The 144,179-nt window shown below is 38.1% G+C and overlaps 2 protein-coding genes across 10 annotated transcripts in view; one reads left to right on the top strand and one right to left on the bottom strand.

The window, feature by feature from the left end:
• The window catches only part of CCDC7 (coiled-coil domain containing 7), a 250,176-nt gene extending 221,463 nt beyond the window's left edge, over positions 1 to 28,713 (bottom strand). The window contains exons 1-3 of the mRNA XM_058179731.1: positions 28,520 to 28,713; positions 17,383 to 17,445; positions 1,316 to 1,560 (exon numbers count right to left, since the gene is read on the bottom strand). Of these exons, the coding sequence (XP_058035714.1) occupies positions 1,316 to 1,543 (228 nt within the window). The 5' untranslated portion in view covers positions 1,544 to 1,560; positions 17,383 to 17,445; positions 28,520 to 28,713. The remainder of the gene's footprint in view (positions 1 to 1,315; positions 1,561 to 17,382; positions 17,446 to 28,519) is intronic.
• An 11,656-nt stretch (positions 28,714 to 40,369) lies between these two features.
• On the top strand, positions 40,370 to 112,471 carry EPC1 (enhancer of polycomb homolog 1). 9 transcript variants are annotated; one of them, XM_058179503.1, is made up of 17 exons: positions 40,370 to 40,519; positions 41,226 to 41,441; positions 48,219 to 48,331; positions 48,941 to 54,995; positions 72,688 to 72,847; positions 75,484 to 75,629; positions 75,708 to 75,914; positions 81,310 to 81,458; positions 86,203 to 86,362; positions 87,040 to 87,216; positions 87,299 to 87,388; positions 87,478 to 87,626; positions 94,175 to 94,527; positions 106,316 to 106,434; positions 109,461 to 109,602; positions 109,735 to 110,095; positions 111,401 to 112,471. In XM_058179503.1, the coding sequence occupies exons 4-17, from the start codon at positions 54,843 to 54,845 to the stop codon at positions 111,471 to 111,473; spliced, it is 2,439 nt and encodes an 812-aa protein (XP_058035486.1). In that variant the 5' UTR covers positions 40,370 to 40,519; positions 41,226 to 41,441; positions 48,219 to 48,331; positions 48,941 to 54,842; the 3' UTR covers positions 111,474 to 112,471. The 9 variants fall into 9 exon arrangements, 8 of the variants coding, with proteins under 8 accessions (XP_058035486.1, XP_058035483.1, XP_058035490.1 ...); XM_058179507.1 differs by lacking the exon at positions 48,219 to 48,331 and adding an exon at positions 61,266 to 61,402 and having other exon boundaries at positions 40,371 to 40,519; positions 48,941 to 49,030; XM_058179500.1 differs by lacking the exon at positions 48,219 to 48,331.
• The last annotated feature ends 31,708 nt before the right edge of the window (positions 112,472 to 144,179 follow it).

Below are 144,179 nucleotides of genomic sequence, written 5' to 3'. Positions count from 1 at the left end.
AGGTAGGTAGCAAATAAATTTAAAAGTAATAAATAATAACTCTCAATCTGCAAGGATAGTTGTTGGATTTCAGCAAGAAAATGAAGATTCACCAAAAAGAATATTTGTATTAAATAAGTCTGGCAAATTCTTTTAATTGTTAAAGTCATATTCTCTGGCAATACCATTGTTCATTTGAAGAGAAAAATCCATTAATCAAACCAAAGCATACACTGATCTTTATTATGTAAATACATGCATCTTCTACAACGGGATCTTTTTAAATATACAGGTAGTCCTCAACTTATGACCATAATGGAACCTGCCCATTACAGTCACATGTCACGATGCTGTTAAGTGAAGCATTTCATATAACAACCCCCTATCTCTGCTCTCCCCAAAGTAATCATTAAACCAATGTGTGGGGCATTAGGTGGAACATGGGGTGCCACGGGGGTGGAGGAGGCCCTTGGAGGCCTACCACATGCCCAGACCCTACCACACTCCTGCAAGCCTTTCTGGGCCTCCCAAGGCTTCCTCATCTCTGGAGCACTCAGTGCTCTGCTTCCTGGCCCTCAGGGTTCCATAGGCCTGTGCCTGAACCCAGTCAACAGAAACAACCAGCACATGAAAGGCAGTTACAGCCTATAGGCCAAGGCTTATTTCACATCTGGCAATCCAAGAGCCTCCCCAAGGCTTCCTCTGTCCCTCAGGATTCTCTAAGCCTTGTCCTGCTCCCAAGCTCACTATTCAGCCAGGCAATGGAGTCTAAATCTGGTCAGCAGAAGTGGCTGACACATGGGAGCAATTACAGCCTGTAGGTTGCGGCTTACTTCAAATCCAGCCACCCAAAGAACTTGCAGGATTCAGCCCACTATTCACTCAATTCCAGGGCCCAGCAGCATCCAATTTACCTTTACATTTTTTGCAGAGGAGTTTGGCCAATGCTATATGAGGCTCAGCTTCAACCGGCTTCATGGCAACCTCATGCTCTTCTCCTAGCAAGTAGTATTTGTCATGAGACTAAAGGGCAAATGTTTTTCCTGATTTTTAAGGAGGCTTCACAAACTGCACAAATGGAGCCTCCTTAAAATCATAATCTTTTGTTTAGCTATCCTGAATAACACATTTATCTAAATACATGCTTCTCCGATATTTAATTCCTTTAGGTTTCTTGAAAAAGTACATTAATTTTCAAAAAGGATAGCTATTTGCAGAGTTGTATTTGTGAGTAAAGTAAGTTGCTATAGTATTAGGTACATTCATTGCCTTGATTCAATTACATACAAACAAGGGGAGGAAATTGAATAATAAACGATGTTAATGATTAACTTACCTCATTTAGATGTGTTGTAATATTCCTAAGCATATCCATTTCATCAAACATTCTATCTTTGTTTCCTGAGGTAAGACTCAGAGAATACTGTGTAATGGTTTCTTTGGGAGCTGCAGGCATTAAAACCATTGGGTTAGCTTCATATCTGCCATGCTTTCCTCCTTTCTTCCTTGTTCCCGGAAATGAGTTGTCAATTGTTTTCTGTTTTAATTGTTTTGTTGCATTCATTGTGTTGGTTATATAATCTTTTCAAAAACAAATAATAAATATTTCATTCCAAACTTTGAAAACATTTTAATACATAATAAATCATTATATTTTTCATCTTCAAAACTATCCCAATAATTTTTTTGCATTCCAAGAAGTTTAACCTAGCCTACCTTTAGCATACCATATCTTCCAATGTCTTTGTTTTCAGTTTTCAAGCTGTATGAACAACCCTTTAGAATCTATTTAATATAGTGGTTATATTAATTTAACTCCTAGAAAGCCTGTACTGTAATAGGGTGCAGGACTAGGAGTGGGGAAAATCAAGTTCTAATTATCTCTTAGGCATGGAATACAACTAATAACCTTGGACCAGTCATTCCCTCACAGCTATAATCATGAAAAGCCAGCTAAAAACTAAACCTCTCATTACAGCAGGCACTAATAGTTTTCCTATTTAAACTAGATGAGCAGAATACAGAAATGTAACCCTACCACCAAATACATACATGTATATACCCATACACATGCAGCAACTTTTAAATGCTGCCAAAGTATTTTTTCTGTAATTAAATAAAAGTAGAATATAAATAAGTTTCACATTACATTGAATATATCAAATTAGCGCTCTCCAAAGAAAAGTTTCCATATATACAAAATCTTAACAGTAGGATCAAAAAAGGGCATAAAAGCAGCCATGTATAGTTCAAATTCTAATAATTTATCAATTACTAAATAAAGGTCATTGACAGGCACAAGTAACCAATAACAGGAGTTGAGGTCAAAGCAGTAAAAGTTTAGTACACGCAAACTATATACAAGAATCTGATCTACTAACAATCAAGCCAAATTGGCTCTACACAAGGGTTAATAGAATTCATGGGGGACTGGACTTGGATCTCTTGTGGGAACGTAGCAATTCCAAACTAATGACAAGGCTAATCCCACTCTCAAATTAAGACTGCTCATCTCCTACATCACTCCACCCTCCAACATGGCCCCATCCCTCCTCCATAGGCTCTTCAAAGTTGCTCTCTCTTTCTCTTTCCTGTATAATCTTTTGGAAGTCTGTGCTCTCATGGGAACTTCATAAAGAGTCAGTGAAACTCATACAAGCCTAGAAAAAAATATACTAGCATGCTTAGAACCACGTCTCATAAATCTTGAAAAAAGAATTTTTACAGTACAAAATAATGGTAACTCAACAGATCAAAATCTTTTCCCAATCCAACAAACACTGCCTAATCCACAACCTAAACCACAAATATATGCCAATCAACCTAACAACGTAGCCATTTTAATTAAAGATACCATTGAAAGAGAACAAAAACGTCAAAATGCTATATTATTTGGATTAGGTAATACCAATGAACCTGATATTACTAAAATTCGAAACATCATTACAAACTACAAGTCATCCACCTTCTCCCCTGATGAAATAACACAAGTCTCCAGAGATGGACCTGAATACATAAACAGTGATGGCTCAGTGGCATCTAAATTCTGTAGAGTCATCTGCATAAATGAGACCAGCAAACACAAATTTATCCACACTATAAACTCAATTGCCAGAAACAACTCCAGCCTCAACAAACTAAGAGGAAGGTTTGACCTATCATATCTACAGAGGATCCATTCCGTGAACTTCGTACAGAACTCAAACGATGACTAAATGAAGGTGAAACCAACCTCTACATTGACTACCGTGCAGACTGCATAAAACATAAAACCTACAATCAATTAGCAAGTATCCAACCCCACATTAATCAGAATATCAAACCTCCCATTACTCAAAACATTCAACCAAGTTACATACAAAACTTCCAACCATTTGAGATACAGAACCTTCAACAAACTGTCGTTCAACCAACAAACCTCCAACCACCCATCATACAGAACTACCAACCTGTTGCACTAAACCCTCAACCAACTGAAGTTGAACAACCCAACCTCCAACCATTGGTCCTCCAACCAGCTGTCGCCATCCAAAACTAGAAATGCACGCTTCTTATTTCCTCTACACCAAACACTACAAATCTTAAATGTAAATTGATAGATGCAAGAAGTATTATAAACAAATTACCTGAATTTCTACTCTTATTAAATATTGGTACCTTTGACATTATATTTGTATGTGAAACATGGCTGAACTCATCCTTCCCTGATTCCAGTATCTCAGAGAAAGAGTATCATGTTTTTCGATCAGATCGTGAAAACGGCAGAGGAGGTGGAGTAGCTATCTATTACAAAAAGTCGTTAAATATAAAAAATATTGAAGTTGTACATAAACTCGCTCTTCCTGAAACTATTGTATGTGAACTGTCCTATAACATCACACTTCGCTTCCTGCTATGCTACAGAGCCCCTGACTAAGATATCGCACATGCGAACATGTTAACCACACTACTAACATGAGCCACATCTTGCCCTTATCCCCTCATCTTCCTAGGTGACCTAAATCTTACCTCTTATTAACTGGATAACAAACAAATGTTCAAATGAACCCATCCATACTACCATGTACAATGCTGTTACAAATCTAGGTCTTGAACAACTAGTAACTAACAATACAAGACTCAACAACTGTCTTGACCTCATCTTTTGCAACAGCGCTAACACAATTTATGGACTACTAATAAAAGAACCTTTCTCCAACAGCGCTAACACAACATGATAGACTTTTATCTCAATATACCCCCTTACAAAAATCTACATAATAATGGTATCCCAAAATACAATTTCAAAAAAGCCAACTCTGACCTTATAAACAACGACCTCTCATCTCTTGACTGGCAAAATCTGTTCTCAACCTGCATCACTACAAAAGACCACTATAGTCAGAAAAAACAAATTACCCATATCAATAAAAAAGCTGCAATCCAAAAAAAAATCCATCTGGAGAAGAAACAAAAAGGGCTATGTAGCAAATTTCAAAAACCGCTACAGAAATATATGCAACCAAATAAAAACTGAATGCACCAATTATCACATCAAGCAAGAAGAAGACCTTCTGTGCACAAATTCCAACCGTGCTTTTTATAATTTTGTGAACAACAAATTTAAAGACTCGAGATCCATCCCACCACTAAAAGAATCTAACAGCAAGGAATATAATGATGAAACAGTTAAAGCAAACCTCTTTAACACATTCTTTGGCTCAGTCTTTGTTAACAGCGATGGCTTATACCAGACATTCCCCGATCGTACCAACAATGAGTACAACGACCTAACACATATAGATTTCACAGAAGATAATGTTGAAACTGAAACCATCCCTATCTATTGGACCTGATGGACTATGTGCATACTTCTTAAAAAAGCTCTCCACTAATATAGCTGAACCCCTAAGCATAATCTTTGAAAAAGCTTTCACGACCAGTTCCCTACCCAAATTTTGGTCACTAGCCATGGTCATCCCTGTCTTCAAAAAAAGCCACCCCAGCCTAGTTGAAAATTACAGACCAATCTCTCTATGCTGTGTCACCTGCAAAGTAATGGAATCCAACCAATCCATTACCCTCCACCTAGAAACGAACAACCTACTCTCTAATAAACAGTTCGGTTTCAGAAAAAAATTATCATGTAATTTGCAATTTCTTCACTGCAAAAACATATGGACTACAAATCTTGATCAGAGCAAATCAATAGATGCAATCTACATAGACTTCTGTAAAGCTTTCGACTCAGTAGTACATGATAAACTTCTCCAAAAACTAAAATCCTACGGTATCTCAGGAGCCCTCCACAATTGGATAACAACTTTCCTGACAAACAGACAACAAGTGGTCAAAATTGGCAATGCTCTATCAAATCCTGTTCCTGTCAAAAGTGGCGTTCCCCAAGGCAGCGTTCTTGGACCAACACTCTTCATATTATACATTAATGATCTGTGACCAAATAACAAGTAATTGTGTTCTGTTTGCTGATGATAATACCATATACACCAATAATACAGCTACCCTTCAAAAAGATCTTGACTTTGTATCTGAATGGTCTAAAACTTGGCAACTCCAAATCTCTACCAGCAAATGTTCAGTCTTACATATTGGAAAAAAGAACCCAAACACTAAGTGCAAGCTTAATGGACATTACCTTACAGATGACCCACACCCTGTTAAATAACTTGGAGATTTCATTTCAAATGATCTAAGTGCCAAAGCCCACTGTAACTACATCGCAAAAAAAGCTTTAAGAGTTGTAAACCTAATCTTGCGTAGCTTCTTCTCCAAAAACACTACTCTACTAACCAGACCATATAAAACATTTGCTAGACCAATTCTTGAATACAGCTCGACTGTCTGGAACCCATACCACATTTCTGACATCAATACAATTGAATGTGTCCAGAAATATTTTACAAGAAGAGTTCTCCACTCCTCTGAATACAACAAAATACCTTATGCCACCAGACTTGAAATCCTGGGTTTAGAAAATTTAGAACTACACCGTTTCTGACATGACTTGAATTCATAGAATCATCTATTACAATGTACTTCCTGTCAAGGACTACTTCAGCTTCAATTGCAACAATACACGAGCACACAATAGATTTAAGCTTTATGTTAACCGCTCCAATCTTGATTGCAGAAAATATGACTTCAGTAACAGAGTTGTTAATACCTGGAATACACTACCTGACTCTGTGATCTCTTCCCAAAATCCCAAAATCTTCAACAAAAAACTGTCTACTATTGACCTCACCCCATTCCTAAGAGATCTATAAGGGGCATGCATAAGAGCACAAGAGTGCCTACCGTTCCTGTCCTATTGTTTCCTTTCTTTATATTCAATTAATTTAGTTATTACATACTCATACTTATATATATACTTATATACTGTATAGTTATTTCATGCTTACGCTCATATATACTGTGTGACAAAATAAATAAATAAACAAACAAACAAACAAACAAATAAACAAACAAACTATCTCAATGAAAACTTTCTCCCCTGTTTCAGAAGCAGCTACTGAACCAGGCTGGAGTTGTTGGAGCATGGAGACAGAGTTAGAAAAGATCTACCACCACCAATGCAGCTATGAAACCTTGTGTCAGGAATAAATCAATAATGAAATCTAAAGAGACTGTGTGTGTGAGGAGAATTGCAAAAGTCCTATCAGCTTCTAATAGATGGACTTGGCTCTCCTGCATGTATAGCAAGAGGCCACATATATCCTTGATGTCCATTTCCATTTTAGACCAACAAAAATCTCTTAATATTCTATGTAGAGTATTGAACACTCCTCCATAACCCGTCTCTGGTTGTCATAGAAAAAATGCAAACTTTCTTCCCTGAAAGAGGGGGAATTACTATTCTGCCCTTGTACCTCTAGGCTCCTCCCTCCATCTTGAATAGGGACACAGTATTTTATTTTTATTTTTATTTATTTTATTTGTCACAACAGTATATATAAGCATAAGCATGAAATAACTATACAATATATAAGCATAAATATAATCATAAGTATGTAATAATTATATGAAAGGACAGGAATGGTAGGCACTCTGATGCTCTTATGCACGCCCCTTACAGATCTCTTAGGAATGGGGTGAGGTCTTGAGATCATCCATCCGACCCAAGAAAATTAAGTCCTGGTGTTACTGAATTTCTCCCAACCTCTCCAAAGAATATGTGGTGCATCCAGAAATGGGAAGGCTGCAATATTGTTGGTGCTACTATGGTAGAATATGTTCAACTTGAGAATATTGTGGCTTGTAAGAAAGAGCATTTGGAATCAAGTGCTGTGAAACCAGGACATACTGAAGTAAAAGTCAAAGCATGAGAAGAATTAGCTCCAATGGATTTGTCTGGGTAAAAGCAGTTTGGTCTTGTTAGAATAGAATAGAATTTTTTATTGGCCAAGTGTGATTGGACACACAAGGAATTTGTCTTGGTGCATATGCTCTCAGTGTACATAAAAGAAAAGATACGTTCATCAAGGTACAACATTTACAACACAATTGATGATCAATATATCAATATAAATCATAAGGATTGCCAGCAACAAGTTATAGTCATACAGTCATAAGTGGAAAGAGATTGGTGATGGGAACTATGAAACGATTAATAGTAGTGCAGATTCAGTAAATAGTCTGACAGTGTTGAGGGAATTATTTGTTTAGCAGAGTGATGGCCTTCGGGGAAAAACTGTTCTTGTGTCTAGTTGTTCTGGTGTGCAGTGCTCTATAGCGTCGTTTTGAGGCTAGGAGTTGAAACAGTTTATGTCCAGGATGCGAGGGATCTGCAAATATTTTCACGGCCCTCTTCTTGATTTGTGCAGTATACAGGTCCTCAATGGAAGGCAGGTTGGTAGCAATTATTTTTTCTGCAGTTCTAATTATCCTCTGAAGTCTGTGTTTTTCTTGTTGAGTTGCAGAACCGAACCAGACAGTTATAGAGGTGCAAATGACAGACTCAATAATTCCTCTGTAGAATTGGATCAGCAGCTCCTTGGGCACTTTGAGCTTACTGAGTTGGCGCAGAAAGAACATTCTTTGTTGTCCTTTTTTAATGATGTTTTTGATGTTAGCTGTCCATTTGAGATCTTGCGATATGATAGAACCCAGAAATTTGAAGGTTTCTACTGTTGATACTGTGTTGTCAAGTATTGTGAGAGGTGGAAGTATGGAAGGGTTTCTCCTAAAGTCTACCACCATTTCTACGGTTTTGAGTGTGTTCAGTTCCAGATTGTTTTGGTTGCACCACAAGGCTAGTCGTTCGACCTCTCGTCTATATGCGGATTCGTCATTGTCTCGAATGAGATCAATCACTGTTGTGTCATCTGCAAACTTCAGTAGCTTAACAGATGGATCATTGGAGATGCAGTCATTGGTATACAGAGAGAAGAGAAGTGGGGAGAGCACACAGCCTTGGGGGGCCCCTGTGCTAATTGTACAGGTATTTGATGTGATCTTGCTTAGCTTCACCTGCTGCTTCCTGTTTGTTAGGAAGCTTGTGATCCACTTACAAGCCTGTTCCGGTACCTGTAGCTGGTTTAGCTTAGTTAGAAGAATGTCTGGAATGATGGTATTGAATGCTGAACTAAAGTCTACAAAAAGGACCCTTGCATAGGTCTTTGGAGACTCAAGATGTTGTAGGATGTAGTGCAGAGCCATATTAACAGCATCATCTGTTGATCTATTTGCTCGGTATGCAAATTGCAAGGGGTCTAACAGCGGATCCGTGATGGATTTCAGGTAGGAAAGCACTAGCCTTTCAAAGGTTTTCATGACTACAGATGTTAAAGCAACTGGTCTGTAGTTATTCAGTTCCTTGATGGTGGGCTTCTTCGGCACTGGGATGATGGTAGAGCGTTTGAAGCAAGAAGGAACATAACACATCTCTAGTGATTTATTGAAAATATGGGTGAAGATGGGGGCCAATTGGTCAGCACAGACTTTTAAGCAAGAAGGAGTTATCTTGTCTGGGCCTGGAGCTTTTCCTGGCTTTTGTCTGTGAAATAGGTCCTGCACTTCCTTTTCTGTGATCACTAGGGGTTGTGAACTCAATGAAATGGGGTCAGTTTTAGGAGGCTTGGCTGTTGTTGGTGTGTCTGAGATGGGGGTTGTGGAGATAGGTGGCTGTAGTTTCCTTTCAAACCTGCAGTAAAACTCATTCAGGTCATCTGCCAGTTGTTGATTACCTTCAGCCTGGGAAGGAGGTTTGCCATAGCCGGTGATATTTTTAAGAGTTTTCCACATGTTTGCTGGTTCATTTGCTGAAAACTGATTCTTTAGCTTTTCAGAGTAGCTTCTTTTTGCTGCTCTTATCTCCTTTGTTAGTGCATTTCTGGCCTGATTGTACAGCATTTTATTACCTTTTCTGTAGGCTTCCTCTTTGGAATGCCATAGCTGCTTAAGCTGTTGTTGCAAGATGTTGTTGCAAGATGTGTAGATTCTTGTGATCTGCACTACACTCTATGGCAAAATATTTTGAAAAGTGTCTCCATTATTTGAGTGTGGATTTAACTGCTAGGAGTTCCATGTTAAAAATGTTATAATTCCATTCTCGTGCAGTGAAAGCTCTTGAGAACAAAACACAGAGTAACAGGCATTTCTACCCCTCCCACATCTTCTTGTATAAGAACATCTCCGGTTTCTAATCTGAAATATTTGTTTGAACAATAAATCACTTTGATGGGTCAAGTTGCTGATATAGGGGTTGACAGGAAGAGTTGCTTTAATTCTTTAAATGCTGATTATTGTGTTTGACCAAGCAAATCTGACTCATTTCATTTCCAATTGGGTAAGTAGTTTGACTTTATATCCACAAAACAGATCAGAATATCATTCAGAGAACAAACTACAAATTTATCAATGAGATCAGAAAAAAACTTGGTTCATAAATCTGGAAATACCCACTCCTGACCAACGGGAGTGCATTCCCATTGCATTCAACTTGCTGTACCTGATATTGAAAGTTTGTGTCCCTCTTTGATTCTAATGAGATTGTAGGTACGGGCTGTTGTCATTTCTCTGGTTCTGTTATTTGCATTCAGAATGGCTCTCATTGGAACTATGGTTGGAACACCTATCTCCTCTCCTAGGAGGGTTGGAAGTGCAATCCTTGATCACGTCCCGATTCTCCATAGTAGAAACAGAATGGTAAATGTCTACATTTCTGTCATTTTTCTGCAGCTAGGAATTTTCTGGCTTCATCAATTTGCATAGACTCCTGTCCCCCTTATCAACTTCAATCAGTATAAAGGGATTGAAGACTGGATATGGGAGCTGAGGAGCTGATAGCTTGTGACACTTGGAGCAAACCCTGATCTCTTTAAATGTGAGTCAATTATAATGCAGATTATATAGACTTGATCCAGTGTTTGGGGGAACTCATTGCCTGATGAGTTCATTTTCAGCTCTGTCACTGAAACCATGTCTAAATTATATCATTAGGGAAAGCTCATTCCAATTCAAATCTGCTGCAAACAATTTGAATTCTTCAATATAGAGTCTTACTCTCTGTCTACCTCGTTGGAGCTTTGAATTATGCATATTATGGTGTCTTCTTTAATGGGATCCACAAATTATTTCTAAAGTATGCTAGGAAGTTTTGATAGCTATCCATGATGGGGCCTTGTGCTCAATCATGGGAAGTAACTGCTTGGAGGCTGAATGTTCTGTCCCCCCACCTCAGTCCGAGAGGCACGTGAACTGACTCAATTAGCCAGCAATTTAGTCCGCAGCAACTATCAGCTCTGGCAGCAAACCAGCGAGCGTCTGCCAAGGTTTTCTTTATCTTCCTTGATGCCGGCGTGTCAGAAGCTCATTACCGGAGCAATCAGGAAATCAGGAACAAACAGCAATCCAAGCCAAATGCTCAGTCAAATAGTTCAGCTCAAGTTTTCTACAGTCAGTTTGTTTTGCCCGTCATGAAGTAGTAGAGCAGCCCCTCCTGCTTTTATACCCTGTGGGGTGTGGCTCCGTGACTCAGCACTTTCTAGGCCTGCTCCACACCTTCTTCTGTGTTCCCGCCTCTCTTGTCTACAAAACCGGGGATCTAACCAGGACTGATTGTCCACAGCTGGGTCTGGAAGCGTTGCCTGGGCGGGGGGAGATACAGGAGACAGAGGCCTCATCACCTCCTCCACCTGGCCTGCCTCTAGCTCCTGGAGCTGAGCCAGAGAGGCCGGCCCTGCAGAGGGAAGCCCTGACGGCCCTTCCCCCTCACTCTCTGAGTCACTTTCTGGCAGGGGGCCAGGCCAGGGGGGGGGCTGGAGCCACAACACTGAAGCTGTTGAATGTGCTGAGAATGAAGGACATCCATTGGAAACTTCACTGGTCTGGTGTCAATGAATAGTTTACATTGGGCAAGATATATTCTCATCTTATTTGAATCTCCTGCAAATTACTCGGGTAGACAGCTAGGGGTCCTCTGCAGCACGCATTGGCTACCAGCAGTGGATCAAGAGCTGGCACTGGTGGGGGTGGGGGTGGGGATGCAGGAAATTGTTGAGCTAAATTTTGCATCAGTTGAAGCATCTGCTGTATATTAGCTGCTAATTTTTGCACTTTAGATTCCAAACCATCTTGGCATCTGTAGAGGGTATCCATCTCTCAATTGTTTGCTGCTGCTCCAGCTTGTAGATCTTATATCATGCTGTGGTTTTTGCAGTAGTCAGTGAAAATTTAGGTGATTAGATCAGATTGGCAGGCAAAGTATTCAGGAACAGAAGTTGAGTTCAAAGTACAATGTTTATTACATGTAATCTATACACAATATGCTAACCTATTAACAGTCAAGCAAAATTGGCACTAGATAAGGGTCAACAGAATTTACAGAAGACTGGACCACTTGGGAAAATGTAGCATTTCCAAACTGTTTGACCTCACCTGCTAATTTCCTAAAGTTATATGCCATACATCTGAAACCTCCTAAAAATCAAATACTATATTGTTCTTAATTCTATATTGTTCTTAATTCTATATTGTTCTAATTCTATATTGTTCTTCCTACTGTTTTTAAAATTGGACATTACACCAAAAAAAAAAAAAAAACAGAAATTTTAAATAAACAGGTTCAAGAATATAATTTCATATCTGTCCTAAATAATCAGTAAACTACCTAGAAAAATAGAAGTTCTTTCTGTTAATACATCAATTAAAGTAATACTTTTATTTCATTATCTCCATTTCTGTTTATATTATCTCTACCCTTTAGTGATTTTCTGGTTTATCTTGGGGGTTTTTCCTTGTACTACATTCATTATAAAACTTTTTTCTTTTTTTCACTTATTATATTATATTTAAAAGAAATATTTTAAAAATAAACTGCTTTCACAATTCATGCAACTCATTTTCAGCATTATTATCTTAAAAACAAGCTAGAAGGAATGAATCTTAATGATCAATTTTAAATATATTATTTTTATGTATGATTTCAAAATGATTTGAAAGAAGTGTTTTAGACCTGACTTGACCTCATTTGAGAGCAACACTATTTCTTTTTTCTAAGTTTACATGCAAACCTGAAAAAATGCTAATCTTTTAAGATGCATCCATTTTAAGTAGCATATTTTCATCTAGACTTGCTTATAAACCTGAAGAAGCTGCTTTAATAAAAAGCAGCTTCTTCAGGTTCTATACTCATGCCAGATACTATGTATTTCTTCCTAATATTATTTATAATATGAACAACTCCAATTCACAAAACATTAATCAATAATAACTGCTAAAACAATTTACCACTTTCAAATAACAGAACAACAGAGTTGGAAAGGATCTTGGAGGTCCAGTTCAACTCCCTGCTCAGGCAGGAAACCCTATTCCATTTCAGATAAGTGGTCTTCAAAAACTTCCAGTGTTGGGAGCACCCAAAACTTCTGGAGTCAAATCATTCCACTGATTAATTGTTCAAGCTGTCAGGAAATTTCTCCTTAGTTCTAGGTTGCTTCTTTCCTTGATTAGCTTCTATCCATTGCTTCTTCTCCTGCCTTCAAGTGCTTTGGAGAATAGGTTGACCCCCTCTTCTTTGTGGCAACCTCTTAGAAATTGGAACACTGCTTTCATGAATTTTACATTGCCCTAGACATACCCAATTCTAGCAACTGTTTTTATATGTTTTAGTTTCTAGTCTAATCATACAGGTGAAACACAAAAATTTAGAATATCGTGCAAAAGTTCATTTATTTCAGTAATGCAACTTAAAAGGTGAAACTAATATATGAGATAGACTCATTACATGCAAAGTGAGATAGTTCAAGCCTTGATTTGTCATAATTTTGATGATTATGTCTTACAGCTCATGAAAACACCATATTCACAATCTCAAAAAATTAGAATATTACATGAAATCAATAAAACAAGGATTGTACATAGAACAATATTGGACCTCTGAAAAATATAAGTATGCATATGTACTCAGTACTTGGTTTGGACTCCTTTTGCATCAATTACTGCCTCAATGTGGCGTGGCATGGATGCTATCAGCCTGTGGCACTGCTGAGGTGTTATGGAAGACCGGGGTGTTTCAATAGCGGCCTTCAACTCTTCTGCATTGTTCGGTCTCATGTCTCTCATCTTTCTCTTGGCAATGCCCCATAGATTCTCTATGGGGTTCAGGTCAGGCGAGTTTGCTGGCCAATCAAGCACAGTAATCCCTTGGGCATTGAACCAGGTTTTGGTACTTTTGGTAGTATGGGCAGGTGCCAAGTCCTGCTGGAAAATGAAGTCAGCATCCATAAAGCTTATCTGCAGAAGCATGAAGTGCTCCAAAATCTCCTGGTAGACGGCTGTGTTGACCCTGGACTTAATGTTGTTGTTGTTGTTGTTGTTGTTTACATTTATACCCCGCCCTTCTCCGAAGACTCAGGGCGGCTTACAATGTATAAGGCAATAGTCTCATTCTATTTGTATATTTTTTTTACAAAGTCAACTTATTGCCCCCCCAACAATCTGGGTCCTCATTTTACCTACCTTATAAAGGGTGGAAGGCTGAGTCAACCTTGGGCCGGGCTCGAACCTGCAGTAATTGCAGGCTATTGTGTTCTAATAACAGGCTCCTTACAGCCTGAACTATCCCGGCCCTTCATTAATGAAGCACAGTGGACCAACACCAGCAGATGACATGGCTCCCCAAAGCAACACAGATTGTGGAAACTTCACACTGGACTTCAAGCATCTTGCAGTGTGTGCCTTGCAGTGAGTTCTTCCTCCAGACTCTGGGTCCTTGGTTTCCAAATGAGATGCAAAAGTTGCTCTCATCAGAAAAGAGGACTTTGGACCACTGAGCAACGGACGAGTTCTTTTTTTTCTTTAGCCCAGGTAAGACGCTTCTGACGTTGTTTGTTGTTAGGAGTGGCTTGACAAAAGGAATACGACATTTGAAGTCCATGTCCAGGATCCGTCTGTGTGTGGTGGCTCTCGATGCACTGATTCCAGCCTCAGTCCACTCCCTGTGAAAGTCCCCAACACTTTTTAATGGCCTTTTCCGGACGATCCTTTCCAGGCTGCGGTCATTCCTGCTGCTTGTGCACCTTTTTCTTCCATACTTTTCCCTTCCACATAACTTTCCATTAATGTGCTTTGATACAGCACTTTGGGAACATCCAACTTATTTTGCAATTACCTTTTGAGGCTTTCCCTCCTTATGGAGGGTGTCAATGATGGTTTTTTGCACCACTGTCAGCTCAGCAGTCTTTCCCATGATTGTGATTCCTACTGAACCAGACTGAGAGACCATTTAAAGGCTCAGGAACCCTTTGCAGGTGTTATGGCTTAATTAGCTGATTAGGGTGGGACACTTTAAGCCTAGAATATTGAACCTTTTCACAATATTCTAATTTTCTGAGATTGTGAATTTGGGGTTTTCATGAGCTGTAAGCCATAATCATAAAAATTATGACAAATCAAGGCTTGAACTATTTCACTTTGCATGTAACGAGTCTATCTCATATATTCATTCCACCTTTTAAGTTGCATTACTGAAATAAATGACCTTTTGCACAATATTCTAATTTTTTGAGTTTCACCTGTATTTATTGTTCTTCTCTGCACTCTAGATTTCTAGAGTTTCATATTTTTTACATCGTGGCAACCAAAACTGGATGCAGTATTCCAAGCATGGTCTGACCAAGGCATTATAAAGTGGTACTAACACTTCATGTGATCTTAATTCTATTCCTCTGTTAATGCAGCCTAGGACCCATTGGCATTTTGGCAGCTCCACTATACTGCTGGCTCATATTTAAGTGATTGCCCACTAGGACTCCAAGATCCCTCTCGCAGTTACTACCAGTACCATTGAGCCAGATACCAGATATATCTGTGCATTTAGTTTTTCTTGCCTAAATATAGAACCATACTTTTTTCACCACTGAATTTTGTTTTGTTAGATAGGATCCAGTGTTCAAGTCTTCAAGATCCTTCTGTATTTTAAGCCTATCTTGTGAAATGTTGGCTATTCTTGTCAGCTTAGTGTCATCTGCAAATTTGATGAGTTCCCTATCTATTGTCTCATCTGAATCATTGATGAAGTTGTTGAAGAGTACTGGACCTAAGACGGACCCTTGGTGTATCCCACTGCATACTCCCTCCCTATAGATGTAGTTTCATTAAAACCTACAATGAATGTGTTTGGTCAGCCAGTTATGAATTCATCTGGCTGACTAGCTGACCTCAATATGTAGTCCTAAATGGAACTGATCTGCATGGAGGGAAGTATGCAGTGGAGTACCCCAAAGCACTGTCTTAGGCCCAGTACTCTTAAATATCTTCATCAATTATTCAGATGAGGGGATAGATAGAGAATTCATCAAATTAATAATAAAAAGTGGCAATATGTTAGATGTTTATCAGTACATTCAACATGTTTAGCACATTAATTCCACCTTTTTTACAATCCACTTTCTTAAAATGGGTTTTTCTTCTTTATTCTTCATATTATGTATAACAGATCTATTATTGGGCTTGACACAGGTAGTCCTTGACTTATAACAAGAATTGAGCCCCAAATTTCTGTTGCTAAGTGAGATATTGTTAAGTGAGTTTTGTCCTATTTCCTTGCCACAGTTGTTAAGTGAACACTATACTTGTTAAATTAGTGACATGGTTGTTAAGCAAATCTGGCTTCCTCATTCAGTTTGCTTGGTAGAAGGTTGCAAAAGGGGATCACATGACCCTGGGACACCACAACCATTATAAATGTGAGTCAGTTGCCAACAGCTTAATTTTGATCACATGATCTTTGGTATGATGCAACGGTCATATGTGTAAAAAAATGGTTATAGGTCACTTTTTTCCATGCCATTGTAATTTTGAATGATCACTAAATGAACTGATTGCTGTAAGTCAAGGACTATCCGTACTATGCTTTGTTTTATACATAGAACAAAATACAGTTATTTCAAATGTTCTAGGCAGCTTCCAACTGCAGTGCTGTTTTATATTATAGCAGGATTACTTTAAAAATATTATTCCAGTCAATACTGATCAGTAATTCCTTAGCTGTTTAAATCCCTGCTGCTGATGATTTAAATTGGGTTGAATGGAATTGTTATGTATTAAATGTATATAGTTGTGCTAAAGAGGATTAACCTTTAGATGACCCTAACTATTAATCTGGTCTAAATTGAAACTAACCTTTTACATGATTCCAACTTTTGGAAGGAAGTTCAGAACAATTATATGTGGGAGGGTTTTGTCTAGTTTATGATTGGTTAAGGTCAGTTGTGGGATTCAAATAATTTAACAACTGGTTCTCTGCCCTAATGATTTCTTTCAACAACCAGTTTGCCAAACGGCTCAGAAAGTTAACAACCGGTTCTCCCGAAGTGGTGCGAACTGGCTGAATCCCACCACTGGTTAAGGTACTGTGGGCCTAGAGTATAAATCACAGGCTATTGCCTGCAGTTATTCAGTTTCATTTTTTGAGTCAATAAATGCTGTTGCAGATATGCTGGTCTGGTTCTTGCCTACTAAAGCCCACTACACAATAGGAATAGTGGAGAAAAAAAGCAGCACATGTCTTAGTAGTGAAGTATCTTTCTCACTGCAACAGTTGCTAGTGAAATACCCAAAAAGAGAGGATCAAGAGAAGAAAATATACAGTATGTTGCTCAGGACTGAACTATGGAGTTCTTAGTCTCTGAGCTTGTTTGCTTGCAGACTTTTTGTTACCACACTGTTATGAAGTGACTGGCCCAAATTTACTTACTAAAATTCCATGGCTAAGGACAAATTAAACCTAAGTCTCCCCAGTTCTAATACAACAGTATAACCACTACACAACTCTAACATATATTAAGTCCTTATTCTAAACACACAATCAAATCTAATACAGAAGAAGAAATACTCAACAAAATATAAAATAATATAAAATTAACTAATATGTACCTTAAAGTTATCTTTAAAACAACATACCTGGATCTGCAGAATGTTCTGAAATTATTCAGTCGCTTCTAAGGCAGGTTAATTGTTCCCAATCTTAAAAGGAAAGGCAAACAATAGGATTAAGTAACACATGGCCACTAATCCTGGAGTTATGGAACAGTTAAATCAGCTGAGGGAATAAGGCTGAATCTCATTTACTGGCTGATTGCATATTGCATTGCCCATTAATTGAATCATGATTTTCTGAATTAACTAAATGTCTTAGTTCACATATCATAGTAAACCATTAATTAACTATATCAACAAATGAAGTTAATTGCTCTGGACCATAAAAAATAAATTATATTTAAGTCTAATGTTATCAAAATGACATTTGTAGACCTGCACATCTACATATATACAGAAATCAAACTGACTATAGTATTAGTACAAAGAGATAAGGCAGATGGAACAGATCATAAATCTACAGAAAAGATACAATTTGGTGGTAGATTACTACAGATGTGACAAGTGTTGCTGAGATTTAGTTAGGCAAAGCTAGGAATATAACCCAAGATCTTTCCTTCAAAGTTTCAGATCCTACAGCTGTCATAACTAAAGCCAAAGAAAGGAAATGATCACAGGGATTCCAATGAACATGCCTGCTATTAGATATGCTAATCCAAGAGTGATCAAATGTGAATGGCTTTATTCAGAGCTGCAGGGACAAATTAGGGCTTGCTTTGGTATATCACCTAACATGCGGTCTAGCAAAAATCATGCCTGAGCTCCTTTATCTCACAGCTCAGCCGGTGGTAGTTTTCAAACTTTTAATGTTTCAACCTTCTTGCTCCAGGGTAGAATATGATGGGCCTAAGAAAATTGTGGTTTCAGCCCCAATTCACATGGGTGGCACATGCTAGACTTGGTGCTCATGATTTGAAGATGAAGGACATTACCATTAACACTCACAGTAACCAGATCAATTTCTGATCAATTGATCCTGAACTGTTTCTTTGTTTGTTTGTTTGTTTGGTTGGTTGGTTGGTTAGAAAATTTACCCAATTCACTCCCAGTGACTCCAAGCAGTTTCCAAGAATAAAATCCCAATAAAAAAATACAAAAAGCAGTAACATTCTGTCCCCCCACCCAACAATCAAGTGACAACAATCAAGCAACAACAATCAAACAAACCACTTGATGGACTCCATATCATTCTGGGGTCTCCAGGTAGTTAACCATGTCTTCGTGGTCTTGTGAAAGAGTGTTAAAGTAGGGGCCAATCTTATCCCTACATCAGTGCTGAAATCCAATTTTTTTTTACTACTGATTCTGTGGCTATGGCTTGATGGGCATAGTGTGGCTTGGTGGGCATGGCTTGGTGGGTGCGGCAGGGGAAGGATACTGCAAAATCCCCATTCCTCCCAACTCATGAGGGAAGGATATTGCAAAATCTCCATTCCCACCCCACTTTGGAGCCAGCCAGAAGTGGTATTTGCTGGTTCTCCGAACTACTCAAAATTTCCACTACCGTTTCTCTGAACTGCTCAAAATTTCTGCTACCAGTTCTCCAGAACCTGTCAGAACCTGCTGGATTTCACTCCTGCCCTACATGGATGATGTTACACAGGGAGGAAACCATAATGGAAAAGGCTGGACTTCCTTAGGAGAGGAGCCCGATAGTATTCCCTGCCTCCCCGCTCTGATGGCTCAAGTAGATCTGACTGGAGAAGGATGGTCCTTCTGTGATGACTCCCCAGGATGATTCCCTAGATACCTCTCTAGATGTCAGCTTGGTGGAAGATGAAGTGGTTCTTGGCACATCAAAAGCTGAGTTAATTGATAGTTCTTAACAGCCATCCAGAAGGGATTTGACTGAGGCTCCAGCTGGGAAAAGCATGTGAAGAGGAGGAGGAACTACCTTCTGCACTTCATCCAAGGGCAGAGAAAAGGCAGGACCAGAAAAGATCATCCAGACTACTTGAGAGAAGAAAGCCTCGCCCTTTTTGATGGCTACACCAAAAAATTAGCTATTTAGCACTGCAGACAGAGGGAGGCATTGCTGAGAACAACATGTTTGTTTCCTAGTTTTCTGGTTGTAATTCCTGCATCGCTTTGAATTGACACTGTGCCTTGACTTGTATCATGCCTTGGAAACGCTGGACTTTTCTTGACTTGTGACTCATGGGCTTTCTTGTGTTGTGGATTTAAATTTGCCTGGTGTATTTATTTTGTTTTAGAAACTTTCAAGTGCTTTGGCCATTGCTCTGTGGACTAACATTGGTCTACTTGTAATTGGACTTAATTGGGACAATTCAGTTTGGGTTTTTTGGTGAAGGGAATTGCTGGAGAATATTAATAAGCTCACTAAATCACAGCTAGGTCTGTGTGTGTGAGTGAACGGGGCAGCACACCTTCACATAACATGGTTCTGAGCCATGTAGACCTTTAAAGGTGCAACCAGCAGCAAATCGGCAGCCAAAGTGAACTGCCATAGAAAAGATGACAGATATGGAAATCTAGGCTTGTACAAAACCATGTGGATTGTCACATTTTGAACCAACTGAAACTTCCAGATATTTTTCAAGGGCAGTCCCATATAGAGTGCATTGCAATAGTCAAGACCAGAGGTGACTAGAGTGTAGGTAAGCATGAGCAAGAATTGCTGGTCCAGGAAAGGGAACTAACTGACACATCCCTTGGTTGCACAATGACCTTCCAGGCCACAACTGCTATCTGCTCCTTGAGCGGGAAAAACCCCAGATTATACATCAGATCTATCTGGGGCAGTGCCACTTCACCCAAGATGGCAATTCTCCACAGATCAAAGAACCACAAACTTGCCACTATTCTGTCTTCCCAGGGTCCAGTTTCAATCTGTTGCTCCCCACCTAGCCCTTAATAACCTCCAGGCACTGCAAGAGGGAGGTCAGGGATAACTTAACTCACCATAGGCTGAGACATACAGCTTCATGTAAATGTTAAACAAAAGCAGAGAAAGTGCAAACCCTGCAGAATTCTGGAAAGCAGAAATCAAAGGCCAGACCTCTCATTTCCTATCAACACCAACTGTCAGAAAATCACAGAGGAAGGAAGCAGACCAGGACATCACGGTGTCCTCCCACTCCCAATCCCAAAGCTGTTCCAGAAAGTTACTATGTTAGATGGTGTCAAAAGCTGTCAAGAAATCAAGTAGAACAAGGATGGATACACTATCCCCACTGCCATCCCACTAGAGACCAAAAAGTGCAACCAATGCTATATCCATCTCAAATCCAGACTTGAACCCTCATCAGAAAGGATCCAAATAATCCATTTCATCCATAAACCTCTGAAGTTGGTACTCAGCCACCTTCTCAACAATGTTCCCCTGGACAAAAATTATCTAATAGGGTGGAATCTAGCAATACCCTCTTAAGAAGAGGGTGAAGCATCACTTCTTCCTGCAGAAAGGCATTAATTATCACCAGACCCCATCAGCATGTCATCTCCTGGGAAGCTTTCACAAGACAGATTGGACTTGGATCTAAAACACAGGTGCTTGTGTTCATAATCCCTAAGATTATTATGTCTGCAGATTCTTGTTCATTGTTTCTGATTTATACCCCTTTACAGAAGAATAGATGAGACAATAATTCTGCAGAACTGATATATTTCTAAGATTCTTTGTAAATAAAGTAATCATATGTATATTCCTAAATCAGTATAGTAACAAAATTAATGCTGAGACAGTCACTCAGACAAATTTTATGGTTGAAGATGAATTTCAATCTGAGGTTAAACACATTGCCAGCCATGAAATCTCACTTTGTGATTTTGACTCAATTATTCTCTTTTAGTCTACCTATACTCCATAGGCATATTGGTAAGGACAAAAATGGGCAGAAGGTGCTCTCTATATATATATATTATCTGAATCAAAGGCTAGATACATATCTAATAAATATTTGTTCAAAGTTGTGTATTGTTGTGTAGGCTACAGCAATATGAATAAGGTAATATTTTACAATGTGATCTTGGATTATTTTGGTTTCATGAAATTCAAAATTCTCTGTAGCATGAAGTTAGCTATCTGTAGCTGGTAGCTGGTCTATGTGCCAACCTTGGGTTTTTTGTTTGTTTTTTGGCAGATTGTAAGGAGTTGTGACTGAACTCAGAAAATAACTTATCTTTTTAAGCTTAGATAAGCAGACAGACAGACTGATGGATAGAATAAATTTATATACCACTTATCTTGTAAATGATTGTTTTAGCAACCACTAGAAAAGAGGATTCCCTCAGAAAAATTACAAAAATTTTGAAGAATGGGGGAAGGCTATCTGAATCTGTCAAGGCTGCATTTGAAGGGAGAATTGAAGAAAGATTTGTAAATCTTGAAAGAAGAAATGAAAGAAAAGATGAATAATAAAACCTAGAAGAACCTGTGGAAAATTGAGCATGGGGAAATCCAAGAGAAGTATAAATTTTAGAAAGTAAAACTAGAAATAGTAAAGTGATGGGAAAAGATTTGGACAACTTGGCAGTACTGGAATTAAGAGGAAAAAAATCTGCCTAAGATTCAGAGTATTACCAGAGGAACCAGTGAAAATACTAAACTTATTTAAGAGTCAAATATTTTTTTGAATGGGATGAAGAATAGGTGCAGAAGTGGATAAAATGTATATAACACATGTAATGCAAAGTTAAGAAATGTATCAAGGGATAGTCGTGCATTTTTTTTTCAGAAATTCTGCAACACTATTTTAACACCAGACTAAAAATTAACAATTCAGGTATAATTGTACTTCAAGAAATTCCAATCAGAGTAATGTATGAGAGAAAGATGGAAAGGCCTAAAGATACTGAACCCACAATGAAGGAATGGTTGGTAAGAATAACGGAACTTAAAGAAATGGCAAAATTGATTTAAAATATTTAGAATCTTTGGAAGTCTTCTAGTCCAGCCCCTTCCCAAGAAATGAATCCTTACACTGTCCTGGACAAATGAATGACCATTCTTATCTTTAAAACCTCCAGTGATGGAACAGCCACAATTCTGGGAGGCAAGCTGTTCCATTGGTTAATTCCTTCTCAGGAAATTTCTCATTAGTTCTAAGTAGGATCTCTCTTTAATAAGCTTCAACCCTTTGTTTCGCATCTTGCCTTCAGGTGCTATGGAAAATAAATCAATTCTCTTATCATTGTGACTGCACCTCAAATACTGGAAAATTGCCATCATGTCATCCCTAATCTTTCTCTTCATTAGGCTAGACATACCTAGGTCTCGCAATATTCATTGTACAGTTTAGCCTTCAAACCTACTATCATTTCTTGTGATCTTGATATCATTCCTCTGTTGATGCAGCCTAGGACTGCATTGACTTTTTTGGCAGCTTCAGTACACTGCTGGTTGATACTAGGACACCTAGATCCATATCACAGTTATTATTGTTGAGCCATTTTGGTCTAGTGGTCAAGATACCAGGCTAGAAAGCAAATGACCATGAGTTCAAGTCCCATCTTAGCCATGAAAGCCAGCTGAATCATTTTGGGCCAGACACACTCTCTTTCAGTCCAATTTACCTCACAGGGTTGTTGTTATGGGGAAAATAGAAGGAGAAAGGTATGTTGGATATGTTTGCTGCCTTGAGTTATTTGTGAAAATAATAAAGGTGGGATATAAATAAACAAACAAATACCAGCTATTCTATACCATTTTGATGTAGAATCTTACTTTTCTCACCACTGAACTGCATCTTATTGGATAAGGTACATTTCTTTAGTCTGTCAAGATCCTTCTGAATTTTCAGTCTATCTTCCAAAGTGTTAGCAATTCTCGCCAGCTTGGTGTTGTCTGCAAAGTTGATAAGCTCCCTTTTATCCCCTTACTTAAGACATTTATGAAGATCATGACAAACACTGGGCCCCATACAGAACCTTGAGGCATCCTACTCCATGCTTCCCTCTATGTAGATGTAGCTCTGTTGAGGGCTAAATGCTGAGTGCAGGTGGTCAGCCAATTACTAATCCATTTGGTAGTGCTGCTATCTATCCCAATTGCTCCAATTTACCAAGAAATAGCCTGTCTTATCAAAAACAAACTAGTCAGTAAGACATTTGTCAATTGCCTTACTGACTAATTTGATTAGGGAGAAGACAACAAGTTCATTTATTTAGAAACCTTTTATGGACTTTTGCTAAGAACACTAAATAATTGAACTGGTAATTTTTATTCCTGTCATCATTAACCATTTAGTTGTGTCCAACCCTCGTCCACCCCATTGATCACATCTCCATGCCCCTGTCTCAATGTGTGCATTGTGTGCATCCTTCAGTTCTGTGTGCATCATTCTTTACAGTGTCGAGCCAATGGGTAATAGGGAAGCCTCCTCCTTTTTCCGCTGATCACTCCCAGTATTTTTTCCCTTTTGTTTATTTACACACACACACACACACACACACACACACAAAAAAAACTCAAGGTAAATCTGATTAGAAAAGGAAAAATATGGGAAGTGAATTATGATGCAACCTTAGAGGATAGGCAACACATTTATTTTAACTGCTATAAAGATTTAAAAGCCAATCCCTTATAGTTTTTTTCTTCTTTTTCTTTTCTTTCCTCTATTTACCTTTTACGTATTCACTTACTCTTTCTTTTTTCTTCTTCTTCTTAGATTCATAGTATATTTGTTTCTACTATTGCATAAAATACCTTATTAAAATTATTTTAATTATTTTAAGGAGCTGGCAGATGTTATCTCAGAACCATTGTATTATATTTTTTTAAAAATCATGGAGCACTGGGAAACTACCAGAGAATTGGAAAAGAGCTGATGTGATCCCCATCTTCAGAAAAGGAAAAAAGGAAAACTACAACCTAGCATCAATACCTGGGAAGATACTAGAAAAAATTATCAAAAAACAGATCTGCAAACATGTAGAAACAAATAAAGTTATAACTAGAAGCCAGCACAAGTTTGTTAAAAATAGATCATACCAACCAAACTTATTTCATTATTTGACAAAGTGACTAAATTACTAGACCAGTGAAATACTGTGGACATAATATACTTAAGATTTCAACAAGGAATTCAACAAAGTAGAACACAACCTACTTCTTGGTAAAGTAGAAAAATATGGGATAGAAAGAATCACCACCAGATGGATTTGTAACTGGCTGACAAACCGTAGTCAATGAGTAGTCCTTATGGGTACTACATCTACATAGAGAGAAGCAGCAGTGGGGTACCACAAGGTTCCTTCTTAGGCCGAGTACTATTCAATATCTTCATAAATGACTTAGATGAGGGAATAGAAGGGGAACTCGTCAAATTTTCAGAAGACACTAACCTGGCAGGAATAGCCAACACACCAGAAGACAAGCTCAGAAATCAAAAGGATCTTGACAGACTTGAACAATGGGCCATATCCAAAAGCATAAAATTTAATGTGGAGAAAAACAAGATTTTACACCTAGGCAGGAGAAACTGAAGGTTCAAGTACAGATTAGGCGAAACCTGGTTCAAAAATAGTAACTATGAGAGGGGCCTTGGAGTCCTAGTGGAAGATCATTTAAACATAAGCAGTGTGTGGCAGCCTCCAAAAAAACTAATATAATCCTTGGTTGTATAAACAGAAACATAGAATCAAAATCACATGAAATATTAGTACCACTTTATAAATCCTGTAAGACCACCCCTGGAATTCTGCATCCAGTTTTGGTCACTACATTACAAAAAAAGAAAAGATTGATTCCATTCCAGCTGTATTCTAATTGATTGATTGAAATCTGGAGCTGAATTCTCATCCTGATCAACATCACTGGATGATAAGACAGCAAATGGGAATTCAGTAAATAGATTCACCCAAGTTACTATGTGATTTTAGTTTCGGCTTCACATGTTAAAGCATTATGATTTGTAAAGTACAGCATATTACTTATGACCATCTGTATTCAGTCTCCATCTTCAGCAAGCCATAGAATAATATGATATGTGAATTCATGGCAAAAATAAGTAGAGCTTTCTGAGATCCAAAAACAAGACTTTCAGGCAGGGTCCTCAATAATGACCTCTCAAGGTACAATAACGGAAGGGCAAAGGGGAGAAGGGAAAGATCACACAGCTCTCAGTCACATAAGAGTTTCTCCACTGTGCCATGAACCTTCTGCTCCTGTCCTTTCCAATATATGGCCATACATACATACATACATACCTATCAGTACATATAGCTCTTGCAACCCTTCTCCTCAGAATAATCCATTCCCTATGGCCATCTCATTCTTTCCCAAGCAGGAAAAAAAACACCATTAATCATAAGCACTATCAGAAAGCAAAAGAAAGGCTTCCGGGTGGCGCCACCCTTCTCACTGGGTGCTAATTTATGGCACTCCGCACTGAATATGGTAAAAGCCGGTGAAAACAGCAACGAACAGCTGTTCCCGGCTTCAATTTCCCTCTCTGGTTGAAAGAGAGAGAAAGAGCAAGGGGGGGATAGTGGTAGATTCCCTTAGGGGCTTTGTTTTTGTTATGCAAAGTCCCGAAAGGTCGAGTCCCTTTTAATCCTCTCTTAATCTCCAGTATTCACTGCACTCCTGCAAAAGCAGGAAAAGAGGAAGGTGTCCACTTCTGCTAACAACTGATTTCTTTTTGTGGATTTCTAAAAGCAGATGGAAGAAGCATGAGTGAACAATTATTGGTTTGCAAGTATTTTTGATTTTCTGACTTCCACCTAAAAAGAGAAATTTTTTTTCCCCTTCTTTTAATTGTTTAAAATGGCGTCTGAGAACAACTGAAAGCAGAGCGATACATCAAAGGGAGCCTTGCTGTGGAATCGAAACTGAATGGAGATTTTATCTTATTGTGTTGGACTGTGGATTGTTGGATTATATTACGTTGTTTAAGTATTTTACAAGGGGATTCTCAGCAGGAACTTTGTCATGAAGGTTCTTTCAGAAGAATGGATTCGTGACTTTATACAGGATTACACAGAAAGTATGTATTTAATTATTCAAAAATACGAATTGATAAAAAATGGGGACGTTTTTGATCAGAGTTTGGAGGAAATTAACCAGTGCAACCACGTGGAAAATGGAATGGAGGAGATATAAATAAAAGTGGATAAATATGAAGATATGATCGTGAATAAACAAGTTGATGTAAAGAAGTTTTCTTTAAATAGTTTGGATGAAATGCCTGAATTTGTGCTACAGGAGGCTCTCTCCCGAACCAAAAAAAATCACAGGGTTAATGTTTTCCAAGAGCTCTCTTTTTGGACTGATGGAATATACGGCAGTAATTTGTGGATTCCTGGACATAAGGAACTACTAGGAAATATGGTGACTGACTTTTCAAAAGGAGTAATGAAGGAAAGACAGAGATTAATGCATCAAAAAAAATGGCAAGAGACAAAAGTATTATCCTTGAAACAAGGTTTTCTTGAAATATTAATAGACAAAAATATTAGTGTCCCGGAAAGACAATTTGTGAGGAAGATCTGGAAGAAGTGGGTTGATTATATGTTTTATATCTATCATAAAAGACTAGATATTTGGATTTATACTGGATTTTGATGAGGAAGGACTAAAGTTGAATAGATATTGTAATTTTCTGTATTGAAATTTTATAATGTGTTGCACTGAATTTTAAATAGAATATTTTCAAAAGATCTTATGTAAGAAAGACCCGGGGGGGGGAATTATATGGTTATAGAAGCTATAAGGGAGATATTTTTTGAATTGGATTGGATTTTTATGCTTTAGTTGGTTTTAAATACTTTAGGATTAATTTGTTCTATTGATTTATATATTTTATTACTGTTAATTAATTTTTTATTTTTTTTATTTTTTTTAATTTTCTGAATGATTTTGGTTATGTTAGGAGGAAGTCAGAGCTAGAGGGGAAAATTGGTATAATAGTTTTGGGGAAAAATTTTCTTAGCATATGTTGTTTTATTTTTAACTATACCTTGTGCTTGTTCCGGGAAGTCAGGGGGGAGGGGGGAGGGTATTAGTGAAGGGTGGGGGGTTGGGGGGAAAGGGAGGGAAAAAAAATTTTTGTAAAACTTTTTGAATAAAAAAAAAAGCAAAAGAAAAAAGAGGAACCATCAGATCATACAAGAGTTTCTTTTCCACCACATCCTCTGACCTCAACTGACTGACTGAAAGACTGACTGAATTTTATTTATTTTTATTTATTTAATTGCTGTCCATCTCGTATCAATCACACTTGATTCCCAGATGATCCAAATCAGAGGCAAAGAGGTTGTTGATGGTGCAGCTGCTGTGGCAATAGTGCCTGAAAAATGTCTGAGAAGGTGGAGGTGCTCAGTCCCCAATGGTAGTAGCTTATTCCTTCCATCCATTGCTGCCTATTTCCTTTTGTACCATTAGTCCTTGACAACTCCTGCGGAGGTCCGACACCCACCCACCCCCGCCACACACACACACACAGCAAAGTTTATTGGAGGCATAGAATAAGCAGAAGCAAAGAGTCTCTTTACCTATGGATCCCATAGTGCAGGGGTTCCCAAACTTGGCAACTTTTAAGACTTGTGGACTTCAGCTCCCAGAATTCTCCAACCAGCTATGCCAGCTGGAGAATTCTGGGAGTTGGAAGTCCACAAGTCTTAAAGTTGCCAAGTTTGAAGACCTCTGCCATAGTGTCTATCTCTCCCATTTGTATACCTGTGTACTTCTTGTATAAATATTACCTCAAAGATAGAGATAAGAATAAGGCTGTATTCATAACTCAACAGTGCATGATTAATTCTGGTTTGTTGCTTAGCCCAGTTTCCTGATTTTGCACAACATACTCAGCCATAAACTAGCAACAGCCTAGTTAGCACAATGCAATAAATGAAAAACAAAATGTTAAAAAGTTATGATATTTATGTAGTTACTTACCAAGCACCTCTAAATTATATTAAAGTATCAAAAATATCTTTACAGTCCCAAGCCACTCACAACTTTTGAGCACCCCTAATGTTTGGAAATTGAAAGTTGAAAAATTTGACATGCCCTACCATAGGCTACTGTCGACCTTTAGGGTCTGGTCAGTCTTCTGAACCAAGAGAACTGGGATAATATATTAGACCATAATGAACCTATGTTATGGTTAGGTCTATGGTTCTGCCTCACACAATACAGCAGCTAAATCTGTAATTCTCGTCTTCCACAGACCCATCTAAGCAAAGGCCAGACTTTCACCTTCCTTTTATGGTCAATGCTTTCCGAAAGCTGTTCAACTGCCCGGGCGCCGCATCTCCCCGCGGCCGCACTCCGCTTTATCCAGCCGCCGCTTCGGGTGCCTTGTTGTTTCTTCTGAAGAAAAGGCCGTTACCCGAAGAGCTGGCGATCTTGTGAGCAGCGGCGAAGCTCGCGGCCTTTGCGTCATCAACTGTCATTTGTTCTGAACGTGAGCTTGAGTTTTCCCCCCGCAGAAGCGCTACGAGAGCTCCGCGGGGGGTGGGGGGGGGCGCGGTTGACGAGCTCGCTGTATGGCTGAAAATGGGGTTGTAATCTGTCAACCTTAATTCAGAAGAATAATATCTTTACTTAGGATCAGTTAAAATCCTAAGAAAACAGTCGGCTTACTGCGAAGCCTTTAATGGAATGTGCCGTAAGCAAACAAAAGAAAATTAAAATTGTTAGGGCGTGGAGCACGTTGGACAATATCTCACCAGTATCCCTTTTCCTAATTGCGTTCTTTCCATGTCTTTTTGATTATGTCTGATTCCTATCAGAAGCATTGAAAATCCATTTTAAGTGATCTTTATTCCCCAGAAAATATGAATGCAATGGCAGTCAATCATCAAATTCTCCCAATTCCCTAAATACAGACTTTCAATTATTATTATTATTATTATTATTATTATTATTATTATTATTATTATTATTATTATTATTATTATTATTATTAATAATAATAATAATAATAATAATAATAATATTTTCTTTTTTTAAAAAAAACACAATACCCCAGATATCACAATTGTGGAAAAGAAAAAAGTGTGGATACTCGACATTGCTATACCTGGTGACAGCAGAATCGATGAGAAACAACTTGAAAAAGTCACCAGATATCAAGATTTGAGAATCGAATTGCAGAGACTCTGGCATAAACCAGTGCAGGTGGTTCCAGTGGTACTCGGCACACTGGGAGCTGTGCCTAAAGATCTAGGCAAGCACTTAAAAGCAATTGGCGCTGACAAGATCACCATTGGTCAGCTGCAGAAAGCCACCTTACTGGGCTCTGCTTGCATAATTCGCCGATACATCATGCTTGGGATCTGTGATACAAAATCCAGCATAGTTATCTCGTTTGCGGTGTATACTGCCATTTTGTGTAAATAAAATAATAATAATAACAACAACAACAAAGTATTTTTGTTTATTTTAGATTAGGTTATTTACAATAAGTTTATTGCTTTAATACAGTTACCTCCAAGAAAATAGGATTTAGTCTACTTACTAGTGGAACCCAAATGGAGCAAAATCAATGTTGTAGTAGAATCATTTCTACAACACTTTCAGTTGCAATAGAAAGATTATATGGAAAATTCTGTATTCTAACAAATTAACTATAGATAGGTGGATTTCATTTGAAGAACTACTTATCTCCCTTGGCTTCTTTCCACCAATAGGATCAAGCAGAGTTTACTGTTTGGGGTTCCCTTAATCAAAGAACACCATCAATGGAGAGCCAGGAAGCATGTCTTCTCTGTTTTGGCACTTGCCATCTCGCATAATATCCCCTCTCCCCATATCATTCTAATCTTCAGAAAAGTGGCTGCTGTCCCGGGCTGTGAAGTAGGCTGCTTATGGAGCACCATTGGTTATGTTTTCTGTTACAGGGAATAGGTTTGTTTGTACATGTGGTGATTTTCTTTTTCTTTATAATGGATAAGCTGCCTGGAATCACTGTGGAATCAGTGGACATCTGAATCTGGTAAATAAATAAATAAAACTAGAAACAAAATACTGATAAAACAGCTAGAACACTAAATAGAACAACCAAAGTAAACCATTATATATTCCATTCATACCTAGACAGCCTGATCCCATGTTCCCTCTCAGCAATCTGACAGGTCCCCAACATTTTAGCCTTCTGGAAGACCATAAAGACCTGATTCTTCATCCAGGCACTAGGGTAGATGATGGGAATCTGTAGATCATGGATTTCCAACTTTTTGCCTTGCCTGGGCTGCTTTAAATAAAGAAGGATTTTATATATATAAAATATATAAAAAGGATAACTAATATGAATCATATTATCATCGTCATTTTAGCCATTATCTATTGCAAGATGAAGGCCTCTTCTGCATGTTTGCAACCAATATGGTCCAGAACTTGCTTTTGTCAACTGGGCCTGCAATACTTTGCTGATGTCATTGATCCATCTTGTTTTAGATCTCTTTCATGGATGCTTTTTATTAAACGGGATCCATTCTATGACTGCCTTGGTCCACCTGCCATTTCAATTCTTTTACTCTCTTGATGATAAAGGAAATTGAATGGCATGTTAAACGTGGTTGGCAGGCATTCAGCAAGCTAAGAATAATTTTCAGGAACAACCTTCCCCTACGCCTGAAAAGTTTTCAATCAGTGCGTGCTACCTGCTCTAACATATGCTGCTGAAACATGGACACTAACCTCACAATCAATACAAAAGCTATGAGCGGCGCAAAGAGCCATGAAAATATAAATGTTTGGCATTACAAAACAAGATAGAAAAACCTGCACATGAATTAAACAAACAAAAGTATACGATATCATGAATTGGATAATAATATTAAATGTTTATGATATTGTGTGGCTGCATTATTTGGCAAGGCCTATGAGCTTCACATTGTCTGTTGTAGATGGTTGTTGGGGCATTCTAAGAGAATGAATGAGTGTTCATTTTTTTATGGGTTTCTGACTTTGTAATTGTATTGTTGTTGTGATCTGCCCAGAGATGTGCTCCAAGATGGATAGTCTTAAAATCTTTTAAATGAATGAATTAATACCTAGAGAAATGAACCGGTTTTTCAGGACCCTATAGAAAACCAGCAGGATCAGACTTTCTGAATCTCAGAAGAAATATCATTCCATAGAGCAATGAAGGCACATGTCCTAGAGGCTGCCATATCAAAGCATTGTACTTTGCCAGATCTCATGGGACAAGAAAAAATAATTGGCATTTGGTAATCCTACAAATAATTCAACTTTGTGCCATCAAATGCTTTATAGGTGATAATCAGCAACATGAATGGCGCCTGAAAGCCAGAAGGAGCCAGTACAGCCCATGAAATACTCATATGAATGTGATTCCTTGCAGTGCACCTATAAGTACTTGAACTGCTGCATTCTGGATCAATTGGCCTTATAGTTGGACATTACATCACATTACTCAGAAGTAATGTGAGTAAAATATGATTTTTAAGCTCTCTCTAAAATATTTTATTTTTTGAACGTGACTATTTAAGTTCTATTTTTTTCTTTGTATATATTCTCAGTTTTTAAAACTTCATTTCATTAACTGTAATTTTTCCCAGCATTGAGCTGCATGGTTGGGAAGAACTTCATCTGATAAAGTTTCCTTTGCTGTACAGCTATTAAAGGCATATACAAAAATGTTTTAATCATTCATATAGTTATTATAGAGTTAGCTCATTGCAAATAGATTTGTCAAGCCTCCCTAATATAATTATTTTCCTGTGCAACAATCTTATATTCAGCTTTCTGAATATAAGTAGAAAATGACAAGGAAAGCCATGACAAGGAAAGCAACTCTTACATGTCTTTCACGTATCAAACCTCTTTAAAGTGGAAAATGGCAGCTCTATTTACAGGCATTTAGAAATATAAAGACCCTCCAGGGATTAGCTGATTTTTGTTAACATTGCCTAGAATAAATACATATGGCAAAGGACTACATCTGAAATTTTTTCACTGCAGCCTTGAAGAGCTTTTCCAAAAGTCGTCAGCAAGATATAAATATGAATGTGACAAAAATATGAAATATGTGAGGATATTTTTTAATTATTTGATTATATAAAATACAATGAAATTAAAATAAAATTTGTTTTAACTTTGTGCCACCTATTTCTTAATATTGAACTCTAAGATTGTAATCTTAAAATTATAGAATCATAGAGTTGGAAGGGACCCATTAGGTCATCATCTAACCTGCTACATACTTAGGATTCCTTACATCATCCCTGATAGATTATTACCTCATCTCCATCTGAAAACCTCCAGTGAAGAGGTAGAAATCACTCTATGTTGTAATCTGTGCTCTGATTGCTACTTGCTGTGCTACTGTTCTACTGATGACAGCTTTTACTGTCAATAAGAAGAATGTCTAATCTATATGAACATCCTTGAAGTTCCATGCCATTCATCTTAATTTTACCCTCTGGAGAAAGCAAAAATAAGTCTGAATCTTCTATAATGTGACAGTCTTTTAGATATTTGGAGAGCTGTCATGTGCCTTCTCAATCTTCTCTTTGCAGACTGAACATGTCTAGATCTCTTAACCATTCCTCTTGGTTTTTAGATATTCCACCATTATGGCTGCCCACTTTTGGATTTGCTCCAATTTATCAATATCTTGCTGTTTCTGCTATTATTATTATTGTTGTTGTTATTATTATTATTATTAATAATAATCTTTATTCACTAAACATGAAACTCAGTCAACTGAACTTTCAAAAAGGCATCATAAATACCATTGACTAGTGCTGATGGTTGATATGAGTTGCTACCAGCGTTCTAGGTATCAAGCAAGTACCTTCTTAAGATATATGATGTTCCAAGTAGTGCTTTTTGCAGTTCTGCTGGTGTTATTGCAGGAAGCTGCAATTTGTTGATGTATCTTATAAAATTCTTGGACATGGTACCAAGTGCCCCGATGACAATGGGTATCACTGTTACATGTTTCATCCATAGCCGTGTAGTTTCGATGGCCAGGTCATGATATTTCATGATTTTTTCCAGTTCTTTTTCTTCAACTCTGGCATCTCCTGATACCGCAATGTCAATAAATTGCACGTTTCAGTTTTCCGCAACTGTGATATCTGGTGTGTTGTGTTCCAAGTGACGGTCCGTCTGTATTCAACAGTCCCACAAGATCTTCACCTTCTCATTTTCTATAACTTTTTCCACTTTATGTTCCCATGACTTTTTGGATACAGGCAAGTCATATTTTTTACATAATGACCAGTGGATTAATTTAGCAACTCGGCCGTGTCTAGTTTTGTAATCAGATTGTACGATTTTGCTACATTCACATATTAAATGTGAAACAGTTTTGACTTTGTTGTTGCAAAGTCGGCAGTTTGGATTGTCGGTGGATTTTTGTATCTTTACTTTCATGGCATTAGTTTGTAGTGTTTGTAGTGTTTGAGCAGCGAGTATTAAACCTTCCGTTTCTTTCTTGATGGTTCCCATCTTAAGTCATGCCCATGTCAAGTTGTCATCACATTTTCCTTCAATGTTTTTCAAGTGCTGTCGATTAAAAGCTTTGGTTTTCCATCTATTTAATCTGTCATCCAGCTGTTTTTCCTTATATTCTGCCTTTGTTTCTGTTGTTTTTATAATATTATCTGTTTCTACAGCCTGCAGCAATTTTTCTGTACTTTGGTTCACATAATCATTCAAACTTTGTTTTTCTTCTCCTAAAGTTTGATGGATTTGCAATAGCTCTCTATCCCCTATTCTTCTTAGCAGGTACAACCTATCGATGTCACTTCATGGATGTAAAGCATGGTACATATTCAAAAGTTAGTGCGTTTTCTAATCCAGGTTTTCCAGTTCAGCCACAGTCCAGTTGAAGATTCCAGTTGGGTAGCGTATCACTGGAATTGCCTATGTGTTAATGGCCTTAATTATGTTTCCAGCATTCCATTTTGATTTTAAAGTTTTGTTGACCCTCCTGATGTATTATTTTTGCATTGACTATTATTATTACTATTATTATTTCTTTTATTCATTAAACATGAAACTCAATCAACTGAACATTTAAAGATGTGTCATAAATACCATTGACTGGGGCTAATGGTTGATACAGGTTGCTGCCAGCATCCTAGGTATCAACCAAGTATCTTCTTAAAATATATGATGTTCCGAGTAGCGCAGTTTTTTGCAGTTCTGTTGTGTTATTGCAGAAAGCTGCAATTTCTTGATGTGTTTTGTAAAATTCTTGAACATGGTACCAAGTGCCCTGATGACAATAGGTATCATGGTTACATGTTTCTTCCACAGCCTTGTAGTTTCAATGGCCAAGTCGTGGTATTTCGTGATTTTTTTCCAGTTCTTTTTGTTTGACTCTATGATCTCCTGGTACAGCGATATCAATAAACTGTACACTTCGGCCCTCAATAACCATGATATTTGGCGTGTTGTGTTCCAAATGACGATCTGCTGTATTCTTAATCTTATTATTGTATTATGCAATTTTCTTCGTTATATATAAAATTACCATATTCACAATATCAGTATACTGTCTGGGTACAATCTCTTTTAAATACAAATAATAAGTTTTATACACACAATAATTATAAGTATTATTCTCAAAATATATTCACCATGGTCTTCACTTATCCTTATTAAACATTTTCCATTATTTAAATAAACACTCTGTTCAATTTTGTCTATAGTCAGTTAATAATATCAAACATTATAAACATCATGTAAACATCACATTTGTAACCATTATCCTCCAAGTCTAATCATGTTTACTTATCCTAATTATTCAGTATTCATTATTTAATTACACATTTACTTCGTCTTTATTTATGTATCCTCCTTAATTCTAAATTTCTAACTTCTGCTTTTATTTTCTAACCATTGATGTAGTAGTTTCCGAGTTTAAAAAGTACTATTTTCTCCATTTCTAGTTTCTACCTCTGTACTAATTCTTAATAGAACTACTTCTGTTGCTGCACCTATCCTCATCTCTTGCCTGATTTTGAATCTCAACTCTTATTGACTTCTTGGTACATCTCCCATACTCCTCCCTTGGGATCTTGTATCTTCTTATATTGTTCATGTTTGATCAAAGTATTTCATCTGTCTCTACAGCTTTTTCACTCTGTTGAGCCTTCAATATACCTTTCAATGATCCTTTCCTTACTTCAGGGGTGTCTTTCTATGCATCCTCTTCTGTTTTTTGATTTCTTACTATTTCATAAGCTTTTGCTATCTCTTCCTTTTTATCTTTTTGTATCATTTGTCATTTTTCCTCCCCTGTCTCTTCCTCTGTTCTTTCTATTTTCTCCTCTACTTCCTGGATTTCATGTTCATTATTCAATGTCATTTCCTTATTCTTTTCTGATCTCACAACTATGTCATGTATCAATTCCTTTATCTCCCTATGGTTCCTTATCATCATTTCCTGTGTACCTTGGAACATCAATATTTTTTTAGTAATACACTTATTTTCCCTTGTTGTACCATTTTGCCTACTCAGTAATCTATCAAAATCCCAATCCCTTACTTTTGATGAGTGGATCTGGGATGATATTTGTAATTCAAGTCAACCAATTCATTTGGAAACCAATCTAAATAAAAATGATCATCCCTGGCACAAAGAAAATATTGAGTTAAGAATCTGTAAAGTAGGAGGTAAAGGCCATTTGGGAAGATGGAAGATGCTCCATAGAAATTCAGTAGTAAGAAAAATATCTGACAATGTTAGTATACTGCAGGGAATTCTATATTTATTTTATTTGTATTCATTAGGATGTTACTTATTCACAAAACTCTAAGAATTATCTTATATTTAATTTATCGTCAAATAATACTTGGTGAATATTTACTTGATTTATTTCAAAGGAGCACACTTGCTAGGGAATTCCAGGAGTTGAAGTTGCCAAATTTGAAATACACTTATCTGGATCATTACGAAATAGAACAGAATAAGAATGAATGTTAGAAGGCTCTGTATGAAATGGCACACAAGTATTAAAGCCTTGAGTAAGCACTGTATGGATTTCTATTGGTCCAGGTTATGAAAGATGTAATCCCAGACATTTGAAGGTTACCATGTTGTTGATCCTCCTATTTTCCAAAACAGATCCATTACAAAATTATGTGTAAAGAATCAAATATTTGATTAACATAACTTTACAATTGCGAATTAAATGAGAATATAGGAAAAGATTTTAGGGGAAACTATCCAGTGGTAGGTTTCAAATTTTTTTACTACTGGTTCTGTGGGTGTGGTTTGGTGGGTGTGGCAGTGGAAGGATACTGTAAAATCCCCATTTCCTCCCGATCAATTGGGAGGCAGAGAATAGATGGGAGTGGGGCAGTGGTGGGTTCTAAAAATTTTTACTACCAGTTCTGTGGGTGTGGCTAGGTGGGGGCGGTATGATTGAGTGGGTATGGCCAACTTGACATCACTTGTGCACTCAGTCACATGACAACCCCCACCAACCCCCACCCACTGAAACGGTGGCAAAATTTTTGGACTTTTTGACACTTTTTTTTGGACACTCTGTCCTCATATCCAGGTCAGGATGCAGTGGGGTGGCGGTGGTTGTCTCGCCTTTCCCTCCATTGACCTTCCTGGCTGAAAAGTGCCCTTCTCACCTCTGATGGGCCTTCCCCGTGGTTGCAGCCAGAGCACCCCACTCCTGCTGGTGCGCTGAGCCGGGCCAGCCGGGTCCAGTCTACAAGATGAGCGTGCAGGAGAAAGTTACCTTCTGGACCTCAGTGGTGGCTTCACTGAGGATGCGCCCAGGCCCCCAGTCAAGAGGGTGATCCTGTTTTCGTGGCCCGCCAGCCACAGCTTTTCAGCTGGGAAGGGCATGGAGGGAAAGCATGAAGCAGCTTCCTTCTCGCCGGCTGACTAGAGAACTTTCTGGCATTGTTGTTGCCGAGCTCCTAGAGAACCATGCTTGTGCTAGCCCGCATGAGCATGGAGCCAGCCAGGGGCAAGCCGGGCAGGCCAGAGGTCATGGCAATGGCAGAATCCGGCACTCAGGAAGGGCAAGGTTAGCATGCTCCCAGCTGCGCCCTGCGCGGGCTCTGCCAGCTCAGGGCAATGGACTCAGGTGCCACCCAGATGAGCCAAGGAACTGCGGGGAGCCTCTTGCATGCATCCCCAGCCTTCACCTGCACCTCCACGCCATTTTTGGGCTGCCCCTGTCCCTGTCCCAGATCCAAAGGTGGCGGCTTTGGAAGACACTGTAGGTATGGAGGTGCGGGCAAAAGCTGGGACTGTGGGGTGCAACACATGGGAGGCTCCCTGCAGTTCCTCGGCTTGTCTGGGCTGTAGCTGAGCCTGCTGCCCTGAGCCAGTAGACAGAGGCACCCCTGCCATCCAGATCTTTCTGGGTTTCACTATAAAGCGCAGCTCATGGCTGCCACATTTTGCTCCAACAATGAGTTTGGCAGAGATCTAAGAAAATGTCTTCCAGCTTTTCACGATCAAAAGAAGTGGCAATGGAGGCAACAGGGGCATTTGTGTGTGTCCCCCTGCGCAGTTGTCTCCTGGGTGACATCCAGGGCTTTGCCTCCGCCTCTTTTCCTCAGAGGGGCAGTGTCTGCCTCCAAGTCCTTGCAGAGGGACACACACACACACACACACACACACACACACACACCCGTCACCTCCACTGACCTTCTGTTGCCGACAGCAAAGGTCCGCAACGACTTGGAGGCAGACACCACCCCTCTGAGGAAAAGAGGTGATGATGAAGCCATGGATGTCACCCAGGAGAGGACCGTGAAGGGACACACACACACACACACACACCTATCGCCTCCACTGCTGCTTCTTTTGCTGTTGGCTTCTCACTCTTAAAGTTGATCATGAAGAGCTGGAAGACGTTCCCTTAGATAGCTGACACTCCAACAATGAGTTTGGAGGAGATCTAACGAAACATCTTCCAAGCTCTTCACAAACAAGAAGCCAACAGCAAAAGAAGCGGCAGCAGAAGCGACGAGGGGCTCGTTTGTGTGTGTGTGTCTCTCCATGGTCCTCTCGTGGGTCACAGCCAGGGCTTTGCCGCTGCCTCTTTTCCTCAGAGGGGGGTGTCTGCCTCCCTTCACATGCCGTGCACATATGCAGTAGCCCTGGGATATCTGCCTGCCCTCCCGCAGCACTGCCGCTGCCACTGTCCCTCTCAGCTCCAGCACAGTGCTCCGTCTCCCCAAAGAGCTGCCTGCCTATACACTGGCTGGGTCGGTAGGCAGACATGCATGGCAGGGCTATGGGGAAGGGAGCTAGCTAGCCGGGTGGCCCCTACATGCTTGCCTGCCTTCCCAGCAGTCACCGTGGCCAGGCCTGCTTGCCTGCCTTCCTGTCCACCACTGCCTCTTTGTTCGGCTATTTATCTTCTGCGGTCCAGAGTCGGGAAGGCAAGCTGACCTGAGTTTTCTGCAGCCCCCAGCCAACTGCCGCTGCTGGAAAGTGGCTGGCCAGGAAGCCTCCAAAAAGGCTTCTTTGCCAGCAGCTTTCTCCTCAGGCCGCTAAAAAGTGGCGGGAAAAGCTGCTGCCGTCATTGCCATGTTCTTTGGGCATGTGCATCCCATTGGACATACAAGGCAATGGAATGCGTGTGCGCAAAGAACATGGCGGCGACGAACATGGTGGCTGAGGCAAGTGAGCAGCAACTGGGGGACTGGTTTAGGGGTGAGGCCAACCAGCCATTACTACCAGTTCTGAAAGCAACAACAGATTTTTACTACCGGTTCTCGAGAACTGGTGCAAACCGGGAGCAACCCACCACTGGAACTACCATTTAAAAGTAAGATTTAAAATTTGATAATACAATCTGGAATAAAAATAGTATAATAGGCCACTGTTAAGGCCCCCTATTTGATTGATGACCAAAGTCAGAAATACTTCAAAGGATACATATTTCAGATCAATCTGTATTAGGAAAATCAGTTTATTGGCATGTATCCAGTGGTGGGATTCAAATAATTTAACAACCGGTTCTCTGCCCTAATGATTTCTTCCAACAACCAGTTCACCAAACTGCTCAGAAAGTTAACAAGCGGTTCTCCTGAAGTGGTGCGAACTGGCTGAATCCCACCACTGCATGTATCCCTCTAGTAATGCTAGGCTGAAAGAACGAGAGGCCTCTTAATCTATGGAGTATCACTTGATCAAATAAAATGTCAGGAAACCCTAATCTCTGTGGCATCCAAAAGAGAAATGGCCAGGGACGTCTAGCGCCTGGACAAAGTAATTTTCCTGCACTTTTTCATCTTCCTTTAGGCTCCTCCTCCTTGCCTCATTGAATCCAGTTTCAGGCTGTTTAGTGGCAATAAAGTACCGAGACAGAGACTTGGTAATGAAAACCTGTGAACAAATGGCAAACAGCCCTTTTAAGCCCAGTGCAAGAAAAGTGTGAGACTGAGCCTTAAAATCAGGATGACGGGCATTTGTCAGGCCAGACTCAAAGTTACTTAAATCCTAGTGTAGGAAATTGAATAAAGATATCTGTGTTTACATAGCAATTCTAACATTTAGGTTTGGCTTTTTTTAAATGTCATACTGCAAATGGAATGTGTACAATAACATTTTAAAAAATTCAGTGATCAGGTATCCGTGTCAACCAGAGTACTAAATCACCTGCCTTGTAAATATTTCTTTGAAAAAAGTGAAAAGAGAAGATTGAATTTGTCGAATTTGCCACTTGGCTCTTCCTTTGTTAGACCAAGCATTTCGCCTACGTGTTTTTACCAGCTCCCATAGCAGCCAAGGACCTGATTGAGCTCACAAATCGAGACTCGGTTTATCAAATTTCCTAGCACTCTTAATTGAAAAGACTGCCAATGTAGGTGAAAGACCTTATACATATGTAAAGCAGGAAGTTCAAATTACATCGCCTGTAGAGCCTTAATGATTGACGGCTGTTTTTGAAGAAGGGCTCTTTGCAGCCAGGGCAAGGCTTTGTGGGAGTCCCTTGCCCTTCCGATGACAAGGGGAGTTCGAACGTCCATTGTACTTCGGGTGCTGATTTCTTTGGGCTTTCTGCCCTTTCGCAGAGGCCATGAGAAGGGTGTGTTCGTGTGTAGGAGGTGGGAGGGGGGGTACAGTGGGAGGATCCAAAAGAACTCAGTGCTACAGCCATTTTGTTTGTGGGCAGCATGGTCGAATTCTGTCAGTCAGTATAAGGAGGGGTTTTTAAATAGTCTTTGTGGAAGAATGATGCCTATTACAAAGGATGTTTCTGTTGAAATGAATATCCTTAGGTTTCTCTGACGGTAGGTAAAGGATAACGTTTGGCGAGGGGGGAAAAAATGAAGAAACTCCCCTCCCCCCATTTTTGCTCCTTGGGTAACCTCTCAATATCAACTCTTAGATTTTTTTTTTCCAAACCCACCAGATTATTTTAGGAGGCGTATATTTCTGCAAAGTATTTGTGGCTCCGCTTTTGATTCCACCAGGCGCTTAGGCAACGTGGTGGGGAAGGTAACACGATTAGTGAAAGCGTTTCTTAGTTGAACATAAAAGGTAAATAAATATTTAAGGTGGAAAGAGAAAAACACCCAAATCTCTATATGGAAATAGGGGGGGGGGGCTCTGGGGTGTGTGTGTGTATGTACGGGTGCATGCGCGCGCTTTTCTATCTCTTCCCTCCCCGCCGCCCATCAAGGACAGTTGATCATGTAAAGGAGACTTAGAAAAGGTTTTGAGTTTTTGTTCGATAGAATCCCCCAAATACAAAGGCTGGGCATTTGGTGGTTGGTTGCTTTGGGGTGTGTTTTAAAAGACTGTATAAAATGGCACACTGCATTTCTGCATTTTTTTCCAGGCTGCAGAAGAGGGGGGCGGGGGATAGTGCAGACTGTGTAGGGACACTGCCCTCCTAACCAATCAGAAGACGCCTGTTTGCCATTACAAAGTTGTTAACCCCAGAGTCTTCTGGCTCCCTGCTGCCTTTGCTTTTAATCTTTGGATATTTCTCAGGTTTACTCGAATCCCCCCCACCTCGCCAGATATGGAGAAAAAACCTTCGGAAGCGGCTGCAGACCATGGGAAGGAGATTCTATTTTCATTTGCAAAGATTTTTAAAGATGTTGGATGATTCTTTCGCTGCCTGGAGCTGGTTGATCGCAAACGAGAAACTATACACAGACTGTTTCCTTCCAGTCGGGAAAAGGCAGCTGATCGCTTCCTTTCGAGGTAAGTTTTCTAACCCTTCTCCCACATACGCACACAGATACACAAACGCGCATAAAAAACGTCGAAATGTTTCTTACGTGTATGAATCAAATGTAGATTTTTTTTCCTTTCAAATATGAGAGCTTTTAATTATTATGACAAAGGTTGGTTCGTTATTTTGATCATTAAGAACAATTGTGTTACTGTATTTATGGTGAATAAATTAGACCCCTGTACTTGAGTCGTTGATGGAACTGCCAACAACAGAGATCTTTTCAAGGTGGAGTTGGAGTCTCCAGGGTGGATAATTGTGTCCGGCGCAGAACACATATTTTTGCAAAAGAGGAACTAAGTACATTGATAAAGAAATGTGCTTCCGTTTATTTGAGTTTGAGATTAATTGGGAAAAAGCTCCTTAAATTGGATTGTTGAAAACTGCCCTTGTATAATGAAGGAGGAGATTGCTATAGCAGGATTTACATTAAGTTATGTCTGTTACTAAACATCGGCCTTTTTATTCCTCAATCGGCTTTTTTTTTGTTACTTGCTTTAAAACCTTTCTATAAAAATATGAACGATGGTTCTGCATTGAAGTGTATGTGTTCCTTTGAGAAGATTCATTTATGAGACATTTTGAAATTTTGGACATTTTTCTGGGGGGGGGTTTCATTTGTACACAGTGGGAAATCTTTTTTTTTTTTTTGTATTGATCTGTGTTGGTGGCGCTGTGGTGCTCCTAAACAATTTATGTTCGTTTCACCAAGAAAAGAGGGGGGCAGAGAAAGGTGGGGCAAGATTTGATCTATTGTGTCATAATTTCTTTTTTTCTTCTAACAAACCCAGCTTTAAATATTAATACATGCATTATAGTTTGGATCATGTACAATATATGCAATAATCAATATATTTGGAAGTTCAGTGTACAGCATAACAGAGGTGTCGTCACAGTCCTTTGTTGTTCTGTGAGACACTAGAGGCAGGGTTTGGATTTTTTTTACTTGTTTTAAAAAAATCCGAGATATGTGGAGAACTAATTCATTATTTAGTCATGGTTTTATCTTTTCTTTAAAAAGATTTTCTACTAGCTAAAACCAATTTTATATTCACTGTAGAAAGTGACTGTTTTATTGTGCTATGGATTCATTATCAGATGTGTTTTTCATAATACTTGGCAGCATCTTAACCCCTTTCTCTTTTGTTTAAAAAAGTAAAAAAACTAAAACCATATCAAATAACAGTTTGGGATTGACTTTTTAAAAAAAAACGTGTGTTTTTAAAATGTTCTGTACATAGCGTATGTTTTAATTAAGAATAGAAATAAAGCTGAAAAAGTCAAATATATATAAATTTAAAAATTAAGTAGTTTTTTGTCTATTTTGAGTACATATAAAGCATATATACATAGTTAGATACATATATTAAGAATCAAATACCTGTTTCCTGCAAACATTTGTAAATTTACACAGTATAAACAAAAAGATACAAAAAAGCTGGAAAGATAAATTTATATATGAACAATTCATAAAGTAAAAGGATTTACATTATATAATTTTAAATGATCAAAATATCTGGGAAATGCAACAGGTTAATAAATCTATTAAAGTATGGGGAAGAAAGGAATTATTTTTCTTTTTTCTTTTTAATTTCTCGGTGTAGTTCATGTGAAGTTCTTTGAATAATTTATATAAGTTTTATAGAAGACTCTTAAACAGGATGTTGTGTATGTAGAAAAATACTAGCTGACATTAAATATGTCCTTCCAAAATAATTTTTTCTTGAAAGTGAAACAATATTTATTTACAGATTAAATGGCACTTTGTGGAATGTATTTGAGTGTTTCAGAGTTAATATTAGTTAAAATACATTATTCTTAGTTAAAACATGTATCTAAATTGTAACATAAGAATTTATATGGTTTAGTTCCCTATTTAGCTTTTTAAATCTGTATTTAAGTATATGAATAACAATTATTTCTACTAGCAGAATATGCTTTTATTGATTATGGTCTCACTATATAATAACAATGGCTCTTTGAAAAGACCAATCATGGATGTTCTCTTACAGATCTAGGAATGCAACTCATGCAGCTTCCATCTCAATAAAATGTGGCAGTGCAGCATATGATTGCACCATACAGTGAACAAGCTACCTTAATATATGGGTGCAGCTTGTATAGCAATTGCTGGAAGAAAAGGTGTTTAAATGTTTGGCTTTGGAAAACCAGTTGTTATCCAGTTTCTATTCACTCACCATTCTGTATGCATCCTGATAGAAAAGATTGCATTCAGACATGACATATATTGTGTAAAAGGTAGAATTTTGCTTTTTGTTAAACCTGTACCATGTACGCTTTAAATCTTCAGACAATCCACATCAATATATGAGAAAGGTACATTTACTTGTAGATTATGTTTTTTATGTTTTTAAATCATAAGGTTTTTTAAGAGGTTTATTAACAGTTAAATCCTTTAAAAATTATTAGCTCTTAGGATCGCAAAACATTTGGAATTGAGACTTTTTAATGACTCTAGACAAGTACTGACCAGTAAGGTAAAACAGCTTAATGTGGAATATGTTCATGCATATGAATTCATACATAAATGAATTAAATCAGGTTTTTAAGCTATTTCATTAAACTACAATTAATAGACCCTTGACTGATATAATTCTAATTCTTTTTTTTTTCAGATGGAATAGTAGAAAAGTAGATAAACTAGATTTACTAGCATATACAGCTGAAGAAATAATTTGTCTAGTTTATTACTTCATAAATAAATCATTGAGTTACTCTCTTGCATTGTTTTACATCATGTTAGGATGAATTATATGATGTAGAGATTATAACTGACATGGTGGTTACACTTGTGATGATAAGAATGAAGAGGGGAAATTATTAAACTGACTCTGGATGCATAAAGTGGGGTAAGATTGATAGGATGATGAATGAACAGATCAGAAAAGGTACTTAACACAGACAATTCTAATGTATAATTGTGGGTGTTTTTTCCAAAAGAGGTATGAATAAAATGGCATAAAGTAAACCAATTTGCAAAACTAAATAGTGAAAATTACTGGAAGGCAAAACTATTGAAAAGGACTAGAAACTTAAAAAGCATTAAAAACTAGCTAATATAAAAATGAGAAAAGTGGTCTTTAAAAAGTTGTGTTAAATTATCCTTTAAGGCAGTGGTTCTCAGTCTGTGGTGTGCAGACCCTGGGAGGCTGTGATGTCATCAAAGGGGGTCCACAAAGACTTGAAGAAATGTTATAGTTTAAATCTTGAGTTAAGTCTTGGGGTGGGGGGTGTCTGTGGCCATGGTCCCTGGTTAAAGGTGTTTAAAGGGGAAGGGGAGTCTATGGAAAGGTTGAGAACAATTGCTTTAAGACATATATTCTATAGTTGGCCAAAATAATCTAGGAAGTGAAACTTCTGCTTGGGAAAAATTTAATTTAAACTTTAGGTTTCCATGGTCCACCTTTCATAGCATTTTGAAATCAAAGTTTAGCTTTCCTTCTGAATAGCCACAAATGAGTCTGCACATATCTGAAATTCCAGAACAGAATTTGTAATTTAAAAACATTATTTGAAAAAATTATCTTACTGCATTAATATTTTTAGACAGATTACAGTTTTTCAATTTTTAGCATTGTGAAATTCTACTTACATTTATTACTCTTATTGATGCTTTTTTCTGAATAACAGTCAATGTTTATTTTCTGAACTGAATTGACAGAAGTCTTAAATTCAAGGAATGCTTCAAAGACTGTTAATACTTGTATTGGTAAAATGAACAACTGATGCTGAAAAGGTGCCATTTTGTATTTGCTGTGTGACGTAGCATAATAAATAACAAATAGTAGGTTATCCTCAATTGTCATTTCAAAATGACTAGTTATAGATATTTCAGCTTAAGGCAGAATGAAAGAAAAGACCTACAGATGGATCCACCTAGCATATTTTTTTATTTAATTTTGTCATAACAGTATACATAAACATTGTCATAAGTAAAAAAAATATCATGAATATATATATATATAAGTAAAGAATATGCATTAGTTATATTAATTTGATATAATAAAGGGAACAATAGGACAGGAACGGTAGGCACTTTTGTGCTCTTATGCATGCCCCTTATATCTCCTCAGGCATTAAATTAGAGGGTCAAAATGGCACTTGTATCATAGACTTCTCATTTTGACTAATATTTTCGATGATTTAATCTAATAATTCATAATGCAGGATGATAAATTGTAGCCCTTTATGTATTCAACTCATAATTATAATTCATTTTCACTATTAACTGAATCAAAAGCACCTGTAAGTTAATTTTATATTTTCTCAGAAGATAGTTGCATTGCATTCAACTTACTTCTAGGTAAATATTTGTGAAACGGTGGCTTCAGTCTCTCCATGCTGTCCAAAAGGAAGCCTCCTGCCCCTTCCTGTACAGAGATGAGTAGAAAGGTTGAAAAGATTCTTATATGCATATTCCCACTGAATTTACCTTTCTATTATTCAATCCTGAAGAACATTTTATTTCCTAACATTTTAATAATATTGGATCAGTCTGTGACTACTATAAAACTCTATGCGATTACATCGTGGGGTTCAAAATGGTTGTAGATGTAGTAGAGATACCTGAAGGACCCTGTGTTGCTTGTTTCCTTATCTAAATACATGTGACTTTGAGTGATAAACTCTGGTACATCTAAATTAAGTCATTAAATATTTTATGAAATGCTATACTAGTTGGATCATTCTTTATTCCAAAAATATAAAACTCCATTTTCAACAGTGGAATGTGTAAATGTCTATCTCTAAGGATCTCAACTTTTAGTCTCTTCTTTTATATTGCTATGGAGAACAAAAAACAATGTGCTAAGCATGCCTGATTTTTTTTTTTTTTTGATTGTTCAAATATTGAAATGTCTATGCCAGTGGTTATCAAACATTTTGGTCTCAGACTCCCTTTACATTCTTAAAACTGATTGACTCCAAATATTTGGTTTAGGTGCGCTATATCTTTCAATATTTACTGTACAATATTAGAAATATTTATTTGACTTTGCAAACCCCCTGAAAGGATCTCGGAGATCTCCAGGTGTCCCCAGACTTCACTTTAAGAACTGCTGTCCTTTGACATGTACTTTTCCCAGGTCTGTGCTTTTTTTTTTACTTTTATGTTGCAATGTATTCTCATTACTACTATTCTAGTTGGTCACCATCTTCTAAATCGGGCAGGCAATTTTTCCAATGGGCCACCTGAGAAATTGGGACTTTTGTAGAGGTACAAATCAATAGCCTGTGAAGTTGCATATGCATGCATATATGTAAATTGAAAAAAATAGAACTGCAGTTGTATTGAATGCACAGCATATACTTATTTACCTATGATTTTTAATTTCTGCTTGATATCACGCAATCCAGAGGTATGCAAAGACTGGATGTTCCCTGGGCCATAAAATGCCTAGGTCTGTTCTAAATAATATTAACTGTCTCAAAATGTATTTAGAAATTGAGAAACATTGATAACAATAAAGATTCTTAAAAGAGTTAGATAATGTTCTAATACCCCAAAACAAGATTGGGATGAAGTGTTGAAAAAGCAATAGATCTTTATGATGATGACCAGATAAATAATTATAATTGGATGGTATCATTTTAATATGTCTGCACAGAATACAGTACTTTTCAGCTTCCACCATCTAGGAGAGAAAGACTTATATATTTTGGATGGAGGGATGGATGGAGGGATAGATAGATAGATAGGTAGATAGATAGATAGATAGATAGATAGGTCCTCTATACATAAATTAATTTAAAACTAAGGCATCTAAGGGGAAGGAGAGAACTAGAGCAAAAATGAATTGGTTAGAATATTTCTGGATGTATCTGCCATATTAGAAGTAAGGAAATTTTTCTCCAAAAACATCTTAACTGTGACTATAACCAGAATCCTTAGTCATTGCATCTATATTATTGTATCAATTCAGTTAAGATTTAAAATGAAAAGTAGAAGGAGAAAATTATCACCCTCTTGGACCAATGACTATGGAGATTCTCAGTAATCTAGATCATGATTGTTCCAAAGATGCTTCTAGAGGTCACTGGACTTTTTGGTTTTTCTTTGAAGACGTTTTGCTTCTCATCCAAGAAGCTTCTTCAGCTTGGACTGGATGGTGGAGTATGGAAGGATTTATATTCCTTGCAGACAGCTGGTGATTTGCATTCTTTTATAGAGAGTTGTTGAGGCTGCTTGGAGGTTTCTCTGTGTCCTCAGGGTCACCTGAATAGTGCAAAGCGCTTTCTTGGAAATGCTAAAAGGACTGTGTTGTAGAGCTGTGCTTTCTGTAGGATGTTTTCTGCCCTGTGTCCTTCAGTATTGAACACAGGCACAGACTATCAGTGTTGAGTATGTTGTCTGCATCTCGAACTGAAGCGGAAATGGTTCTTGTAGTCTGCAGTTTTTCTGGAAATACATTTATACTCCCGTACCATTTGAAGGGCATCCATCTCAAAGTACATAGCTAAACTATCTTTGGCATCCTGCAGAAAGCACAGCTCCATAACACAGTCCTTTCAGCAGTTCCAAGAAGGCTCCACACCCATTTCCACTACTCAGGTGACCATGAGTTCACAGACAAACCTCCAAGTGGCCTCAACAACTCTCTAAAATAATGCAAATGCAGAACAAAAACTTATGACTTGGGGTCTGTGGAGATTCTTAGTCATCCAAGTCATGGTTTTCCCAAAGATGCTTTTTCAGGAGGCAACTGGACTTTGTTTTTTCTTTGAAGACATTCTGCTTCTCATCCAGGAAGCTTCTTCAGCTGTGACTAGATGGTGAAGGGACACAGGACAGAAAACATCCTGCAGGCAAAAAGGCGCCAAACCCACCTACATTATTCAGGTCAGTGGTGGGTTGCTACCTGTTCACCCCAGTTCAGGTGAACCAGTAGCGGTGGGAGGCTCCACCCACCTGCCCAGACATCATCAAATACAATCTGCGCATGCACAGAAGAGTCATGCAAGCACACGTGCGAGAGCGAACCGGTTGCAAAGGTAAGTAAAACCCACCCCTGCTTCAGGTAATCCTGAGGACACAGATAAACCACCAAGTGGCCTCAACAACTCTAAAATAATATAAATGACCAGCTTGTCTGCAAGAAATATAAACCATTCCTCACCACCCAGTCAGAGCTGAAGAAGCTTCTTGGATGAGAAGTTAAATGTCTTCAAAGAAAAACTAGAACATCCAGTTGCCTTTGAAAAAGCACCTTTGGGATTCTTGCACCAATCTATACCACTCCTACTGCTGGTGCCCTGTATTAACTAGAACCGATCTAATTGCATAATGTAGTTCTGACAAACATAGAATTTGAGGCCATTTCTATTGAGGCTGAGGTTTAGTTCAGAGCTAGAAAAGATAGAACAAAAGTGGCCAAATAACAAATCTGAATAGAAGCATCTTTTCTTCCTGAGCTTAAAGCATATTTTTCTTGCTTTTTTTCCATTACAGGCAGTGGTCATATCCAGTCTTGACTAAAAATGTCAGTTCCAAAACAGAGACCCATCTAATCAAGCATATAGGCAATAACAGCCAATAAAGGTATAGATATGAAATTAATACTTGTCGTATTCAGTTCATCTGAGCATTTTGCATTCAGAGGTATTGGCTAACCTTACAAATAGCATTCCTAAATAGAGACAAACCTTATTTGCTTTTGTAAGGAAGGGCATCCATGGGGGAATATGAGGAAACTGAATGACAAGGGCCTAATTATACAATTCACATAGTTGTGTGATTTGCCTGATGACATCACAACAGGACATTTTGACTTCATTGCAGGTTACTATTGACACACACGCTCTCAGTTCAGACACATTAATTTTATTCTTAATTATTTTAGTTAATTTTGCATTTGAATGGGATCAAGCAGGAAGACATACCCACCAATGTTTCTGAACAATTCTTCAAAATAGGTTACTGCCATTTAATAATTTGCCTAAACTTTAAATAATTGAGCCATGACAATACATGACTATGGAATTTGATTAAAGAATGTGAAATTGTACTACTTTATTAAGATAATTATTTAATTTTTATATTTGTGGCTAACTTAGTTTTTTTATACTTCCTTTTTCATAACTAATATTTTAGGATCATTTTTCTTCAGTTAAACTGCATGTGCTACTATAGCTACTACAAATTTATAACACAGGAAGAAATGAGTCATGTAGCAAACGTTTGTAAAAGGTTTATAGGATTATGCCTTTAGACAGGCAATATTTCTTTCTAATATTTTACAAAAAGTTTATACCTCAGTTCAGTATCGGCCATGAGAATATTTGATAGACTGGCCTGATTTATATGTTATCTAATTTGGCTTGTTAGGTGTTGGTTGAGTATTTTGTCCTAATCCTAGCCATTTTAGTTTAGTTAATAAAGGATCGCTTAGAAAATTTGAGCACAGTGTAAGTCTGTTAATTAAATGTTGTTGTTGTTGTTGTTGTTGTTTTGAAAAGCGGTATTTTTGTCTAAAGCAAAAAAAAATCATATATTAAATATATTTACCAGGACAAGTTCAAAAGAAATGCATGTTGCAAATGTGCAGAATAAAAACTTATACCTTGGGCACTATGGAGATTCTTAAAAAGTCATCCACGTCATGGTTTTCCCAAAGGTGCTTTTTTAGGAGGCAGCTGGACTTTCTTGTTTTTTCTTTGAAGATGTTTCAGTTCTCATCCAGGAAGCTTCTTCAACTCTGACTAGATGGTAAAGGGACAATGAAAGTACACAGGACAGAAAACATCCTGCAGCCAAGAAGGCTCCAGACCAGGGGTCCTCAAACTTTTTAAATAGCAGGCCAATTCATGATCCCTCTGACTGTTGGGAGCTGGACTGGCTCGGTGGGCGTAGCTAGGTGGTCATGTGACTGGGCGAATGGCACCAATTTAGGGGGAGGGCATGGCTGGGGTAGTTGCGACCAACTGGATGTGACAGCCTTTTGCCTCCTGGGAATGGGCGTGCTTTTACCATCTCTACTTGTGAGGGGAACACGCCCCAGATGTGGGCCAAGGGCAAAACCTGCAAGGGGACCAAGGAGATGACCAGCAGTGACCTGCTCTCCAACCGCAAGCCAGAAGAAATGGGATAGAGTAGGTAGCAGCTGTCCCATACCCTCACATCTTCATCCATAGCGGCAGCAGTAGCCAAAGGCAGAGGCACTGGGGAGAGGCATACGGTCCGGCCTGCTGGATGCGTCAGGCAGCCACCTGCCCTGTCCAGACCACATGGGATGGAGCAGGCGCGTCTGGTGGTCCAACTCATATGCCTCTCCCCCTACATTATGCCAATGCCAGTACTGCCATCACCATGCCTAATTGTTGGCGGGCCAGCTGCGGAGTCCCTGGTGCTGGACACCTGCATGTTGGCGGATGCCACACATTTTGCATTTAAAGGGAGTGACAGGCACCAGCATATCACCCCCCTGCCTGGATTCTCTGCAGCTGCTATGGTCCACGAGGCTGCACCACCCACATCACCCCTCCGCCATCTGGCCCACCTGCCTGCCAACCCGCACTCTTCAGACATGTGCAACAGGCTTGGACAAGGAATGTGCGCGCCTGGCAGGCATGCATCACTAGGAGAGGATTTGGCGAGGAAAGCGGGGGCTCAGCAGCATTGATCCACTGGCCAGCCAGCACTTCCCAATTCCCTTTCCAGTAGTGGAGACAGACGTTCTCCTTCGGGGACAGGCAGTCTCGCCCCGGAACTACCGAACGGGAGAAGGACAGGCAGCCAAGCGGTGAGGGGTGGAAAGGCAGCAGGGGCAACTGTTGAAACACCCGCTCCCTAGCTCACTCTTGTCTCACCAGCCCTGCTTCACCAATAGGCGCCCGCTGGCTTGCAAGAACCTCTTTTGGGCCGGACTGGGAGCTCCTGCAGCCACGGCTGCTTGCCCACTTGGAGCGTGCTGGTTAATCCCCGCTCAGAGTCTGGGGGCAGATGGACGGAGGAAGCCTGAGCTAAGAAGCGGAGGTGGAGGATGCAGTTTTTCCCTTCCAGAGCCTCCGCGCCTCCTGTTTTTGGCTTCCCTGGCCCCCAGAAGCACCCTGCTGACCAAAAACAAGACGCACAGAAGCACTCCAGGGCCTCCCACATTACGTTTTTGGCTTCCCCGGCCTCCAGAAGCACTCTGCCAGCCAAAAATGTTGGCCTTCTCTTCCAGTTCCAGCTCACAAAGGTAAGGCCTGCACTCGGCTGAAGGCGGTTGGGCGGGGCAGCCTCATGGTCCCATGCAGGCTGAATTAATTGCTTTGGCAGGCCGCAATTTGAAAGTCCCTGCTCTAAACCCACTTGCACTATTCAGGTGATCTTGTGATCTAAACCACAGCTAAACCACTAGATGGCCTAAAAGAATGAAGATGACCAGCTGTCTGCAAGAAATATAAATCCTTCCATTCCCCATCATCCAATTAAAGCTGAAGCAGCTTCTTGGATGAGAAGTGAAATGTCTTCAGAGAAAAAACAAATCCAGTTGCCTCCTGAAAAAGCACTTTTAGGACAATTATGGTTTATGGGGCAGGGAATATGGATTCTATAGAAATGTATGGTTATAACAATTTAATGAGACTTTCACGATCAATATTTTGCCACCATATTGTCACTTAAGTCTTTCTGAATTTTGATTTTTACAATCAGCCATATTTGTTTTTATTTGTTCTTGGAAAAATGTAGTATAAAATACATGCAATTTATATCTTACAGATTATTGTGAACTCTTTATATCCACTGTGTAATATTTATAAGCATTTGATTTTTATTAAATGTGAAGTATTCTTCATATAAGCCTCCATGAGGAGTTTGAAATGTATAATCCAGCTATGAGTTTCTTGTCTTCATCTGTTCATCTCAGAAATACGGAGTGGCTCTGGATTTGAAGCCCTGGTGATTCCACTGAGTTATCATTTTTCCTCCAAATTAGGTAGCCCAGGAACCATTGGGTCAGTGTTTCAGATATATTTTCTTAAATCAACAAGCAGTATGAACCTTGATGGGCAAAAAAGCAATAAGACTGAATTCCTATTTCCTGCAGGCTTCTCCCTTGACTTTGCTTGGGGGAAGCTGGTTAGGAGCATTGGAAATCATGATCACCTAGCTGCAGCAGCACTGCAGGGTCATGTGGTCGCGCTACAGCAGCTACAACTTTGCTAATACATCTGGTGTTAAGATCCTTTTCTTCAAATTTCAGTCCCATGGGGATAATGGGCCCTGGATTTTTGGATGCTTTTTAAAAGTTAGCCCACTTGAGATAATTTGATTCAAACATTATTGCTCTATAATGCATTATTTTGCCCAGTTGAAGTTACAAAAGGCAGGGTTTTAGCTGTATATAAATAGAATTACAGTTGCTCAAATATCTGGTTTACTTGGTTTGACAACTCATGCTCAAGATGGAAGCTGTTACCACCATTTTCAAGAATCCCCACTCATAATCACTGTCTTATTACATCGAAGACATCTCTCTTAGTTGTACTACTGCAGTGTACTACATGTGGGACAGCTTTTGAAAAGCATTTGGAAGTTACAACTGATCCAGAATATAGCTCTGGACCAGTTGTAATGAATGAATGCATACTTCTTGAGGCACCTATGTAATACTTATAATTCAAGAGCTGCGTTAGTTTCTAGCTGGCTGTCTCCTTTAAATTCCTTTATGATTTAGGACCTGGATATTTTTTTTTAATTTGCATTTATATCCCGCCCTTCTCCGAAGACTCAGGGCGGCTTACACTATGTTAGCAATAGTCTTCATTTTATTTGTATATTTATATACAAAGTCAACTTATTGCCCCCAACAATTTGGGTCCTCATTTTACCTACCTTATAAAGGATGGAAGGCTGAGTCAACCTTGGGCCTGATGGGACTAGAATCTGCAGTAATTGCAGGCAGCTGCTGTTAATAGACTGCATTAGCAGTCTGAGCCACTCAAGGAACCTGTAGGATTGCATTCTCTTGATTACATCTGCTGTCCAATAAGATAAGTCAGGTATTCCCATAATTAGAAATTGCCTCCCTTAGAAGCAGAACAAATATACAAATATATTCAGTAACCTCTCCCCACCTCTGGAATAGTATCCCTTCAGATAAAATACCATCTATTAATTTTCAGAGTTAGTTGCTGGCTATTCTAACCAGACTAGGTTTGGCTATCCTTCCAAACAAATAATTTTCACTATATTTAAAATATACATCCTATTTTAAATGATTATAATTTTATGGTTTTCATGTTAAATTTTTATTGTGGTTTTATCCCAAATTATGGTTTTGTGAAGACTATTGATTTATTAATTGAAAGGGATTATAAATAAAAATAAGAACTAGAACTGAAAATGCTATGGTGTGTGGTCTTTAATGCTGAAATAGGCTGCTTTTGCTAATAGGATAAACGTAAAAGAAGGATGATAAAGAGTCAAGAAATTCCTCAGCATGGATATAATAGTGATGGTTGTAATCATTTCTTTCATAATGTGTCTTATCTGAATAAGCTGACATCAATTTTTTTTTTGCTGGAAAATGTTAACTGTAAAATATCGGATATGCTGTTTTAAATAGTGTGTATAACAGATTTGCACTCCTGTCAGTTAATTCTATAGAATTTTTGATGTCACAGAGACCTGTCTTACAGAGAAGAGAACAAAGTGGCCTGGGAAGAAGTGAAAATGAAATGAAAATAGGATTTTGAGAGAATATTGAGCTGCCATCAATATTGGTTTAAACGGAACCGGGCCGAGCACGTCAACTGTCTCCCTCTAGGCCTGAGGAGATGCTCCTAGTTTCCAGAGGGCTGAGGCGTGTATTCTCTCCCATATCTTCCTCCAGGCGGCAGTGATGCAGTCGTCCATCCTTCACTCGTTTCCCAGCGTGTGAAGGGGTGGGGGTGGGTGCTTCAGCGCCACCGAACAACTACAGTGCTTCGGGAAAGATTAGAGCGACTTCGGCCCGGCGAGTGTCAAAATCGCCGCTCTTTCGTGCCTGCTTCTCGCGCCCGCGCCGCGCGCTCTTTTTAGCAACGCCGTGGCCGCGCTTTTGCGCGATGCAGTGTGGGAATGGCTGTGGCGCTGGGGTTGGCTGAAAGAGGCGGCCAGTCGAGGTTTAATGTCCGCCATGTTGGCCGTGGCGTACTGAGCAGACCAGGATCGGCGAGGAGAGAAACCGGCACCCTAGTCTGGCCGCGCCACTCGGCGCCGCTGGGACCCGCCTCGGAGCGAGCCCCGCCCCGCTGCGGGAGCCCCGGTCCCTCCATGAGAGCTCTCGGTGGGGTCCGGCTCTCAGCTCGGAGCGCTCTCGCTTCCTCCCCCCCCTTTGCCGGAGCAGCAGCAGCCGCCATAGCAGTTGCAGGCGCAGACGACTAACATGAGCAAACTGTCGTTCCGGGCCCGGGCGCTGGACGCGTCTAAGCCGCTTCCCGTCTTCCGCTGCGAGGACTTGCCCGACCTGGCCGAGTATGCCTCGATCAACCGGGCCGTGCCGCAGATGCCCACGGGCATGGAGAAGGAAGAGGAGTCGGTACGTGAGAGACCCCCTCCCGTCCCTACTCCGGCCGAGCCGGGCCCCGCCATCGCCCTGTACCTAGGCCCCCACCATCGCCTCTGCGCAAGCACAAAATGGCCGCCATTTTCTCCCCGCTTCCTCCCCTTTTCCTCCCCTCCCCCTGTGGGAAGAGGGTGATGTTGAACCCTAATAGCCCCGTCTGCCCTCCCTATGGATGCCCGCCTAAGATATCTGTGTATGTCGACTCGAGTGCAAAGGCCGCCTGCCGTACGCCTTTCAGCCTCCCGAAAGGCACAAAGGGGTCACGTGATTCGGCGGGCAGCCGCCATTTTGTTATGCCTCTAGTTCGTTGGGCTGGGCCTTAATACCGCAGCAGCTGCGAGAATGCGAGCTGAAACGGCGCGGAGGTTCCGCTCGTTGGACACTAGGTGGCGTCTTTGTATTCTGTTAGTGGTCAGGCTACAAGCATGGATGGTTTTGACGTTTCCCAGTCTGGGGTTTGCTGCTGTCAGTTCTGTAACTACCAGTTAAGTTATGGGAAGGGAAGGGAAAGTAGGCTCTTGAACTGCATGGGTAAGTAATAAGGACGCGTTGTTCAGTTTACAAGAAGAAATTACAAGAAATGGGATGAAAAACCTGTTTACTGGCTGAAGAGCCCCCTGGAAATATATTGCTGATTTTTCCAAATAAAATTGGCTTGTTTGTTGACTACTCAACTGATACGGAAAATCAGTTAAATTAGTCTGGTCATTTCACCAAGTTTTTTTAAAAACCCACATAATTGGCACTCATTTAATTTAGTTTTGAGGTGAGCAGCAATAAAAGCAGAAACAGTATTTACGAGTCATATGGTGTTCACAGTAAAATACTCATCTTTTAACATTCTAATGTAATAATCATGTTTACTGATGTATATAATATAACTTCTTTAGCATATAGGAAGTGCATATTCTCAAAAAACTGTATAAACCACATAAATGGCACATTTTACTTAAGAAAACTTAGTATTATATTAATACATGCATCATACTTGATTGTATAAGAGTATCCTTGGTATCAAATGTTTAAAGATTGATTTGTAACATGTTTGTCTATTGACATGGTGTTTAAATGAAGTAAAAGCATATTCTACGTAATTCATATATGTAGTGCATATTCAAAACCTATTTTTTAGTAAAATCTGCTTAATATCAATTTGAAAAGACCTAGTGTTTCTCCTCTATTTTTTTCTTGAGACCCCTGGGTTAATAGTAAGTTTGAGAACTAAAAATTAGGCTGAATTTCTTTTATCCTGAATTTGTGCAGCTGCTCACATTTAGATAGAGATGCACTGACTCACTAGGCTTCAGGTCATGCTGATCGAAATTAATAGATTGATAGTATATGTTTGCTGAAATACTAAGACTCTTAAATTTAGTAAGACTTTCTTACATTAGATCATATGAAATTGCATTTTTAAATTCTGAAAAAGAAGTTAAGAAGGAAGTCAAAACTAAGAATGCAAAGCATAAAAGGCTTTAAAGAATCCTGCATAGAATTACTTATAAATCATGTAGAAAATTATAGACTGGATACTCCTAAACCATTAGACTTTGCTAAGTCAGGTATCCCTAAAACTGTGATCATCTTGAGTCCCGAAGTTGTTAAAATCTTTGCGAAAAAGCAATCCTTCAAAATAAACGGAAATTAGGCAGTAATGACTGCATAACAATTAAAGTAAAGAAACTCCTGTTGATTAAATTGGGCATATTTAAGAAAATGCTGTCTGTAAAAATTAGAACTTTTCTTAAATATATAAGCTATATTTGACTGGCAATAGCTTGATACATATGGAACAATATTTAGATTAAACAATTTTACTGAATAAAGTGAGAACATAAAACTTTACTACAAATAAATAAATATACATATATACATACATACATACTAAGCTTAGAGGAAATTAAGTAGAATATAACCAAATAGTTAATAATACAAAACATTTAGGAACCATCTCAATATACTATTCCAGTATTTCCACAAGATGACAGGTCCACAGACAGTCTGGAACAAGAACAAAGTAATCCTGGTTGAGCTACTTCGGAAGAGAAATTTGGAAGTGGGAAAAGAGTAAAATTTTCAGATAGTTATCACTGAAAGTAGTAGCCCACCCTCATTTTAAAAGTGGGAAAACTGATACATTGCAAAACATAAACTTCTAGCGCCATCTTTATTTCCAAGAATACTAATTCTTAGCCAACTTAAAAAAAACAAATACTGTCAACAGTTTGAGTGCTTTTCTTAAAATAAGACCACAAGCGAGGAGGAGGAAGAAGAAATAGAGGCTGTGACAAAGATATGTTTCAATAATTGCCAAATAGTAAATTAATGCCACAGTAAATCCAAATACATCCACAAATAATTGTTGCCCATGGCCAAGAACATTTCCTTTTACATAATATAGAATCAACTCCTCAGCATATAACTAATAACAAAAAATACACCAGATTCTGAACTTCATCCCCAAGTCTTACCCATTCTTTCAACTAAAATTAGAGGAACTGTTATTGTCCTGTCCTGCATGTATCTTTCAAGGTTTTTGGTTGTTTACAGTAGATACTCTAACCACTGCTTAGTATCTTTCTCATTTGAGAAAATACATGTTTCTTTGAGAAAATCAAATCAAGATCTTGGATTTAAGTTTCATAATATATTGTTTCCACCAGATTGATTTAATTTGATTGAGTGATCAAGCTATTAGCATGCTACTTGTGCATAGTAACCTTGGATAAGATAAATACCCTGTGCTTATGTACCAATATGACCTGTATATGTGAACCCCCTTAACCATAACCTGGCTTGATTTCTTTAGATCATTGCTTGCTTGCTTTCTTAACTCCTGTATAGATTAACAATAATATTGTTATTAATATTCTATAGTACTATAGTAATATATTTACAGTTGCATGTTTTAATGTACAGGTGTGCATATTGCCAGGTACTCATCTCACCTATGTTTATTGCTATAGGGAGTACATGAAACTCGAAATAGCTTTTCTGCTTTGTACAGAAAGTGTATCCAGGGTTAATATATTGGTCAGTGTAAATGCAGCTTTATATTCATTTCTTAAAATTTAGTTATTCATTTCTTAAAATTTAGTTAATAATCAGTTGTCATTCTCACCTTGTTTATAGCATTTACTGTTTATCTGAAAAAATGACCCACCACAATAATAAGCCCAACCCTAATGTTTTGGGGGTGGGCCTAATATTACCCTTATCCCAAAAATAAACCTGGGGGAATGGGCGTGGGCAGCCTGAGTGGCAGCACAAGAGTTGGCAACTGTCTGGCTGCAGCCCACTGGCCCCTTGGGGCAGCACAAATACTGCTTTTTCCCCTTCTCTTTCTGGGCGCAGCACTTCTACTTGTTGGGCCACTTCCCTGAAGCCAGCAGCTCCGCAGCCAGCTGCTTTGCTTTTTCCCTCTTTACTGGAGGTTTTTGGGCAAACGGGAAAAAAATGGGGAGGGGGGTTTTCCTGCCTGTCATCCTACCCTCAGTCTGTGTTGAGCTTGAAGAATGGATGACAGGCAGGAAAACCTCCTTCCCATTTACCTCCTGTTTGCCAAAAAGCCTCTATTCCGAATGCTGAAGGTTCAGAATGGAGGTGATGGTGCATCCACGGTGTATCCAGATCACAGAGTCTAGCCGGCTGCATCTCAAAAAAAGTAAGACCACCTCAAAAATAAGCCCAAGTGCTTATTTTCAAGTCTGAGAAACACGGTAAGTGAATACACTTTTTGTGCTTCAGTATAAACAGGACAACTGCAAAGAATAAAATTACTGAGGTTTCAGTCGTGATAACTTAGGTTTAATTCAGATAAATAATATGAGACCAGATATTCTCAATTGCCAATAGAATAATACGGCTATTCTTGATGCTCTTTATTTGAAGAATTTGCTATCAGTTTCAACAACAGTCCAATTTTCCTATAATAGTATTGCATGATAGAATGAAGAGAGTTAAGAATATAATATTTGAATATGCAAAATAGCCTTGTGAATAAATGAGGCTTCTTGAATATGGAACGTTTAGCTCTATCCTTTCTTGAAGTGCAGAATTTTTCTCCCCAATTCCATTAGTATTAGGATTTTAATTCCTTATATCTCCTCCTTAACTGCTTCCATCTAATTCTTCTTCTTAGTTTTGGAAGCTAGACAGAGTAAGCAAAGAAATAATGAACCAGTTTACCCCAGCGATATCTTAAATTGAGGGTTTTCTCTATGTGACAATAATGGTTAGTGTCACATGTTACACCATGCTTTGCTTAATTGACAGGATTTTTAACAAACTGAGTCCAATCCAAATACACTATGTCTGTTTTTTATTTTATTTTTTAAATGATCAAACAGAATTGTAATTATAAAGAAATCAGTTCTTCAAAGATGTGAAGATTTTCTGATACAAAAATACTTCTAACTGTATATATTTAAAAACAAACTTGAGTTTCACTGCAAATTGGCAGTCAGAAACAGTAGCTTTAGCAGTGAAACAATAAATTCAAAGGTAAATATCCCACGAAAAACTTAGCCATCACATTTTTACCAACTATAACTGATCAAGTATAACAGTGCTCAAAATAATCAAAATATAAGATTAACTTTATGAAAAACTAGCTAGATTATTTCCTTCAAAGATAAGATATTACCATCAATATCTGACCATAGGGGTCACTAAGGCTTTCAATGACATTGATGATTCTAGCTCCAACATCTCTGTTCATTCTGATTTAATGCAACCCATATAGAACAGGCAAATGTATATACCCAGAAAAAACTAACCAAAAAGAATCTCTGTTTGCAATATTCAGCAGTTTAAGTCCTCTATATCAGGATTCCCCAACCTTTCCTACTTTGGGGACCAGTGGGAAGGGGAGAGAGGATGGTTCTGCATGAGCAGCATACAAGCGCATGCACAGCTCCATTTGCATGAGTGGCAGGCACATGGACCCATTGCTTGTGCACATGGAGCACTCACATGCTGCTGCGCAAGCAGGGATGCGCACAGGCGCTCACCCACCACATCCACAGCTCGGTTCCAAAAGACAAGGTGTGATAGTGGGCCATGGCCTGGGGGTTGGGGACCCCTGTGCTATCTTATCACAGCAATACATGTCCAGAAGTCATTGTTTCTGGACATGTACAGCCTCTCAAGTTATATGTTACAAATAAATGAATATATCCATATTATTGATGATACCAAGCCATGAAAATTCTGATAATTGCCTCAATCAGTTTCATAAAGATAATGGCTTGCGGCATCCATTAGCCCTGTTAGCTAGTAATACTGTCTGAGGCCTGTCACTAGAAGCAGAACTAGTGTAACATAGTACACCAATATCTAACTCATAGAAATGATCAGAGAGAACCATTTGATCAAGAGCCACTGAGAGATCAGGTTAAGTGAATCATTCAATGACTATGGCTGATATTTTTTTCTCTTAAATTAGGCTGAATCAGATTGAAAATAGTTCAGAATCAGTCACCTGTAAGAGCAGCTGCATAAATCAAACAATGGGTGATAATTAGAAAATTCACTGATCTGTGGAAGGTTTCTTCAGCATTTGGTGGACAGCTACTCTTTTTGAGAATTGTGTTACAATTCCATGATAGTATGATAGATTGACAACAAAGGCTAACATCAACAAAATAAAGTATCCATTACACATATCCTCAAAAACCTACTATGCATCCCTCGTTCACTGACAGAATATCTTCTGGACTAAATTAGTTTTATCACTTTGAAAACTACCTGCAATTGGTAGAAACCATGACAGCTCTTTATCTCCTGTAAAGCCTTTATGATTTTGCCCTGAGGTATCTCCAGAACTCTGTTCTCCAATTAGAATCCAATTAGAATATTTGTATATACATCTCTAGAAACAACATCTTGAGTTTTGTGTGATTTGGGGATCCAACGACAATGGTTTTCTTTTTTTATGTAATGGCTTCAATATTGTGGTTTGGACGTAACCTTTCCACTCCCGTAGTTTTCTGAGAAACATTAAAAACTGAACTGTTTTGAAAGCCCTTTGACAATTGATGTCATTTTGCTGGTTGATTAATAGTCATGCAGTTCTCTCTTATAGCATGTGTAATTCATATACTAATAGTTATAATTTGGGAGGTTGGAGTTTTTCTTGCTGTGAACATTTTAATATCTGTGATTTGATATTGTTTTATTCTTAACCATGCATGTTTATTACTTACTATATTATACCATGGATGTTTTAATTTTGTTGTACAGAGTTGACGACATATAAACCCACTAAATAAATAAATGGAGGCCAATGAACATCAGACAATAAATTTCTTCCTTCTGTGTGCAGATTTGACATTTAGCCCCTTGTTTGTGGATCTTACCATTTCATGTAACAATTTGAGGTATGTGTTAATAGTTACAGATAATAAAAACTTCTGTTGCTGTTTCAGTCAAATGTGGATACTTTAAATAGTAACAGTTAATTTTGTAATAAAGGTGGCATTTTGTAAAATGTTTTATAATAAAATGAGTCATAACAATAAATAGGCAGAATTAGTTTATTACAGTGACTGATTTTGCTCCTCATGCAACGCTGTAATGTGGTTTGGCACGTTGACTTAATCCAGCTATTGTGGGTTGTATGCCATGGTTTTGTGACTTTGTTACAGAAAACCATCACACTATTGACTTTTGCAATGCTCAGTGCAAAAGCAGAATAAAAAATAGAGAGCAAAAGAAATTAAACAAAAAAGATGTATAAATAAATGGATCCAGTTTGTGCCAACACTATTTTTCTGTCCTTGCAAACCATTCTTGATTCCCTCACATCTTTAAACCACTTCATACATTGACCCTTGTTAAATTTGTCAGTCTTAGTTTTTATGATTATATCTCCATTCATCTGTGGAGATGTATGGATTCATCTCATTCCTTTTGCTATGCAATCATCCTTCATATAATTATTTTGGAATTCAGGTTTTATTCTTATCGTGCATATTAATCACTCAGTTCTATCCCAAAGGTGCTTTTTCAAGAGGCAACTGGACTTCCTGGTTTTCTTTGAAGACATTTTACTTCTCATCCACGAAGCTTCTTCAGCTCTGACTGGATGGTAAGGAACGGAAGGATTTACATTCCTTGCAGACAGCTGGTCATTTGCATTCTTTTAGAGAGTTGTTGAGGTCACCTGGAGGTATATCTGTGTCATCAGAGTCACCTGAGTAACGCAAATTGGTGTGGAACCTTCTTGGAACTGTTGAAAGGACTGTATTGTAGATCGGAGATAGATGATGTTGTATTCCTCCCCCACTGTTGAGAGATGGCTATTCAATTTTGACATAGATGGTCTCTTTAACTCTTCTTTCAAACCAGTGATCCTCTCTGGCCAAAATATGGAGTTTGTTGTCTTCCAAAAGAGTGGCCTTTGTCTTTTAAATGCAGATGGACTGCTGAATCTAGTCCTGATGCTGTTTGTTTTCCTGTGTTGTCCCATGTGTACAGCATAACATAGGAGAACAAACAACTTCAGGACTAGATTCAGCAATCCATCTGCATTTAAAAGACATAGGCCATTATTTTGGAAGATAACAAACACCATTTTTTGAACCGAGAGGATCACTGGTTGGAAAGAAGGGTTAAAGGGCCATCTATGTCAAAATTGAACAGCCCTCTCCCAACAGAGGAGGAGGGTTACAACATCATCTATCTCCGATCTACAATACAGTCCTTTCAACAGTTCCAAAAAGGCTCCACATCAATTTGCGCCACTCAGGTGACCCTGATGACACAGATAAACCTCCAGGTGACCTCAACAACTCTATAAAAGAATGCAAATGACCAGGTGTCTGCAAGGAGTATAAATCCTTCCATTCCCCACCATCCAGTCAGAGCTGAAGAAGCTTCTTGGATGAGAAGCAAAACGTCTTCAAAGAAGAACCAGAAAGTCCAGTTGCCTCTTGAAAAAGCACCTTTGGGACAACCATGACCTGGATGACTGACCATAGACCCTCAGATCTATATTCAGATCATTTTCATTCATCAACCCTTCATTCTTGGCCCTATTCTTATTTTACCTACATTTACTATTTAATTACCTCATACCCTCTGCATTCAACTTTATTTTTACATACTGAACTCTCACTTTTATATCTCGCTATTCACTAGTTTCTATAGGTGCCTTCTCCATAAATTCTCAGTGGTTAACCATGTTCCTCTTTATTTATTTATTTATTTATTAAATGTATATGCAACCCATCTCACTGTTACAACATCATAAAACAAGTTATAAACATTAAAATATTAAAAGTTAACAAAAACTTAAGAAAGGAACCCATATATAAATGGGGTGGAGGTGTGGTCTTAATTTAACCACTCCAAAGTGGGCCATCTCCACCAGGGCCCCAAGCCAATAGGCAGAGCCTGGTTTTCAGGCCTCTTGGAAAGTGAAGAGAGTGGGGGTGGATCTCCTGTCAAGGGGCACAATGTTCCAAAGGGTGGGAGCCACAGCAGAAAAGGCTCTTTTCCTGAACCCATATGGCTTTCACAATACAATGTAATAGCAATAACGTACAATAAAACATCTATAATATAAAATGAAACGTAAAATGAAACAAGAAATAGTAATAGATGGATAGTTTCATTTCGCTCATCACAGGCTTTCTAAAACAATTCAATTTATAAAAATGCTCAGAAAGCCAATAACATGGGGCAATCTAGTGGAAAGCTATTGCATACCATAGGCATCCTACAAAAGGATGAATGAATCAGATATGCTGAATTTGGCCGGAGAAGACAGTCTTATGGGTCCTAAGGTGCCAAGTAACTAGAGGTTTATAGGACAAGACTAGTGCTTTGAATTATATCTAAAAGATGATGAGTCAATGCAGAATCTAAAGGACCAAGTAAAATGCTTTTATTGCTGTATGCCAACTTAACAAATGGACTGCTTATTCTGGATTGTAGCTTCCAAGTAATCTTCAAAGTGCACTGCACCAATCCAAGTGAGTAGCAAAGAGGAAAAAGCTGTTATCTTAAGGTTCTCCTGGCCACATCTTCTTTTGACATAACCATTTTTCACTTCCAAATACTTCATGGCCAAATGTACATACTGGACACAACCCTTTTAAGTCCTTTTGACAAACATATGTCCTTCCCATGAGAAGTAGTCTTTCTTTAATAACCACAATTGGAACTGGCAATTCTGTCACTAGGTCTGTCACAAGTGACTAAATGGAAAATTGTATGATTGTGACTGGGCTTATGATTTTATTTCAATTTTTCTCACTCCACTGCCTTGAAATTTTCACCCCAGTGCTGTGATAATTAAGAAGACTGGAATTGTTTGTGAGTAAACAGGCACACAATGGGGAATAAACATGGAAAGTAATGATCTGGTGCTATTTTCTTATACTGCTTGAATCTGGAAGCCACAAATGTACTGGGCAAACTGCCAATATATTTCCCTTTGCAAACCTCACTCTGCCACGCAGAGGAGAGAGAAAAAGAGTCCTGCATAGAATGATCCATACTAATTGACTGTAACATCAAACATTTCACAAGAGATTGCTTATTAAATAGCATGTTCATTGCAAAGATATTTTTCATTGCTGTTGTAACTTCAAATTGTCATTGCACAAAGCATTCAATATGCAAGATCTACTTGTAAACCACACACCATCCTTTTCGCTTTTACCAGCATTTGCACATCATAACATTTCTCTATCCATTTTTCCATCTTTACAAGTTTTTAAGCAAGAGTGACATCATTCTACCTACTATTTTTCTTACCATTTATAACAATCATTCACTCCATTTCCCCAATTAAATACAACTAATTTGGTTTTTGATCCAGTAATTTTAAAATATACAGGTAGTCCTTGACTTTCAGCCACAATTGAGCCAAAACATCTGTTGCTAAGCGAGACAATGGTAAAGTGAGTTTTGTTCCATTTTATGACCTTTCTTACCACAGTTATTGCATGAGTCACTGTATTTGTTACATTAGTACAGTGGTACCTCAATATTCATGATTAATTGTTGTGGGAGGTGCAACAAGTACTAAAAATGAGTACCAAAGAACCAACCCCCCCCCCAACCTCAGTACCTTTTGTTTTGGATGGGAAGGACTTCCTGTATGTCCCTTTTCCTATGTCAGTGACGTTCCCAGTGTGGTCGCCTTCCTGTCCGCCTTCTGCAGTTGTCCTCTTTCTTTTGCAGCAACCTTCCTGACACAGCCAACTTCTTGTGCGTTTTCCGTGACTATTCTTTTCTTCCTATTGCAGTGTGTCAAGTACTAAAAAAAATGATGCATACCAGGATAACATTTTTGTGTCAAAATGCGTTGAGTACCAAATTCAACAAGTTTTGAAGTAGTCGAATACCAAGTTATTGCTGTAACACAGTTGTTAAGTGAATCTGGCTTCACCCTTGATTTTGCCTCTCAGAAGTCTTAAGAGGTAATCAGATGACCCCAGGATACTGCCATAATGGTCACAAATGGTCATAAATATGAACCATTTATCAAGCATCCACATTTTGATCACGTGCTCATGGGGATACTGAACCATCAAAAGTGAAAAATGGCCACAAGTCACTTTTTTCAGTGCCTTTGTAACTTCAAACAGTCACTAAACAAAGGATTGTAATTCAAGGACTACTTAGATTCCATAAATGTGATGGTTATAATAAATACATCAAAGTGAGTACCAGATTAAGGTTGAATTGTCTGAAATGATCATAACACTGATGTTATCTAATTTGATAATGAAATGTCTGTAAGAAAACAGTCAAGCTCAGAGAGGACTAAGGATCCTTCATTTCAACCCTGAGCTATAAATACTATTTTCTACCTAAATATTCATATGTAGTCAAAGAGATCGTGCAGAATGAATTATCTGGACCAACTGAATACTTCTTCCCTACCACCAGAAATTTTAAAATCTTTCCTGGAATGATGGGCATGATGACTGTAAGGATGATTATCTTACAAGTACAGGTGATCCTCAAGTTACAATAATTGGGATTAGGATTGCCATCAGTAAGCGATGCTATCATAAAGAACAATGTCACATGGCAGCATTGCTTAGCAGTGATCCAGGAGTCCTGGTTGTTATGATCCAAGACGTTCGTTAAACAGGAGTCCCAGGTAAGAAATAAAAGGATGCTGGTGGTGGTGATGGTACAGGTTCTGCACAAGTTGGGGAAGTTCAGCACAAGTGCAGGGAAGGCTGACACAGGGTGCATGCAAACATAGGTTAGGGAAGGAAGGTGCACCAGATATGTGAGCACAAGAAGGCTGAGGAAGGAGACCACTGATGGATGGGTAGATGGGTGAGTGCAAGTATATAGAGGTTCAGAAAAGGAGGGTATGGTGCACTGACAGGAAGGCAGACAGTTGGAACTTATCAGAGAAACTTGCAACTTTTCCTGCCAGCTTTTTAATTTGTAATATTTCTGCATAAATATGGCCTTAAAATTTGGTTTGTTTTCTATGCAAGTCCTAAACTCAGACAATCTAATTATACAAGCGAGTCCAAAATTGTAAAAGCTACTTATTTGTGTGGGGGGGGAAGTGTGTAAACTTTTGGGATTATAACTCACATTTTTTAATCAAAAGGATGATTATCATATGGGAAATCTTGCCTCCAAAAACAGTTGTTAATGCTCACTAGGCTGGAAAAGGTTGTAAAATTATTTTTAAAGAGTTGAAATAACTATGACAATATTATGATTTGGGCCTGCTATACCTCTTTTGGATTGGGAGAGTTCATTGATGGGAATTAAGAATTACTGCAGCAAAACAAGAAATTGTTGAGGTATCTGTCTATGAATTGACAATTACTGTTTTGGAGTGGCCAAATCAAAGTCCTGACCTTAATCCTTTAGAAAGGTTGTGGAAGGACCTGAAGCAGATACTTCATGCAAGGGAGCCCACGAAGATCCCAGTTATCTGTAGAAAAATGGGCTAGAATTCTTTCAGGCCAGTGTTTAGGACCGATCAACAATTATTGAAAGTGTTTAGTTGCAATGATTGCTGCCCAACTCCCCAGTTACTGAAACCTAAGTCTATATACTTTTACACACAATATGTCGTTTTAGATCATTTTCATCAATAAATCAATTAACATGCATAATGCATAATTATGCATTTGAGTTCTCATTTATCTAATTTTGGACTTGTGTGGAAAATACAAGGTCTTATTTATGCAGAAAAATGTTTCATATTTTTATATTTTATAATCATTAACATAATGTTTATTCTTGAATCAATGTTATAGAAATCATCCCTTCAGTTAATACTTATAAAAGGAAAGTAGTTGCCCATATGTTATATAGAGAAGAAATATGAGGAATGGATAAATTCAATTACTGGTCCTCAACTTACAACCATTCAAAATTACAATGGGGCTGAAAAAAGTGACTTACAACTGGTCCCCACACATACAACCATTGCAGCATGATCAATATTGAGGCAATTGATAGCTGGCATGTATTTACGATTGTTGCAGCATCCTGGAATCATTTGATTGTCATTTGCAAATTCAGTGAGGGAAATCAGATTTGCTTAACAACTGTGTGATTAGCTTAAAAACTAGCTAAAAAAAAGTCAACATTGGGCATGACTAATTGTTTAGTGATAGAAGTCCCATTCCCAATTGTGGTTGTAAGTCAAGGATTAATCTGGAAACAATGTAAAATAAATTTATAAAAATTACTTGCTCTTCCCCAATATTCCTATTGTTCTTGTGAGAGAAGTGTGGGTGACTTTAATTACCAAAAGAGTGATAAAAACTATTTGTACTATAAAAAAATTTGTCTTATATGCCCGATACTAGATTGCAGGGGGTGGATGAGCTCGATCCTTTTGTTAGTATTTGAAATGACATTTGATGCCTGAAGTATATATGTACCAAGTCAAGTGTAAAAACAAATCCTTAGAGATTAATTAACTTCTGTGGATTCTTTACAGGACTGATGATCAATATATAGTACACATAATTTTCATTTAATTTCCACTCATTCAGTGATTGATGTTATGACTGCCAAATGAGGGATACTTATGACAGGTCCTCGTAGTTATTGTCTGCAATCACATTAGTGTGGTTTGGGTGCTTGGTGTTCAGCTTACACTTATGAGAACTGCAGCATCCCACAATCATTTGATTGTGCTTCACTGCTAGCTTCCAACTATTAAAATCAATGGGGAAACAACTAGGAGATTGCAAATGGAGATTATGAGGGGTTCACCTAACAGCAGCAACTGGAACTGCTATAGTAAGTTGATTGGGGTGGGTGTCATGATATTATGCCTTACAATATCATTTAATGATGGATTTCCCATTCCCAATTACTGTCGGTAAGCAAAAACGTCCTATGCTACTTTTCAACTTGTTTTGCTGGTGAAATTCTATAATGGATTATGCCTACTCAATAAGCTACCCTGTATACAGTTTCATAAACTTGCATTTTTTTTAATGTTCCACCAGCATATGTGAAGAAGAGAGATACAAGAGGGTTCCTGTACCATAGTGCTTTTGTATTTCTAAACCTGCCTGTTCTGGAAGACTTGGTTTGCTATGTGCTGCTCTGTAAATTGTATCCACTTTCCTGAACTCATATTTATCTACTCAATTTTATAGAGATTTAATTGGGTATCACATAGTGAAAGGATTTGCTTCCTGATGTTAAATTTTAATTCCTTTGCAATTTGCATTATCTACAAGGACAAAAAGGGGAGAAAAAAAGGAGGAGAGTCATGGCAGTAAAGTATAGAGAAATGAAAAACATTAATACATAATTGGATGACAGCATAATAAGATGTCTTGCTTGATGTGCCAAATCTTTGCATTTGGCTTTTTTAATTATTATTTTTGGAATTGTTGAAACCAACAATTTTAACAAAAATGATTCTTGTAACAATAGACTGCAGATCATCCAGATTATCAACCAACTGCACAACATTCAATGTCTTGAATTGACTAGAATACTGGGCCCTATCTAGCAAAATTCTCTGATAAGAAAAGTAAGGTTTCTAAATTTAGGCAAGAAAAAAGAAATGCACAGGTATAGTGTGGGTCAGGAGTGTCAAACTGGATTTCTTCGAGGGCCATATCAGCATTGTAGTTCTCCTCCACAGGCTGGGGTGTGGGGGGAGATGGGACGGATGCCTCCTGCAACATCCTGCTGGACAAAATGGGGTGCTGGCACAGTGCTGCAAGAGGCTGCCAGAGGCACCACAGGCTGATCCTTTGCTATTTCCAGGCTGGCCCTGCAAGCCAGATTTAAGCACCCCACAGGCCAAATCCAGTCCGCAGACCTTGAGTTTGACCTGTAGATAGTACCTGGCTCAAGAGCTATCTTGGAGTCCTAGTGGACAATCACTTAAATATGAGCTGGCAGTGTGCCAAAAAAGCCAACACAGTCCTAGCTGTGCCTAGACAGAAAAATAGAATCAAGATCACATGAAATGTTAATATTACTCTGTAATGCATTGATAAGACCACACTTAGAATATTGCATCCAGTTTTGGACGCCATGACATAAAATCAATGTTGAGACTCTAGAAGAGCACAGAGAAGAGCAACAAAGATGATTAGGGGACATTCAAAGAATGGTTGCTGGAACTGGATATGTCTAATCTTATGAAAAGAAGGACTAGGGTTGATATGATAGCAGTATCAATATCTAAGGGGTGTCACAAAGAAAAGGGGGTCAGTCTATTCTCCAAAGCACCTGAAGGGAGGACAAGAAGCAATGGATGGAAAGTAATCCAGGAGAGAAGCAACATAGAAATAAGGAGAAATTTCCTGACGGTTAGAACATTTAATCAGTAGAACGACTTATCTCCAGATGTGGTGGGTGAGCCAAAGCTGGAGGTTTTAAAGAAGAGATTGGAGAATCATTTGTCTGAAATGATACAGGTTTGGATTAGAACAGGGGTCCCTAACACTGGCCTGCAACTCAGTATAGGGCCGGAGCCTATTCTGAACCGGGCCATGGAAGCAGCAGGCAAGTGCCATTTGCTTGCACAAACAGAGCTGCATGTGCTCACCCGCTGCTTTCATGGAACCATCCCTCTCACTCACCCACAGGTCCACGAAGCCAGAAAGGTTGGGGAATGCTGAACTAGAAGACCTCCAAGGTTCTTTACAACTCTGTTATTCTATTATTCTTCATACAGAAATATAGCAATCAGCCTTCAAGTCCATATATGCTTGGTGAGGATTATAAACATATCTATGATTATAAACTGTAGTGAGGCAAAAAATCCCCATTTTTCTCTATCACTCTGTAAGCAATCCTATATCTATACAGGTAGTCTTTGACTTATAGTCACTTGTATAGTGACCATTCAAAGTTAAACGGCACTGAAAAAGTGACTCATGACCATTTTAAACAACTGTTGCAAAATCCCTGCAGTCAAAATTCAGATGTTTGACAACCAGCATGTATTTATGACAGATGCAGTGTCCTGGGATCATGTGATCACCTTTTATGATTTTCTGAAAAGCGAAGTCAATGGGGAAGCCAGATTCACTTAACAATCATGTTACTTATTTAACTGCAGTGATTGATTTTAACAACTGTGGCAAAAAAGGTCATAAAATGAGGCAAAATTCAGTTAACTGTATTGCTTAGCAATGGAAATTTTGGGGCTCAGTTGTAGTCTTAAGTCAAGGACTACCTGTATTTGTGTTTTGTTCTCTCCAGTGTAAAAGTTTTGATTACTTTTTCTATTTTACTACTTATTAACAGAAAAAAAATACCCAGTTTGTTATAGAGGTCAAGGCATTAGGCAACCAGGAAACCACGAGTCGTGTCTTAGATACAAAATCTGCTAGGTGATTTTGGCCCAGGAATTCTCTCTCAGCTCTAGGAAAGAGGCAGAGGCAAACTCTGAAATCTTGTCAAGAAAATTCCAGGAATTTGTCCAAGCACTCTTCAAGAGTCAACACTGACTTGAAGTCCACACACAGAGGAAAAAAAAGAGACCTTTGTATTTTGTTAACATGAAATAGACATGTTTGCTTGTTATTCAATATCAAGACCATTTTGAAGATAGTAGTTTGTTAAATGTGGTTTTCTGTTTCTGAAGTAAGCAAAAAAAAAAACCCAAAATACCGTATTTGGCTGATCAGAAGAACTATTTAAAATTATTTAAAATCCTAATTTCTATATTTCTGCTTTTATTTCATTTTATCTCTTATTGTCTTTTGGCTTGTTATATAGTGTTTAATTTGTCATACTGTAAACTACTCAGAGTTATTATGTAAGTATGCTAAATAAATAAATAAAATTTTCAAATATTCTAATGTATATAATGTTTCAGCACTTTAATAATCTTAAGCACTTGAAAATTTAATGTTTGGAAAAATTGTGATAGTGCATGCTGATTGTTTCTTGAATACTCAATAAACTGAAATACCTGGAATGGGTTGAAGTGCAGTTGTCACTAATGTTGATGATAGGCAAGAGTTTTTGGCAGTCTGTTACATAACTGGAATCAGTAGACGATAGAATAAAAAAAGAAATCAAAATATAGATGTTAAAACAATTTTAGTCAGCCTTAGGTCTTTAACACATTTGAGATTATTCAGAAAATTCTTTTTAGATTGGTGCTCAGTATTTATGCACTTCTGGTTCAAAATAACTGAATTAATACAAATTATTAAAATATGTATGGGTCAGTAAGAGGGCTGCTGATCTTTTTGACATGTTGCAAATGGTTCAGAAAATAGTAGTAGTTATAGAGTTGGTCCAGTCCATGTAGTTTGGTGAATAATATCTCTTCTTCTTGCCTAGTTAATCACATTTAGACTATTTGGAAACTACTGTTTAGCAGTAACATTAGATTCCACTCCTAATGGTATTAGAAGGTATATACAGTATTAGAAGGATACTGTATTTTAATCTGTTAGAATTAATATTTGTTGATTAGTGAAAATGAATTTTGCATAGTTTAAAGCACGTGAACAAGCTGCTGTAACAATTATTACTGTATCTTAATTACATGTTATAGGACAGGGTGATCCAGCATTAAGCATATGTCCTCTCATTTCATTAAGGGATATCCTTAAAATTGTTAATATAATAGCTTGTAATTGCATCTAATTAAAAGAGAGCAGCAGATTTCCTTTAGGGACTAGAAAAGGGTTTTTTTTATGATTAGGGGAAATGCATAGATTTCTGAGTAAACTGGATTACCATACTCAGTTTAGTTGGTGCTCTGCCTGATTACTAGAACTACCTATTTAAATTATTTTATTTAAAAAAACTTTTAAGAAAAACAGTAACCAGTGCTTAGTTTGTTTCATTTTATTTTTATTGTCTCAAAATATATTTCAAACAACAACTATCATAGGCAAAAATGACAAATGCATTCTGAAATCTTTTAACAAATTTTTCAGTTTTGTGTTTATGATTTTGGCTTACTTTTACTATTTGAAAATCGATTAAAATATTGTAATAACTTCAGCAGAGGCTAAGAATTATATAAAGATACACACACACACAAAATACCTGGCTGAAACAATTTAATTTAAAAGTTCTGTTTCCATATTCACATTATTTAGACAGACAGACAGACAGACAGACAGACACACACACACACACACACACACACACACACACAGAGTGTGTGTATTTCATCTGTCTTTTTTTTTGTTTTTTTTTTGTTAATGAACTGTAGGAACATCATCTCCAGCGGGCCATTTCAGCACAGCAAGTATATGGAGAGAAACGGGATAATATGGTTATACCAGTCCCAGAAGCAGAAAGTAATATTGCCTATTATGAATCAATATACCCTGGAGAATTTAAAATGCCAAAGCAGCTTATTCACATACAGCGTGAGTATATATTTATACTGAATATTTAAAATGAATTGGATTGCTTTTTTAAAATAAAAAAGATTCACAATCTCCTTTGGATATAAAGAAAGATTAGGGTTAGGATCACGTGAATAAGTAATTGGATTTACTAACTAAATTTGTTGCACAAAAAATATTGAGCTCAAAACAATTAAAATTTTGTTATGTATGTGTTTCTTATATAATAAATATTATAATGCTTAAAAAACAAAACACAGGTTGTCCTAAACACAACCAGTCACTTAAAAACCCTTCAAACTTAGAATGGCTTGGAAGGAGTCCTTTACAGTCCAGAAAGCATTTCCAGCTGTTAAAAAATGTTACACTGAGTTCCCCACATGGTTACATGATCATAATCTAGATTTTTGACAACCTGTTTACATTTAAGATTGGATAACAAGTGCCCTGTGATCATGTAATCACCATTTGCAATCTCTTCTACCTTTTCAAGAAAGACAGTGGAGAAGCTGGCAGGGAAGATTGCAAGATGCTGTTACCTGCCAAAAGATTTCCCCTCCCCTCCATTTAATAGGATTCTTGGACAGGAAAAACAAAGCAGGGATATTTGCAATGTCCTCTTGTTTCTCCAACCCAGTACATTAGTTCCCTTTAGCTCATGGACGGGAGAAAAACTCTTCCAAAGGGCTAAAGAAATGGCGGTCCAATCCTGAAGATCTGAACCCTATTCTTGTAGTCCCTCCAAGAAATTCCCCTCCTTGCATGGTGGGGAAGGGAACATCAGCAGCTGGCTGCAGCAATAAGCTTGGATTTCAAAGATCAGAGGGTTTTTCTCTGCCTATTGTAGAGTTCTCTTCTGTGCATGCAAGGAGCTGCCTGTTCTCCTTTGGAAGGCAGCACTTTCACCCTGTCGACTTAATGACTCATGTGGTCACTTAACAACCAATTGGGAGAGCCATGAGGGTGTCATGCTTAATGATCGCTTCACACAGTGACTAAGATTCCAGTCCCAATTGTGTTTTTGTAAGTCAAGGACTGCCTGTACACAGTATCTTTATAACACTTTTTGATGTAAATTACATTGTATGCAATGTCATAGTACTGTGTGGTTTTACATGTAGGTTAAACTAATTTGTAATATGTTCAGCGATATAGTGAACAAACTGAAAATTTATTTCCTCACCTCACTAATGAACTTACATCAAATTTTTAACATTGTTAGAGTTTTTTAAATTTGGTCAAAGAAAATGGAATTGGAGAAGTACTATGGGTACTTATCAACTTAGGACCACAATTGAGGCCAAAATTTCTGTTGCTAAGTGAAATATTGTTAAGTGAGTTTTGTCCCATTTTATGACTTGCTACAGCTGTTAAGTGAATCCCTTAACAGTTGGTAAATTAGTAACCTCGTGTTACTTCCCCATTGATTTTGTCAGAAGGTTGCAAAAGGGGATCACATGACCCCAAGACACTGCAACCATCATAAATATGAACGAGTTCGTCTGAATTTTGATCACATGATCCTGGGATGTTGCAATTGTCGTAAGTGTGAAAAATGATCATAAGTCATTTTTTTCAGTGATGTAACTTTGAATGGTCACTAAATGAACTGTTATAAGTGGAGGACCACTTGTATACAAGGGGGGGAAATTCTGAATTTTATTTAGCTGTCAATTGATATCTGTAGATTACAAATTGACATATTTCTTTTTTTTTGTCACATACAATATAGAACAACAAATGGTGTTATAAATACATCAATATATACATCAATAGAGCAACATTATAAGTGCTTGCCTAAAGAACTGCAGAATCAGGGCCATGATAGTCTTACAATATGGGGAATACCTTGGGCTATTTGCATTGTGTACAGGTGGCTGCTGGCACTAGCACTTTCTTTCTCTGTGTATTCCCCATTGTGTGCCTGTGTATTTTGTTGTAATCCCTTTCTCTCCAATCTTTCAATTCTGCAGTGGGGGAGGGCAACTTTCTGTAGGCAATCTTCTTGGTCTGTATCATTCCCATTCCCATCCCCAAAGTGGAGAGTTTGAAGAGAAAGGAATTACGAAAGAATAAGTAGGCACACAATGGTGAATATACTGGACTGTTTGCATGGCATATTCACAGCTGCTCGCACCAGCACATTTCCCAGGGGGAAAATAAATAAAACAATATGTTGGCTATCAGACAAAACATTATTATAATGGCAATCATGTGGCTAATGTAAAAAGTTGTAAAGGATGTTGGTTATAAAATTATTTTTCCAGCACCATTGTAACTTAGAACAAAGCAGTCAGTGAGCTAGGATTACTGGTAATGGGATAGATCTGTCAAGTCTTCATATTCATCCTGAAAACTATATTTAAATAGCTCTTAATGAAAAATTTACTTATCCAATAAAGGCTATTTTATAAATATTGACAATTATTCATTTTATAATATTTCAAACATACATCTACATTCTGTCTTATCTAGATAAGATTAGCTACCCTAAATTCATATTCTCAGGATTTGTTAAGAAATATAATTTTATAATCTAAATTTATAATTTAAGATGGCAGGAATATATGTGCATATTTTTAAATACTTCTAGTTTGTATTTTATATTAAACTCTATTAAAATATTAAAACACATTAAAATGTTTTTCTCTTTTCAGCTTTTAGTTTGGATGCTGAGCAACCGGATTATGATTTGGATTCAGAAGATGAGGCCTTTGTGAATAAGCTGAAGAAAAAAATAGATATTTCACTTTTGCAATTTGAAGAAATGATAGATCGACTTGAAAAAGGAAGTGGTCAGCAGGTATAGTATTATTTCTGATTTGAAATTGTTTTAAGAATATAAATACATAAAAATGATATACTTGAATTTTACCTTTAGCCAGTCAGCCTGCAGGAAGCCAAACTACTCTTGAAGGAAGATGATGAACTGATTAGAGAAGTATATGAATATTGGATTAAAAAGAGAAAAAATTGCCGAGGCCCCTCTCTTATCTCAGCAGTGAAACAGGAGAAACGTGATGGGTCCAGCACAAATGATCCCTATGTTGCATTCAGAAGGCGAACTGAAAAGATGCAGACTCGAAAAGTGAGTATGGACTTAATATTTTATTGCACCTATAGATCACTGTCCAGATCCCTTTATAAAGTGACCAGATTCTTTTACAGAAAAAAGGGAGGGGGGAAAAAACCCTGTGACAATGTTAAAAAAATTGTGGATAAAAACCACTCTTTTCACTTGGAATCGGAAGCTAGTTGGACAGAGTCCAGACAAGTGAGGCTCCTGTGTTTCGGGATTTCCTGGGAAAGTTTAAACATACTGATTCTTGGGCAGTTTGGGATGAGATGGGTTGATCCTGCCCTATTTGACTTGTGTGCGCTCCCAAAGGGGATGGGGAAATGGATCCAGCATGGTGAATGCCTTGTGGGATATCTTTAAAAGAGGCATTGTACATCCTTCCCTTAAGAAACTAACATTTAACCCTGCTGCAATGGGCAGCTATCACACATTATTCTTGGGGAGGTTGTTGAGAATGTGGTTGTTTGACATCTGCAGATGACTCAGAAAGAAATGGATTATCTGGACTCTCTTCTGTCAGGTTTTAGCCTGGGGAATAGCATTGGTAATTATTTATGCTTTATAGTAAGAGTATGATCTTATAGTATCCCTCTAGACCAGTGGTTCTCAACCTTTATAGTGCTGCGACCCCTTTAATACAATTCCCCAATTGTGGCGACCCCAACTGTAAAATATATTTTCTTTTCTTAACGTTCATTTCCTGGATTACCGCTGTGAGCCTTTGTGACTTACTTCTGCTGTTTAGCAGAAATTCCCTGAAAGCGAGCACGGGCTTGCCCTGATGCGCTTCAGGAAGACCGCTGATTGATTTCATCGCGGTGATAGGCAGCGATCTCAGCACACCTCAGCAGCTGCAGAAGGGGGGGAAGCGGCAAACTGGTTTTTTGAATTTATCGCGCCTGAAGACATATTGGCTAGCGATCTGAACTGCTTGTGATTGCCTTGAGGACGGAGGCATTAAAGCGGAGATTCCTCCCCTATTAAGTTTATCACACCTGGACTTCCGGTATGGCTCCGCTTCGTGCAGAGCAGCTATGATTTAGCTGCTAACTCCCTAGTCAGTAAGAGCTGTCAGGACATCGTAAATCTGGGTCCGACAGCTTGGAATTCTTTCCTTCGGGCAAAGAAGGAAAGATGAGCATTCAGGTTCGAAGTTGAGACACCCTGATAAGCTTCAAAGGCTTACAGGGGAGATCTCCTTCCAGGCGAGGCTTCTGCCTTTATGGCGGACAAACGAAGCATCCAATTTCCACGGCTGGAGTTGATTTATGATGGACTGTAACGTGGACGGAGCAGAAACTGGAGTTTTAACATTTGTTTGTAAGAAGACTGCAAGCCCCTGAGGATATATTTGCTGCGAAGATAGGAGAGAAGAAAGCAAATGGCGGTTTTGTGGAATGTGTATATTGAAAATGAAAGTTAAAGAAATGCTTACTAACAGCTAGCGTCGAAATAGAAGATATATAGGAATGATTAAATGGAAGAAACGAGAATCTTATGATTTATATTTTTCTTCTTTTTTGGGATTATAGTGATTTAGAAGAAAAGTTTTTTGAATTTTTCTTTTTGAATTTTTTTTTCTTCTTCTTGGTCCATTATCAAGCTATATATATATATATATATATATATATATATATATATATATATATATATATATATATATATATATATATATATATATATATATATATATATATTTAAATGGCTTGTAAGCAAATAGTGCCAAAAGTCATTAAAAACTTTGAAATTTCTTCAGCTCAGATTCAAAAATTAAAAGAAGAAATTAAAAGGAATTAAGAAATTTTTACAGGAGTTTTGGAGAGTCATTTTTAGAAATAGATCAAAATTTGATGAAATAGAGAAAGAGATGTTGGATTTTAAGGAAGTGGTGGAAGAGCAGAAGAGGAAATGAAAATGGTAAAGGATGCAATTGCAAATATTGAGCTCTTGTATTCAGATGGAGGATGATTTTGCAGAAATTAATAAAGCTAATTTAGAGTTGCAAAGGAAAATAGAAGAAACTCAAAAAAATCAAAACAATTGGAACTTAGATAATAAGATGGAAGATATACAGGCAAAGGTAGATAGGGCAGATGAAGAAAGAGTAATATTACAATATAGATTAATGGAATATGCTATAAGGGTGAGGGGGTTGAAACAAAATAGGAAGGAAAATTTAAAGGAGATTTTTACGCAAGCCTTTGCTCAGATAAAGGGTGTGGAGCTGGAAGATTTTGAGACTAATATTGAAAGAATTTATTGTGTTAATTCTTGGTGGGCAAGACAAAATAGAGTACCGAGGGATGTGGTTATTTATTTTACAACTAAAAAGGTTAGGTACGAAATTTTGCAAGTCTTTTATAAAAATAAATTCCAAATATTGGGACAAGATATAAAAATGATGAAGGAAATTCCTCCTAAAATGTTAAGAAAGAGAAGAGAATTTGCTTTTTTAGTGGATGAGTTTAAGAAACTTCAGATATATTTTAGATGGGAAGTCCCAATGGGTTTGTCAGTGAATTTTAGAGGCAGAAAGTATTTTCTTAATTCAGTTATGAAAGCGAGACATTTTTATATTAATGTTTTAAAGAGTGGGAATCCTTTGTTGTTAGATGCTAAGTTAATTGGTTTGGAAATGAAGGAAAATAGAATGGGAGAGGGGAGGAATGTTTAAGATGTGAATATGATGATTATGGTCAATTTTTGGAATTGATTTGTTTAGGATATAAATTATAGGATTTTTGTTATTTGCTATTCATATGGTATAAATCTATGGGATGATATTATTCAATTGTGAAGGATGGAAAGTGAAATTTATGAATTTAGATAATGTGGATGTAATGATTTTAACTGCTTACTGTTATATTGTGGATGAATACTATATTTGAGAGATTTTATTTGAAATGATATTTGATTGATGGAGTAGTATTGGAAGATTGGATATTAAATCTTATGACAATTGAAGAAATATATAAGTGATGAAAATTTGAATTTGAGAAGCTAGATTGTAAATTAAGAAATGGACTTATGAAATTTGAAGGAATATACAAGTGGCTGGGAAAAAAATTGAACTTTAGAAGATGGACTAATTTTTAAAATGGACTGTAAGAAGAACGGACATTAAATGTTATGGCAATTGAAGAAATATATAAGTGATAAAAATTTGAGTTCGAGAAGATGGACAGTAATTTGAGAAATGGACTTATGAAATTTGAAGGAATATACAAGTGGAAAAAAAATAGAATTTGAGAAGATGGATTAATTTTAAGATTGGACTGTAAGAAGAATTAATATGTGAAGTTGGTATTGCTTCTCTTCTTTTCCTTTTTTTTAATTATTCTTTCCTATCTTTTTATTTTTATTGTGAGGGGATCTAAAGTTTTAAATTTTTAAAGGTGGGAGGTTATGTATATTTGGCATATGTTAGATTGTGATTGTTGGTCATAATACCCGGTATTTGCTCTGGGAAGTCTGGGGGGAAGGGGGGAAAATGATACATGGATTGATTATTAATGTACAGTAATTTTTGAAGATATGAAATTAAAAATTTTAAATGATATTGGGGATGCTCGACTGCCATTTCAGGAAGAAAAGGAGAGAGGAGTAGAAGGAGGGAAGAAAGTAGGTAGGAATGAGTAGAGAAGGAGGAGGGGAATAAGAAGGTTAGATAGGGTGGAAGAAGGGAGGAGTGGAGAAGGAGGAGAGGAAGTAGTAAAGTGAAGGAGGTGAGGATGGATGGGAAAGTAGTAGAGGGTAGAGAGGGAGGTTGTGAAGAAAGGAAGTGGCAATCGGGCAGGCCTGAATCAGTAATAAATAAAAATTAATGATTAATGATGGATAATAGTTTGTACATAAATATGATGTTTGAAAATGGAAATAAAAATTATTTATAAAAAAAAAAGTTTATCACGCCTGAAGCCAGGTTAGGCTAGCGATTGGGAGTGATTGCAGCTGGCTTGAGAGGGAGACATCAGAGCAAAGATTTCTCTCTTTTTTAATTCATCGCGCCTGAAGCCAAATTCGGCTAGTGATTTGAAGAGCCTGCAGCTGGCTTGTGGAGTCAACCATTGGAGCGCGATTCTTCAACTCGCAAGTATACTTCCCATATTTCCGATGGTCTTAGGTGACCCCTGGCAAATTGTCATTCGACCCCCAATGAGATCGCGACCCACAGGTTGAGAACCGCTGCTCTAGACCATCTGAGTGTTAGTTGTGATGTGGGCATCATTTTATGCTGCTTCCACTCCTGAGTTCATGGCTTTAGCTAGCATGTATGGGAATAGTCACATGGACACTTACTTATGGGATGTGTCAGAGTTCAAACCGCTCTCCCTTTTATAGGTATGATATTGTCAGTATGCAAGTTACTGTATAAACATCCATCTCAAAATCAAGTGAGTCTTGTCTCAGTTGTGACTGTAAGAATCGATGGATGAGGGAAAAGAGGTTGAAACTCAACCCAGGCAAAGCAGAATGCCTGCTATTTCAGAAACTAATTGATTCTAGGGTTACACCAGTGTAGGCTCTTGATGGGGTTGTGCTTCTCCAGAAGAAGCAGCTGATGTGTCATCTTGGGGTCCTCCTGGATATTTAGTTCGTCTTAGAGCAGGAGGTGGCAGTTGTGGCAAGAAGAGACTTTCCTCACTTTTTGGCTTGTAAGTCAGTTATTCTGGTTTCTAGAATTTATAGCTATCACTCCCCATGTTATTTCATGTATAGACTACTGCAGTATGTTTTACAGGGCACTCTTTGAAAATATCTATAGGCTCTAGTTATAGCAAAATGCAATCGCTCATGTATTAAGAAACAACTTGATTTTTCCATATAACAGCAAGAACTATGTTAGTTGAAAGTCTGCTTCTGTGTATAATTCAAGATGCTAGTGCCATCTTTAAAATTCTACATAGACTGCTTAGTCCAATTAAAATCCGTGTGCCCAAATTGTACTTGCAAAAAATGCCTAATGAGAATCCCATGAAGTTGATAAGTGGAGATTCAGAAGCCAGAATTTTCTACATTCTCTTATGGAATGGCCTCCACTAAAAATAAGATTTGTATGCTCATTATGAATGATTATGAAGCTCTTAAAAGCATGGCAATTCCAAGAACATTTATGGATTAAATAGTTGTTACTTCATTGTATCTGGGATACAATGTTAATAATTATAAATGAATTTTACAATTATTAGATTGGCTATAGTATTTTTGTACTGTAATACTACAGGGGTTTTTTTTGTTTTGAACTCCTTAGAGTCATAGTGATTTAAGTGGCATATGAGTCTTTATAAATAATATTTCAAATTTGTGGTTGAAAAATAAATATTCACAACATTCAAGTCTGAAAATATTTTAATATTTTGGTGTCTAAAATATGTTTCATTTGTACATTTACCACATTTTGCAGAATCGAAAGAATGATGAAACTTCTTATGAAAAAATGCTTAAACTGAGGCGGGATTTGAGTCGTGCAGTAACAATTCTAGAGATGATAAAGAGAAGGGAAAAAAGCAAGAGAGAGTTGCTGCATTTAACATTGGAAATTATGGAAAAGAGGTAAAATAGTTCTGCTTTTAAATTATTGTTATTAAATAAATAGCTTATTAAATTGGCACATATATAATATTTTATGAAATTGTAATATATTTTTATTTATTCCACATTTGTACATAGTTTATTCCCATATCCACCAAATATGTGGATAAAGGGATAAAGGCAGTATTTTAGATTATCAAACAGCTTCTTGGTTATTGTTGGAAAATCTTGCTATTTTGGAGAAAAGTATTATTAGGGTTTGACAAGTTGGGATGTCTTACATTCAGTCCTTTTGCCTCCAAATAGAACTGAAAACATTCCTCTCAAGTCCTTGCGAGGCAGGGGCAACTATACCCCGTCTTACTGAGGTAGCAGATAGATTAATCTGGTTTAGTATAAATTAGTGTCACCAGAAGGATGTCCTTTGCAATTTTGAAATCAAGGCAACTTTAGCCATCTGCCTGCAATCATATAAATGAAAGGCATATTTTAATTTGTAGGGGAGAGTTGATTTTCATTCTAAAGGGAGCATGATGGTTGATTGAGGTCTCCAACCCACAGTCATTGGACTGGCATTGGTCCATGGCAGGCCAGGAACTGGTCCACACAAACAAGCAAGTCCAATTTTGGGACCCCTCCAGGCCTTGAAAAAAGCTATTTTCATGGAACCAGTCCCTGGTGCCCAAAAGGTTGGGGTGGGCACTGTATTAAAATATCTTTAAAAACAAAATAGATTCCCTATTAGACAAAGGTGCTGAGAAAGATTCAATTTAATATTTATGAAATTATGGTAATATTAGAAAGGATCGAAGTAAAGTAAGTCTGCTTTGCTTGAAATAATATCATTAAAATCTATTACACTTTTAAAGTTGAAAATACGGACTAAAATATTCTCACTATTATCTGAGCTGGATGAAATATTTAACACTCTTACAAACAGGAAGAAATAGCGAAGGATAAAACAAGTAATTATCTGAAGGGGGAAGGGATATCACTATTAGAGGAAGAAAAGTGAGCAATGTTAAATAGAGAAATAATGTTAGTAGAACTAAAAGAAGCAATTCAGAAACAAAAGAACAATAAGACCCCGGGACCAGATGGCCTTCCAGGGGAAATTTATAAAAACATGGGTGAGTTAATAGAACTGTTACTAATGGAAATATGCAATGAAGCATTGAGGGAAGCAAAACTACCGGAATCGTGGAGGGAGGCATATATTACCTTGATACCGAAAAAGGATACAAGAACCAAATTAGAAACTGTAGGCCAATCTCGCTCCTAAATGCCGATTATAAAATATTTATGAACATTATAGCAGAAAAGTTGAAAAAATTATTAAACAAAAATATACACCCTGACCAGAATGGATTTTTACCGACAAGGCAAATAAGAGATAATACAAGAACCGTAGTGAATATACTGGAATACTATGAAGCCCACCCAGAAAAACAAGTGATGGTTGTTTTTCTAGATGCTCAAAAGGCATTTGATAATTTAAATTGACAATTTATGATTCAACAAATTAGACATGAACTTTGGAGATGTAATATTAAATGAGGACACCACAAAAGCATTTCAAATAACAAAGGGAGTTCATTGTCACCTCTACTCATTATCCTGACATTAGTGATTATTAATCAGAATTAGAACGAACCAATAAATAAAAGAAACGAAAAGTAAAAAGGAAGAGTATAAAGTACAGGCCTTTGCTGATGATTTTGTATTTTTTATGGAGGAACCATTGGAAACTGGCCCCATCTTACTACAAGAAATAGAAAAATATGGAGAAGTATCGGGCCTTAAAATTAACAAAGAAAAGACCAAATTGTTAGTTAAAATTTAACAATGAATCAGAAAAGAAATGTAGAGAGGGAAATGGGATTACAAATCACTAAGAAGATTAAATATTTAGGAATCTGGTTAATGGCGAGGTGCTCTTCAATAAAAGATGACAATTATATAGAATTAGTTCAACAAATAAAGAAGGATCTGGAAAGGTGGGGGACATTACAATTATCTTTATTAGGAAGAATAATGACTATTAAAATGAATATTTTATCTAAATTATTTTATCTATTCCAAACAATCCCTATAAAATTGGATAAGAAGTTTTTCACAGATCTAAACAAAATAATTATAAAATTTGTCTGATCAAGTAGGAAGGCACGGATAAAATTAGTTTCACTTCAGGATAGTATAAGTAGAGGTGGCTTTGGACTCCCAACGTGGGAACTCTATTATAAGGCAGTGATATTAGTATGGATTAGAGATTGGATAAATTTAAAAAAATAGAAAAATTCTAACATTGGAAGAAGGGCATGACTTAAAAAGGGGGTAGCGTTCCTTTCTGTGAGACAGGGGAAATAAGGCACATTTGTATTTTTACAGACATAAGGGATGTGCTGTTACAAACGTGGGAAGACATAAAGAAAAAACACTATATGAAGATATCCAGGTGGCTATACACCATGGAGGCAGTGATCCACCCCAATACATTAGACGTAGGCAAAATGCTCAGATATAATGAAATCTTAGATAATCAAGGGAAACTCAAAAACAATCAGGAGCTAAAGGAACAGGGAATATTTATGGATTGGTGGCCATACCTGCAGTTACAATCTTGATATAAAAAGGACGCAGAAAAATATGGATTCAGTATTGAACCACAACAATTTGATAAACTGTTGGTAGGTCCAGAGGAAAAACTCATAACCAGTTAGAGCAGCCCTTTTTGAAACTGATATTTTTTTCCAAACTGAAAAGAGATATGTTGATCTCGGAACTTTTCAAATTTGAAAGTCTATGGAGATTCTCAGTCATCCAAGTCATGGTTGTCACAAAGGTGTTTCTTTTTTTTTCCAAGAGGCAACTGGACTTTTTGGGGGGTTTTTTGAAGACGTTTTGCTTCTCATCCAAGAAGCTTCTTCAGCTCTGACTGGATAGTGGGGAATGGAAGGATTTATATTCCTTGTAGATAGCTGATCATTTGCATTCTTTTAGAGAGTCATTAAGGCCACTTGGAGGTTTTTCTGTGTCATCAGGGTCACCTGTGTGGTGCAGATTGGTGTGGAGCCTTCTTGGAACTGCTGAAAGGTCTGTGTTGTAGACTGGAGATAGATGCTGTCGTATCCCTCCCCCTCTGTTGAGAGAGGACTATTCAATTTTGATATGTTAAGGAAAATAGTCTAGTCTTCCTGGACTGTGCAGTACACATTAAGGAGGTCAGAAGCCTTAACATTGAAGTTTACAGAAATCCCAAACACAGAAATTAATATTTATATTTTGATTCTCACCATCCACTGGAACACAAAATGGAAGTTATCAGAACTCTACCCGACAGAACTGAAGGCCTGCCTATCAGCAAAGATGGGAATGAAAAAGAACTAAAACACATCATGAAAGCCCTCAGAATGTGTGGCTATCCCAAGTGGGCTGTCATCAGATCCCAAAAAAAAACTCACCCAGGAGCTCCTCCATAACAGACAAAGAAGGAAACAATAAATGAAGCAATGCTGTCATTCCGTATGTTGCAGGAATATCTGAAAAGCTCAGGAGGCTTACTTCATACATGTAGACTTCAAACTGAAGAATACACTAAGGCAGAAGCTTGTCTACCCCAAGGTTAAAACACCCAGACATGAACTGAGCAATGTGGTATATGCAGTACAATGCAGTGAGACATGTTCAGTTATGTACAATGGGGAAAAACCATTTCATAAATGAATGGCACACCATAGAACAAACCCATCAGGACAGGTTTCAGCAGTTCATCTGCATTTAAAAGACAAAGGCCACTCTTTTGAAGACAGCAAAGTCCATATTGTATAGAGAGGACCGCTGGTTAGAAAAAGGGGTCAAAGAAGCCACCTATGTCAAAATTGAACAGCCCTCTCTCAACAGAGGGGGAGGGATACAACATCATCTATCTCCAGTCTACAACACAGTCCTTTCAGCAGTTCCAAGAAGGCGCCAAACCCATTTCCACTACTAAGGTGATCTTGAGGGCACAGGTAAACCTCCAAGTGGCCTTGATGACTCTCTAAAAGAATGCAAATGACCAGCTGTCTGCAAGGAATATAAATCCATCCATTCCCCACCATCTAATCAGATCTGAAGAAGCTTTTTGGATAAGAAGCGAAATGTCTTCAAAGAAAAACAAGAAAGTCCAGTTGCCCTTTGAGGGGGAGGGGGAAAAAACACCTTTGGGATTTCAAATTTAAAAGATGTACATGCTTACTGCAATCATCCTTTCAGAATGTATTCCAAGTATTTCTGTAATGAAATGTTTTCTTCTTCAGTAAGATTTGGTGTAACACTCGCTTCTAGATCAGTAGTGCTCAGCATCGAGAGTTTCCAGTAACTGGACTGTCAGCAATGTCCATGCTGATGAGAAATTCTGGAAATAAATTCCATGTATTAGGAAATTGCCGAAGTAAGGAAATGCTGAAATAGGTTATCAAGAGAATAAAGATATAAATATATAAGCCAACTATAGGAGATGACTAGGCTGAGCCCACAGGTGGAGTCAAACACACCATCAGTTTGGAGTTGCTATGCTACCATTGGATTTCAAGTCCAGCCCCATGTGAATTCCATTGACTCTTATCTACCACCAATTTATCCTGGTGCTTTAGTAGATTAGATTCTTGTATATCTGTAGCATGGAATACATTCATAGCACTTTTGAACTGTCCTGGCTCTTGATTGCTTCTATCTGACTTTAAGTTTAGTTCTAGTAAATTAAAACATTTTCTTTATTTTTCAGATATAAGTTGGGTGATTATAATGGAGATATCATGTCTGAAGTAATGGTACATCGACAGCCGATGAAGCCTACTTATACTATTCCTATTGGAATAGTTCCTAATAGCACTCAATTTAAACACCAGGAAAATATGGAATTGAAGGAATTTAAAATAAACAAGGTGACTCTGTCTGTCTATCTATCCATCATTGTAGATATTATTTATTTGAAAAAAAAATGCTGCCTTGTAACTTTATGCTATAAATGTGCTTAAACCATGTAAATTGTTCTTAATTTCATTCCAAAAAACTTCAAGATAACTCTAGGTAGCTATCACTTACCACTATGGTAAGTAATTTTGATAGTCCATTACAGCGGTCTCCAACCTTGGCACCTTTAAGATTGTGGACTTCAACTCCCAGAGTTCCTCAGCCAGCTTTGGGAGTTGAAGTCCACAAGTCTTAAAGTTGCCAAGGTTGGAGACCCCTGGTCCATTATGTTAAAGCTTCTTATGAAATAATCCTGGTTGATCTTGAAAATCTAAGCAAAGACCTAGTCAGTATTTGAATGTGAGATCATCAGGAAATCCCAGGTTGTTTTATGGTTTCGATTGTGAAGTTGAAAAAAAAACCAAAATAATTCTTATTAGAAATAATTCATAAAGTCAACCATGATTTACATCTATTTGAAAAAGGCCTTACCTGATTCTATATTAGTTAAGGAAAAATCCCTCTTTCCCTCTCCTTTTATCACATTTTTTAAAAAAAAATAAAAAGTTCTTCTAAATTTGCATCTTCTCCTAATGGTTACAATGAACACCGTTACATAAAACTATTAATGCATTTTCTCTTCATGCAGCAAGAGAAAGCCGATGCTATACGGCCGAAGAGAAAATATGAGAAAAAGCCCAAAACTGTACCTTCACCGGCTGCTATTGCTTCTCAGCAGACAGTTCCTGCTTCACTGCCAATCTTTAATGCTAAAGATATGAATCAGTACGACTTTCCCAGCTCTGATGAAGATCCTCTTTCTCAAGTATGACATCTACAGTTTCTTTGGTTCAGGGAGAAGAAATATTCTTGCCTCCTTTTTCTTACCTACTGCTTTCTTTTTAAAGGTCTTTTCTGGCTCTTCTGAAGCTGAGGAAGAAAATGATCCTGATGGGCCATTTGCTTTCCGTAGGAAAACAGGCTGTCAGTATTACGCTGTAAGTCTCAAACTTCTGCAGTATTACATTGTTACACTTATATTAATTAAATTATTACTTTAACCCTTTTCAAAAATTTCTTTTCAAAGCCTCATTTAGACCAAACTGGTGACTGGCCTTGGAATACTCCTAAAGAGGGAACTTTAGGAAATAAACGTTATAGATACTGCTTGACCACCCTTAGTAGGCCGCAAAAGTGCATTGGGTTTTCACGTAGACGGGTTGGACGTGGTGGAAGGTAGGTTTATTTATCTTAAAATTCACTACAATAATACCATATTGTATGTAATATGTACATTTTGAAATGTAGTTGTAACATGTTTGCTCAGCTACCATATTTTTTGGCATATAAGACGCACCTTTTTACTCCCAAAAAGAGGGTGAAAATCTGGGTGCGTCTTATATGCCGAATGTAGCCCCACCCACCCGCCGCCCACTACCCTTTGGAGGTTGTCAACTTAAAATCCCCGCTGCTGCATTTTCCTGAGGACAGAGCGGAGCTCTTCCCAGTGCGGAGGTGGCAGTGGGACGCTGCGGGGAGGCTACCTCTCCTTCTCCCCCTTTGGGGCGGGCGGCACCGACAGGGCTGGTGCTGGTAGAGACGACGTGTGAATCGACCACATGGGCTGGGGAATGGAGGTGGGCTGGGCGGCTGCTCCCCCAAGGCACCGCAATCCACCAGCGGCGGGGAGGAGGTGGGCTCCGGAAGGGCTGTAGTCGCAGTGGCGGGCTTCCTCTCCATCACTTCCAGCGTTTTCCTCTCTGATGCAATTCGCACAGCCTCCCTGCATGGCATTTTCCGGCGTTTTTTTCCTCAATTCTCCGAAGCAATTTGCAAAGCCACAAGCCCTCCTCCTACTTTGCTGCAAATTGCTTTGGAGAATTGAGGGAAAAAACGGCAGCAAAGAAATGCTCTTGCGAAGCAGGCGCTTCTGCGTGAGAGGCGTACGGCAAGGTACTCGCCACCCAGCATTGCCTCCATGCATCGCATTTTCCCCAAAAAATTTTTACCACCACCCACCCCCACCCCCACCCCACCCCGGTCAGAGAAGACATCCGCTCCATTTTCTTTGCAATGCAAAAGAATCCCGGTTTACTCCCATGACAAACACTACACAGGCTAGTCACAGTTCCGCAAAAATTCTGGATTTTTCTACTTTTTTCTTATTTTCTGTCTCTCTAGCAGTCTTCTCAGGGGAAAAAAGGCTTCAATGTATCCTGGAAGTTCTGTCTTCTGACCATGGAATTAGAGATCCGTCTCAATTTTTGCACACCTATTGGCCAAGTAGCTTTAAAATGTATGACTTCAACTGAGGAATTCTGGGAGTTGAAGTCCATACATCTTAAAGCTACCAAGAATCACTCGCCGAGGGCTCACGACGGGAACCGTCACATTATGACTATTCTGACTTGAAGGCATATGCACACAAAAATGTTGTAGGGTCCACAGTTATTACATTGCATTCCAGTAATAATCCTCAAATAGTTGTAGAGTTTATGTAACCATAGGCATCTGGAATAAGTGGGGAACATCTGGTATGTATTGCACAGATTGTGTCAATCTGTGAATGTGTCATAAAACACAGTAATTGAAGTCCTAAGTGCTAAGTAAGTAAGACAGCATATTGTACTACGTTGCTACATTACGTAAGGGTTCCCCTCGCACATATGGCAGAGGCAGAATTCTTTTTTTCTTGTTCACCCCCCCCCAAAAAATTAAGGTGTCTCTTATATGCCGAAAAATACAGTACTTAACTTAATACATAAATTTTAATTAGACATCTGTATTTTTAATCTTTAGCTCTGACTTGATTATGGTCTTCACCCTTCTGTTACAGAAAACTTTATTGTGACTTTGCTTCTTCTCTTTTCCCCCTTGAATCCATGATTTTTAGAAGCTAGCATTAATCGTATTTTGCATGTCATTGCACTCTGTAAGTTTCCTGAAAATAATGGGAAGATTCTGAAAACCTGTGATACAGTAGTTCATGGGTTTGGTAGTTTAGGTATCATAGTTCACCCTTCTTGAGAATAAGTTCTTCCCTGTAGATCTGTGCAACTTCTGCTTAAAGGTGTATATGTGTTGAAGGTCTTCTAAGATTGTCTTTGTTTATGTACATAATCAGAAGACTATAGGTAGGCTTAGAAGCAGGTTCATTTCTCATCAAATAATTTCCATGGGTATAACTTTTTTTTTCTATAGGCCTCATAAAAATCCACAGTAAATTACATTAATAATTTTTACTACAAAGATTCTGTGGCAAAATAGTAATTAATTGTATCTTGTCCGGATTCTTTTGTCAAGAGTAATCTGTAACATACTGATTTTAGTATGTAATAAATTATTTTTTTAAGAATATTATCCAGCTAATCTGGAACCTTTAGCAGTGCTTTACTTCATAAAAATTAGGTGTAAGAGTATTTTACATTGCTACTATTGCAGAAAGTTTTTTGAAAGTTATTGAAGAAAGTAGGGAAAAGCCCCAGGCCACTCAGGTATGAACTAAATCATATACCTGATAAATATAAAGTAGAGGTGACAAATAGATTTAAGGAATTAGATCTGATAGACAGAGTGCCTGAAGAACTATGGACGGAGGTTTGCAATATTGTACAAGAGGTAGCAACTAAAAACATCTCAAAGAAAAAGAAAGGCAAGAAAGAAAAATTGGCCTGATAAAGGACCAAAGTGGCAGGGACCTAATAGAGGCAGAAGAGATTAAGAAGAGGTGGCAAAATTACACAGAAGAACTGTACAAGAATGAGCTTAACATCCCTGATGACCACGATGGGGTGGTCACTGACCTTCAGCCAGACATCCTAGAATGTGAAGTCAAATGGGCCTTAGGAAATCTGAGCAACAACAAAGCTAGTGGAGGAGACAGTATTCCAGCTGTGCTATTCAAAATCTTAAAAAGATGATACAGTAAAAGTACTACACTCAATTTGCCAGCAAATTTGGAAAACTCAGCAGTGGCCACAGGATTGGAAAAGGTCAGTTTACATTCCAATTCCAAAGAAAGGCAATGCCAAAGAATGTTCAAACTATTGCACAATTGTACTCACTTCACATGCTAGTAAGGTTATGCTTAAAATCCTAGAAGCTAGGCTCCAGCAGTATGCGGATCGAGAACTACCAGAAGTACAGGCAGGATTTCAAAGAGGCAGAGGAACTAGAGATCAAATTGCCAACATACGCTGGATCATGGAGAAAGCTAGGGAGTTCCAGAAAAACATCTACTTCTGCTTCATTGACTATGCTAAAGTCTTTGATTGTGTGGATCACAACAAATTGTGGCAAGTTCTTAAAGAGATGGGAGTACCAGACCATCTTATTTGTCTCTTGAGAAACCTGTATGCGGATCAAGAAGCCACAGTGAGAACTGGACATGGAACAACTGATAGTTTCAAAATTGGGAAAGGAGTCCAGCAAGGCTGTATACTATCACCCTGCCTATTTAACTTATATGCAGAGCACATCGTGAGAAAGACGGGCTGTATGAATCAAAAATTGGAATTAAGATTGCTGGGAGAAATATCAACAATCTCAGATATGCAGATGATACCACTCTAATGGTAGAAAGTGAAGAGGAACTAAGAAGCCTCTTGATGCTGGTGAAGGAGGAAAGTGCAAAAGTTGGCTTGAAACTCAACATTAAGAAACTGTTCCTGGCAGATAGATAGGGAAGAAATGGAGGTAGTGACAGATTTTATTTTCCTGTGCTCCAAGATCACCGCAGATGGGGACTGCAGCCAAGAAATTAAAAGATGCTTGCTCCTGGGGAGGAAAGCCGTGGCAAATCTAGACAGCATACTAAAAAACAGAGACATCACCCTACCAACAAAAGTGTGTATAGCGAAGGCTATGGTTTTCCCAGTTGCAGTGTATGGCTGTGAAAGTTGGAGCATAAGAAAGGCTGAATGCCAAAGAATTGAGGCCTTTGAACTCTGGTGCTGGAGAAGACTCCTGAGAGTTCCTTGGACTGCAAGGCAATCAAACCAGTCAGTCATAGGGGAAATCAACCCTGACTTCTCTTTAAAAGGCCAGATCCTGAAGATGAAATTGAATTACTTTGGCCACCTAATGAGAAGGAAGGACTCACTGGAGAAGAGCCTAATGCTGGGAAAGATTGAGGGCAAAAGAAGAAGGGATGACAGAGAATGAGGTGGCTGGATGGAGTCATTGAAGCAGTCCGCGTGAACTTAAATGGACTCCAGAGGATGGTAGAGAATAGGAAGGCCTGGAGGAACGTTGTCCGTGGAGTCACGATGGGTCGGACACGACTTCGCAACTAACAACAGCAACAACAACTATTGCAGATGCACCACAACTTGGAAAGAAGTATATTTTAGTATTTCTAGCATAGCGTTATTAATATTTTGCAATGAAAAGCACTTAACAAGTCTCCATAATTTATTTTCCTGTCATCACATTCAACATTGCCTCAACTTGGAAGAATACATCATCTTTTGATCTAATTTCTAAAGTATTTTAAGTATAGATAGTCCTTGACTTATAATCACAATTGAGCCCAAAGTTCCTATTACTAAGTGATACAGTTATATGAATATTTTACGACCTTTCTTGCCATAGTTGTTAATGAATCACTGCACTTGTTGAGTTGTTAAGTGAATCTAGCTTCCCCATTGACTTTGCTTGTCAGAAAATCATAAAAGGCGATAGTATGACTCTGAAACACTACAACCGTCACAATATGAGCCAATTGCCAAGTGTCTGAATTTTGTTCATATGACCATGGGGATTCTGCAATAAGTGTGAAAAACTGTCAGACACTTTTTTCAGTGCTCTTGTAAATTCAAATCATCATTAAATGAATGATTGTAAATCAAAGATTATCTTATTTATATGAATTTTTTAAAGGCTGGATTATTTTTCTAGATCTAAAAGATGAGGGTTCTTTTTTATCTTAATTCAAATTGGATTTGGCAGAATATGCATTCTGTAATTATTTATTTATTTATTAATTACATTTGTATACTGCCCTTCTCCCGAAGGACTCAGGGCGGTTCATAGCCAGTTAAAAAATACAATAAATACAAATTAAAAACAGACTAAAATTTATATAAATAGTGGCCAAAATATTAAAAAAACTAAACAATATAAAAACTAAAACCCCATTTAAAATTACTTATTCAAGCTAGCCCAGCTCAATGGAATAAAAGAGTCTTCAGCTCACGGCCGAAGGTTCGAAGGTCGGGGAGTTGGCAGAGCCCCGGAGGCAGCTCATTCCAGAGGGCAGGAGCCCCCACAGAGAAGGCCCTGCCCCTGGGGTCGCCAGTCGACATTGTTTCACCAATGGCACCCCAAGGAGGCCCTCCCTGTGGGAGCGCACAGGTCGATGGGAGGCTATTTGTGGCAGTAGGTGGTCCCGTAAATAGCCCGGTCCTAAGCCATGGAGCGCTTTAAAGATGGTAACCAACACCTTGAATTGCACCCGAAAAACCACCGGAAGTCAGTGCAGCCCGCGCATTATCCTAGCCTTTTTTCTCCTGCAGTTACAGGTTGACACTATTAGGCCTAATTATCACACATTTTAAATTTGTCTGTGATCCTCAAATTATAAAATATTAACCTTCACAATAAGGATCACTTAGTTTTTAAAGAAAGAAAAAAATCATGTGACTCTTTAGTAAACTTTGCATGCAATTGAGCAATGAAAGTACTTCTAGTATTCTGGTATCCCTTTTTAATAGTGACATCTATCCAGACTGTTATTTGGTTTTTCTGTCTTAATCTATCCTAAGGTACAGTCAGCCACTTATATGTTAATACCATTTGTAGTGCTTTGATAGTTGGTTAAAATAAACAAATATTGTCCTGTTTCATTTCAACTGGAAATTAGAATTCATGTAGCAGGTTAAATTTGTCAACCTGAGGCTTTTGGTTAAAGTTGCTTATGATCATTTTTCACACCTATGACTGCATCCCCTGGTCATGGGATCCAAATTTGGACACATTGCAACTGGTGTATATTTATGACAGTTGCAGGGCCCTGGGGTCATTTGATCACTTTTTGCAACATTGTGAGAAGCAAATTTAATGGGGAAGTAATATTTACTTAATAACTGTGGCAAGAAAAGTTTAAAAAATGGGGCAAAACTTACTAATTGTCTTGACTAGCAAAAGCAGTTTTGGGCTCAATTGTGCTTGAAATCAAGGACTACCTGTATGTAGCTCTTAAATAGGACTTGGACTTGTTTTAAAATGATTTGGAAGAACTGTTTTTTACCTCACCCAGCACAAAATCTCTTTACCATACCTTAAAAAAGCCCAGGTTTCTTTAAGGTTCCTCTTAAGTTTATTATTTCCCATTAAGCAAATTCATTTTAATTAGTCAACCCCTTAAGTACTAGCATCTTATTTTATGATAATGTGAAAGCATGAAAAAAAAAATGCTTTAATAAGTAGAAAGTCAATAAGAGTTTTCATAGGATCCTTACCATTTCTTCTAAATAATTTTCAAATTGTGCGTGACCCTGTTTTAAATATTTTTGCAATGATTGAAACAATCAATTTGAAAAATATGTTCATATAGAATTCCCCTAACATTTAAAAATAATTTTTGGAGTCTTTGCAAATTCTTAGTCATCCAAGTCATGGTTGTCCCAAAGGTGCTTTTTCAAAAGGCAACTGGACTATCTGTTTTTCCTTTGAAGACATTTCGCTTCTCATTGAAGAAGCTTCTTCAGCTCTGGTTTTGGATGAAGAGAGGGATAACACTTTGGCTTGTATGGAATTAAAAATAGTGTTGTTTCCATTTTTAGGGTGCTTTTGGACCGAGCATATTCAGAGAACAACAGTGCATTTTGCCAGCTGGATTCAGAAACACCTTCCTCACAACCACATTCTTCAGTCAATCAAATTGCCAATACCTCAGAAACAAATACCTCGGACAAATGTTTATCTAAAGACCTCAGTCAGATACTAGTCGATATCAAATCACGTAGATGGCGTCATTTTAGGCCTCGGACACCATCCCTACATGACAGTGAGAATGATGAACTTTCATATAGGAAATTGCACAGGAGTGTTAATCGAGCAGGCACAGCACAACCTGGGACCCAGACATGCAGTACCTCTGTTCAAAGTAAAGATAGCAGTGGTGCAACACACTTTGGTATGTTGATTTTTACTAATATAATTCTAAAAGTATTGAAGCTGAAAGCCTAATTTTTATTTATAATGTTTAAATTTATTTAAATAAATTTTATTTATGAAGTTCTTTATGAAGAACGGTTGCAGGAACTGGGTATGTCTAGTTTAATGAAAAGAAGGACTAAGGGAGACATGATAGCAGTGTTCCAATATCTCAGGGGTTGCCACGAAGAAGAGGGAGTCAAGCCAGGGGTGAAATGCTCCCGGTTCAGACTGGCTTGCGCGATCCGGTAGCGATGGCAGCTCCTGGTTCGGAGGACCGGTAGCAAAAATCCCTGCCCCTGCCCCCCTGCCTCTGCTGAGCCGCACCATCAGCAGAGAAGTTTTTTTTTTTACTTTTAAAAGCAGGTTTTTCTTCAGCTGAAACATGCGTTTAAAAGTAAAAAAAAGCCTTTGAGGATCCCACCCCCCACCTGAGATCGACAGAGCCTTTAAACTTTAAAAAAAAAATTTTTAAAGGCTCCTCTGGCGATCTCACCTCAGTTCCTCATCAGCAGAACCTTAAAAAACATGTTTTCTGTAGAAAACATGTAGAAAACCTCCTTTTAAGAGATTCTACGGCACTTACCTGATTACAGATCGAACACATGGCATTTTTCCCAGCCCGAAAGCCCCAGTTCCACTTTCAGCACCAGACAGAATCAGTTGCTTAGCTAATCTATTTCATCACTGAGCAACTAATGCTGACTGGCTTTGCTGGCAGAGGAACTCTGGGAATTGAAATCCACAAATCTTAAAGTTATAAGGTTGGAGACCCCAATCTAAAAAATATAAATTAAATAAAATAAAATAATAAAATAAAATATTTGTGCAGCTTTCTGAGATTTGGTGTGTTTCTGTAGTTTTCACTCTAAATACACAAACACACAAAATCTCAGAAAGCTATATGTGGTATTTTGTGTGTGTGTGTCAGTTGTGTTGTGTGTGTGTAAAGTGTGAAAGTTGGTTTTTGAGCTTTTTGTGGCTGTGTGAATTATGAAGTGCAGCTGCTTTTACACTGTGTGTAAGTCAGTTGTGTTGTGTGTGTGTAAAGTGTGAAAGTTGGTTTTTGGTACCTCTTAATGTTTTTTATACTTTGTTTATTATTTTTATTATTTATTGTTCTTGGCCATGCCCACCCAGTCATCTGACCACCAAGCCACGCCCACCAATTAAGCCACACCCACAGAACCGGTAGAGAAAATTTTTAGATTTCACCCCTAAGTCAAGCTATTCTCCAAAGCACCTGAGGGTAGAAAAAGAAGCAATGGGTGGAAACTAATCAAGGAGAGAAGCAACTTAGAACTAAGGAGAAATTTCCTGACAGTTAGAACAATTAATCCGTGGATCAACTTGCCTGTAGAAGTTGTGAATGCTCCAACACTGGAAATATTTAAGAAAATGTTGGATAACCATTTGCATGAAATGGTGTAGGGCAGGGGTAGTCAACCTTTTTATACCTACCGCCCACTTTTGTACCTCTGTTAGTAGTAAAAATTTTCTAACCACCCACCAGTTCCACAATAATGCACCGTGTATCATTGTATGCACATGCCTCTCGAGCATCGTGGATTGGGTTTTGGGGGGGAGCGCTGGCTACTGGCTCTGCTTGTCTGTTACAGCTGGGTGGTGTGGGGGGAGATGCGCGAGCTATTCTGGGACGAAGCTCTTTTGTTTGCAGTCACACTATAGCGCCATTTAGTATCACTTATGAACTAAATTTATGTGTGGGGAATACAAATAGTATATTTTCAGAAATTTAAAATGTCACGGGAAATTTTATGAAAATCTAATGAAAATGTTTTTAAAGAATGCTATGAAATTTTTTTAAAAAGTCAATTAAATTAAAAAAAAAGGAAAGTGCTTGAGTATCGGACAAAACCCCTACCGCCCACCATGAAGGCTAGAACACCCACTAGTGGGTGATAGGGACCAGGTTGACTACCACTGGTGTAGGGTTTCCTGCCTGGGCAGGGGGTTGGACTAGAAGACCTCCAAGGTCCAGCTCTGTTATTATTATTTATTTTTTCCATATTTTTCCTTAGTTGCTGATGTTTATGCTGCATGATTAAATGCCATGCTAAAATTAAAAATTGATATAGTAGATTTGGTCCAGATTTAATTTGGACTTTAATTATAGCTAAATTGTAATTATAGCTGTATTGAATCTATTTTGTTTTTAAATTTTTAGTAGAATTTTATAGAGCTTGTTCCTTACATTTCTTATTTATTTTTGTTCTATTTATATTTTTCAGTTTTGACACTATATAATTTGCTATTAGGAATGCAAAATAAGGAATTGATTTGAAACGTTCAAAACATCACTACTTAAAATCCAAAATTTAGTGATATACACAATCGTGAAGAGTCCTGCTGGTTTAAAGGACCAACTTATGAGTTATATTTAATAGGACAAAAAGTTTAGAGATCACCACTGAAATCTCTGCAGCCTGTAGCCTCTTGGGCAGTGTATTTACATCTACATCCCATCTTAAGGAAATGGTACAAATAAAAAAGTTTTTTTGTTTTTGAGAAGCCATTAATATGTTGAAAAGAAGCAATTCTATCCTGATTTCTTGTAAAAGGATCTTGGTTGTTTTTTTTTAAAAAAGTCTTATATACATGATGTCTAAAAATGAGCAGGAATATTATTTTAAGACTACAGTAAGGGAGGGTTTTTTTGAGGGGGGAGTTCAGAATTATATTTCTAAACTGTAAATGTTGATGAGTCAGGCAACCTGGGATATGGCTAAGAAGGATATGACTTTTTGATTAAAGCACATTGCTATAGAATTCTGGAAGGAGTTACTAAGATTTGTGTTGATTAAATAAGGTAATTTGCAAATGTAAATCTTGAGAGTGTAATGTTTCAGTTGTGGTCATCATCTTTTGTTACCTTCTGTAATTGATTTTTAAACCCTTTTTAAATTATGTTGGAATGGTTCTGTAGCAATGGATATTCATTTCTTAAATAAAAGACAGGGAAATCATCTCTGACATGGATGAATAAAAAAAATGTATATAATAATGGCCGTAACAATTTTATTAAGACTTTTGATCATTTCAATTTGTCTAATCATTTTGTTTACTATAATTGCTGTTTATGACTTGAATAATGGATCAAGTCTGTGTAAGACTCAAAGCTTATTTTTATATCTAATTTCATCAGTCTGTTTGAATTACATAATAGATTCCAAACAGAAGTATCAGAATATTGGAATAGTATTTCATTTGATACCAAAATCAGTTAGAACTCTTGGCCCACCAAAGAAAACACATTTGTCTTGCCTTGTTTTGGCAAATGTTCAGTATAGCTGCCTGTCCTGCTCTAATGAGTTTGCCTGCTGCTGTACTGTATTTTTCTTGCACCTGCAATAAGTAGCTTGCATAACTAGGAAAAGTTAAAAACTATAACTAAAGAAAAATTAGAATTTAACGGTAAACTCTGAAATAATTTAAAATATATTCTACAATTTTCATAAGCCTGGTTCATGGGCTTATTGTTTAACATTGTTCAATAAGGTTTTTAGATGTTACAATTTAATCATAATTCGAGGCTTCCAACTTACGTAGTCTTCCCCATCTTCCCATTTTTACAATTCAATTTCATATTTGTCATTATTCAGAAAAGCTAGAATTTGCACTTGTGAATATGGGAAATTGTGTTAATTTTCCAACTTAAATTGAAAACAAGTTATAAAATACTAGCTTGTAGTGAACTACATTCATTTGTGGCAGTAAACTGCTATTTATTCAATGAAAAATGTCACAGGAAGAATCTGTGTTTTTGTAATCATGCCATTGTGGATCAGGTCTTTCTTAATGTAACTCATGCTTACTCATCGTTTTGTCATATTACTGCCGTTTGCTTTACCTGGGATTGCCCTTGAGGACTACTAGGAAACTAGCTAGTCCATAATCTTGTGATGTGGTTATGGGCACACACCCATTTATTAATTCATTTATGAAAATATATATGGCCGCCCAACTCACTCAGAGTGACTCTAGGCTGCTTATAAACCTCTTATAACACTGCTGCTCCTTAATCTGCAAGTCACCAAATGAGCTTCAATGGATAGATGGAAAATATTTTCCACATATTGTTAATTCTCTTAATCATTTTGTTAAACTGTAAAAACATCAGATTATTAATATTTTCTCAGGTTTTGTAATATTTAAATTATAAATCATACAGAAAGAAAGCTAACAAAATAATCAGATTTTTAAAACTCTTTAAAAAGTCAAGATGTTTTGCCAGCATATTCTTCAGGGCAGTTTTCATATGATTATTTGCTGTTTTCCTCAATAAAATCTGCACAGATAATGTGTGTTTACCTAAGCCCTGTCTAGTTTAGTACCAAGGCAATGTTTCAAATTAAACAAAATTCAATGGGTTGCCTGAAACATTTCTTTAAAAAAGATTTCAAGCTCAAAAAAGAATATGTCATATTTGGAACAAAGCTGTTTTAACGTCAGGGCACTTTCAAAATATTGGAAATAGCTTGATATACAGTTAGTCTTGAACTTATGACAGTTTGCTTAGTGACTGCTCAAAGTTACAGCGTCACTAAAAAGTGACTTATGACTGTTTTTCACACTTACAAACATTGCAACATTCCTGTGGTTACGTAATCAAAATTTGGATACTTGCCAACTGGCTTATAGTTACAATGGCTGCAGTGTCTCAGGATCATGTGTTTACCTTTTGCTGTACTGTATTTTCTTGCACCTGCAATAAGTAGCTTGCATAACTAGGAAAAGTTAAAAACTATAACTAAAGAAAAATTAGAATTTAACGGTAAACTCTGAAATAATTTAAAATATATTCTACAATTTTCATAAGCCTGGTTCATGGGCTTATTGTTTAACATTGTTCAATAAGGTTTTTAGATGTTACAATTTAATCATAATTCGAGGCTTCCAACTTACGTAGTCTTCCCCATCTTCCCATTTTTACAATTCAATTTCATATTTGTCATTATTCAGAAAAGCTAGAATTTGCACTTGTGAATATGGGAAATTGTGTTAATTTTCCAACTTAAATTGAAAACAAGTTATAAAATACTAGCTTGTAGTGAACTACATTCATTTGTGGCAGTAAACTGCTATTTATTCAATGAAAAATGTCACAGGAAGAATCTGTGTTTTTGTAATCATGCCATTGTGGATCAGGTCTTTCTTAATGTAACTCATGCTTACTCATCGTTTTGTCATATTACTGCCGTTTGCTTTACCTGGGATTGCCCTTGAGGACTACTAGGAAACTAGCTAGTCCATAATCTTGTGATGTGGTTATGGGCACACACCCATTTATTAATTCATTTATGAAAATATATATGGCCGCCCAACTCACTCAGAGTGACTCTAGGCTGCTTATAAACCTCTTATAACACTGCTGCTCCTTAATCTGCAAGTCACCAAATGAGCTTCAATGGATAGATGGAAAATATTTTCCACATATTGTTAATTCTCTTAATCATTTTGTTAAACTGTAAAAACATCAGATTATTAATATTTTCTCAGGTTTTGTAATATTTAAATTATAAATCATACAGAAAGAAAGCTAACAAAATAATCAGATTTTAAAACTCTTTAAAAAGTCAAGATGTTTTGCCAGCATATTCTTCAGGGCAGTTTTCATATGATTATTTGCTGTTTTCCTCAATAAAATCTGCACAGATAATGTGTGTTTACCTAAGCCCTGTCTAGTTTAGTACCAAGGCAATGTTTCAAATTAAACAAAATTCAATGGGTTGCCTGAAACATTTCTTTAAAAAAGATTTCAAGCTCAAAAAAGAATATGTCATATTTGGAACAAAGCTGTTTTAACGTCAGGGCACTTTCAAAATATTGGAAATAGCTTGATATACAGTTAGTCTTGAACTTATGACAGTTTGCTTAGTGACTGCTCAAAGTTACAGCGTCACTAAAAAGTGACTTATGACTGTTTTTCACACTTACAAACATTGCAACATTCCTGTGGTTACGTAATCAAAATTTGGATACTTGCCAACTGGCTTATAGTTACAATGGCTGCAGTGTCTCAGGATCATGTGTTTACCTTTTGCGACCTGACTAGCAATGTCAATGGAGAAGCCAAATTCATTTTACAACCATGTTACTAACTTAACTGCAGTAATTCACTTAACTACTATGGCGAGCAAAATCATAAAATGGGGCAAAACTCATTGAACAACTATCTTGCTTAGCAGCGGAAATGTTAGACTCAATTGTAGTTGAAAATTCAAGACTATTGAACATATTTTAAAATTCAAAACAAACATTGTGCATCACAAGTCTGAAAAATAAACACTTTGTTGAGGACAAATTTCATGTATGATAATTTGATTCAAATTGTAATATATTGAGATTAAAATATGTAGGTCGAAGGTGGTTTTAATTGAAAACCTTTTATGAAAGGTATATCAGTAATAGCTGAGAAATAAAATAGACCATAGGAAGAAAATTATTAGAATATGTTCCTAGAGTCATCAGTTTGAGATGGGTGACTATACAAATTGAATTAATTAATACAAGTTAAAACTACCATAATCAACTAATTGTGCACATTGCAATAGGGCCTCTGTGCACTGATCATTTCAGTTTGCATACTTCCAATCGTTAAAGCATATATGCAGAGATGAGCATGACTGAGTAAACCCAAGTATCCCTAATTTGTTTTAGAATCAAGCCTTTAAAAACTATTTTTAAATTCAGACATATATATTTAGGGGAAGAAATTCAAACAAAATTTATATATGTGGTTTTACATGGAACAAACAAAACCCTACATATGCTATTGTTTTTTGTTGGGGGGGAAATACCAAGTTTGTGTGTTCCATGTAATTTTGGCTTGCATGTCTCAAACCACCGTTTCATTTGCACATGAAAAATCATTTTTAAAAGTTTTCAATAGCAATTCAATATAGAATGGAACCCACTTGTTTAAAAAGGAAAAAATTCTAAGCATTCCTAAAGAACTCTGTGATAACCAGTATGGTTATTCTGTTACTTGCATTTTATTGAGATCTATACAAGCTATGAAATCAGATAAAGAAAGGCTACCAATGGGAACAGTGATGTGAAATACGACACAAGAATTTTTTATTTGGAAATTAATTTATATTAGGTTTTGTTCAATAATAGTAATACCACTTAGATTTACATACCACTTCACAATGCTCTATAGCCTCTCTAAGCAGTTTGCAAAATCGGCATATTGCCCCCAACAATCTGGCTCCTCATTTTACCAACCTCGGAAGGAGGATGGCTTGTGTCAACCTTGATCCTGGTGAGATTTGGAACTGCCAAACTGCTTGCAGTCAGCAGAAGTAGCCTATAATACTGCATTCTAACTACTGCATCACTACACTTTATTTATGCTGTAGCTACAAACATTTTCTTACGTATACATTGTTCAGTGGAATGGAATTAATAATGGAATTAATATTAATATCTAATTATTATTCTGACTACATTTTCTTTCACCACTGTATCCTTAACAATATTTTTATATATTACTTATTTTCATTTCATATTCCAAAAGTCAATACCACAAACAGTTATATTGGCATATATTGGTTTGTTATACAATATATAAAATTGACTTTGCAGCACTACATTTTTCTCGTAAGCATAATAAGCACAAATGGACTCAATTTAAATAGATGAACATTAAGGCTACATCCAGGGAAATCTTTTTAAATCTTAAACGTTTTTGCTGCAGTTTAAAGCCTAAAAGCCATCATACCTTGATATTTGGGGTGAGAGAAAGAAAATAAAACTCACAAACTCTGACATTTTTCTACACTGGAACACACTGAGACCTCTAGATAGGCAAAAGTTTTATGAAGGTTATTTTGGGATTGTAGTTATGAAAGTTACATTAATCAAAAGTGTATGGTGCACCAACAATTCTTTCTCAACCATCTCTTTTACTTCATTTTATGTGTACAGAACAAAATTATACATAAGTAATCTGTTTTTAAAACTTGGCATGTATCTGTCTTGTGCATGGAATTAAAAAGTAGACATGAGTTTTAATTTTCTGTCAGGAAGTTTAAATAATACGTGATGAAGTAAAGTGTCAACAAAACAAATTAAATTAAATTTGGAAAACTTGCTATTTTGTTCTAGAAACAAAGTTTATAATGTATTGTTCTGTCTAAATTGACTTTAAAAGTTGGCATTAGGGAGATTTTCATTAAGATGCAATGAAACAAAAATTGCAATGAAATTTCTTTATTTTTAGAACTCTCCATAGAGAATAAACAGTATAATATAGTCTTTTTTTTTTTTGCAAAAAAGTTTTTTATTTTTTATAAACATAATAATAAAAAGAAAATCATTGAGAACAGGTTATCAGTCAGGTACATCCTTAAACATATTTCAAATTTCACCCCCCATTGTATTCTATACAATATATTTTCTTCTCCTTCTTAAAATTGATTGTTATTTGCACATATCTAATAAAAAATTCTATTCCATCCCATTCTGAGATCAATGTTTAAATAAAGTCTAGTCCCCATATTTTTAATTTCCCAAAACTTCATTAATAATTCTTCTGTTAGCTTCTTGAATTTCACAAATCTAAACATATTTCTATATTGCTTTTAATCAGAGGTCAGACCATCTAAAAACCCTTTCTTAAAGTTACCCTGCAATCACATAGACATTTCCATCTTACTTAGGAATAGTCCTGAAATCACAAAGACTATTCCCTCTTGTCATCTTCCTCTGCCTCTAAATAACAAATGCTTAAAAAGTTTCCATATAATCAATTCTCAATAAAAAATAATAAAAAAAATTAAAAGGGGTAAGCACTTCTTGTTTCTTCTAATAATTTCCCTCATTGTATTCAACTGTTCCCTTGGAAGTTTTATCACTAATCATTTTAGTTCCCAAAGCAAAATAAAATAAAATAAAATGCACAACTCTATTCTTCAACATAAATTCTTTAACACTCATTTCCCTCTTTCCCCATTTTATTCTGTAATCCTTTCCTCCATTCCCCAAAACATCATTAGTAATTATTCTATAATTGTCACTTGTATTCTTGCATGGATGATAAAATTCTCTGTTTAATTCCTTAATATAAATCTGAGAGCAGTCATTCAGGATCCTTTCTTAAAGCTGTTGTGCGATCACACCAACATATCCATCTTCATGGGAATAGTCCTGAAATCACAAAGACTATTCGATTCTTGCATTCTTCCTCTGCCTCTAGAAATCACTCTTTAATACAGTTGCAAACCACGAATAACTAAGTAGCCATTTTAGGTGACAATTAAGTTTCTTCTTATTAGATATTTTAGATCGTGAAAGTCAATTTTCTAGTCCAAATTCTTTTCTTAAATGCATCTTAAAATCACACTAAAGTTATCTTAGACTCCCAAAGACAATTTCTTTCTTTCATTTTTCCTCTGTCTTTAAGTATCTTTTTTGAATTACAGTCACAATTAACACAGTATCTATTATATTTCTGTGATGATAAACCACACTTTACCTTTGTCTCCGCTTGTTCTTTTTCCAAGTCTTATCCCATTTTAATAATTTCTTTAAATTTCTTCTAATCCCAAATTACAGAGGATAGAGGGATTTGAGGTATTCCTTTAAAGTCAATATAACATTCCCTTTAACTCCTTTTTTAAAATTTCTTTTGTATCTTAAATAGTCCATCAAAACTTCCAGGGATCTCAAAACAATTGCTTAATTAAAAGATGCTTGTTTTCCTTTCTTATTTAATTAGGCTCTTGATTTCCGTTCCAAGCCCTCTCTTTTCAGAGTTTGGGTATTTCTTTAAATTGATTTTTCTGTTTTATCTTTCCATTACATTTAGCCGCTAATTCAATGTTTCTTCAAGGCTTGTGCCAATTTTAAAATAAAGTTTCTTCGTGAGCTGGTGACAACTCACCCGACTTCAATAATCTGTTCTGAAATTGTGCTTCATCCTCCTGCCCAATCTTGTGGCCGTGCCGACTTTGTAGCAGCTGATGGCGGCTGCATTTCCTTCCCGCTGGCTCAGGGGAAAAAGACCGGAGCTGCAGGGAGTTTGCAATCTCCCCGTTCGCTCCGGCGGCTCCCCCATTCTTCACTGCCCCTACGGGGCATCTATAGTCCAAAACGGACCCCTATATCAGGGGGGATTTCGGCGCACACCCTGGAGCTGTCGGGGTGTGCGACTGTCTCGTTTGCAACATTGGCCATGCCCCCCATAATATAACCGAAGTGCCGTCGAAGTGCTGTCCCGGTGCCTGGAAGCCGTACGGGTCTGGATGGGGAGAAACAGACTCAGGCTCAATCCATCCAAGACGGAGTGGCTGTGGATGCTGGCACCCCGGTACAGTCAGCTGCAACCACGGCTGACTGTTGGGGGCGAGTCATTGGCCCCCACAGAAAGGGTGGGCAACTTGGGCGTTCTCCTGTATGGACGGCTGTCGTTTGAAGACCAGTTGGCGGCCGTCTCCAGGAGAGCTTTTTACCAGGTTCGCCTAGTTCGCCAGCTGCGCCCCTTCCTTGACCGGGATGCCTTATGCACGGTCACTCACACTCTTGTCACTTCTCGTCTGGATTATTGCAATGCTCTCTACATGGGGCTACCCCTGAAGTGCACTCGGAGGCTTCAGTTAGTCCAGAATGCAGCTGCGCGGGTGATTGAGGGAGCCACACGTTGCTCCCAGGTAACACTGCTCCTGCGCAGTCTGCACTGGCCACCTGTGGTCTTTCGGGTGCACTTCAAGGTGTTGGTTACCACCTTTAAAGCGCTCCATGGCTTAGGGCCCAGGTACTTACGGGACCGCCTGCTGTTACCTTATGCCTCCCACCGACCCGTACGCTCACACAGAGAGGGTCTTCTTAGGGTGCCGTCCGCAAAGCAATGTTGGCTGGCGGCCCCCAGGGGAAGGGCCTTCTCTGTTGGAGCACCTACCCTCTGGAACGAACTTCCCCCTGGTTTGCGTCAATTACCTGACCTTCGGACCTTTCGCCGTGAATTGAAAAGGTACTTGTTTATCCAAGCGGGACTGGCTTAATTTTTTTAAATTTTTTAAATTTTTTGAATTTTAATAATTTTAATTGGGGTATTTTATTTATGGGTCAAATTTGATGGTTTTAATTTTCGGCCATTTATAGAATAGGTTATTTTAACTGTGGTTTTAATTTGTATATTGTACTGTTTTAATCTGGCTGTACACCGCCCTGAGTCCTTCGGGAGAAGGGCGGTATAAAAATCTAAAAAAAAATAAAATAAAATAAAATAAAATAAATAAAATAAAATAAAATAAAATAAAAAATTAATTAATTAATTAATTAATTAATCTTTCTTCATTCTCCTGTAAATCAGAATAATCAACTCCATTCTTATTGACTGGATTTTTTCCCCCCAGGTGGGTTAATTGAGGGAAATTGAATTATTACAATGTCACAATTTATATTCTGATACTCATGGTTACATATACATACATAAATTCTCAGTTGAATATCAGTATTATTAAAATTTAGGAACAAGGAGCACAATTTAGCTGATGTGAGTATCAGAAATTCTGCTACTATGATGATCAGAATATGGCAATTTGTGTTCTATTAACAGCAATTCAAATGCTTAATCCTGCATGATTTACAACCAACCTTTATTTCGGAAGTGCAGTTAGTATGAGATCCCACTAGAGCTGGAGTACTAAATAAATGTGCAATTTTTAGAATTTAAACGAGGGGATGCACATATTAGGTCTACATATTTTGATACAGTATTCTCTCATTTTTTATTTGTTCAGCATTTACAGCCGAACAATACCAGCATCATCAACAACAACTGGCACTAATGCAGAAGCAGCAGCTTGCACAAATTCATCAACAGCAAGCAAATAGTAATTCTTCTGCGAACGCTTCACAGGTGAGGGAATTGCCTATATTATGATTTATCCTCATTTTTTCCACCAGGGGTCATCTCTAATTCTCAATTGTTGCCATAACATCTTGCAACTAACCAACAGAAAAATGACTCGCTTGAATCTTCATCTTAGCTATACGCTAGTGTTTAGAAGTGATGCTACAGGTGAGTATAGATGGCACTACTGCTGTCCCTTGTAACAGAAAAAGAGGTGATTCAGCATTGTAAATATGCAGCAGAGGAAAACAAGAATTATCTGGTTGATGTCAACAACATCACAATATTGAGTGCATATTCCAAAGGAACAGAACTTGCATTACTGCTGGCCAGTCTTGATGAATACCACTGTCCATATATTCTAAAGAATTCTGGATAACTCACTAATTTACATTGTATACACTTGCTTTCCCATCTACCCTCCAATAAATTTACAGATCAATTCCTATTTAATGTTGTGTGTCCAATCGCACTTGGCCAATAAAAATTCTATTCTATTCTATTCTATTCTATTCTATTCTATTCTATTCTATTCTATTCTATTCTATTCTATTCTATTTAAAACAAAAATGGCTTTACTTCCCATCTACATTCTCACTTTATTTTGTCTATAGCAGCTTGGCCATGTAGAAAAAAATCTCAGCTGTTCTTATGAGAGGTACTGTAGTTCAAAAGGTGGTTAAGCCACTTTTGAATGACTTGAAGCCAGGAAGCAGGAGTTATCCTATAATCCAAAGAACCAAACATCTCCCCACACACATCTCTGTGAGAGAGGGAGAGAGAAATACTAGTTTCACTACAAATACATCATAGCTGAACTAGAAAGTAGCTGATCTTGGTTGCCATCATGAAATCGTACAATGCCACAATTTATTCTGGAGTGATGCAAATAATCTGAACTATCTTAAGAACTGCAGAAAAAACAATTGCTACCAAACTGCCTTCCATTGAGGACCTGTACACTGCACGAGTCAAAAAGAGAGCTGTGAAAATATTTACAGACCCCTCATATCCTGGACATAAACTGTTTCAATTCCTACCCTCAGAGTGATGCTATAGAGCACTGCACACCAGAACAACTAGACACAAGAACATTTTCTTCCCAAACGTCATCACTCTCCTGAACAAATAATTCCCTCAACACTGTCAAACTATTTACTAAATCTGCACTATTATTAATCTCATCATTCCCATCACCCATCTCGTTCCACTTATGACTGTATGACTGTAACTTTGTTGCTTTTATCCTTATGATTTATATTGATATTGATTGTTTCCTGATTGCTTATTTGTAGCCTATAACTATCATTAAGTGTTGTACGTATTGTACCTTGATGAAGGTATCTTTTCTTTTATGTACACTGAGAGCATATGCACCAAGACAAATTCCTTGTGTGTCCAATCACACTTGGCCAATAAAAATTCTATTCTATTCTATTCTATTCTATTCTATTCTATTCTATTCTATTCTATTCTATTCTATTCTATTCTATTTAAAACAAAAATGGCTTTACTTCCCATCTACATTCTCACTTTATTTTGTCTATAGCAGCTTGGCCATGTAGAAAAAAATCTCAGCTGTTCTTATGAGAGGTACTGTAGTTCAAAAGGTGGTTAAGCCACTTTTGAATGACTTGAAGCCAGGAAGCAGGAGTTATCCTATAATCCAAAGAACCAAACATCTCCCCACACACATCTCTGTGAGAGGGGAGAGAGAAATACTAGTTTCACTACAAATACATCATAGCTGAACTAGAAAGTAGCTGATCTTGGTTGCCATCATGAAATCGTACAATGCCACAATTTATTCTGGAGTGATGCAAATAATCTGAACTATCTTAAGAACTGCAGAAAAAACAATTGCTACCAAACTGCCTTCCATTGAGGACCTGTACACTGCACGAGTCAAAAAGAGAGCTGTGAAAATATTTACAGACCCCTCATATCCTGGACATAAACTGTTTCAATTCCTACCCTCAGAGTGATGCTATAGAGCACTGCACACCAGAACAACTAGACACAAGAACATTTTCTTCCCAAACGTCATCACTCTCCTGAACAAATAATTCCCTCAACACTGTCAAACTATTTACTAAATCTGCACTATTATTAATCTCATCATTCCCATCACCCATCTCGTTCCACTTATGACTGTATGACTGTAACTTTGTTGCTTTTATCCTTATGATTTATATTGATATTGATTGTTTCCTGATTGCTTATTTGTAGCCTATAACTATCATTAAGTGTTGTACGTATTGTACCTTGATGAAGGTATCTTTTCTTTTATGTACACTGAGAGCATATGCACCAAGACAAATTCCTTGTGTGTCCAATCACACTTGGCCAATAAAAAATTCTATACTATTCTATTTGAATAGCATCATATATTTTAAACTCTTCAGTGTTTTCAGAAAATAAAGCTTTTTATCTCTCATTAGTAATTAACTAACTAAGGGTTAGGGCAGCTAATCACAATATTTGGCTGAATTTCTTGATTTATACAAGTGTTTGAAAAATAAAAGATGCTATAATTTAAAATTCCAGTGAAAAGAACCTTTTTATTTAGTCAGAAAATGCCAATAATTAAATTTATGATTGTGTATATACTTACCCATGCTAATAATCAGTGTTTGCTTGGAAAAAAATGAAATTGGGTTTTTAAGCAGATCTTTAGTACATACCTTTGTGGCTGTTACCTCTTAGGATTCTGAACTGTTTCTCCCATACATACGATACTATATATCAGAGTGTCAAGCCCATGGGCCGGATGCATCACGCACTAGCCATGCCCATGGCTAGTTTAGTGAAGGGGGGGGAGTCCTAATACGTCACTTGACACTGCCATGACAACGTGAGTTTGGAACACCTGCTATATAATATACTGTAGAGTAGTTTTGAATTTTAAAAAAATTTCATACTTACTCTTAACAGACATTGGTGAGTTTTCCATTCTCTATTGTTGGGCTCAGCGGTATATTATTGTGGTTTGTGGTAATTGCTTGATGTTCTTTTTTTTTTCTCTTTAAAAGGGTTTTAATTCCAAGACATTGGATTCTGTCAGTGCTCAGTTTGCTGCTTCAGCCTTGGTTACATCAGAACAGCTCATGGGTTTCAAAATGAAGGATGATGTGGTGCTTGGAATTGGAGTGAATGGCATCCTTCAAGCCTCAGGTAAGAAATGGTAATGATTGTAGTGTCAGAAAATATAATTGTGGGTGGGTGGGGGAAGTGTGAGAGAAGAGAGTGAGTTAAATCAATAACTTATTATTTTCATTGGGTTGACATTTTTTTCTTATTTCACAGGAGTATATAAGGGCTTACACTTCAGTAATACTACGCCTACAGCACTTGTACATACAAGCTCATCAACAGCAGGTTCAGCCTTGTTACAGCCTTCAAATATAACACAAACTTCAAGTTCCCACAGTGCACTGAGTCACCAAGTAACTGCTGCCAATTCTGCAACAACTCAGGTTCTGTTTGGGAACAACATTAGATTAACTGTACCCTCATCTGTTGGCACTGCAAACTCTATTAATACGCTCAATGCACGGCACATACCTAGGACTCTAAGTGCTGTTCCATCATCTGCCTTAAAGCTGGCTGCAGCAAACTGTCAGGTGCCCAAGGTGCCAGCCTCATCCTCTGCGGACACAATACCAAGGTAAATACTTTGTCATGTTGAATTCTTCAGGTTGAAAAAGAAGACTTTTATGGATATCTAAGCAAAGTAGTATCAGTAGAATACTGATTTCTGCATTAATTTCTGGTCTCTAATTTCTGCATTAAAATCTTAGTGAAAATGGAAGGTCTATAATTAGAAATATTGAATAATTTGTGATAAGTTTGTATCAAAAGTGGAACAAACTACTTTTGTAAAATTTGATTTTCAAAAGAAAAAGGGCCTTTTTGGTGCTGGTGAACAATAAACACTAGGAAAGTCTAATTAATTCACAGCTTCCTAATTTTCATTGATTTCATTTAGTAAAATTTGAACCTACTAATTATTTATTGTAAGGATTATAAATATCTCATTTTTATGTTCTTATTCTCTTTTGTTTTTTATTTTTCTATTTTTGTTGTAGATTTGGGTACCACAAGAATATTAATACCTCCAACTTGGAAATGTGTATATAGTAATACTTGCAACGTTAAGGTTGATGTGTTCAAGCTCTGAAAATAATAATGCATGAGGTCAAATTACCACCTATCGGCCCCCCTCCCAATCTTTTTTTATTTTCAACATTAAAACCAGTGCTGTAATCATTAACCTGTTGGAATACCTCCAAAGAGGACATCCTTGCCCATGGGATTTTTGTCGGACCAAACTACATCACATGGTATTTGTTTTGCAGAAAAATGAGAACGGGGGTGCTGTGGATACTACCTTCAGCTCCTGAACTAAAGGCGGGATATAAATAAGTCAAATGATTAAATAATAGGATAGGATATTATCTAGAAATTCTGGGGCTGTAGACAGGAACTCAAATGAAAAAACCCAGATTTCTCCATTGATTTCTTCAAGAGACCTTCAAGATTCACTCAAAGAATCCTACATTTGTCTTTTGGTCGATTTTATTGATTTTGTCATTATTGCCCCATTGGGAGGTTGGAGGGGATGTCATTGGATTAATTTACTTATACTGAGTCCTAGCTGCATTAAATCTGCAGGTAGTGGACTTTTCTTAGAGATGTTTAGGAATAAGTTTAATCGACCATCTAAAAAAATTAATTGATTATTAAATATTTTAGATTAGTAGTACCTCAGTTTGAAGTGTAACAGGTTTATTTTTGTGTTTCCAGAAATATAAGACAACACAGATTTGAAATTGGAAAGAAATAGATTATTACACTACATTGAAGTTCCAAAGATGGAAAATAAGCACTTTTACCATGTTTTTAAGTGTGGCTTTTTCCAGTTTAGGTACTCAACCAATGTATTTGTATTCTCTCTGCTTTTATTTTTCAGGGAAAACCATGAAACAGAAAAGTCAGCACTGAACAATATAGCAGACAATACAGTAGCAATGGAGGTGACGTAGTTTCTGTAGTAACGAAACTTCAGTCTTCGGGAACTTGTTTAGGTGCTATGCATCAGTAGCAATTTGAATGCAAGGGATGATGGAATGCAGCATATTGTATTTCCATGGCAGCTGTGAGGACTTGACAGCAATGCACATCTCTCATGCTTTGGTTTTTCTATTCTTATTGTTAATAGGAAAAAAATCAATACCTGTAAATTAAGACGACAGCAATTATCTGTACAGTACTGCATATTTGTAATACCCTTGTATATATGTTACTTGAATACAGAACCGTTCATTTGTGATGCTTTGCACTTGGGACGGGGGGAGGGAGAATTGCAACAAAGTAAGAGTGTAAGAAGTGAGATTGTATAAAGATGAAGTGTCATGACATCATGTGCATGGTGCGGAACCTGCTGTTTTATCTATTTATTGTGCTGTGTTTACAGTTTTTGTACACTGTACCTTCATTGGTTCCTGTGCTGTAGTAAATGTGTTAGGTAGCTGTGGACTCCTTAGTATTTTGTAAATGGTATTAACATAACTTGGTTCCCTTTCTGGGTCCTTGAGTTTTTTGTGTATCATGTGAAAAATGGTGACATACATACAGAATTTTTTTAAAAGGCATCAGTTTAAAAATGGGGAATGTGCTACGCAATATGATCTTCCTGTTTTGAAATCACAAGGCAAGTAACAAACTAAAAATGAAGTCTCATGGATTCTATTCAACCGACTAGCTCACAAGCATGTGTGCAGTTTCTGGTACTTAAAGCACTAAAGTTATGTTGCTGCTCTTCATGTAGCCCCTTCTGTTGTCCCATTTTCTTATGCACCAAATTAGTGGTGTCAAATCAAGTATGCAAATGGAGTCCTTACAACTGGAGTTTTATGTTGTCTTGCCATTCTTTTAATCACAAATTATATTTTTTTATTGTGTAATTGTTATTAAAGACTTCATTCTTGTTCTTTTTGAAAAAAAAAAAGCTAAAAGGGAAAAGAATGCAGTAATTGCTGTACGTGTCTCATCATTCCAATTTCTGAAAACAGCCAGCTTTCCTTCCCTCATCCCCACCTTCCTTTTCTTTCAATATTCTCCAAAAGGCTGAAAGACCAGAACCAGAACTCTCGGGTGCCTTTCTTTGGAAATATTTGCTTTCTCTTCTGTGAAGAGAATGGTTCTTAGGACTCTACTACTAGTGCTTTGTTAGTACCAGTCTGAATGCCCATTCTGATGGCGTACATTATCCTTAAGGTTTTTAATCCCACCTGGAATTGTGATTAGAACTCTCACAAAATAAACCCAGGGCATTACATGTTGACTGAGAACGTGTGTAGTGTGTTATACTAATTTCATTTTATGAATTAATTTATTCTGAGAGAATGTGACCCAAACAGCTGAGCATGCTTGTTTTAAATTAAAATATTTTAAAAGTAATGCAGTAAATGAATTAATGTGGCTCACTGATCAATGGCTTCCACGGTCCATAGAGACAGTTGGAGAGTTGTTGAACAAATCAAAATGGGGCAAAGAACTGGTCTGCTTTGGTCCTAAGACTTCGCTTCGAAGTGGAGTGAAACATTGGGTGAATCGTTCCTGGTACAAGAAGCCGAAGCAGAAAGATGTGTGTATTGCTTTTGCAAAAAATTCCAGAATCTTTCAAATTCATGTTTACAAAATCATAAAAATAAAATTACAGATTATTGCAGACAAAAATATCTTAGATGGATTATGGTTGCCATAAAAAATAAGTTTTCATTGAACAATTATTGGGACAAAATAATGGAAATCTGATAAATATATTGTCAAGCTTTTCAGGCAGAATACATAGCAATCCTTTACATTATTAATTTTGGCAAGTTGCTTTTATCTCCCTAGTAATTATATCTGAGAATACAGAAGTAAATTATAATTTGGAGGAGTCCTGAAGGAAAGCAATTTTCCTAGAATTGGAGGGATTCTACAATTATTGACTCTAGAAACTCCAGCATTTTTAAAAGAGAGAATATCCCCATCATCTGACTAAGAAAGCAAGAGTGTATTGAGTTCTAGGCCCACCTTACTATGAAAGCAAGGTAGGTGACTTTGGGTCAGTCACTCTTGGCCCAATTTACCCCATGGGGTGGTTGTGGGAAAAATAGGAGGAAGATACATTGGATATGCTCCCAGTCATGAGTTATCTGCAAAAATAATAAAGGCAGGATAAAAATAAATAAAAGTAAAATCAATGAATTTGTATTGGCATTTGAAAGAACATGATTCAATATATACTGGCTGCCTTTCCCCCCCCCCCCCATTAAAAGTACTAATGAGTCTCTAAACATGACATTTTGGTGTCTTTCCCTTACCAACTGTAGCAAAGAAACCTAAAAGAGGATAAAATAATGAAATAGTTTTTAGGACTCTTCAGCAGCTGGAAGAAGACACAATCGTTTTAATTTCATTCACAGATACTTGAAGATTTTTTAAAAAAATCACCTAAATGGTGAATATTGTCAAATCTGAGAAACTACAGAATTACCTTTTACTGTGACCACAATTTTTGTGTTGCAGTTATTTTTATTTCATAAGTTGATGTTTCTTTTGCACAGTATTTTTTCCTTAGTACAATGCAAATCTACAAAATGACACATTCTTAGCAGAACTGGAAAACAAAGTTGTAAAATAATAATTATCTTTAAAATAATTATAATCTTTCTTATCTAATTAATGTGTAAAGTGAAACATTAATAGTCAAGCAACTGATAATGACCTCATATCACAAGCATAATTCAACCATTTGGGTTTTCAAGTAGTTCGTAATACTTGGGGTGGGGGGAAACTGTGCAAAGTGGCTGCTTGAAGCAATTATTGGACTTGAACTATTAAAAGTTTTGTTTAGCATTATACTTCTTGGCACATGAGTTTTCCTAGTGGGTATGATAGCTGAATCTCTGGTTCTTTGTGTAACTAAAATTGCCAGTTTCCAAAACCTGGAAGTACCTTAATAGCTTTTAGCACACTAGTCTAAGCAACACAACTGCTGTAGTTAAAAAAATGAAAACCAATTAATAAATATTCTTGCTTTGATCTCCTCCCAAGGAGAGGGAGTGTTACACTCCTGGCCTGCAGGCCTTATGTGTCACATGCTGGCCATGCCCACATGTCATGTGACATTCCATGATGATGTGAGTTTGACACCCCTGATTTACATCATCATGGTGTATTTAGTGTTTCTTTTTGAATATAGACATTCCTGGTAAATAAACTAAGTTGTGGTTCAAAGATGATCAAGTACAATGGATGTTTTTTCCTAATAAGCACAAACTGGCAGAATGTATGCAGAATCCTGATCAATCCTGATTTTAAGACTTCTGCACTTTTAATCATTATATAAAGTGGTACATTAGATTTGTCTTTTTTGCTCTTTCCTGACTAGCCCTTTGATTTCTGCAGGAAGTTATCATCATCAAAGGTGACACACAGTATTTGTTTACCAACACCTGGCAACTATTCTCAAAATGTTCCGTAGTTTTTGTTCCGTAGTTTTCAGAGGCAGTGTAAGAATGGGGTGCGTTCTTCCATAGAAGTCACACAGAACAAGGCACATTTTACATTCAGGAACTGAAGGAAAAGTTCAGCTGTAAAGGACAAATGGCTGTGGAAGAAGCTGGGTCCTAAAGGAAATCGGACAGAAACAAAAAGATTCCCAAGGACCTTGCTTCTGTCACAGCCAGCTGTTTGTTGCATGTGTTGTTCTCTGGTTGCTTTTTCTTCCGAGGTGAACTTTTTCTTCAACTTCTCAAAACTGAAGCAAGCTGCAAAAACATTTTCTTTGTTTACTTCCTTCCTTTTCTCTGTTCTTCAGCCTGGCAGTCACTCATCAAGGTAAATAACTTAGATTTTAGATAAATAACTTAGATAAATTTAGCAAATTAAGTGTTTGAAAGGGATCAAGATCAAGACAGACTTGAGAACAAATTTGTCCCTCCCAGCTTTTGTTTTGTTCTATTGAAGAAGAAAGAATTTTTGGAGGGTAAGCAATGGAAAGGTTTGGAGAAGCTGCCATCTTTGCATCCAGTTGGTTGGTTTCCCCAAATCCAGCAGGAGCCAGAAGTAATTTGCAGAGCAAGCTACCACCTTTCCATGCAGGTTTTAGGCTTCCCTAAAACCAGGGGTGTCAAACTCAGGCAGCACCACATGACATTGGATTCCCCCCCCCTTGCTAAACCAAGTATGGCCATGGCCAGCATGTGGGCCATGGGCCGGGAATTTGATAGCTCTGCCTAAAACCCAGCAAGAGCTAGGAGACATTTGCAGTGTCCTGACAGCCAGATGATTAGGACAGAAAGCTCTATTTCTGCAAGGAATTGTCAGAGTACCGAAAATAGTGGCTGCTTCCAGGAGGCATGGGGAGTAGATCCAAGCACTGCTGGTTCCCAGCAAAGTGGGATGGGAATAGAGAGATGGTGCTGTAACACCCGCGTTCCAGGGGTAAAATGTTCCTGGTTTGGACCGGATTGCCCGATCCGGTAGCGATGGCGGTGGGTGGTTTGGAGAACCAGTAGCAAAAATCCCTACCCCCACTCCCATGCCCAGCTGAGCCATGCGATCATCAGAGGGTTTTGGGTTTTTTTACTTTTAAAAGCATTTTTTCTTTGGCAGAACCAATGCTTTTAAAAGTGAAAAAGCCTCTGATGATCACACAGCTCAGCTGGGATTGTCAGAGGAGCCTTTTAAAAGCATTTTTTTCTACAACCTCTTCAGCCGAAGAGGTTGTAGAAAAAATGCTTTTAAAAGTAAAAAAAAAAAGTTGGCCACGCCCACCCAGTCACATTATTCCCACCACCAAGCCATGGCCACAGAACCTGTAGTAACAAATTTTACATTTCACCCCTGCCCTGTGATGCAGAGATGGTACAGCCACTTTGAAATGGGGTTGTGTGTATTGTGGGGGGGAAGGTTTCTGTTGTAACTTTGGCCATTAAGTGACAGGTATCTTAAGGACTACCTGTAATCAATCTTACCTTAAATATATATTCTGTAATTTCTCTAAAAAAATTAGAGAAATCAAAAAAAGATAATGACAACAGCCACAGATGGACATGAGACATTTAAAATCAACAAGGAGAAAACTGAATTAGTTCAATAATTTATCTTCGTTGGATCTAAAATTGTTCATGACGGCAGTTCTACTCCTGAAATCAAATGGAGGATAACCTTAGGGCTGCACTGCAATGGTTAACATAAATAAGATCTTCAAAAGCAGAGATATTAATAATATAAATACAAAAAGCAGGTTAATTAGAGCAATAGTCTTTGCTATAATGATGAATAGGTATGAGAATTGGACACTAAAAATAGCTGACTGAAGAAGAAGTGACATCTTTGAACTATATTACTGGTGTAAATTACTGCGTACACCAGTGATGACGAACATGTGGACATGTCATGTGTGCATGCACGCTTGTTGGGGGGATGCTCTAGAAAAGCCAAACTTCCTGGTTCTAGTGTGCATGAGCACTTGATGATCATCTGGCCAGCGTGCATGTGCTAGCCAGTTTTTGGAACTGCCGCATGCGCAAAGGAATCGCGCTTCAGAGAAGGTGAACTTCAGCTGACAATCAGCTGGCCAGTGAGCATATGCACACCAGCTTTCAGCACTGCTGCACGGACGAAGGACAGCTGGGAAGGCATGGCAAGGCTAAGGCTAAGATGCCGGGCGACATGACACATGCCACTTTGTGCACGTGCAGGTTTGCCATCATGGGCATATACCATGGACAGCCAGAGCAACTAATAGGTTTAAATTGTATAAAACCAGACATATCACTGGACACTAAATTCAGACTACGTCTTGATTTACTTTGTCCATGTTATGTGTAGAAATTCATTAGAGAAGGCAATGATGCTAGAAATTAGTGGTGGGTTGCTCCCGGTTCTGTCAGGTTCTTGCGAACTGGTAGTAAAAGCAGCAGGAGGCTCCGCCCACCCATCCAGACATCATAATGGACAATCTGCACATGCGCAGAAGCTTCGCCCATTTCAAACCAGTAGTAAAGATAAGTAGAATCAACCCCTTCTAGGAGTGGTTAGTGGACAAAGAAGAAGGCACAAACAAACAGCATTGTGGGCTCCAGTGACGTCACCCTCCTGTTGGGTGCTCTAACAGAGCACTCCGTGTTAGAAGATTGTAAAAGTCAGTGAAACAGAAAATAAATCACTGTTCACTGAGCTTAGCATAATCTCTGGGTGAAAGAGGTTATCAGAATTGTGGAAGAGTGGCAGGTCTGACAGGGGGTTTGCTCTCAAGAGCGAATTTTCCTGGATTTATGACCCCACCGAATTCCACTCCTTCCAACTTCAGCACGCCCCTGTTTTTATCAGGGAAAAGGAGAGGAATGTCGCTTCTGCTCTAGAGGACTTATTAAATTGATTGATATTCCAAGCAGACGGGAATTTCACAAGCGTTCGAACTTTGATGCAGAATCAGCACGGCAAGTACCGACTCCCTTTTTGAAACTTGAAACCTTTCTTTGTCTTTGATTAATTGACTTTTAAAATGGCGTCTAATAGTGAAAGTAAAAATTTTTTAGTACGATGAAGCAGCGTTACTTGTGGATTGTTACAAACGGAGTTTTTTTATACTGAAAGGAGGGAAGGAGAGTTATTAAGTTTGAATTCCTGATTCTTTTGAAGACAGAATGGCAGCTAAACCTTTAAAGCCTTCTGGAAGAAGGGGATCTGAACCAAGTCTTGAGGAAATATTGAAAGAACAATTAAAACTTTCTGAAGATAGGCAAAAAGAGATGATGGAGAATTTTAATGCAAAAATAAGAGAAGATATTCTTATGGCAGTTCAAGGACTGAGTAAAAAAATTGAAGGATTGGAAGTGGAAATGCAACAGATCTCTCAGTCAAATAAGCATTTAGAAGATGAAATGAAAGGTGTTCAGAAAAAAGTGGATCAAAATGAAGATCAGGTTGTGATATTACAATATAAACTTATGGAAGGAGCTCTTAGAATTCGTGGTATGCAAGAAGAGCGTGGAGAAGACTTAAGAAAAATTATATCAGAAGCATTGGCTGAATTTATTGAAGTGGACCTCCAAGAGGTAGCTTACCAAATTGATAAAATATATAGAGTTAATTCCTGGATTGCAAGACAGAGAAAGCTTCCTCGGGACATTGTGGTTTATTTTGTGAAAAGGACTATGAGAAATCAGATTCTGCAAGTTTCATATCATATGACTTTAAAATTCGGAGAACAGGAGTTGAAGGTGTTGAAAGAGATTCCTTCAAAGATGTTAAGAGACAGGAAGGAATTTGCTTTTTTTACACAAGAACTTAAAAAACATCAGATTCAATTCAGATGGGAGGTGCCAGTTGGACTGACACTATTCTATCAAGGAAGGAGATATAGAATTGACACTGTTTTAAAGGCAAAGGATTTTCTTTCTACAGTTTTGAAAGTCGAAATAGAAGTGATAGAAAAACTTCAAGAGACTCAAGAAGGCGTGGTGACCCAAGAGCCTTTATTGCTGCCAGTATTAGAGGAACCACAAGAGCAAAGGGTGACAAGAGGAGCCCTTAAGCGTAAAGAAGAGCAACAGTCTCAAAGTAAAAGTCAGGATCCCATTATGGAAGCTGTGGGAGGAGCTAGACGGAAGATACCGGAGGAGGAGCTTCCGTTGTCTGCTTCAAAGCTTCAGGAGGCCAGTAATGGCAAATAGAATCTTGTCATGGAATGTTAATGGCTTGAATTCAGCTCAGAAAAGAAGGAAAATATTTCACTACTTGAAACAATTTAAAAATGATGTGATTTGTTTGCAAGAGACACATATAAAATTATCAGACCAAAAATATTTAATTAATTCAAAATTGGGTAACCATTTTGTTGCATCAGCTTTGGAAAAGAAGCATGGAATTGTTGTATATATCAGGAAGGATATACCAGCTAAGCTTAATTGAGGCAGATATTCAAGGAAGATTTATTGCTATTGACCTGGTGATAGATGCAAAGAAGACTTTGTTGATAGGTATTTATGCACCTAATCAGCAACAAGAAAAGTTTTACAAAATGTTACATGAGAGGTTGACCCTCTGGGATTATAGTTCGTTTATTTTATTAGGAGACTGGAATGGAGTAATTGATACAAGAAGGGATAAGAGAACCTCCTCCAAGAAGATACCTATACATGCAAAATTACCAAAATCCTTTTTTGAAATGATGGAAGACTTTGAGTTTAGAGATATATGGAGGTTACGGAATCCAGATGAGAGAGATTTTACTTTTTTCTGATAGGCATCAATCTTTTCACGCATTGATTTTATTTTAATTTCTAATGACTTGCTTTCTAGGGTGAAGAAAACGAAGATATTGCGAGGTGTATAACTGACCATAGCCCAGTATGGATGGAATTATTACAAGGGAAAAAAGGTGGTAGAACATGGAGGTTGAATGAAAATCTGTTTAGATATGAGGATAATGTAACTTATTGTAAGAAACAGTTAAAAGAATTTTTTGATTTTAATATGTACAAAGGGACACCTATAGGAACTGTGTGGGAAGCGAGCAAAGCGTTTATTAGAGGATATTGATTTACTTGGACAACAGGCAAAGGAATAATAAACAAAGGCAGCGAGATATTTGGAAGAAGAAATTCAAGGAAGCAACAGTTATTAATTCAAAACCCACAAGATCATAAACTTAAAGAGGCTATAAAAATATTACAGAGTCAATTTAATATGTTAATGGCAGACCAGGTGGCAACGAATATACAATATGCTAAACATAATACCTTTTGTAATGCAAATAAACCTGGGAGATGGTTGGCATATAATTTAAGGAAGAAACAGAAAGCACGTGTCATACAAAAAATAGAATATAAAGGTAAAGAGATATACCAACAGGATAAAATTAAAAGGCATTCTCAGAATTTTATACTGCACTATATGCAAAAGACAAAATATTGGATAGGGACATTTATGATTATTTGAAAGATTATAAGGTGAATATTCTAACATTAGAACAGAGGAGGAGCTGAACCGGCCGATAGCTACTGGAGAAATAGTGGAGGCAATTAAACAATTAAAATGGGAAAACCCTGGTACAGATGGTCTTACAGCAACTTATTATAAAAAACACAGGATGAAATATTAGGCCCACTTAAAGAATTATTTAATCAGATACAATTAGGGTGGGAATACCCCGTCATGGAAAACATCTTTTATTTCACTGATACCAAAGAGGAGCAAGACTGCTCTAAACCTGGTAACTATAGGCCGATTTCACTTTTAAATAATGATTATAAGATTTTTGTAAAAATAATAGCAAATAGATTAATGTTAGTTTTACAACAAAGAATTCATACTGATCAATCTGGTTTTATAAAAGGGAGGCAGATGAGGAATAATGTTAGACAGATTATTAATATATTGGAATATTTGGAAAAGAAGAATACTTCAGCGGCACTTATTTTTTTGGATGCAGAGAAAGCCTTTGATCGATTGCATTGGGATTTTTTATTTAAATTAATAGAGAAAATGCAATTTGGAGACTGTTTTATTAGAATAATTAAAGCGATTTATGGAGAGCAAACAGCACAGATTATAGTAAATGGTAGTTTGACAGAAGTTATTAAGATTGCGAAAGGAACAAGACAGGGATGTCCCTTATCACCATTATTGTTTGTTTTGACTCTGGAACCATTATTAGATAAAATACGAGAATTAATGAAAATAGAGGAATTAAGATTAGACAATATGAGTACAAAGTTAGAGCTTTTGCAGATGATGTAGTGGTTACGTTAATGAATCCTATAAATTCAAGTAGATTTTTGTTGGAAGTAATTGATAAATATGGAAAGGTATCAGGATTTAAAATAAATCAGAATAAAACAAAAGTGATAATTAAAAATATGTCTATACAACAGAAACAAAAACTAGAGGAAATGACAGGATTTGAGGTAGTAAAAAAGGTTAAATATTTAGGGGTCTATATTAGCTCATCGAACAAGAAACTTTATAAGAATAATTATGACTTGCTATGGCAAAAAGTTCAGAATGATATGAGTGGCTGGAAGAAATTGCAGTTATCCCTATTGGGAAGGATTGCGGCTATTAAAATGAATGTGTTACCTAGATTTTGTTTCTGTTCCAGATGATACCTATAATTAAAAAGGATAAAAATTTGGAAGATTGGCAGAGTGGGATTAATAAATTTATATGGCAGGGTAAAAAGGCGAGGTTAAAATGAAAATAATACAGGATTCACGGGAAAGAGGTGGTTTAAGAATGCCTAACTTTAAACTATATTATGAAGCAGTAACCCTTTCAGTAATAAGTGACTGGTTTAACTTAACAGAGGAAAGAATTTTGAATATAGAAGGTTATGACTTGTTATATGGATGGCATGCGTACTTATTTTATGGAAAAAAAGTGGATAGGGCTTTTAAGAATCATGTGTTGAGAAGTGCTCTTTATTTTCTGGAATAAATATTCCTATAAATTAGATTACAAGATTCCTATATGGGCGAGCCCTAGACATGCAATAGAGAATATAAATATAGAACAGAAACAGGAAATGATTACATATAAAGAACTTTTGTATGCTGAAGGAGGTAGATTGCAATTAAAATCATTACAGGTATTAAATGAAGAAGGGAGGAATTATACTTGGTTTCAATATGGGCAAATAAGTGCTAGATGGAAAGAAGATCAAAAAATTGGTATAATGCAAAGGAGGAAAATTTAATAAAGCAAATTAGAAATCAGACCCAGGAGCATATAAAGAGATTGTATAATGTGTTGCTTGAAATAGATTCGGAAAAGGATTTGGTAAAGGATTGTATGATAAAATGGGCACAGAATATTCAGGAACCAATAATGTTGGAAACATGGGAGAAAATCTGGGTTAGAAATGTTAAGTTTACACAAGCACAGAATTTAAGGGAAAATTTTTATAAGATGTTTTATAGATGGCATTTAGATCCCAAAAAATTATCATGTATGTATCCTAATATCCAAGCGAAATGTTGGAGGTGTGATTGTGATGATGCTACATATTTTCATATTTGGTGGACTTGCAAGAAAATTAAGGTCTTTTGGATAAGAATTTGGTGGATTATTCAAAATGTACTGAAGAAGAAGATAAAGTTCCTGCCACAATTTTTCCTTTTGGGAATTATAACGGATTGTACAGGGATTGAGACTAAATTGATTTTGAACTTAATAACAGCAGCAAGACTGTTGATTGGACAATACTGGAAGAAGAAGAGATACCTACAATAGAAGAATGGATATTGAAAGTTATTAATTTGGCTGAGATGGCTAAAATCTCAGCGTTTTTAAAAGACAATACGCAGGAAAGATATTTAATTGAATGGAAAAAATGGATTGATTATCTACAAAACAGATATCAGATTAAGAAATATCAGATTGCCTTTGAATAATTAGAAAGTTATTTTATGTAATGGGGAGGGGGTTGGGAGACGAAAAGCTTTGGATGTGGTTGTTTGGATTGGAAGGAAAATTTTATTCTATGTTTGGTTTATGTATAACTTTACCTTGTGATTGACCGGGAAGCGGGGGTGGGGAGGAGGGGTGTTTTGTTTTTTTGGGAGGGAGGGGGAAAAAAGGGGGAAAAATGTTTTTGTTTTTTTATAAAACTCTTTCAATAAAAAAAAAAACAAACAGCATTGTGGCTTGATAACATCACATCTAATACAAAGCTAAACACTGAACAATTGAAAAAATATGTGCTTGACAGGATAGCATGGAGAACCTTTGGCTATAAAGTCACCCAGAGTTGAACATGGTTAAAAATAAACAATTTCTCTAAACTTGTAAGAAAGGCTTTTCTTGTTAAAGTTTCTATCTTTTTTTGTCCCTATTTTTTTTGATGCTGATAACTTCTTTCATATTGCCTGATATTTCATCCAGTCTCTTTTTCCTAAAGACCTTGTTTTAAGTTGCTTGGATTTTTTTTCACAATATTTCTTTCGTCTTCCTTTTGCTCCTCAAGTTTACATAATAGCAACAACATTTAGACACATATACCATTTCATAATGCTTTACAGCCGTCACTAAGCAGTACACAGAGTCAGCATATTGCCCCCAACAATCTGGGTCCTCATTTTACCCACCTCGGAAGGATGGAAGGCCATGAGCTGGTGGGACTCAAAGTGCCAAATTGCAGGCAGCTGTTAGTCAGCAGAAGTAGCCTGCAGCACTGCATTCTAACCACTGCTCATAAGTTAATGTATAGAATCTTTATACTGATTTCATATTCTGACAGCATATTTCTGGCATATTGTAGCTACCACTACTACCATCCTTTACAGGTTTTTTTTAATTTAACCTACATGATGCCATTAAATGCCCTGGCAGACTAGGTTGCTTTTCTTTAAAAGGTAAAGGTAAAGATTCCCCTCGCACATATGTGCTAGTTGTTGCCAACTCTAGGGGGCGGTGCTCATCTCCATTTCAAAGCCGAAGAGCCAGCACTGTCCGAAGACGTCTCCGTGGTCATGTGGCTGGCATGACTCAACGCCAAAGGCGCACGGAACGCTATTACCTTCTCACCAAAGGTGGTCCTTGTTTTTCTAATTGCATTTTTTACGTGCTTTCGAACTGCTAGGTTGGCAGAAGCTGGGACAAGTAATGGGAGCTCACCCCATTACACGGCAGCATTAGGGATTCGAACCACTGAGCTGCTGACCTTTCAATCGACAAGCTCAACATCCTAGCCCCTGAGCCACCTCGTCCATCCACTTACAATATGTCTGTATGTAAAGTCTGCCTTTGTGTTATTTGAAACAGGTGATAGTAATAAATGAAAATTTTCTTCTTAAATTTCTATCTGCATTATTGTAACACCCAGTCAAGTTCTTCCTCTAATTCTTAGGCTACTATATTTCTCTCTTTTTTTTTTCATTGTCATCTTCCATTTGTCACAATATTGCATTCAGCAGCTTTTGCAACTTGCCAAAAAATTCCTCAGTATTTTCCACCATGGATCTACAGGAGGGATATAACCCCATACAGCGCTGACATTCCCTGCTCTGAGATCTGCTGATCCCGATAGATATGAATATATTGTTTATTTGGTTATAGCAGAGCATATACTTAATATCATTTTTGATACTGCCTATTTTCCTTCTTACTGTACCATATCATCATGTGACCATCTGAGTTAAAGGTGTCCATTCCTCTCCATCTGTTTCATTTGTCTCAAAGTATTCAATGAACATTCCTTTATCTTTTTGGGTGGTTTTAAGCTTTTCTTTAGCCTAATTCCCACCATGTCTCTATCTGTATAAGAAGAAAATGAAAGCTTGTTTTATGAAATTTCTAATCATCGAATCATAGAGTCTATGGAAGGAGCCTAAAGGTCATTGCTTGCAATCTCTTGCACTATTCCATACCTATCAACTGATTAACTCAACCTCTGAAAATCTCCAGGGGAAACAATTAATCCATGCAGATCATCCACTGACTGACAGCTCTTACTGTCAAGAAACCATAAATAAAATCTAACCTGTATCTATATCCTTGCAGTTTCATCCTATTCATCCTAATCTTATCCTCTGGAGCAAGCAAAAATAATCTCACCTCTCTACAATGTGTACTAGAGAGCCCCTAAGTATTTGGAGAAAGCTCTCATGTTCCCTTTCCAGTCTCCTCTTCTGCAATAAACCTATCTAGGTCTTTTAAAGATTTGGTTCCCAATCCCTTCACTAAGCTGATAAACCTCGATTTGAAACTGAAGCATACAAAATAGTACTTCAAGTGAAGCCTGATCAAGGAAGATCAGAGCAAGATCATTACTTCCCATGATCTGCACTCTATGCCCCGCCTGATGCTCTTTAAGATGTTTTTTGCCTTCTTTAAAACTGGACTACACTCTTAGATCATATTCTAGAAAAGATTTGATTAATATTTGCATCCTCTGCAAAATTGTGACTTGTGACTTGCCACCAAAATACACAAGCCACTCTGTTGCATCCCCTAAAATTCTAACTCACAAGGGACACAAGTCATCCTTTATTGCACATTCTGAAATTTCATCTCACACGCCTTGGGGGGTGTGGACACCTCAGGTTGGGTATCTCTGCAACAACCCAAGTTCTTTTCATTGTCATGATTTTGAAATTTATGTTCAGTAGGGCTGTGCAAAGCATTTAAACAAAAAACTTCCCTTTGAAGTGTTAAAATAACTATATCCTTCCCAGCATGGCTTCAAAAGCTGTCATTGATTGTGTGTGCAAATGACGTTGAGAAAAATGATGCATAGAAAAAGGAAGATACAAGACAATGCACAACTACTGATGACATTAAATTCATTTGTCAAAGTAAGTTTTAATTTATTGTGAACCCTGTCCAATCCACTATGAGGATTCTAGCTCTGACTAATGCAAAGATGAGCAGAGAAACTAGCTTCCGCTTTCTGCACATCTTTTTAAAGTCATCAGATTGTTAATGATTTTATTTTAAGTGTATAGGACGAAAACCTCCCTGCCAAAATGAAATAATTTGGGGGGGGGGGCTATAGAGACAGCAATAGCTATCTTCAAAACCCCCCAAATTAATACCTATTAATAATTTAATAATTATTGCAGAATTATAACTATCAATTATGCCCTCTCATTCACCTTTCCCCCTACTTTTACCAAGCATACTAATCAGTAAAAATATCCTGAGCCACAGATCTGGAAAATGTGCACAACTCTGCCATCATGTGGTGGCACCAAACAATAGAACAATTGGCAGATGAAGTTTACAAGCTTATTTTACTGAGCACATTTTTAAATTCATATTTCTAGCACCGGTCCAGTGCTGTTTTTAATAACGTTGGTGGTACCTCTGAACATCCCATCTTTATTCAGCAAAAATAAATCAGTATTAAGGTAACTGTTATTAAAACATTGGGAAGCCAAATTTATTTCTATAATATTAAAATTGTAATTGAAAATACTTTAAAGTATGGTAGAACAACTTTTGGCTCAGCTAGCACTAAATAGCTAGCAATATATAAACAGAGTTTCTCAGGATCAAACTGTCGACCCAAAGTTGCCTAACCTTTTGAGTGGAAAAAGCAAGACCAAACATTCATTGAATCATAAATTCTCGGGCGGCCATGATCCTCAGAGCTTGGATCTTCGGTTGATGTTATGTAATGCCCGGTCCGTGGCTAACAAAGCTCCCCTGATTTGTGATCTTATTCAGGGGGAGTCCGCGGACCTTATGGGCATTACGGAAACCTGGTTGGGGCCAGAGGTACCTTGTTGAGCTGCCCCTCCAGGTTTCCGAGCATTTCATCAGCCGAGGGCCCAAGCAGTGGTGGCGGTTGTCATCAAGGAAGATCTAGAGCCGAGGAGGCCACTGTTCCTCAGATTGCCGCTGTGAATCCTCTATGTGAAGTGGGGCCATAGGAATCAGTTGGGCTTGTTGATCGCGTACCTGGCTCCTTGCTGCGTGACCACAGCCCTGCCCGAGCTGTTGGAGGTACTTGCCGCTGTGGCGGTTGAGACCCCCAGACTTATAGTCATGGGGGATTTCAACCTGCCATCAGCTGGCTTGTTATCAACTGCAGCTCGGGAGTTCCAGGCTTCCATGACGGCCTTGGACCTGATTCGAGTAAATGATGGCCCTACGCACATTGGGGGAGGCACGCTGGATTTGATTTATATCTCTGGACAGTGGTTAAATGATCTGGTATTAGATGATATAGTAACAGAACCAATGTCATGGACCGATCATTTTCTCCTTCGCCTAGACTTCCGCCACTCACCATCGCAGGGAGACGGAACCAGTTGGTTCCGTCCCAGGCGCCTGATGGACGAGAGGTTCCTGACGGAGCTTGGGCCATTCCCTGAGGATCTGGCCCATGCACGACTGAGGAACTAGTCGTGGCCTGGGAACAGGCCGCAGCTGGGGCCTTGACCGTGTTGCCTTCTGCGGCCTCTGACCCGGCGTAGATCTCATCCGCCTTGTTCTCCGAGGGGCTGAGGGAGATGAAAGCGGAGAAGACGCCTAGAGAGCACCTGGAGGTCCAGCCGTTCAAGCTGATCGGACACTAGTTAGGACCTATTCTAGGACCTACCTAGTGGCAATGAGGGAGGCGGCGTTCTCGCCCTCCCTCATTGCAGATAACCGCCCAGCCGCCCTGTTTTGGGTGACCTGCTCCCTCCTTCATCAGGAGGTGCGGGATGACCCTTTGCAGGGACGTGCCGAGGAGTTTAGTGGTTATCTATACGATAAAATCGCTCAGCTCCAGGATGGTCTGGACCAAAATTGGGATGATCCAAGCGAGGGAGAGGAGGCACGTCTTGTTGAGTCTGTTTGGGATGAGTTTGACCCTGTGGCTCCCGAGAACGTGGACAGGTTGTTGGGGAGGCTTCATGCCACTACATGTTTACTGGACCCGTGTCCTTCCTGGCTGGTACTGGCCACTCAGGAGGTGACACGAGGCTGGCTCCAGAGGATTATCAATGCTTCTTTGTTGGAAGGGGTTTTCCCTGCCGCCTTGAAAGAGGCGGTGGTGAGACCCCTCCTCAAGAAGCCCTCCCTGGACCCAGCTATTTTGGGTAATTACCGTCCAGTCTCCAACCTTCGCTTTGTTGCGAAGGTTGTAGAGAGTGCCATGGCGCGACAGCTACCCCAATACCTGGATGAAGATGTCTATCTAGACCCGTTCTAGTCCGGCTTCCGACCCGGATACAGCACGGAGACAGCTTTGGTCGCATTGGTGGATGATCTCTGGAGGGCCAGGGACAGGGGTTATTCCTCTGCCCTGGTCCTATTAGATCTCTCAGCGCTCGATACCATCGACCATGGTATCCTGCTGCGCGGTTGGGGATTGGGAGTGGGAGGCACCGTATATCGGTGGTTCTCCTCCTATCTCTGACTCGGTGCGAGCATGATGACGGGGCAGAGGTGACGAGGGCCTCACAGGGGTCCCACAGGGTCGATTCTCTGCCCCTGCTGTTCAACATCTACATGAAGCCGTTGGGTGAGATCATCAGTGGTTTGGGGTGAGATACCAGCAGTACGCTGATGACACCAGCTGTACTTTTCCACCCCGGCCACCCCAATGAAGTTGTTGAAGTGCTGTCCCGGTGTCTGGAAGCCGTACGGGTCTGGATGGGGAGAAACAGGCTCAAGCTTAATCCTCCAAGACGGAGTGGCTGTGGATGCTGGCACCGATTCAGTCAGCTGCAGCCGCAGCTGGCTGTTGAGGCAGTTACTGGCCCCAAAGGATAGGGTGCGCAACTTAGGTGTCCTCCTGGATGATCGGCTGTAGTTTGAAGACCATTTGACGGCCGTCTCCAGGAGGCCTTCCACCAGGTTCGCCTGGTTCGGCAGTTCGCTTCCTTGATCGGGATGCCTTATGCACAGTCACTCATGCTCGTTACCTCTCGCTTGGATTACTGTAATGCTCTCTACATGGGGCTCTTGAAGTGCACTCGAGGCTTCAGTTAGTCAGAATGCAGCTGCGCGGGTGATAGAGGGACTACGTGGCTCCCATGTAACACCGCTCTCTGCGCAGACTGCACTGGCTGCCTGTGGCCTTCCGAGTGCACTTTAAGGTGTTGGTTCTGACCTTTAAAGCTCCATGGCTTAGGACCTGGGTACTTACGGGACCGCCTGCTGTTACCACACGCCTCCCACCGACCTGCACGCTCCCATAGAGAGGGACTTCTCAGGTGCCGTCCGCCAAGCAATGTCGGCTGGCGGCCCCAGGAAGGTCCTTCTCTGTGGGGCTCCACACTCTGGAGCAGGCTTCCCGGGTTTACGCCAAATACCTGACCTTCGGACCTTCCGCCGCGAACTGAAGACACATCTTTTCATTCACGCGGGGCTGGCTTAAAATTTTATCGGTTTTTTAAATTTCTTAAATTCTTATTATTAATTTTAAATGGGATTTTAGTTTTTATATATTTTAAAGTTTTCAGGCTAATTATAATAAGTTTTTTAAATTTGCATTTTAAATTGTACATTGTTATTGTCTTTTTTACTTCTGCCTGTACACCGCCCTGAGTCCTTCGGGAGAAGGGCGGTATAAAAATCAAATAAATAAATAAATAAATAAAATAAAATAAAAAAGTTGGGAGAAATTAATGTTGTTAATAATCATGGTTATAAAAAGAATATCCATGTTGATAGAAGGCAATTAACACTTTAAAGTGGTTTCATTCCAGAAAGCAATAAAGATTGTTATTGCCAACCACTTGGGTAGCTTCCAGAAATATTGAATGTAGAAGCCCACCGTATGATTGTGCTATATAGGAGGAAAGTTTCCGTCCTGTTAACAATGCATTTGCCCTAGGTGCTTGTCAGCTGTAAGTGGAATTTCCTTTAAATGAATCATAAAGAAGAGTCTTTTGTCAGATTTTCTCTGGAGAATATAGAAAACGTAATTGAGAAAGTGATGCTGGGGGACTACCTTAAGTTTTCTGGAGAATCCCCTTCTGAGTATGAAAGATAACCACCCATTTATGAGCAACTGTTCAAGCCAGTTCACTATGAAAGACTAGCAAAATATGTAGATTAGATTCTACAAGTTGAAGGATCTTAATGGAAGCAAAAGGGGAGAAACATGTCTTGCAATATTATGATTCAAACTCCAATTCTGACACACAGTATTTGAATGTAACATTTCTGTCTGAGCGTTAGGATATTATAACATATTTCAGTATTTTGAATATCCTAGTGGTTAGGAATATATGACAATGAACACTAGAACATCTATCATTTGCCCATTTTATTTGCATTTCTGATTAGAATTTGGGATTTGAGTCTTAGTTTGAATTTCCATAGTATATTAGTTTATGGAAAATTGAATTCATTCCACTAGTTATATATGTACAACATACAGAACCATAAATTAATCCCACTATCTGAGTTTTCTTGCCTGTACATTGAGAGACAAATTAACCAAGGTAGGTTTTAGCTTAGATAAATTATGTAAATCCAACTTTTGGTGGCTTCTGGATTTTGTCTCAGACTCTATAATCAGAGTTTAAAGTTTTAAACAAATTAAGAGAAAGTGCATTGTTAATCAAAGTTCATTTGTTACCTTCAATCAGTTTGGGTGGCCAGCTCATCATTTTTTATTTTCTTTCCTGGGATTAAAAAAAAATGATTTTGGTTGATGTTGGAACCACTGCAAATGAGATGAGTAAATGCTGATTTATGTTCCCTAACCCCTGATGAAAAAGAATCAAAAGCAGCCAGGAGGCAGCAGCTAAGGTGACCCACAGTTAGTCAATACAAGAGTCTCCTATTATTAGATTGAGTGTTGGTCAATTTCCCCTCTAAAGTTTTGGATGACATGTAGAGCCATAAATAAATAACATAACATAACAACAGAGTTGGAAGGGACCTTGGAGGCCTTCTAGTCCAACCCCCTGCCCAGGCAGGAAACCCTACACCATCTCAGTCAGATGGTTATCCAACATTTTCTTAAAAAATTCCAGTGTTGGAGCATTCACAACTTTTGCAGGCAAGTTGTTCCACGAATTAATTGTTTTAACTGTCAGGAAATTTCTCCTTAGTTCTAAGTTGCATCTCTCCTTGATTAGTTTCCACCCACTGCTTCTTGTTTTACCCTCAGGTGCTTTGGAGAATAGTTTGATTCCCTCTTTTTTGTGGCAACCCCTGAGATATTGGAACACTGCTATCATGTCTCCCCTGTCCTTCTTTTTATTAAACTAGGCATACTGAGTTCTTGCAACCGTTCTTCATATGTTTTAGCCTCCAGTCCCCTAATCATCTTTGTTGCTCTTCTCTGCACTCTTTCTAGAGTCTCAACATCTTTTTTACATAGTGGTGACCAAAACTGAATGCAATATTCCAAGTGTGGCCTTACCAAGGCATTATAAAGTGGCACTAACACTTCACATGATTTTGATTCTATCCCTCTGTTTATGCAGCCCAGAACTGTATTGGCTTTTTTAGCAGCTGCTGCACACTGCTGGCTCATATCTAAATGGTTCTCCACTAGGACTCCAAGATCCCTCTCACAGGTACTACTATTGAGCAAGGTACCACATATACGGTACCGGTGCATTTTGTTTTTTTGCCCTAAATGTAGAACCTTACTTTTTTCACTGTTGAATTTCATTTTGTTAGATAGCGCCCAATGTTCAAGTCTGTCAAGATCTTTCTGTAACTTGAGCCTATCTTCTGGAGTGTTGGCTATCCCTGCCAGCTTGGTGTCATCTGCAAATTTGATGAGTTCCCCATCTATCCCCTCGTCCAAGTCATTGATGAAGATGTTGAAGAGTACTGGGCCTAAAACAGAGCCTTGGGGTACTCCACTGCATACTTCCCTCCATATGGATGTAGTTCTGTTGAGGACTACACGTTGAGTGCGGTTGGTCAGCCAGTTACGAATCCATTTGGTGGTACTGCTGTCTAACTCACATTTTTCTACTTTATCTAGTAGTAGGTTATGGTCTACTTTATCAAATGCTTTACTGAAGTCCAAGTAAATTATATCGACAGCATTCCTCTGGTCTACTAATTTTGTCATTTTGACAAAGAATGTGATAAGATTAGTCTGGCATGATCTGTTTTTGACAAACCCATGTTGGCTTTTGGTTATTACTTTGTTTGCTTCTAGGTGTTCGGTGATTCGTTGCTTGATTATCTTTTCCAGAATCTTCCCCGGTATTGAAGTCAGGCTGATAGGTCTGTAGTTTCCTGGATCTGTTTTTTTTCCTTTTTTGAAGATGGGAACTACATCAGCTCTTTTCCAGTCCTCTGGCAGCTCCCCTGTGCTCCAGGATCTTTGAAAGATATAGTTCAGTGGTTCTGAGATCTCGTCTGCCAGTTCCTTCAGAACCTTGGGGTGTAATCCATCCGGTCCTGGTGATTTGAACTCGTCTAGGGTAGACAGGTGTTCACTTACCATTTTCTTCCCTATTTTAACTTGTGTTTCTAATCTGTTTTTTGTAGTGCTGTTTTTGATAGGTTGGATTGTTTTTTCCTTTTGTGTAAAGACAGATGCAAAATATGAGTTAAGTAGATCTGCTTTCTCCCTGTTGCTTGTCATCTTCTTGCCACTTTCTCCCAGCAATGGGCCAATTGTTTCCTTGACTTTTTTCTTGTTTTTAACATGTTGGAAGAAGCTTTTTTTGTTATTTTTTACTTTTGTCGCTAGCCTTTGTTCATTGTGAGCCTTAGCTTTCCTCACTTCATCTTTACAGGCTCGGGCTATTTGCTGATATTCTGCCTTAGTTATTTGCCTCTCTTTCTACTTTTTATATTTGTCCTTTTTGTCTTTCAATTTGTCTGATAGTTCTTTATGCATCCATGCTGGATTCTTTTGAGATCTATTATTTTTCTTCTTCATTGGTATTGTGTTAGACTGTGCTTTTATAATCTCACTTTTCAAAATTTCCCAAGCTTCTTGAGTTGTTTTCCCCCTGAAGATTCTTATCCATGGAATCCTTCTCAAGCTCTCTCTAAGTTGAAATTAGCTCTCTTAAAGTCCAAGACTCTAGTTTGACTTTGTTCTACTACTTGTGTTTGCTTAATGTTGAATTCCAATATTGCGTGGTCACTTGCCCCCAAGGTTCCTGTAGCTTCAACACCTTCTATCATTTCATCTCTGTTAGTGAGAATTAAGTCCAGTATGGCTGATCCCCTTGTTGCCTTCTCTATTTTTTGGGAAACAAAGTTGTCTGCTAGGTTTGTTAGGAACCTGTTGGATCTTCCACTTGGTGCAGAATTTGTTTCCCAGTTGATGTCAGGGTAGTTAAAATCCCCTATTACTACTGTGATGTGCTTTCTACATACCTTAGTTAGCTGACTAGCAAAAAGTTCATCTACTTTCTCTGTTTGGTTGGGTGGCCTATAGTATAGACCTATGGCAATATCATTTTTCACCCCTTTTATATTGACCTAAATACATTCAAGATGATTTTCATCATTGTTGTGCTCTATTTCTGTAGAGATGTAGTTATTTCTTATATATAGTGCAACTCCACCTCCTCTTTTATTTAGTCCATTTCTTTTAAATAATTTATATCCCTCTAGCTGTATGTTCCATTTGTCAGTTTCATCCCACCAAGTTTCCGTAATGGCAACAATATCATATCTGCCCTCATTTACTTGATTTCTAATTCACCCTGTTTATTCCTCATACTCTGTGCATTGATGTATAGACATTTGAGTCCATTTGGATTGACCTTGTGTTTACTGTCTACATAACCTGTGTTGACTGCCCCTACTTTCTTGCCACCTGTTGGTTTAGTGCACATGGTATGGCACTCACTGTTAAATGCTTGGTTTTGCTTGATAGCAGGGCTGATAGTCTTACCCATACAGACATCTATGTTACATGCACTGATAACCCTTTTAGTTTTCGATTGCTGGGGACAGAAATTTTCTGTATCAGTTAATTCTCTGTCCCCACTGTTCAGTTTAAATGTTTATCCAGAAAATCTGTGAATGTATTGCTAAGTAACTCAGTCCCTTTCTTTGATAGATGCAATCCATCTCTTTTGTACAATTTTTCATTGGACCAGTTGCAGACATCGTGACTAATAAAACCAAAGCCTTCCGTTTTACACCACTCCTTTAGCCACACATTAAACTCCACTATACGCTGGCCTTTACCTTTTTGTTTCTTATGTACTGGTAAAACCTCTGAAAAGATAAGCCTACAACCTATGCTATTAATTTCATACCCCAAGCTCTGGAAATCATTCTGCACAGAAAGTACATCCTTTTGGGACAGATCATTTGTGCCAAGATGCATAATAGCATCAACATCAGAATCCTTACTGGCATTCTTGGCTATCTTAAGAATACGCCTCTTGTCTCTGCTGGCAGTAGCACCAGGTAGACACCTGATCTCTTTCAAAACCTCCATATCCTTTCCTAAATTTACATCCCTTACAATTGAATCACCAATCAGAAGATGGCTACTCTTTTTGGATACCGTGTTCTTCTTGTGTGACCGATCTGTAATACTTGATACACACTTTTCCAAAGTAAGTTCTTCATCTCAGACAATCCCTTGATTGTTTGAGTTATCAGTATCACAACTACCTTGATCTGTCAGTGTTTAGTGTTCCTATTAAGGTCAGCTGTCAGGCCTGGAAACCATATTAGACTTTAGGTTTCCAGACGCTGCCACATTTTTCCCCTGAGGGGAAGGAGGGGGGCTGAGGGGTATGGTAACATTCTTCAGACGGTCAAGGTCGGATGGGGTTCACATCTGCAGGAAGAGTGGCAAGAAGATATTCGAATGGACTGGGAGAACGTGGGACCATGTGACCATCAAAGGGGTCAGGGGGGTGGGACTCTTGGGGTTTGTATAACTGGGGAAAAGAATCCGGAACTTCAGTTTTGGAATTGCACTCATCGTGTGCCAGTCTCCTCATGCTAGTAAAGAACTCTGGAAAAGAAATGTCTCTGAGTTTCTTTTACGCAGAAGAGGTATTTCTGGAACCTTGACATTATTCCAAAACTCATAACTTTCTTTTGCTAATGGTACCCTCTCCTCCTCTCAGAGGGGGCCCGATAGAGGGTGCTGGGCCCCAGTCTCCAACCTCCACCGTGCAAAGACCCAGTGAAGATGGAAGAGCAGCAAGTTGAAAGCGTAGAAGGAGCACTGGAACATGAATCTGACGATTTAATTGAAGTCACCTATTTCCATCGGAGAAGGGACTCAAGCCCTGAAGTGGTAGAGCCTGCTTGTCAGCTTGGAGCACGCCCAAGGACTCTGATTCATGGGTAAGCTGCCAGTTGGGAGAAAACATTTCCCAGGGAATGGAGCCCTCCTCTTCTCAACCTCACTGGAGGACAGTAAAACCTGGAGAATCGGGAGAGTCACTGGATTGGGACCTGAGAAACCCCCTGAAATCCCAGTCTCTATTAGACCTCCCTGAAACTTTTGAGCGTCTGGAAGTGAGGCCCCGCATAAGCTCAGCCCACCTACCTCGAGAGCCTTTAGCTCAGCCTAAATTCACCTTCCCTCCTGCCAGAGAGAGAGAAATTACTGAAGCTCGAAGCCGTTCCGATGAACGCAGACAACCCTCCCTTCCCTCTTTCGGACGGCAGGGAGTTCAGGCAGCACCAGGAGCTTGGGGGAAATCGCAACTCCCCCCTCCAATTGACATTTCCCGCCAACAGAGGCCTATGCTGCCTCCAGCAGCTTCTATTCCTCCTGGTTGGGCGTTTTATCCTGGACAAGGGTGGATCCAATACCAATGGCAACCAGCCAGTTCAGCACCTTTCTTTCCTGGGGGCCCCACGCCGATGTTTGTTTCATCAGCTGAAGCATTTCAAGGACTTCCTTCTCAGCAGCCAGGGGGAATTCCACCCCCCTTTACAGCTCAACAACCAGCTACAACAGCAACGCCCCCGCCCCCGCAAATCCCTCTTCAGCCGTAAGCAGGCCAGCTAAACCCCCCTGCACCCCCTCCCCCAACCCCTCCCCCTTTCAAACCAACCTTTGATGGGAATCCACACCACCTGGCTTACTTTCTCAGCAGAATTGAGGCTTACATTGAACAATATAGACATCAATACCCATCAGAAAGAAGCCTAATCAACACCATCTCAGATGGTATGAATGTGGGGCTAGCCTCAGAGTGGATAGCTCAGCTATACAATGAACATGCACCAGAACTAAACAATGTTCAGGGATTTATGGCACTGCTTCGCAACCGGTTTCAAGATGATGACCTAATTGCAGAATGTGAAACCTCCTTAAAAACAATGAAACAAGGCAACAAGCCACTAAAACAATTTGTATGGGATTTCAGAAGAGTTGCTGGCAATCTTAGACATTGGCCAGAAATAATTATTCTCCACTACTTCAAAGATGCGATTGATCAAAACATCAGAAAAGCCTGCTCCACCAGAGGAATCCCAGAACAACTTAATGCCTGGTACAACGTGTCCATCGCTCTGGACAGAGAATTCAACCCCCTTTTCGCATTGGAGATAAAGTCTTTTTGTCTACTAAGTATCTAAGATTAAGGATACCCAGCAGAAAATTCGGTCCAAAATTTTTGGGTCCTTTCCCCATTGTAAAAATTATTAATCCCGTTACTGTCCAACTCAAGCTCCCTCGAATGTTGGGGAAAATACACCCGGTATTCCATACCAGCTTATTAAAACCTGCTAGACAGTCTGGTCTGAGACCTCAACCTGCCGCTCCCCCACCACCCTTGATAATCCAAGGTGAAACCCACTATGAAATCAAGAAAATCCTTGACTCCAGACTATATAGAGGTCAATTACAATATTTAGTCCACTGGAAGGGATATCCATTATCTGAATCTACTTGGGTCAAAAGTTGGAAAGTAAATGCGGACAATTTGATTAAACAATTTCACGACACTTTCCCTGACAAACCTAAGAAACCTCTTGGAGAGGGGGGGGGTAGAAGGGAAGTGTGGACCACTGACACTCTTCTTTATCGACTCTTTGTTTTCTTTCCTGGGATATAGCTTATTTTCCAAGAGGGGACGCCTGTCAGGCCTGGAAACCATATTAGACTTTAGGTTTCCAGACGCTGCCACATTTTTCCCCTGAGGGGAAGGAGGGGGGCTGAGGGGTATGGTAACATTCTTCAGACGGTCAAGGTCGGATGGGGTTCACATCTGCAGGAAGAGTGGCAAGAAGATATTCGAATGGACTGGGAGAACGTGGGACCATGTGACCATCAAAGGGGTCAGGGGGGTGGGACTCTTGGGGTTTGTATAACTGGGGAAAAGAATCCGGAACTTCAGTTTTGGAATTGCACTCATCGTGTGCCAGTCTCCTCATGCTAGTAAAGAACTCTGGAAAAGAAATGTCTCTGAGTTTCTTTTACGCAGAAGAGGTATTTCTGGAACCTTGACACTAGGGCACTATATCTGTTATACTGGGACACTGTAAAAGCTTTGTGTTTATGGTTCACAGCTCTCACCCTGCCAGATCCCATGGTTGTCCATACTGCCCTTTTCCTGCAGGATCTTTGTGGTAGAGGGGGCTGATGGCACAGCAGCTGGAATGGCTGAATTGGGTACCTAATTTCTGCTTGGAGAGCATAAATTAAATTAGGCAAGTAAATCCTACCATTAAAGATGGGCAAAGGTTCAAAGATAAACTTATGCCAAATAAGTAAGCAAATCATACAGCTTAGTATGTAACTTTTTGAAAGCTAATTTCTAAGCCTCCAGCAGGCCAGAGAGCCAATTTTCAAATTGGACTTGAATCACTGCTGCCATAGATTTTAAGAAAATTAAAGATTTTGCTTTAATGGAATACCATAGCACTGCATTCGTATGAGGTGTCAAATGAAGCTAAATTAAAATTCTTATACTCAATAGCAAAAACTAATGAACAACTTTAAAACATAAACAACCTTAAATAAGGAAAGCCCCTTAGACATGCAGCTCTTCAAGCTGATTAAAAGCTAATTCAAAGCAGGGTACTTTAGTTCTTACTTAGTATTTGGTACATGTGATTGTGATATTGCAATAAACAGAAAGCCTATTTTAAATGTATTTGAAATAAATTAAGTTCAATTGGAAATTTCTGGGTAAGAAGACTGGAATATGTATAAAAGGGAATACTGATTGTGAAATATACATTTATTGTAATCTTAGATTTTTAAGATATAAATGTGTAATTTTGGTGGAAGTTAGGATAGAAGTTGGAAAATTTAAAAGAAATAATCACTGAATGTAGTATTATTCCAAGACTGACTAGGGGTGACATGATAATAATGTTTCAATATTTAAGAGGCTGCCACAAAGAAGAGGGAGCCAAATTATTCTCTAAAGCACCTAAAGGCAGGACAAGTAGCAACGGCTGGAACCCAAGCAAGGTGAGAACTAACCTAAAATAAGGAGAAATTTCCAAAAATTAGAACAATTTATCAATGGAGCAGTTTGCATTCAAAATTTGGGGGTGCTCCATCACTGGAAGTTTTTAAGAAGAAATTGGACAGCTATATGTCTGAAATTGTGTAGGATCTCCTGCTTGAGCAGGAGGTTGAACTAGAAGAATAGAATAATAGAGTTGGAAGCATCCTTGGAGGTCTTCTTATCCAACTCCCTGCTTAGGCAGGAAACCCTACACCGCTTCAGATAAATGGTTATCTAGTCTCTTCTTAAAAACTTCCAGTGTTGGGGCATTTACAATTTCAAGTTGTTCCACTGATTAATTGTTTTAACTGTCAGGAAAATTCTCCTTAGTTCTAAGTTGTTTCTTTCCTTGATTAATTTCTACCGATTGCTTCTTATTCTACCCTCAGGTGCTTTGGAGAATAGTTTGCCTCCCTCTTCTTTGTGCCAAGCCCCGAGATATTGGAACACTGTTATCACGTTTCCCCTAGTCCTTCTTTTCATTAAACTAGACATATCCATTTCCAGCAATCGTTTTTTGTATGTTTTATCCCTGAGTCCCCAATCATCTTTGTTGCTCTTCTCTGCACTCTTTCTAGAGTCTCAGCATCTTTTTTACATCGTGGCGACCAAAACTGGATGCAGTATTCCAAGTGTGGCCTTACCAAGGCATTATAAAGTGGCATTAAAACTTCACATGATCTTGATTCTATCCCTCCATTTATGAACCCTAGAACTGTGTTGGCTTTTTTGGCAGCTGCAGCATACTGCTGGCTCATATTTAAGTTATTGTCCACTAGGACTCCAAGATCCCTCTCACAGTCACCACTATTGAGCAAGGTACCACATATACCATATGATGTCCTTATCATCATGGGAGATTGGAATGCTAAAGTAGGAAGCCAAAAGATAACCAGAATAACAGGCAAGTATGGCCTTGGAGTACAAAATAAAGCAGGGCACAGGCTGATAGAATTCTGTCAAGACAATACGATGGTCATAGCAAACACTCTTTTCCAACAACCTAAGAGACGACTCTACACATGGACATCACCAGATGGTCAACACAGAAATCAGATTTATTATGTGCTCTGCAGCCAAAGATGGAGAAGCTCTATACAATCAGTAAAAACAAGACCAGAAGCTGACTGTGGCTCAGATCATGAGCTGCTTCTTGCAAAATTTAGGCTTAAACTAAAGAAAGTAGGGAAAAGCACCAGGCCACTCAGGTATGAACTAAATCATATCCCTGATGAATATACAGTAGAGGTGACAAATAGATTTAAAGAATTAGATCTGATAGACAGAGTGCCTGATGAACTATGGACAGAGGTTCACAACATTGTACAAGAGGTAGCAACTAAAACTATTCCAAAGAAAAAGAAATGCAAGAAAGCAAAATGGCTGTCTGAGGAAGCTCTGCAAATAGCTGAGGAAAGAAGGGAAGCGAAAGGCAAGGGAGAAAGGGAAAGATACACCCAGTTGAATGCAGAATTCCAGAGAATAGCTAGAAGAGACAATAGTTCCTTCTTAAATGAACAGTGCAAAGAAATAGAAGAATACAATAGAATAGGGAGGACCAGAGATCTATTCAAGAAAATTGGAGATATGAAAGGAATATTTCATGCAAAGACGGGCATGATAAAGGACCAAAATGGCAGGGACCTAACAGAGGCAGAAGAGATTAAGAAGAGGTGGCAAAATTACATAGAAGAACTATACAAGAATGAGCTTAACATCCCTGATAACCACAATGGGGTGGTCACTAATCTTGAGCCAGACATCCTAGAATGTGGAGTCAAATGGGCCTTAGGAAATCTGAGCAACAACAAAGCTAATGGAGGAGGCAGTATTCCAGCTGAGCTATTCAAAATCTTAAAAAGATGATACAGTAAAAGTGCTACACCCAATTTGCCAGCAAATTTGGAAAACTCAACAATGGCCACAGGATTGGAAAAGGTCAGTTTACATTCCAATTCCAAAGAAAGGCAATGCCAAAGAATGTTCAAACTATCACACCATTGCACTCATTTCACATGCTAGTAAGGTAATGCTTAAAATCCTACAAGCTAGGCTCCAGCAATATGTGGATTGAGAACTATCAGAAGTACAGGCAGGATTTTGTAGAGGCAGAGGAACTAGAGATCAAATTGCCAACATACGCTGGATCATGGAGAAAGCTAGGGAGTTCCAGAAAAACATCTATTTCTGCTTCATTGACTATGCTAAAGCCTTTGATTGTGTGGATCACAGCAAATTGTGGCAAGTTCTTAAAGAGATAGGAGTACCAGACCATCTTATTTGTCTCTTGAGAAACCTGTATGTGGATCAAGAAGCCACAGTGAGAACTGGACACAGAACCACTGATAGGTTCAAACTTGGGAAAGGAGTCCGGCAAGGCTGTATACTATCACCCTGCCTATTTAACTTATATGCAGAACACATCATGAGAAAGGCGGGGCTAGATAAATCAAAAATTGGAATTAAGATTGCTGGAAGAAATATCAACAATCTCAGATATGCAGATGATACCACTGTAATGGCAGAAAGCGAAGAGGAACTAAAGAATCTCTTGATGTGGATGAAGGAGGAGAATGCAAAAGTTGGCTTGAAACTCTACATTAAGAAAACTAAAATCATGGCATCCGTCCCTTTCAATTCCTGGCAGATAGATGGTGAAGAAATGGAGGTAGTGACAGATTTTATTTTCCTGGGCTCCAAGATCACCGCAGATGGGGACTGCAGCCAAGAAATTAAAAGAAGCTTGCTCCTGGGGAGGAAAGCTATGGCAAATCTAGACAGCATACTAAAAACCAGAGACATCACCCTGCCAACAAAGGTGTGTATAGTCAAAGCTATGGTTTTCCCAATTGCAATGTATGGCTGTGAAGGTTGGACCATAAGAAAGGCTGAGCGCCAAAGAATTGAGGCCTTTGAACTCTGGTGCTGGAGAAGACTCCTGCGAGTCCCTTGGACTGCAAGGCAAACAAACAAATCAGTTCTACAGGAGATCAACCCTGACTCTCTATAGAAGACCAGATCCTGAAGATAAAACTGAAATACTTTGGCCACCTAATGAGAAAGAAGGACTCACTGGAGAAGAGCCTAATGCTGGGAAAGATTGAGAGCAAAAGAAGAAGGAGACGACAGAGAACGAGGTGGCTGGATGGAGTCACTGAAGCAGTAGGCATGAGTTTAAATGGACTCCAGAGGATGGTAGAGGAAAGGAAAGCCTGGAGGAATGTTGTCCATGGGGTCGCGATGGGTCGGACACGACTTTGCAACTAGCAACAACAACAACCATATATACTGTACCTGTGCATTTTGTTTTTCTTGCCTAAATGTAGAACCTTGCTTTTTCACCATTGAATTTCATTTTGTTAGATAGTGCCCAATGTTCATGTCTGCAAGATCCTTCTGTATCTTGAGCCTATCTTCTGGAGTGTTGGCTATTCCTGCTAGCTTGGTGTCATCTGCAAATTTGATGAGTTCCCCAACTAGTTTCTCGTCCAAATCATTGATGAATATATTGAAGAGCACTGGGCCTAAAACAGAGCCCTGGGCATACCTCTGGAATTGGCATACCTCCTTCATGCAGTTCCATTGAGGACTAAATGTTGAGTGTGATTTTCAGCCAGTTATGAATCCATCTGGTGGTGATGCTGTCTATCCCATGTTTTTCTATTTTATCAAATAGTAGGTTATGGTCTATTTTGTCAAATGCCTTACTGAAGTCCAAGTGAGTTATACTGACAGCATTCCTCTGGTCCACTAATTTTGTCACTTTGTCAAAGAATGCAATAAGATTAGTCTGGGATGATCTGGTTTTGAGAAGCCCATGTTGGCTTTAGGTTATTACTTTGTTTGCTTCTATGTGTTTATTGATTCATTGCTTGATTATCTTTTCCAGAATCTTCCATGCTATTGAGGTTAGGCTGATGGGTCTGTAGTTTCATGGATCTATTTTTTTCCTTGTTTGAATATGGAACTACGTTAGCTCTTTTCCAGTCGTCTGGCAGTGCTCCAGGATCTTTGAAAGATGGTTTAGTGGTTCTGAAATCACATCTGCCAGTTCCTTCAGAACCTTGGGGTGTAATCCATCTAGTCCTGGTGATTTGAACTTGTCTAGGGTAGACAGGTGCACATTTACCATTTTCTTCCCTATTTTAATTTGTGTTCCTAATCTGTTTTTTGTGGTGCTGTTTTTGATAGGTTGGACTGTTTTTTCCCTTTATGTAAAGACAGATGCAAAAAAATGAGTTAAGTATTCTGCTTTCTCCCTCTTGCTTGTTACCTTCTTGCCACTTTCTCCCAGCAATGGACCAATTGTTTCCTTGACTTTTTTCTTGTTTTTAACATATTGAAAAAAGCCTTTTTTGTTATTTTTTAATTTTATTTCAAGTCTTTGTTTGTTGTGAGCCTTAGCTTTCCTCACTTCATCTTTGCAGGCTCAGGCTATTTGCTGATATTTTGCCTTAGTTATGTGCCCCTCTTTCCACTTTTTATACTTGTCCTTTTTGTCATTCGATTTGTCAGAAAGTTCTTTATGCAGCCATGCTGGTTTCTTTTGAGAGCTGTTATTTTTTTCTTCATTGGTATTGTGCTAGACTGGGCTTTTATAATCTCACTTTTCAAAATTTCCCAAGCTTCTTAAATTGTTTTCCCCTTGAGGATTCTCATCCATGAAACCCTTCCCAAGCTCTCTCTCTGTTTATTGAAATTAGTTCTCTTAAATTTCAAGACTGTAGTTTGATTTTGTTCTATTGCTTGTGCTCGCATAACAATATTGCATGATCACTCCCTCCCAAGGTTCCTGTAGCTTCAACACCTTCTATCATTTCATCTCTGTTAGTGAGAATTAAGTTCAATATGGCCAATCCCCTTCTCTACTTTTTGGAAAACAAAATTGTTTGCTAGGTTTGTCAGGAACCAGTTGGATCATCCACTTGGTGCAGAGAGTTGTCTCCCAGTTGATGTCAGGGTAGTCCCCTGTTACTATTGTAGTGTGCTTCCTATGTACCTTAGTTAACTGACTAGCAAAAAGTTCATTTATTTCCTCTGTTTGGTTGGGTGGCCTATAGTGTACACCTGTAGCAATGTCATTTCCCCCCTTTTATATTAATCTAAACGCATTCCAGGCAGTTTTCATCATTGTTGTGCTCTATTTCTGTAGAGATGTAATTATTTCTTATATATAGTGCAACTCCATCTCCTCTTTTATTTGGTCTATTTCTTTTAAATAATTTAAATCCCTCTAGCTGTACATTCGATTGTGGGTTTCATCTACCAAGTCCTTCCAAGTCCCTTCCAGTTCCATTATACTGTTGTTCTGATTCTTTTTTGTGTCTACAACTGAATAATTTTGTCCTGGTTAAAACTTGTAGCTATCTAAATTAAAAATGTTATAAAATTACAACCAAATATGGGGCATATTAAAACAAAACACATTTAAATAATTATTAAAATAATTCAAAATTAGCATGAAAAAAAAGATAAAAGTTCAGTCTAACATTATACTGAACTTCATTTATAAGCGGGAAGGGCTCCGCATAGCAGAAACTAGAATCTAATTTAAAGTTTGAATTAGCAGCTTCAGATGTTAGAATAGAAATAGAAGAAATAGAAGTAACAATGTATCAAAGGAAACACAAAAGAACACATTCCAATCCAATTTTATCTAACCTATTACCTAGGGCAAGAGTGAATTTGTGATGATGCAACAGCGAACTACTTGAATGACTATTTAGCCTACCTTGCACACAGTGTTATAGAGAAGATTGTTCCATATCTAGTCATGACCTGAATCCAATTTATTTGGCTTCTGGATACAGAATGAGAGTAGAATATTTTGTTCCCAGTGGCAAAATATAATGGATAGAGAAGAGCTGC

This window comes from Ahaetulla prasina, chromosome 4 (genome assembly GCF_028640845.1).
Source record: "Ahaetulla prasina isolate Xishuangbanna chromosome 4, ASM2864084v1, whole genome shotgun sequence".
In the NCBI taxonomy this organism is placed as follows: domain Eukaryota; kingdom Metazoa; phylum Chordata; class Lepidosauria; order Squamata; family Colubridae; genus Ahaetulla; species Ahaetulla prasina.
Note: the sequence above shows the minus strand (reverse complement) of the source record. Positions and strands in the feature narration are given on the sequence as shown.

Excerpts from the sequence above, each read along its gene's own strand:
- EPC1 (XM_058179500.1), top strand. The coding sequence starts at position 54,843 with ATGAGCAAACTGTCGTTCCGGGCCCGGGCGCTGGACGCGTCTAAGCCG. Across the intron at positions 72,848-75,483 it reads GCAGCTTATTCACATACAGC|CTTTTAGTTTGGATGCTGAG; the intron begins GTGAGTATATAT and ends TTCTCTTTTCAG. Across the intron at positions 75,630-75,707 it reads AAAAAGGAAGTGGTCAGCAG|CCAGTCAGCCTGCAGGAAGC; the intron begins GTATAGTATTAT and ends TTTTACCTTTAG.